The sequence below is a fragment of the Dipodomys ordii genome, unplaced genomic scaffold (genome assembly GCF_000151885.1).
Source record: "Dipodomys ordii isolate 6190 unplaced genomic scaffold, Dord_2.0 Scaffold97, whole genome shotgun sequence".
NCBI classification, from domain to species: Eukaryota; Metazoa; Chordata; class Mammalia; order Rodentia; family Heteromyidae; genus Dipodomys; species Dipodomys ordii.
This window is the reverse complement of record NW_012267313.1, coordinates 9,999,721-10,118,572: the sequence shown is the minus strand read 5'-3', so window position 1 is coordinate 10,118,572 and position 118,852 is coordinate 9,999,721. Positions and strand designations below refer to the sequence as shown.

Genomic DNA, 118,852 nt, shown 5'->3' with positions numbered 1-118,852 from the left:
GTGGTGGTAGCTTTAGTGTGGTCTTGTTTGTAAGCATTTGGGTAAATGCCCAAAAGTGGGATTGCTGGGTCATAGGGGAGTTCTATGTGAAGTCTTTTGATCTACCTCTTCTTTATAAGCTGTTATCTATGCAAGTTACATTTTTGCTTTATTCAGACCCTTTGCTAATTTTAGCAGGACAGAGGAAGCTCCATTTCTTTCTCTTTTTCTGGATGTTTTGCTGTAGCAAAATACCCAGGTTTTTATGGTTTTTAAAAAAAATTTTTTAAGAACAGTGCAGGGCCTCACTAGTGGCTCATGCCCATAATCCTATATACTTAGGAGCCTGAGATCTGAGGATCACAGTTCAAAGCCAGCCTGATCAGGAAAGTCCCTAAGACTCTTACCTCTAATTAAACACCAAAAATCCAGTAGTGGGGTTATGGCTCAGGTGGAAGAGTAGAGGGAGAGCAGAGGAAGCTCAGGGACAGCACCTGGGCCCTGAATTCAAGACCCAGAACTGGCACTAAAAGAAAACAAACAAAATGCAACCTATCAAGGTAGCCATCTTATATATCTAAATGTATCTAGAATAGTTGGTATTTCGAAATACTTCTGAAATTCATCAAATCTATCAAAAATGTTCTTATATAAAAGTCAGAATATATTTACCCTTATCGACTTATAGTCACCACATACCAAGATACCTCCTGTGTCTAGCAGCACTTTTCATTGCACATCTGATACTCTAGATGCCTCTTCTGGCCTGGACTCCAGTCCACAAGCCTTCTGGCTGCTTTCCTGTTCACTGTAATGATAAAACTGCTTATGCCAGCTTTTAGGGGTTCTGCTTACCCCAAGATTGTCTTTGGGAGTTTAGAAAAGCCAAGGACTTTTGAAAGAGCTTCCCTGCTAGTTATGATCTAAATATCAAGAATGTAGAATAATTGACATATGTGAATGAAGAAGATTCAAGAGGTCTCATTTCTAGCCATTATTAATCATGACAACTTACTCCTTGAATAGAGATCTCCTAAGCTTTAAAAGTAGAATCCAACTATTAAATCATTGGAGATTCAATACTAGTTTCCATAATCCCCAGCACTTTCTCTTGAGAAAATGATATTCTATTTAAATTTGATGTAAATGCTTAAAAAGTTTCTGATTAAGCTTCACTTGGACTTGGGAAAATAGAGATTGTTGGTACCATAATTTGTAAATGAGCTGTTTCTACACATGCAGATGTATTTCTTGGTTTTCAGCACAGCGTGTCGACACCCACCTTTAAAATGTTTTCTGGATCCAGTTGTATAAATATCTCTAGGTGAACACAAAGTATTATTACAAGTCATGTGCTCTGGCCAATGAGCATTGTAGCAACATAAATATTTTGAAAGCCATGTAAGCTGAGAGAGTCCTGATACCACTCTAACCGCTCCAACAGAAACCTTCCCTGCCACAGTACTTGAGACAAACCTTCCTTTTTGGAAATATTTCCTGGCAGAACAAATACTTGGTAAAGATGTAAAGCAAGATTTGGACTGCTCAGATGGTACGTTTTAAAAATGTTTTATTTTTATAAAATCCTCCATAAGCTATGGCTCAAGTTGCTAGCCTTGAACAAAGAGACAATGCCAGGGTCCTGAGTTCATGACCTGGGACTGGTGTTGCGTGCATGCATGTGTGTAGATGGACACACACACACAGTCTCTCCATATCTTGATAAGAGAGGATGTATGGGTGGATAGTTTTGTTTTACATAGATAGAAATGTCTTTATTTGAGGTTGAGTATTCTGCTGAGGAATTGGTAAAGGAGTTCCTCTTGTTTTGTAGTTCTTTTTGATCTTTCTGTATTTCCCCCATTGGCAACTGGGTAGGATGGGAGTAATAATCTAAATGAGATTTGTTAGTAAATGCAACAGGTTGAGTATCTCTAATCTGAAAATCCAAAATTTGATAAGCCCCAAAATCTAAAACTTTTTGAGTGCCAAGATGGTCCCCTAGGTAGAAAATTCAGCTTCGAACATCTCAGGGCAGGTCCCCATCGCTCAGGGGTACCAAAGGTGACCTATTTTGTATTTAGATTTGGACCCCATTCCAAGATGCATCATTATGGATATGCAAATATTCCAAAAGCAAACAAAGAAACCCTAAAATGTGAACCAGCATGTTCCAAACATTTCAGATAAGGAATACTCAACTTGTAATATGATCAAAGATGACATTATATGTCCAAAGATTATATGACCAAAGATGGTATTATTTGTCCATATTACCGAAAATGTAATTGCATAAGGATTGAATGCTGGAGAGTACATTTTTCATGATATTAGACATGACTTAAATATAAAACATTAGTTGATACTTGCTCAGTAGTGTTAGGATTAGATTTGCAAGATGACCCACTATTTTACAATCACCCAATGGGAATATGTTATGCTAAGCTCCCTGTACCCCTTTCTGCTTGCCCAGAAACTTATGTAGATATGGCAGATATAAATCTCTGTTCATACTTTTTGAAGTGCATGCTAAGAAATATGGCTGGAAACGAATTTTGTCTTTGTTATTTTTAATCCTCATTTACCTTCATGAAACTAAAGGAAGAGTCTTTGTTGGTGTGTTATCTGTAAATGACCAAATGTGTGTGAGATGGAGGACAGCTGGCACCCCTAAACAGATGGCATTCTTTGGGCACATGACACACTGTGAAGCCAAATGAACAAATGCCCTTTTCGGCTGGGTTTGAGGAGCTTTCCTTTAATTTCCCTCTCTTTTCAACTTTGGAAAGTGCCTGTCAGCTCTGTGCTTGGAGAGTGACAACGAATAATCTCATGAACATTCAGGTCACAACTTTCAGTCTTCCTCCCTGCACCCCTCAACACCAACATCCCCACAGCCTTCCTTGTGTTGGTGGCATATCCATCTTTTCAGTTGCTTAGGCCCAGTATCTTACATCATGTGTAGCTCCTCCTTCTCATTGAATTTGCCACGTTCAATTTGTCAGGAAATCCTGTTGACCTGAACAGTATTTTTTTTTCTTCTATAATTTAACCTTCATTGTTAGCTCGTGGCCCAAGTTTTACCTGACCCAGTGGCCAGAGTAAATCTTAATTGTGTCATTCTTTTGTCTAAAACCTCATTTTACTCAGATCCTATTGGCAGTTTCTCCTTTTGGGAGTGTCAATTATAGGCCAAAACTAAACCATAAAAGGAGAAAGGTGCTTTTCTAAGCTACAGAACTTGCAGCTTTATCTGACTGGAAAGGAAAAGGGTTCCCCAGAGACCCAGCTGAGCCCTGATCTTGTTTGATGTTTGATGCTCCAGGAAGGTTACGTGATGCATGTGAACCACCTATGTTTTCCCACGAGGCAGATGAAAATTGTCCTGCCCTGCCTCATTTTATCATTAAAATTAGACATATGAGCACTAAATGCAGCTATGGAGATTTACCTTTGGCTTTATTAAATAAGTTTGATAGAATTTTGAAAATTTTTGACTTCTTTGGCTTTATTGACAGCAGTTAAGTTAAAGCTGTAGGGAAGCTTACAAACCAGAAAGCTAGGGGCTGGGAAGGTGGCACAGTGATAGAATGCTTGCCTTGCATGCATGAGACCCTGGGTTCGAGTCCTCAGCACCACATAAGCAAAAAGAAAAAAGCCGGAAGTGGTGCTGTGGCTCAAGTGGTAGAGCACTAGGCTTGAGCTGAAGAGCGGAGGGAGAGCGCCCAGGCCCAGAGTTCAGGCACCACGACCGACAAAAAACAAGCAACCAGAAAGCTAGCTAGAATGTTTAATAACTAACAGTTCAGTTGTTATGAATATGCATATATCAGTTGTGCTGAGGTTAATGTGTGCTAAGGTATAAGGAATTTCCTCTGATAAGTACAGGATACTGTGTCCTGTCCAAGTACTCTGACTTTTTCCCCCCAAGCCTTGGGGCCTGAATGCCTGGGCACCGTCCCTGAGCTTCTTTTGCTCAAGGCTAGTGCTCTTCCACTTGAGCCACAGTACAGTACGGAGAAATCAAACCCAGGGCTTCATGCATGCTAGGCAAGCACTCTATCATTAAGTCACATTCCCAGCCCTGACTTATTTTTAAACCAGCATTATTCAAATGAAGGGCAAGCTATACCAAAGCCATTGAGTGACATTTCTGCATCTTTTTGTAAAGGAACAGTTTCTCATTGTGTGGGAGAAATATGCTAAGACCCTTGGCTTTATTCTGAGCCCTTTGCGGGCTTAACTTGACCAAGAATGATCCTAATAGATAACTGTCAATTAAAGGAATGATATGTTTAATGTGCTTTAGATGGAAAAGACTTTAAACATCACTTACTTTCACAATAAGGACTTTTTCAAAGGGTAGCTTAAAATATGGAAGTAGATTTTACTACTTTCCATAGGACTGAAATATGCAGGCAATAAGCCCAGCAAGAAACGTTAGCTTTCTGAGTCTTATTTTGTAGAGCAACCTAACAGGAAAATCTGAAGAACTAATTTCAATCACTGTTGACTTATAAGAAGGGGGATTGGCCATAGAGGAGGAAATAAGTTAATATGGTTGTAGAAATTGAAACATTCAGAACAAATAAGTCTGTGTTCTGTGGTAATAGAGATGGAGAGATACTGACCCAGTTCCTTCTTGGTATGGCAGATCACCATTTGGAAATGGTTTGTTCCTTGTAGGTTCCTGTCAGGTACCTCAAATGAACTGGTCCACTTCTCTTGACCAAAGGACTGTGGATTTATTCACCCAAGAGAAACACACTGTCTAAATACTTCCCTTACTCTTTGAGTTTTCAGTTAAAAAAAAAAATCATGGGACTGGGAAGGTAGCTCAGAGGTAGAGCTGTTGCCTTGCATGCATGAGGCCCTGGGTTCAATTCCTCAGTACCACATAAGCAGAAAAAGCCAGAAGTGGTGCTGTGGCTCAAGTGGTAGAGCACTAGCTTTGAGCTGAAGAGCTGAGGGACAGTGCCCAGGCCCAGAGTTCAGGCCCCATGACCGGACCCCCCCCCAAAAAAAAAAAATCATGCCAGGGCATAGTCTCAATCTATGAGGGCAACTGATCATAGAAAAAAATCATTTTAGAAACATACCCTTACTTTTTGAAACAAATTATTTAAATATGTGGGGTATGGTATTTTTTTTGGGGGGGGGTCTGATCCTGGAGCTTGAACTCAAGGCTTGGGCACTATCCCTGAGATTCTTTTGCTCAAGGCTAGCCTATACTACTTGAGCCACAGCTGCACTATTGGATTCTCCCCCCCCCCCCCAACAAGTTTATTTGGAGATAAGAGTTCCACAAAGTTTCCTGACTGGGCTGGCTTTGGACCACAATCCTTAGATCTCAGCCTCCTCAGCTTCCTGAATAGCTAAGATTACAGTAAGATACCAGAGCTCAGCTGTGACTTTTTTTCCATATAATTTTATTTGAAAATTCATTGAAGTTTAATTTCATTTGATCTTCCCATCCCTGGTTCTAAATTCTCAGATCCTGTGGATTAATTGTTAGGATTCCACTGCATGCATTTTATTCTATTTTTTCCATTACATTTGTTCTCTATTTTCTCTATAAATATGTTTACAGTCTGGTCACTGTGTATTTCTGTCTGTGTTATATACTCTGTGAGCAAGCTGTTGTTACTGAGTGCTTTTAGAGGGACTCTATTAATATTTGTTGGGTAATAGAGTCTTTAGACACATCAGGGACTTTTATTTCTTCCCCTTTCTCTGTGAACTCTTATAGATATTACAGGTTATAGGCGCTTCCAACTCCTGATAGGTTTTCTCTTTACCTTCTGTCTTATAAACTAAATCAATCATTTTAATGCCCAGTTGAGATCTTACTAAATTACACATTGAAAATTAGCATGAAAGCTTTCATGTTATTAACCATGAGCAAAGCAAAATATTTTCCTGTCAAGTAGAAGACCCGAAGGAATCAGTTTCAGAGTGTAATATGTTTCTGTTCTGGTTAAACTTTCTTCATTTCCTAGCCAACATCATCCCATAGCCTTCAGGTTAAAGAAGAAATCTGAATTGTAACCTCTTTGTACAACTTCTTTTTCTTTTTCTTTTTTGCCGGTCACTCAGGGCCTGGGCTCTGTTCCTGAGCCTCTCTGTGCTTAAGGCTAGTGCTCTATCACTTGAGCCAGGCCCCACTTTCTATTTATGTGGTACTGAGGAATTGAACCCAGGGCTTCATGCATGTTAGGCAGGCCCTCTACCACGGAGCCACATTTCCAGCCTACTTTGTACAACTTTTAATTAAAAAAAAAATAGGTTAAAAAAGAAACTTCAGCATGACATGGAGGAGCTCTTCATGAGAGGATGCCCCCCTGTTCTTCCCTTTAGTCTCAATTCTCTCTCACCTCTGTTCTCATCCGTATTCCACACTTTCGTTTACTTGTCGTTGCCTGCTTCAGGACCTTTCCTCTTCTGTTACTTTATCCTGACATGTAAACCAGACTTAACGTATGAAGCTCTCTGTAACATTCCAAAGCTAATTGTTAAAAATCTCTTATTTGTCCTTTCACTTACTGCCCCACACTGCCTGTGTTCTTGTTCTAGGTAAGGAAAACTGGAAGACAGGGGACCTACGTTATACATTATTCTCAGGGCCAAGACTCGCACAAATAGCAGCTGAATTAGTGCATTAAAATAGAGGGTGCATCATCTGGTTTAGTACTAGAAGCAAAGTTGAAATCATTATCTTATTCTCTTATAGAAAACTATACACGATTCACACTAGGAGTACCATTACTCACTCCAGGTATTCTCTAGTAAATAGTTACTGTGGAACTGAAATGCACAAAGAATTTAAAGTACGATCTGGGAAAGAGAGATATCCATGCAAAAGAAATCTCAAGACAGATTTTTTTCCTGGAAGATTCTGATTTAGATACAGTGCTACAATAGTCTACAATAGTAAATGAAAATAGATATGTCATCCAAGGCCATGTATTCAAGATTAAGTGTGTATTACTTAGTCCTGGAATGGTGGTAAAAACTAAAAATATGAAAAGTGCAAAGAAAGTACAGAAAAGTAATTTAATGATTGATGCTAATTTAGTGCAATCTGCTGTGACAAAATACCATAATCTGAGTGGTTTATAAAGAAGAGAAGCTGATCCTTTACAATGTTGGAGGTGGAAGTCTGAAATCAAGGTGCTGGTAAGGGTATAGGTGAAGATTTTCTTCAGGTGAAAGCTGCCATTTTCTCTTTGCATGTGGCATCTGGGGTCCGGTTGCAAAGGACACTGACCTCATTCATGAAAGCTCCAACTTCATGACTGATTACCTCCAAAAGTCTTAGAAGGCAAAAATTTCAACATGTGAAATTTTGAGGAGACAAACATTCAGCTCCTTGTACTCCATAATTCATTATTAAAGTAAAAAGCAATCTGTTTGAAGTCTTTTGTCATTGAGAAATCCAAATAATGGAAAATCTCTTTTCTACTATTCCAAGTGCAATAGACAAAAAATATTGGCCACCAAGATTTTCATCTGTTGATAAGGCTGTCAGTATGCTACACAATATGGTAAAGAAGCACTTCCCAGATGTGGTTATAATTACTAATCAGGGGCCTTCCAAAAAGGTGACTTGAATCAGCCAGATGGGTCTGATGTGATCACCGGAACATTTAAAAAGCAGAGAAGTCTAAAGGGAAGGTTCCAGTCACTAGACACCAGGAAAGAGAGTAGCAACTGAATTCTGCTAACAACTGAATGATCTTGGGAGCGGACTCCTTCCCACAGCCACCAGATCAAGCCTAGGACAGCCCACAACCTGATTTAAACCTGTGAGATACTTATGCAGGGTCCCAGGTAAACCCATTGGACTGTCAACCTACAGAACTATGGAATAATGTTACATTATGAATGGTCATTAAGTTATGAATGGTAATTTGTAACTTCATGCTAAATTGGTACAATGGTATGGGGCATGGTTTATATAAAGGCATTTTTGTTAATTGAGAATGAGGTTTTAGACCTGGGCCTAGCACACTCACACAATAATAAGTGGGGAGAGAGGATGAGTCTCTTGGTTTGAGAACATTTGTGTTAGGAAGATTTGATTTCTGGCAAACAGTAAACTGAATGGCTTTTCTGACACATTAGTGAAGTCTTCATTTCTTTCTGGCCAATCCAGGATCTTTTTGTGAACCCCAGGATGCCACAGTTGATTCCATGCATGCTCCTGAGCGTGCCTCAAACTTCTAAGCATTTCAGTGAAAAGTCAACCAAAGGATTTCACACTATTATATTGCTGACTTTGTGCAGGAAAGGCTAACAATAATAAATCAAAGGAATGAAGATTGTTTTGGTAGTAAGATTATCAAAGGCTTATTCTCAAATTTTCCAAGTGTTTTGTAAAAGCAGGACATTTGAGATGTTTACTTCTTCTTAGCGCTGTTTCTCTAATGTTGCTGTGTGAGAGTCAGGCTCTTTGTCAAAGGCACCCTCATCTCTGGAGTACTTAATATACTACTCTTTTGATAATCAAAGAGAGGATATGATTTTGGTTTCTTTACTGACTAAACTGCAGTTTAAAAGTGATTCATTTTTGGGCTGGGAAGGTGGCTCAGTGGTAGCGTGCTTACTTTGCATGCATGAGGCCCTGGGTTCAATTCCTCAGCACCATATAAGCAGAAAAGCTGGAGTGGTGCTGTAGCTCAAATGGTAGAGCACTAGCCTTGAGCTGAAGAGCTGAGGGACAGTGCCCAGGCCCAGAGTTCAGGCCCCATGACTGACCTAAATAAATAAATAAGTAAAAGTGATTCATTTTTGTTGTTACCTGGTTTTGCCAGTGTGATGAGTTTGACCGGGTGAAGTACTGAAACAGTTGAATTTGTTTGTTTCTTTTTTTTTTTAGGGTCTGGTTGTGGGGCCTGAACTCTGGGCCTGGGCGCTGTCCCTCAGCTCTTCAGCTCAAGGCTAGCACTCTACCCTTTCAGCCACAGCACCACTTCCAACTTTTTTTTTCTGTGGTGCTGAAGAATCGAACCCAGGGCCTCATACATGCAAGGCAAGCGCTCTACCACTGAGCCACCTTCCCAGCCCTGAAACAGTTGAATTTGTATCCAGGATGATAACAGTAAAGTTAGAAATTAACAGCTAATAATCCTACTTAATCACTTGCCTATGTAGAAACAGAAAGAATACTGCTTGCATTTGCTCAGAAAACAAACCACGAGTTACACATTATGCCTCTCTAAACACCAAACAACAGTAGTCCGCATAGAATTTAAGACAGGCTACTGAGTTGATGGGCTACCACTTCAATAAGGTGATATTGTAAACTGAGTACAGTTTTTCAAACTTGTGCTGGCTACTTTATATGTGTAATGAATCTGGGAGTTGGTCCTGGTTTTGGAGATTATTGATTTCCAGGATCCAAGCTTGCATGTGCTAAGTATGCTGGGCCAGGCTGCACCTCTAAGCCCTCACTGCAGGGTTTTAGTTGAATTGTTGCACATCTTTTTCATCATTTAAATATAGTTCACAATTTTTGTTTTGTTTGTTTTGCTTTTCTATGCCAGTGTCTTCTCTTACCAGGTTAATTTTTTTCCAGTAGACACAATTAGTATATGAGCATACCTTCTGCACAGTGTTGTTTGACAGCAGGTAAATTATCATTCTCCATTTTCTTTCTTCATCAATCCAAAGATCAGGCACTGTTGTTAATACAGGTCAACTTTTATTTCTCTCCTCTCAATCTCCTGCTCCCACTCCTGCTCATTCTCCCTTTCTCCCTATCCTTCCCGCTCCCTCCCACCCCCAAGGTTTGAACTTAGGGGTTTGCACTTAACTAGGCTAGCACTCTGCCACTTCAGCTATGCCTTCAGCCTTACTTTTTGTTAGTTATTTTGGAAATGGAGAGTAGCAAACTTTTTCTGTTTGAGGTTGGCCTTGAACCTAGATCTCAGCCTCCTGAGTATCTAGGATTACAGGCATGAGTGAGTCAGCCCTTGGCAGGAATATATATATATATATATATGTTTTTAAGTAACACAAGCGATCAAGTCTTGGTATTTTAGGCTCATCATGTAATCATCTGCAGTTGTTACCTACTTATACAGCTATGTGAAGTAACTCCCTTTTTCTCCATAAGCTTCTCCTCTGAGTCTTACATGTATAGCTCACCAGTTTCCACTCAGTCACACAATGCATTGGACAATGGCCCATGTACTTAAGCCATAGTGTACAGGAAGGATGAATGAGAGCTTGGTTTGGGATCCGGGTCACAGGCTTTTGTTGGGGGTTTTAAATCACTAATGACTTTGACTCAGCCAGTGGGAGTACCAGGCAGTCGGGCAAATTACTTAACTTCCCCATCCCCTAACTCAGGCAGTCCCTAACCCCTTAGAGCCTTGTGAATCTTAGATGAGGTAATGCATGCAAAGCTTGCCTGGAATTTAGCTCAACCCCAACAACTGTTAACTCCTACTTTTCTTCAATGTTGTATATGTTAAATGCTATTTGGCCTCTGGAAATCTGGCCAGTATTTGTCTCACTGAAACATGCAAAAGAATCTTTTCACCTGGGGTCGTCAGCTTTCTAAGTAGAGTGGTAAGGACTGATTTCTCCTGTTCATACATAAGTGCTTTTTTTTTTTTTTTTTTTACCACTTCCTGGATAATCTGGTAATCTGGCTTCTCTCTTCCTTGAGCTATAAATGCGGCCACTCTTCATAGATGTCAATGAGGGAATTTGTTTTCATGGGGATTCCAGAAATTACTACTTGTTTGTCACGTCAGATTTGAAAAGAAACTCTTTTTCCTCTTTAGTTTTGCCTTCCCTCTGTCAAGATTCCCAGACTGAAGTTTGGAGCCAACTCAAATGCAAGATGGCTTATGAATTTTGGTGCCATTAATAGTGTTCTTTTCTCTGCTGTACTTCAGGTTGGTTTCCAAAATATGTAACTGTGACAGAAAACCTAATGTGGGGGCTGGGAAGTTGGCTCAGTGGTAGAGTGCTTGCCTTGCATAGATGAAGCCCTGGGTTCAATTCCTCAGCACCACATAAGCAGAAAGAAAAAAAAAACAACCTAATGTGTATGGAATCTAGTGTGGCCCACAGCCATCCTGACCTCCTGTGTCACAGGTTAAGGAGGAGGAGGCTGGGCAGCCAGGCGGGGGCTTTTGTGCTGCTTACACAGCTGGCTTGATTTGCTTTCTTGCTTAAACTCTGAAGCGACAAAGAAGCTAATGTTAGACACATGACAGGGTGTATTCCCTTTTTGAACCATATCTTCAAATGCAAAGAAGCAGGAGAGATGGCTGGTGGAACTTCAGAAGTTACCAAGAATCTCACACATTTTTGTCAGTATCATCAAGATGAGTTTTTGTTAACGTAGGACCACATAGCAATTTAAAATTCAGAAAAAGAGAATATTGAAGGGCAAGAACAGATGAATGTAAACAAGAAAGTTTGCTTACATTCAAAACCAAAGTGCTTATTGCCCAAACTGTATGTACAGAACAATTAGTTGACTTACAGGGTTTTATCTTCAAACAAGCAAATTAAAAAAAAAAAAATGGAGGGGCTGGGAAGGTGGCTTAGTGGTAGAGCGCTTGCCTTGCATGCATGAGGCCCTGGGTTCGATTCCTCAGCACCAGATAAGCAGAAAAAAAAAGCCGGAAGTGGTGCTGTGGCTCAAGTGGTAGAGCACTCACCTTGAGCTGAACTGCTGAGGGACAGTGCCCAGGCCCAGAGTTCAGGCTCCACGACCGGACTCCCCCCCTCCCCCCCCCAAAAAAACATGGAGACTTCAGACCAAGTGCTGGAGGCTCATGTCTATAACATAGCTCCTCAGGAGGCTGAGATCTAAGGATCACAGTTCAAAGCCACATTCAGCAGGGAGGTCCTGAGACTTACCTGCAAGCTGGAAGCAGAGCTATGGTTCAAGTAATAGAGTGCCAGCCTTGAGCAAAAAAGCCAAGCAGGAGCAAGAGGCCTTGAGTTCAAGTCCCAGTACTACAATAAGAAAAATAAAGATTAAGCCCTCAACTTGAAGAGAAGTATAAAAAACATACTTTAGTGGAAAAATGGCAACCTTACTGGGTTTTGTTTCACGTGTTTATAAGCATTCTGGATGGAGGAGGCAGAGAAGTTGATAAAAATAAAAAGGCAGAAAACGAAGGCTTTCATAATTGAGTAACTTGATGTTCTACCATAATAATGTGAGAATTCAAGAGCATATTTAAAGTTTTATTCCTACTATAATCATTTTGGCCAAATTTTTCCAAATCATTTTTCCTATAAAGCTTTCTTTTCAGATCTCAATGTCTTCCTCAGACAAAACCTAGTGTATCAAGCCAAGCTAATCTTTATTTCTATTTTTATTTTATTTTATTTTCTTAATTTCACAGAAAAGTACACCTCTGATTTTATAATGCTAGCTTTGGGTGTGTTATACACTGAATGTGTAAGGCTGAATACTTGTTATTGCTGATAAGGCAGAAACATTCCCTCTCTTATCTCTACCGAACAATGCTGTGCCCAAAATAGAGCTCAGAGCTCCAGCAGTGCAACTCTGCCATTGCTGAGGTGAGGAAAACGGGCCCCTCTGAGGCATTAAAGTTCTAGGCAAGGTGAGGAGTAGAAATTACTGTGCTCAGCTCCTCTGATTCTACCGAAGCTTGCAATCAGCCTACTGCCACTAAGCATGCTCTTCCTAGACCTTATTAGTTCCTATTACATGATGCTTTGGTAAACAGGTCCTTCCTTCCTTCCTTCCTTCCTTCCTTCCTTCCTTCCTTCCTTCCTTCCTTCCTTCCTTCCTTCCTTCCTTCCTTCCTTCCTTCCTTCCTTCCTCCCTTCCTCCCTTCTTCCCTCCCTTCCTCCCTCCCTTCTTCCCTCCCTTCCTCCCTCCCTCATCCTCTCCCCCTCCCAGATTCCTCTCTGGGCTTGATCTCAGATCTCTGTTTGCTAGCTCATAGTTGCTACCCTTCCACTTGAGCCAAACCTCCAGTTCCACATTTTGCTGTTTGGTTTTTTTTTTGTTGTTGTTGTTGTTTGTTTTTGGGGTTGGGTCGTGGGCCTGAACTCTGGGCCTGGGCGCTGTCCCTCAGCTCTTCAGCTCAAAGCTAGCGCTCTACCACTTGAGCCACAGTGCCACTTCCAGCTTTATTTTTCTGCTTATGTGGTGCTGAGGAATCGAATCCAGGGCATCAAGCATGCAAGGCAAGCGCTCTACCACTGAGCCACCTTCCCAGCCCCTTTGCTGGTTATTGTAGAGATAGAATCTCACAGAATTTTCTGCCTGGGCTGGCTTTAGATTGTGATAATCAGATTCCAATCTCCTGATAGCTAGGATTACAGGCCTGAGCCACCAATGAATGGCTGCCACCCTTTCTTGACAGTAGCTTCCTATTCACTTGTCCTCATATGATGTATTCTGCATACTTGTCAAAGAGTTGTTCTAGAGAGGATTTCAGGCAGTCAGAGAAATGAAGTGTTGAAAAAGTTAAGAGGTCACAGAGGAGGTTTTGATTGACTGGCCCTCTCATTAGCTTCTTAAGGATAGTCCTGAAATGATAGAGTATTTCAGTAACAGAGATGCGAAGCAAACAGTTGGTAATCAACTCCACCTGAATACTGAAACAGAGGAATTGAAACTACCGCCAATGCAGATGTTCTGGGTCTTTCTGCAGCTACCCTACTAAAGATTCCTGGCTGGAAAGGTCTTGAAGTGTGAAAAGAAATGAACACCAGACAACCTGCAGATACTGTGCTTGTTGCCAGCTATTATTCCCTGACTTTCTCCCGTTCCCTTCTGATCCTGGAGTCTACTATAGATCACGGACAGTTGGAAAAACATCTTGTGTGAATGACATCCTAGCCTTGCAGAATTAAATTATTCATGGGTTACAATGGCAGCAAATTACTTCCACAATGATATTTCTCTGATTAAAAAAATACTAGATAGTAATATTGTTTAATGATGTTATAATATTTGGGTGTTTATGAAGAAATCAATATTTTGAATTATGAGATAGCTAAGAATTGTGTGTGTGTGTTAGAACAGTGTGTGTTGTGTGTGCATATTAGAACAGTGCTGTACCGTTGTTATATCCTCAGCCCCTCTACTTTTAAAATTTTTGTTTTAGAAAATGTCTTTTAGTTTCTTACTTTATGGAAAGGAAAATTAGATGGATGATTAAAAACCTTTCCACCAATTTGTAACTAAATTATGCTTAGAAATATATATTGTGGACAATGTTATTACTTTTAAGTAAAGAATCTTTTCACTAATTTATACAATGTTAATTTTTTTTAATTTTATTTTTTGTTTATGTGGTACCAAGGAATTCAAACCAGGGCTTCATGCATGCTCTGCAAGCCCACTCCACCACTAAGCTACGTTCCTAGCCCCAATAATAAAAAATTTATTTTCTCAGTAGGTATTGGCTAAGGAGTGTTTTATTCTTTTGTGGCATTTTAGTATGTAAGAGTATTAAAGTTACTGTGTCTTTACTTGGATTGTTTACTTTCTTCTCCATGAGAACACATTTTCATACTGGAGAAATAAGTCCAAACATACAATGTTCTAGTTTTGTTTCAGTTTATTTTTCCCCTCCAACTTTAATTGTACAGGATAGCTGAAAACATGAATTTATTGAGGAAGATCATTTCTGTGAGCTTTCTACCTGTACGCCTGCTGCCAAAATTTTCTTATATAATAATGAATTGGAACTTTTTTTTTTTAAAGAAAGTTGCTATAATTTTTTTAAAGTCTCTAGAAGGAGAGTACCTCATGCTAGGCAAACTGTCCACTACTTAAGCTCAGCTCTTTTTTTTCTCAAATTGTTCTCTTTTTTTCCCCTCAGAAAATAAACTTTATTGTTATTGTTAACATATTGTACAGAGGGCTTACCATTTCGTAACTCAGGTGCTGAGTACATTTCTTTGTTTGGACAAGGTCATCTCTTCCTTTGCTTTCTCCCCTCCCTACCCACAAGTTACATGGTTTATTTTGTTTACCCTTCCTCTCCCTTTCTGTGCCCCCACTTAAACCCCCAAAAGGAAAAAAAAGAAGGAAAGAAAGAGAGAGGGGTGGGAGAGGGAGGGAGGGCAGAAGGAAGGAAGGAAGGAAGACAGATAGACAAACACCCAACAGAGACCTCTTAAATTGTTCTTTAACTAGGTTCTTACGTTTTTGCTTGGCTGGCCCAAATCATGATCCACCTAAAGTACACCTTTTCTGTTGCTTAGATGACTGTAGTAAATAGCCTCAGCCCTGCTGGGTTGTTGAAATAGGGTCTTGCTAATTTTATGCCTTCCTGTCCTGGAACTACAATCCTTATCTCTGCCTCCTTAGTAATTGTGCTTCCAGGCATGAGCCACCATGCCTATTAAGTTTCTCTAAATGTCTCTGCTTGTGAATAAGGACATTTCAGTGTAAACAACTACATTTCTATATTTTAATTAAAGTTGTGGCAAGAAACTAAAAGTCCAATTGATTTTTGGAGTGTATTAGTAATTATTGAACATCTTGGCCTGCAGCAAGTTCCATTATTGGCACATTCAGCTTCCTTCCAGCCTGACTCCTTTCCTATCCCAGATTTTCTTGCTACTAGAGTGCAGGTGGGTTACATAAGCTCTCATACCAGACTCACTCACTGAATTCGGATGCTCAGCTGAGGAATGTTAGGCTGTAGCTGAAGAAGTGGTTTGGATCTTCTGGTAAGCCCATCAGCTTGATCTACACTCTGGGAATGGCTTCAGGAGATGTTTGGCCTCTGGACTTGTGCCTGATCAGTAATGACCAGCAGGTGGCAGCAGCGCCAGTGTTTTACTGCCACGTATTAGCTGGATAAAAGGTGAACTTATCTCTGGACCAAATTCCTAATAGCTTTGAATGTACTTTTCTTGCTTCATGTAGAGTGGGTTCTGTTATCTGCATCTAAGTGCTTTATCATTGCCTTTGTATTCACATTTAAAAAGCTCTATCGGTCGTGGTTCCATGACCAGATGTTCTTCCCCTGAATACTAATATTAGATCTTTTTTTTTTAAAGAGAATATATCAATTTTATTTGAATTAAATGCAACTTATTTCTTTAGAAAAATTTTAAATTTTCTTTTAGTAGTTGTACAAAGGAGGTGCCATGAACATTTTTACCCTCTTTTGACCCATGTGATCTTTAAAAAATTATGTGATCTTTATAAAAATTTATGCAGTATATTAGGGTTATATTTGAGTAAAAATCAGCATTTAAAATGAATATGGAACCTGGCACTGGCGGCCCAAGCCTGTAATCTTAGCTACTCAGGAGGCTGAGATCTGAGGATCATGGTTCAAAGCCAGCCCGGGCAGGAAAGTCCATGAGACTCTTATCTTCAAATAACTACCAGAAAACCAGAAGTGGTAGAAGGTAGAGAGAGGAATTTCTAAGCCAGTGTCTTCATCTTGGTGTCTGCAGAGCCTTGCTTGGCTGGTCGAGGCAAGGCTGCAAATGACTGCAAGGGTTTCCTTGAAATGACTTTTGTCTACAGCTAAAAGCTCTCTACCAGGCCAAGAGCCTGCAGATAATTTCGCATGGTCTGTTTTAGTGCCATAATAAGAACATTCAGTCCTCTAGACCTGACTTCTAATGCTTCTTCTTTTCTTGCTGTAATTCATACATTTTATGAAGTAACATTAGTTGAATGCCAGTGAGCCATGGCTTCTGACATAGGATCTGGGCAGTGTGTCTAAGTGAGATGTTTAGTTACCTGACAGATTACTACACAGAAACAGGTAGTTGTGCCATGAAAGAGAAGTACAGATTTCAATGAGTGTGAATGACAGGTGGGGTGAATAGAGTCAAGGGGCCAGGAGAGATTTGCTGTCCTGATGACATGGCAAATGGACCCCCAAGCTGGTAGAAAGAGCGTGGTGATTGTTTATCCCGTTTCCTCTGCTCCAGTTTCACCTAGCAACCAAAAGGCCTTATTCTCCCATTAACTCTTCCTTCTCCCTTTGTCTACTGCCTCTGCAATCAATCATTCGATTGCCAGTTCCAGCACACAGGGAAGCTATTGAAAAAGTTTCCTGCATTCATGAATATACATAAGGTGAACATAGCCACACTGTGTGTGAAAGTTTTTGTTTAGTTATTTGCAAGCTGTGGCTTCAGGGAAATTTTCATAGAGTTAAAAAGAAATTCCTGGCACTGTGGAACAATTGCTTCTAACTTCTCCAGATTCTTTCCTGACCTCATCCATCTCTGTGAATGTTCTGTGTTGGCGCATTGTCGATTTTTCCCCACACCAGGGTTGGTATAGTATTGTGCAGTGTGAATGGTGAAGATCCCAGGACCTTCCAGAAATACCTGAGAGGAATAATCCTTTAAATACGTTTTAGTGTGGAAATTGTGGATGTTAGAGCATGAATAGGTGGAGGGCAAGCACATCTTAGGAAATCACTGCTATGGAGAATGGGAAAGAGCCCACATCTAGATTGGGCAGTGAAGACAAGTTCTAGAAACCTCCTTTGATCCCTGTGGGAATCTTCTGAACATCCCCCACCCCCTCTTCCATTTGCATAGACCTGAGAAGAATTTGCAGGCCACTGCTGAAAGCGCCCTGTGATGTTTTTAGGGCACTCTACACATTGGAGTTCTCTCTGAATGAAGCATTCACGTTGCCATTCAACACATCTCTTTGGGGTGCATTCTAAGTCAGATTATACAAGAAGCTATTTGTGGCATCCAGCAGCTGCAAAAAAGAAGAGTTTTTTTTTTTTTTAAGGGGGGTGATGGTGGTTGTGGAATGGATGGTGTGAGACAGTTTCAGTGAAGCCCAAGTTCAGAGAAGAGCTGCAGTTGCGTTGACTAAGAGAGAGATAGACAAGTTGCTGAGAAGTGAATTTGATCCCATTTCGTGCGGTACCTTGCTGGCGTGCACTGAGTGTGGCTGCTCTGGGATTGCTGTTGACCATGAATGTAATATATTGTCTGCAGTCTGTGGCTGATTCGTCTCTCCAGTGGGGTGCCGTGGGTGAGTATTCCTCTTCAGAAAGCAGCTCTAACCATTAAATTCCTATCACATGAAAGACTACTGTGTATAAACACCCACCAAAAATGGGAAAGCCATATTTGAAACCACTTTGGGTAGCCTAAATGGGTATTTAATTAAGCTTGGTTTGCAAATAAAAATTGATTGTGGCAGCTTTATTGAAACTTTTCCCCCCATTGCTGGGATTGATAGGCAAGTGTTCTACTACTGATCTTGTCCCCAACTACACCCCAAAATATTGCTTTATTTGCTAAAGTGTATAAAATCCACTGTTTCATATAATTATTTAGATACCTTGCTGCATGCAAACAGAGAGATGCTTCAGATAAGCTGATAAAACTGGATCAATGTGACTCTTCTGAGAGCCCGTATAGAGTACCACAGAGAATTGGAAGGACAGTCTGCCATTCTCAGATCTTGTTTCTTTTCTCCCTGAATATCTTACTTCCTTTTTATTATGGTTCAAAGATCAATTGATGTGTGTACTCTGTTGATCAAATTCTTAGTGATTTGTTGTTGTTGTTTGTTCTTCAACTTTTTTCATCAGTGAATAGCCTGGCAAAAGGCACAGCCCTATATCCCAGTACTCTGGAGACTGAGACAGGAGATTCTCAAGGCCATATAAAGGCTATCTATTGAGACCTAAAAAAGAAAAGAAAGGGCAGAAAAGCAATGGCCTGAATGATAAACTATACACCTCTGTCTTTATCATTCCATGCTTCATATTTTGGGCTGTAGGTTTATAATGTTTATACACAAGGAAGACTTCAAACTTTAATCTTTCCTAGTATTTTTTTTTTGATAAGGTGTGAACAGAAATTCCATCTTATCTATTACTTTTTCTGCTTTCTGTTTTCTGCCTTCATGACACTGCTGGGTCAACCATCTCATTTGCAAATTCAGTGGCTATTACCCTGTATTAATGTTCCTGTTTTGCTTACAATCACAGATCCTGGATGGGCCTAATTAGGTGGGCTCTGTAATCAATATGTACACCCCCACTTTTCCCTTCCAACTGTGCCTGATTGCTCTCTAGTAACTGAGAATGGCAGCCAGCATGGAGCTATGGTGGTGGTGTAAGATCACAAGTCTACATTATGAAGTCCTTGCTCTAGAAAATAGATCACTAGAGTTTAAAGATACCCAATAGTAACTCTCCAATAATCAATTTTTTTAACTTTTGCCACTTGCTCTCATTTGTTGTTTACTTACAGAAAATACTGTTACTGTTCTGAATTATGAAACAAAATTAGGGAAGGAATATGAAAAATCCAGTTTCTAGGAAGGTTTTATTTACCAAAATAGACCTTGAATGGCTGGATTTAATGAAAGAAAGGTCGATATGATCTGGATAAAATCCAAATATCCCTTCATGCTGAGCTGCCCTTTGCCCTCTGGTGTCACCTTCAGTGTAATTGCAAAACCTTCATTGCACTCAGCGTAATGAAGAGCTGTGGCTTCTCCTTCCAAGAATGCTGCTGCCTCTGTTTATTACTTTAGGAAAACATAAATTAAAAACATTGCAAGCCAGGGCTGGGAAGGTGGCTCAGTGGTAGAGTGTTTGCTTTGTATGCCTGAGGCCCTGGGCTCGATTCCTCAGCACCATATAAGCAAAAAGAAAAAAGCCGGAAGTGGCACTGTGGCTCAAGTGGTAGAGCGCTAGCCTTGAGCTGAAGAGCTGAGGGACAGCGCCCAGGCCCAGAGTTTAGGCCCCACGACCGGACCCCCCCGAAAATAACAAAACATAACAAGATCCAAGATGACTAGGATAAGTGTTCTCCTACCATTGCTGGACAACCCAATGCAGTTGGAGACTTAAATGCGGGCATTGCTGTCCGTTCATCAGCACACCAAAATGGCCGTGCTAATTTGTCTCATTATCGTTTCACATGTGAACCAGCTGTTCTCTGAAACAGCTGATTGCAACAGCTTATGAATCGCAGCATGCATCTTAACCAGATGTGAAACAAAACAAGAAATAACATGAAATGGAGAAGAGAAAACCTTATCATTTTTATTATTCAAATAATCAGAGCATAAACTCCTCCATTACTAACTACATAGTTAACCATGAAAGATGGAAGGGAAGCTCACGGATACAGTACTTGCTTAGCATGTTTGAAGCTCTAAGTTTGATAGCCTGCACCACAGAAATAAAACTAGTGATCTCCATTTTCTGTATTTAGGTGTATAGACCATTAGTTGGGAAGAAATTTAGGCAACAATGAACCTGACCTTCCTTCAGTCATTTAAAATGAACTATGTTATCTATTCTTAGCATAATTTCAGAATTAGCAATATATATCTTTTGGTTTTATATTTCCTTAGCCCTTATCATTCCACTAAATGTAGATGCTTGCTTACTGATTGAAAAATGTTTGGTTGTAGCTCACAGAGATTCCTTAACCTAAGCTTCCTTGCAGATGCTAAGATAGTTTATGGATATTCACAAGAATTTATGGAAATATTATATTAGCTTTGTTCAAATTGAGACTCAAAGGACACTAAAAAATCATGGCATATACTCTTTCTCTGGTGGAAGAAGACAAGTGTATTCTTAAGGAATGTGTTAAGTAGGGGGATTTCCAAGATTTATGACACAGGTGTTTCCTTTACCTGAGCCCAGTGTCCCCTGTAGGTGGCGACCTTCTACTTTAATTTGTCTTCTGATCTTTTTATGAAGTCTTCCTTTGCTCCCCATCCCCCCTTTTTTCTATATAGAAACATTTTCTACAGATCCCTTGTAGGTTTGGTAATACAATCAGCCAAGTAAGTCTTTAATATTACCCAATTTTAAAATTACAAGAGTGCTCAGAGCATTTAGCTAATCACATGACTTTTTAAATTAGAACTCTAGAATCATTACATTATACATTGCCTTTTTATTCCACAGTGAGAGTTTCTTTTTGTTCCCTAAAGATTTTAAAAGAAGAGTTGCATCCATTTTTTTCCTTACACATTTTAAGATTCATTTCCCTCAGCTATTTTTGTTATGAGCATATAACTATATTAAAATTAAATAGCATAGAAAGTGTATTTTAATTTTCAAGTGATTGGAAATTATTCTCTTCTCTAAGGTATAACCCTGTATTATATACATCGTGAGAGTGCAATGAGTTAGTTTTACAGTTGAGCTCACTGGCATGTAGCTCTGCTCACATACATTATTTCTGTCCTATAATGAGCCTTTATACACTTAATACAGGCTTTGTAGGATAAATTAGGTGAATCAGTACTAATTGGGTGGATGGATTAGAGCTATACAGCGTCATGAAGAATAATTGATTCAAACATAAGAGGCTTAGAGTTTTTCATTTTCCTTGTGTAAGACAGGCAGTTCATTTTTTGAGGAAGTTATCCTTGAAATAAAATGACATTTAAAAAAAACTCAAAGAGTTATTTTTGGGGGGCAGTAGGAGGGGTCTGGTTGTGGGGCCTGAACTCTGGGCCTGGGCGCTGTCCCTCAGTCTTCAGCTCAAGGCAAGCGCTCTACCACTGAGCCACCTTCCCAGCCCCCAAAGAGTTCTTAAAACTATGTCAGGAATGCTTCTTAAAGAAGGTTAACTTTTGAATTAGAACTTAAAAAATGGCTAGAGCCAGGCTACATCAGGGGTCAAACATCCGAGTGCAGTAAGAGCATGTGCACACTGAGGCAGATGTGAGTGTGGCTTTCCCACTCCGTTGCCCCTTCCCAGTGCAGGCAGCAGGTGGCCTGCTGTGTTCAGAAATGGAGCCCAAGCTAGGCATGGTGTGGCACACCAGTAATCCCGGGCTGAAATAAGAGGAGTTCAAGTTTTATGTCAACCTGGGAAATGGAGCAAGACTTTGTCTCAAAAAAAAAAAAAAACACAACCAAAACCTACTGAGGGGGAACCACTCAGACAACAAAACCAAACCTGGAGTGTAAGATGGAGAATGACCTCAGATGTGAAGCAATGTTGTGATCTTCTGTAAGTTATTTACTTGTAAAATGAAGGATAGAGTAGATCTTCCTTAGGGTTCTTCTTTAGCTTTTTTTTTTTTTTTAGCCTTTGAAAGCTCCCTTTTGTTACATCCTATGCTGTGTCCTTACTTACCACCCCTCCCCCCATTATCTTCCTTGTGTCAACCCCAGTCCTATTCGCCTGTGAAGACATTCTTCCATCATTCTACCCCCATGCAATGCCAGAGACCCTGTGCCCTGCCATCCCTGCAGGCATTGTTGAACTTTCAGTGCTGGGTCAGTCTGGCTTTCTTTGTGTTTTGGACTTCTGATCTAGGTTTCTATTTTTCATAGCATGTTTTCTGTCTGCCTCTCCCTTCATTTGTTCCACATTTGTCACATGAATATTGGGCTTGACTCAAGGAGCTACAGTGACAGCAGATGTTTTGAAATGGGCTGAGCAGATGGTAGCAGTGGTATTGGATTAAATTATTAACTAGATCCACAGCAGAATTAGCTTCAGCACATGGAGACTGAAAGGTATTTCATTGCATCAAAAGAAGCTGGCAGAGTGGGCACCAGATCAAGTTCCTTGTAAAGAATGGACATGCTATCATCTCTGAAGGCTTCGCTTTCTGCCCCCAGCCAGCCTTACCCCGTTATTATAGAAAGTTCCATTTGTCTTTTTAAATATGGCATGCAACTTGTCATTAAAAATTAATTCAGAAGCAGAAGGAAGAGCAGATCATTATACCAATGAAGTTTTAGAATGTTAGTGATTTTCTTCAATGTACTTTTATGAAATAACATAATTTGTGATACAATTAAAGTAATTCCTCATCAGACACATGCTGCTTTTATGTGGTGAACAGTGTCTCTACGATATCATCTAAACATGAGTGTTAAGTAAATGGTGTTGATTTTTTTTTAGCATTTTCTATAATCTCTTACTATTAAGTATGTACCTTTTAATTTGTTTTATTGATCTAGAAGTCTCATGATGTTGGATGATTCCTGAAGCTTCCAATGAACCTGAAAAGCATAAAAATATGTAGATGTGTCTAAGGATTTAAAGTGTTTTAGCTATACATAAAGATGAGTAGATCTGAATTAGTCATGTACAGTCTTCTATTTTAGATGTTAAACTTGATCGTTAAAAATAGCTTAAAACAGATTAACAATCAGTAATGGTACCACTTATAGATAAGATTGGGCTGAGAGGAATTTTTTCTTTAAGGAGTTCAACTTCTGAGAAGTGTTTGACCAAATCTCTAATAATCTCTCTGATTTCTGTCTCTTCCTTTCCTGACTTCTACAACCAGAGTGATCTTGATTATATATTTCATTTTTCTTTGATCTAGGATTCAAAATGTGTGCATGCATAATATGACACACCCATGCCTCCATCTTGCATGTAACTCTTGTTGGTACAATAGCTGATGATTCTTCTTTTTAAATCAATGTTGGTTGCTTAACTACATTAATGTTTTGGGATTCAAGATAAAGACGTAAAGCTCCATAGGTTTAATATACCAAGGAGCCAGTAGTTGTAAGAAAAAGCAGGTGTATAGGAGGGAAGGTGAAGGTAAAAGATGGTGGCTACTTGTAGAAGTTCTACAGGTTTTCGTAGCTCTATTCTTTTTTTTTTTTTTTGCCAGTCATGGTGCCTGAACTCTGGGCCTGGGCACTGTCCCCCTCAGCTCTTCAGCTCAAGGCTAGTGCTCTACCACTTGAGCCACAGCACCCCTTCCAGCTTTTTCTGCTTAGGTGGTGCTGAGGAATCGAACCCAGGGCCTCATGCATGCAAGGCAAGCACTCTACCACTGAGCTACCTTCCCAGCCCCTTGTAGCTCTATTCTTAAGATGCTTTTTCAAAAGAGAGTCTATAATCTGCTGCCACAAAGGTGGTAACAGAGTCATTTATTAAACTGTTAAAAGAAATAGTTAATTTCCTTCTTAGCAGTACTTGGGACTGAATCCAGACAGCACTGTATATGTGAAAGCCTAGTCTACCATGGAGTCACACCCTTAGCTTTATGTATTTTTTTAAACTTTATACCTTAAATACAAGTGGTTCCTCAAACATGTTTTGTGTTCCCAGTGTGAAATGCTTCAGACTGGAAGTATTTCTGATTTCAAAGATTTTTTAAAAAATTTTGAAATATCTGTATATATAATGAAATATATGGGGTAGAACCCAACTCTGAATAGAAGATTTATTTATACATCATATATACTATATTCACAAAGCCTGAAGCTAACTTGACACAAAATCTTTTGTGCACCTGCGTTTGCACCTTGACTTACCTCACAAGGTCAGCTGTAGAATTTCCCACTGTGACATTCTGTGAGATGCTCAGAAGCTTCAGATTTTGATTTTTTGGTATTTGGTAATTCAGCCTGGATTGTTGCACTAATGATTTCCTGTAACACCAGCTATCTAAATAGCCTTGGTCCTCTTACGTTTTTGCTTACACTCCTTTTTAGGCTATACCGACCCCTTGATGACAAAGTCCTATAGATTTCTGTGTTCCAATGGCTATGTCCTGCCTTCCTTCCTTCCCCAGAGATCCCGCTCCTTTATTCTATAGCACCTGTTCCTCTTTTAAATGAACTAAGCATGCTTCACCATTCTCCTCAGGAACTTCATGGTCTTCCTGGACTTATTTATTGCACTATCATTTTAATCTTTTTGGGGGGGTGTGTTATCCCCAGTGGACTGTGGACTTCCTAAGGTCATTGAGCATGGTTTAGGTGTTTTTGTTTCTTTTGTGTGTGTGTGTGTGTGTGAGAGAGAGAGAGAGAGAGAGAGAGAGAGAGAGAGAGAGAGAGAAAACACGCGCCCAGGGTCTTATATGTGCTAAACAAATGTTGTTCCACAGAACCTCATCCCTGGCCCTGGGTTTTTTTTTTCAGACAGATTTGCCTATGTAGCTTTGGACTTACTATATAATCTAGGGTGGCCTGGGACTCCATCTGACTGCCCCAGCCTTCCAAGTGTTGGGATTATAGATGTACACTACCATGCCTACTCCAGCTAAATCACTTTTAACTTGGAGGCAAGTTTTTAACATAGGCAACTAATAAGTTCTCAGTTCAGAATTTGCTCAATGATGACTGAACATGAATGTACATTTATAGTTAAAAGTTTTAGCTTATGTATTGCTTTGCAAAAGAATCCCATTTTCTATGCTGACATAGATTTGTCTACTTCTAGGGACTGATAAGTGGCCATAGAAATGATCAGATAACACCTAGAAGACAGTTTCATTGTTGAAGGCTGGCCTTGAACTTGAATCTTGAGTTCAAGTGATGCTCCCACCCTCAACCTCCTGAGTAGTGTAAACAAGAGACATTTACCACTATGATTGTATTAGAATAAAATATTTTAGTATAATGTTGGTCATCAATAGTATTCAGAAAAGCTGAAACTTAATGAATAAATATGGATACAAATATTATAGAACAGTAGTAGTAATAGGATTCCAAAATTTTTAACTAGGTTAAACTACTGGGATTATTCACATAATGCTACAGTATAGTTTTCTTTGTAACATGAGAATGTTTTAGAGAACTATGATTTGGTCTTAGGTATTTTATTATTTGTCTGATCAAAAAAAGTACAAGATAGACTTATTTGAATATATTAAATACAGGAATTTTCAACACCTTATATGTGCTATTGAAAGATGAATCAGGACACTTAGACTTTTGTTTTAGCTCTGCTATATACTAGCTGTTAAATACATTTTCTTATTTTTAATAGAAATTACTTTTCCTTGTTTTTTTTTCATTAAAAACAAAAATCTGACTCTGATAGAGTGCTGGTTGAAATACAAAAGTTCCTGAGAAGCAGTTTGAGAGAAAAGTAAGTCAATATATATAAGATTGAACTTGAGATAAGGTGTAGATTGCATAGATTTGGAACTGAAGGCATGAGGTTCTTATATGTCATAGCTGAAGCCACGAGTGAGCAGTGTTTTTCCAGAAAGGTCCAGATAGTAAATATTCCCAGATTTGAGGGCCATGAGTTCTAGCTGTCACTATTCAATGTCACAATTCATAGCCCAAGAGCAGCCTCTGATCACATATTAGTAAGTAGGTGTGTTAGTGTTCTGCTATAACTTTGTCACAGAAATTTGAATTTCATATAATTTCCACATTATGAAATATTACTCTATTTTTCTCTCGGCCACTTAAAAGGAAACTCTATGGATTTGGTCCAAGTGCTATTATTTGCTGTCTTCTGCCTTATGGTCACAAAAATCATTCAAGTTTCAAGGGACAATAAAGTCTTTTATGGTGCTGAATCAAATAAGGCCTGTAAATGATAGGCAGGTACTCTACCAGTGAGTCACTCCCCAGCCTGAAGGACTGGATATCTGAAGCTTGGTCAGAGTTTGCTGGAATCTGGAGAAGACCAATAAGATGTTAGGAAAAGAATTAGCGGGTATGGCGTCTTTGAGGAAGGGTTTTGTTAGAAGAATGATTGAAAAGATAAGATGAAGAGGGAGGAAAAGACCATTGGTGCTGGTTAGAATTTCTCTGGTTCCCATTGAAAAGCTTATTCAATTTTAGGAGCAGGGAAAGATGATGTGTGTGTGTGTACAGACCCGAGGCAGTGGGCTGAGCAGTCATTCACTGGGTTGATAACTTCATTGGAGAGAGGTGGAGAGGTGGTTGGTAGTGTTAGCAAAGCTAATTCCCTTCCATAAAAGCATGGCTGTTTTTAAACTTGAGGTTGATTAGTCATGTTTTAGGCTTTTATTCATATGATTATTAAACATCTATGCTTACTACATAGCATGTTGTTTGAAGACTTTATGAATAGTAATGCTTCAAGTTGTCTCAATAACCTTGTGTTGGAAATACTGTTATCATGCCCATTTTACTGCTGAACTTAGTAACTAGTGACGTAGGCCCCAGGGGCGTGGCTTCAGAGTTGGGTTCTTCGTGATTATGTACAGTTGTTTCCCAGGTCTGGGAAACAGGATATTTTTCCCCTTCTATAATTGCTATGTTGCTGAAAAACTGAAATAGGAAATGGTATGGAATCACATATTTCCTGTTGAAAACAGGAAAAATACTACTTAAAAATACAGGATGCTTCCTTAACCATGTCAGGAAGGCATGCAAGTTACATGATAACTTGTTTTTAGGTTCATACAGAGGATAGAAACTTTACAACTAAAAGCTCTCTCAAACACACTGATTATATAGCACAATTAACAAGTGTGATAATTTATGTGGTTTATTACTGTATACTTGGACTGTACAGAGGCACATGGCAGCTTGGAACCATACATAGAGGATGAGGGGCCTGGGACATAGGACTGGATGCATGCCTCCTGCCCCTACATGTACCCAGCCTGGTGTGCAAACAAACAGTGGCATTGTCTACCACTCCTCAGGACACTTAACTATCACATTGAGTCTTAAGGGAGAAAAGAAATTGTTCTATAAATGACTCTTACAATCGTTCATTTTCTAATAGGGAAAAAAAAAGTGTTTCTAAATAGTCTAGATGTGTCTCACAACCTGACACACATGAATGAGAAAATGAGAGCCCGTGGGAGTCATTATGCAGTTTTATTTTATTGCCACCATTTCCTTCATGTGTTGGCTTGTATCTGCCTATTTTGGTAAGGACCACCCAGATTACTATTTAATACAGTAAGACCCGACCAGCATGCTGCCTGAGCCTAACCTGTTCAATTATGTGTGTATATGTATGTATATATATGTATATGCATATACACATATACATATGCATATATACATAATATGGCCTTTAGTGTCCTTTAGTGTGCCCTGGTTTGTAGTCAATTGGATAAATGCCCAGGAGTGAAATTGCTGGGTCATAGGGGCGTTCTATGTCTAGTCTTTTGTTGAACCTCCATACTGGTTTCCAGAGTGATTGAACAAATTTATATTCCCACCAACAGTGTATCCCTGCCTGCATCTGTTACTGTTAGTTTTCTTTTTCTGGGGGGGGAGGGGAAATGGTCTGGTCATGGGGCCTGAACTCTGGGCCTGGGAGCTGTCCCTCAACTCTTCACCTCAAGGCTAGCGCTCTACTACTTGAGCCACAGGGCCACTTTCCGGCTTTTTTTTCCCCTGCTTATGTGGTGCTGAGGAATCGAACCCAGGGCCTCATTCATTCAAGGCAAGCTCTACCACTGAGCCACCTTCCCAGCCCCTGTTAGTTTTCTTGATGATAGCCATTAAAACTGGGGTTTTATTTTGGTTTGCATTTCTTTTATGGCCAGAGATGTTGAACATTTCTTCATGTGTCTATTGGTCATTTTTACTTCTTCTGAAAAGTCTCTCTTTAAGTCTTTAGGCCCTTTATTAATTGGGTTGTTGTGTCTTTGACAATTTGTTTTTTTGGAGGTTTAATTTTTTGAGGTTTTAGATAAGAGGCCCTTGTCTGATGCATAGCTAGTAAAGATCTTCTCTCATTCTGTGGGCTTTCTATTTATCTTGCTAGCCATGTCCTTTGCCATGCAGAAACTCTTCAGCTTGTATCTAGTCTTTGATTTGTTGTGATTTTGGATCTTTACTTAGGGAGTTTCCACCTGTGCCAAGGAGCCCTAGTGTTTCCCTTGTTCCTTCTTGTAATATTGTCATGGTATCAGGCCTTACATTGAGGTCTTTGATCCATGTGAAATTGATTCTGGTGTAGGGTGATATATAAGGATCTAACTTCAGTTTTCTACATGTGTTTAGCCAATTCTACCATCACTATTTGTTGAAGAAGCTGTTTTTCTTCCATCCTGTGTTTTTGGGTCTCTTATCAAATATTAGGTGGCTATAGGATGGTGGGTTCATTTCTGTGTCTTCTCTTCCATTGGTTCCCAGGCCTATTCTTTGCTAATTAGTACCAAGTTATTTTTTTTAATAGAGTTTGAAGTTTGGTGTTGATATTCTTCCAGTGCTGTTCTTCCTGCTAAGGATTGTTTTTGCTGTTCGGGGTCTTGTATTATTCCACATGAATCTTTGGATTGCTTCCTCTATATCACTGAAGAGTGTTGTTGCATTTTTTATAGGTATTGCATTGAATATGTAAATAGCTTTGGGCAGGATTGCCATTTTTGCTCACACTGGCTAATTTTCCATACACTTATAGTTTATTGTCAAATAATGTAAGCTCTCTGAGGTCAGTATCTCATCTGATATGTCTTAGATGAATGGAAGAGTATACTTAGTAGGTGCTCAGTATTTACCTTTGTAATGAATGCATGCATATTCCCTGTCATTTTGTATACATGAAAAGCTGTTTGCTTTGTAGTAAAGAGCATATTCAGGATTTGTTTTTTCAACAGAGCAGTTTTTGTTTTCAATTGGAAATGTGTGCATGGTGACACTTAACTTCAAGCTGGTGGATTGTGAATAGGGTATTGCTGCCCAGAACTCTACCTGTCTCTAATGCAGTGAGCTGAGTGAGGTCACTCTTGATGATAAATTTGTTTTCCCAAGGGGAACTTTGCTCACAGTTTAAGGCAGCAATATAATCTGATTTATAGTCTTAGTTGTTACTCATTTGCCATCTAGCATTTTAATTACTTTGAAGTAAAACTACGTAGAGTGAAAGAGTACAAGTTGGAAATCCGTGATGATATGTGTACTAATGAGTGTGCATTTTCTTTTTCATATGTTTGTTTCCTTTTGTTTCAAAAAATAAGGTTAAGGGAATAAAAAAGATTTGAGAAGGCATCATTCCAAAGCTGTCCCTAGAGGGAGCCCCTTATATAAATTCTATTCTTTGACTAAAAGCCTTTGTTATGAACTAAATGTTTTGAATTAGTGGATTATTACATTTTTCCATCCAGTTACAAGTCTGGCCCAAAGCTATGAAATAAGAGGGCCTCTAAATTGTTTCAAAAAGGGCTTTGCCATGAAGTGAGCTGGAGAGAGATGTGAGACTTTTTCTTTGTCCTCTTTCAAATTTCCTGATCTGTACTGGTTGTGATTTTTTTTTTTTTTTTGCTCCTGTTGCTTTCCTTCTGGAGTTTATTTTTCCAGTGCTTACTTATACACCATTTCTGATTTGCCAATTAGTATTTGTCTTCCCTTAGTTCTCTGTGGACAGTGCAAATAGGCAAAGAAGCCAAAACTCAGTAGAATATATTTAAGTTGAAAAGTAACCAAAATAATATTTATTTAAGACTGCCACACGGAGGAGCTGTTGTGGAATTGCTAAAACGAGGTGCTTAGGTGATAATTACATTCAAAGTAAAAGTTAAAGTGATTCATTTTTCATTTGGGGTGGGAAAGTTGTGTTCTTTGTGTTTGCTTTTGTTTCTCTTCTTTAACTAGAGTTGTGGAAGCTAGACACAAATGGAGCACACTTTGGTCCACACAGTGCTGATTTCTAATCTCTAGCAAAGAGTAAGGAGACAGGAACTCTCATTTGCATAAAAAAGCAACTAAATCACCACTCTCAACTCCTTAGAGTTTCTGAAGTTTTATTTCTACAAATGTTCCTTTGGTGTCAAAGGCAGAGCCGGAGGGAGTGGTCATGTAACAATGGTTTGGTTCTCCTCCCCTCCACCCCCCATCCCGTTCCGATTCACTTCCTATAGACCCAGAATTAAGGAGAGTCAAAGAATCAACACAGAATTGCTGTCAGACTTACTGGCTCCTGAAAAAAGCTCTGGATATTCACAGTAGCCTAGTGAGAATGGGGAACACATTTGTTTCATCTTGACTTGTGTAGAGGAAAATCTGCAGTATTTTTGTGCACTCCAGAGAAGAGAAAACTTGTGATTTGTGAAGAGAAAAATGGAATGAATGAGCACTGAGGCAGAAAGCCTGATGTGGCGCTCATGCAAATGAGGACCGTGATTGGCTTTCTCTTTCCCAGCCTGCTGTCACTGGCTGGGCCAAGCCTTGAAGATTAGGTTTCACTGGGAGTTTTTCAGGTTCAAGGATTGTTAATGGTTTGCAACCACCTGACAATAAACTCAACCTTAGAGTTCCTGTAGCCCGGGCTGATGTCCATGGATACAAGACCTGAAGGGAGTTAAGAGGAAGAGCTCAACTTGCCACTTGCCTGCTGGACGGAGCTTTTAATGTGACTTAAATTTATTTCTAAGTCCTTATGTAGCTGTCCTAGAAATGGTGGTGTTCATTAATGCAAAGATTAAGTCCTTCATTAAACTTTTTAAGAAGAAAAGTAAGTAGTTCCTTTTCTCCCCCACTTATATTGTGTGTGTGTGTGTGTGTGTGTTCTGTGCCCCTTCAGCCTTTAGAGTGACGGACTTAGTGTGCAGAAGTGTAATTGGCTTGAGAAAAACTTACCACTCTGCCCACTTGGTTGTAGAAATACCTCAAACTTTTGTAACTCTAGGAGAGTATTATGTGTTCTTAGCATGTCTTATTTATTTATGGTAGGATTTAAAGTGACTTTACTCTTGTACTTCTCCAAAGTAAAGGGCAAAAACAATCCGTTTTGTGCTGACTTTGTTTGCTTTGATATAGAGTGTGTAGTTTCTTATTCTCTGTACAGTGAGTCGTTTCTTATTCTGCAGCCGAGGTATAGCAACGTTCGTTCTTGCAATATGCCACATACTTCTGGTGGAGAGGATGCCCCAAAGCTCCCTGGGGAACTTAAGAGCTGGAGGACAGACTGTCAGGGCTGCTTAGTGATTGTTGTAAAGTACTGAGCTTTTGTGGTCTAGCTTCATGGTACACCTTCTATGGGTTTAAATTTTGTTAATCTAGGTACTTTTTCATTCTGTTAAGGATATAATTTTTAACAGTGGCATGGCTTTTGTTTTTAACGTGCTTATTGGTTTATTTCCGTTTAGCTTAGTTTAGTTTTTGGATCAGTGATTTACCCTTGGATAAATGTGTGCAGGGGTAGGCTCTCTGACAAATGGAGCTTTGGAGAAAGCAACAAAGAACAGCCCTCTGGGCTCACTTTCTGTGTCTCTTTAGCTCCAAGGCTGTCTTTGGAGGGACTGATAAAAATCTGCCCTGGCAAAAGCAAGGTCCGCTGGGGAAGAGACAGCTACTCTTTCAGAGGAACCAGTTGGTGCCTGCACAGGGCTGATGGTGTGATACCCAAGCTCAGATGCCATGACTTGTTTTGATTTGTAATTGTCAAGGAGGGAAAGTTTCCGTTTTTAACTATAAAGTGTGGAAATGAAATATTTCAGCTAACAGGATATTATCCTACAACATTATAATGAACTCTAGATGTGCTTGGGAGGGGGGCCTTGAATACTCTTTGATCCATGTCAGATCATTTGCATTTTTATATATTAAAGTTGATGTCAGAAAGCACCATGAAAAACACTTGTTTGGCAGGAAAGTATGTGGCATAGTAGCCGCCAAGTTTCTTTGTTGTTTTTACAAAAATTATAATCAGAAAGCAGATAGGGCCTTTCTATTTTTAACTTAATGTCTAGTTGTCTGTATTTATCTCCTATTTAGCAATTTATGGAGAAGGTAGAATCTTTTTAGAAATCTTTTCAGAGTCATAGGAGTTTAATGTGTGGAAGTGAAAGGAAGCATGGTTTAATGAGATGGCTTGTTGGGAGGGTAGGGGGAAGGGGTAGGGGGGAATGGCAAGAGGGACTGAGAAAGGCCCAGGTCTTTCTTAGTGATGGCTCCCAAGTTAGGAGCTCCTTCAGAATCTGATCACTGTCCCCAACACTGCTTTACATGAGTTAGTTCATAAGTAAGAACTTTATGTCTAAGTCCATTTTGGTCTTTATAACAGTCCTAGTAACTATGCTATGGGATATATGTAGTTTATTTTAAACACATTCAAATAGATTCTACAGTTCATACATGCCTTTTCATTTTACTTTGAGAACACATTATAAAATCAAGTTCCCAGGTACATGTTCTGTGTTAGGAAAAGGGCATTTTCAGTGAAGACTGAAGAATTGACTCTGACTCACACTTTCAATACCTGCTGCAATTACAGGAGTTTAGACTGTCACCTTAAATAAAGGCCTAGACCTGAAGTTGTATATTTCTCTAGTCTTTTGCTTGCCTGAGTTATGTGGCAGATACATAGAAAGTATTAACAAGTTGCTGATGAATTTAGGTGCTCTCTGTTTTATTTTAGGTATAGATATGTTTTCAAGAAAAATGAAATAGAGATCCCAAGCTAGGGAAGATTAAGGGATTGCTTTAGACTTGTTTCTTCATCTCAGGATTATGGGTTATTTTCCTCTCTGATGTTTTGGACTCTTTCATGTTAGGAAAATTGCATCGAATTGGATTGTGTTGGAAAAAGTTAATTGCATTATAATCATTTGTTTATTGTTTGCTTTTGTGCTGGAACTTGGGCTTGAAATCAGGCCTTAAAGTTTTTCCTTTTTTTTTTTTTTTGCACGGCTGGCACTCTACCACTTGAACCACAGCTCCACTTCTGACTTTTTGCAGGTTAACTGGAGATAAAACTTTTCCTATCCAAGCTGGCCTCAAATTGTGCGCCTTAGATCTCAGCCTCCTGAGTAGCCACTAACACTTGGAGCACACGCGTGCGTGCGTGCGTGCGTGCGCGCGCGCGCGTGTGTGTGTGTGTGTGTGTGTTTTGCTGGTCCTGGGGCTTGAACTCAGGGCCTGGGCACTGTCCCTGAAATTCTTTTGTTCAAGGCTAGCACTCTGCCACTTGAGCCACAGCGCCACTTCCAGCCTCTTCTGCTTATGTGGTACTGAGGAATCAAATTCAGGGCTTTGTGCATGTTAGGCAAACACTCTACCACTGAGCCACATTCCCAGCCCGTGGCTTGTGATTTTTAAAGAGCACTTTTAAAATGAAAGCAAGAAATGAGAGAAAATTTTATGGTACAAATAGATCTTCCCATCTACTAAATATGCCATTTAAATGTTTTAACTGAATTTTTATGCTATTTGAAGCTTTTTAATTGGGTTTATTATAGCAGCAGTGTTTTTAAATAATGCTACAGAAGGGAAAATTTTGATCTTAACCTTTTGGAAGGAAATTTGTTTCTAGCAGGACAAAAAGTATTTGAAGCAGTGGCATTGTAAATGTGAATAAATGATACTATTTGCTGTGGTGGAGTCACATTGGAATGAAAGGCATCTATCAGTTTTGTTGATCATTGTTCTGTAATGGGAGGAAGGTGCAAATGCTAGGATGTCATTTACTGAGCAGACAGTTCTATAAAACAATGCGGTGGATGTGGGCCATTTCCCTAACAGGCAGAAATGGTTGTTAAGACCCCTGGAGTCTAGATTAAATCTCATTACATTTTTTGCCCCATATCTTCTTGCTCAAACTAAACTGTGGTTGGCTTAGACAGCAAGACCTGCCTTATCTAGATGTAGCACATTTGGAGCCAATGAAGCTTAGACTTTTTCTTTCTTTCTTTCTGCAGCTGTTTCCAACCTAGATGAGGAGAGTCGGTGGGCAGTGCACTACACTGCTCCATGGCACCAGCAGGAGAATGTGTTCCTTCCCACCACGAGACCCCCCTGTGTTGAGGACCTGCACCGCCAAGCCAAGCTCAACCTCAAATCAGTGTTGAGGGGTAAGAGAGCGTTCCCTTTGATTTTCTTGTTCTCTTATTACTGTTAGAATCGACAGCATCTATTTGATCTCCATCTGTAAAAGATCTGTTGACACTGAATGTTTTCATAACTATGACCTAATACATGCCCAAAATGTTCTTGTCTCTGGGGGAACCTGCCTGTTTATAGATAAGCAAATCTATCTTCAAAGAATGCATTACTGCTTAGGAGACTTTCAGCAAGTTTAAACCCGCAGTACTAGTCCAATCCAAATAAACTCCTCTTAACAAGGGATATTTTGTCAGGGCCTTAAAAAACACCCAAAAAACAAAAAACACACATTATAAGTAAGGAAAGCAAATCTGCTAAAGGTAGTACTTTTTAGTGGTTTGTTCTCTTTAGTTCAACTTAGTTAAAAAAGGGACCTGTGTATTGACTGGTTTGGCTTGTAGGAACTTGGGTAGCATCCAACTAGGCCCTTCTGAGGGTAGGTTGTTGGTCAGGGTACACAGTAGTCAGAGGAAATGCAGGAGTACATTCCTGTAGCTAGTGCAAAACTCTAACATCCACTTCAGTTTACTGTTGATGTTGGAAGGGAATGTGCCAAAGGAAGACTTCCTTCCCAAAGATGAAAGAAAGGTAGGGGTGGGTGAGGGTGTGGGTAGGGTGGAGGATCCAAAATGGAAGGAACTACTTAGAAAAATACAGATTGTCCCATAAGACACCAAATTACCTCGGCAGATGCTACTTCTAGCAGATTTCTCCTACTATGTAATAGTTGGAATATACGTAAACAGTAAGTTTGCTTATCTAAAATTTAATTAAACTGAGCATCCTTTATTTTATCCAGTTGTGTAAGACTTAAATGTGGGAAGAGTTGCCATTGAATCAAGGAAAACATAACATGAAGACTTTTCTGATTTTAATGGGAATTTTTTTCTTGCATATTGGTCATTTAGTCAGTGATCATTCTTTAATGTTTTATAGCAATTATTACTAATTCACATTTATCACTTACCTATGATACTAGGTAGTAGTCTAAGCCTGTTACATACATTATCTCATTTGATTCTCACAGTAATGTGACTACACACTTTAATTGTGCCCAATAAGAGAAATAGAGACATACAGATTCAAATTCTTTCAACTTCAGGGTTAGCAGTAGAACCAAGACTTAAATTTGTATAGTTGACGTCTTTATAGCTCACCTTCTTATCTCCTGCACTAAATCATCTTTTTTTTGGGTATTTGTTTTTCTGCTTATGTGGTACTGAGGAATCGAACCCAGGGCCTCATGCATGCAAGGCAAGCACTCTACCACTGAGCCACCTTCCCAGCCCCTAAATCATCTTTAATAACTGATGACTGGAAATTTGTTTTTCTTGTGGAAATTCAGAATACAGAGGCTGGGTCCAGCTGTCAAGGTTGCCTAAGCAACCTATACACTTAATGACTACAAGCTTAAGTAAAAAGAAAGGCATTTGTTGGGCTGGGAAGGTGGCTCAGTGGTAGAGCACTTGCCTTGCATGCTCGAGACCCTGGGTTCGATTCCTTAGCACCACATAAGCAGGAAGAAAAAAAGCCAGAAGTGGTGCTGTGGCTCAAGTGGTAGAGCGCTAGCCTTGAGCTGAAGAGCTGAGGGACAGCGCCCAGGCTCAGAGTTCAGGCCCACGACCAGACAAAAAAAAAAAGAAGAAAAAAGAAAGGCACTTGTTGAGCTGGCTCACTTGTTTGTACAGCCTTGCAATTGTACTTGGGCTTCCTTACCTTTCCTTCATGTTGTTCAAATCCATTTTCTTCTGAACCCTTCAACTCCCATCACTATCTGTAGTAAACTTCAATGAGGATGTGTCTGCTTATAGCTCACCTTCCTCCACCACATAATGAATACGAATGCAGAATGGCACTGTTCCCAGGACAGATCCCCAAGGCAGCTGCCCTGTTCTGCAATAGCAGAGAGCTGCATGGGCTGGCTTGTAGAAAGGACATTTGTGAAAGTATCTGTGAGGCTGAATATTCAAGCCCTGCTCTGTTTCCATCCCTCTCCAGGAAATTGTGCTTCACTACCTGCTTCATGTATTTTCAAGTTCCATACCAGAACTTTTCTGCATGTAGAAGATTGAATATTGGCTTATAGACTTTTTTGCTTTTGCTTTCTTCTTGATTAGTGAGTCTCTCATGTGAAATGTCAAGAATTGGCTCTGTCTTAACTTGAATTTTAGTTTTGAAAACATATATGCCCGAATAATTTATTAAACAGTATTAATAAAATGAATAACTTTAGAAAATTCTGGGAGCTCAACTTTTAAAGACCAGATTTTAAAACTAGTTATAATATTTGTGATAAATAATAACTTTATGAACAATTGTTGGGAAAAATGAAATAAGAGCATCTATATTCTTTTGTTACTCATTATTTACTTTTAATCGCGTTCAATCAGAATAGAACTTCATGTTCCACTTCCCCAGCATTATCTTAGCAACCTGAGTAAACACAACAGAAGGGCAGAGTATCTATTGCCTGATTAAAATGAATAAACAGGCCAGGTGCTGGTGGCTCAAGCTTTTGATCTAAGCTACTCAGGAGGCTGAGATCTGAGGATTAAGGTTAGAAGCCAGTCTGGGTAGGAAAGACTTTTATACCAATTAACTAGCAAAAAGCCAGAAGTAGAGCTGTCGCTCAAGTTGTAGAGTGCTAGTCTTGAGCAAAAAGGCTCAGGGACAATGCCCAGTTCAAGTCCTAGGACTGGCTCATAAACAGATAAACAAAGTATTCATGTGAAAGATGCACATTATTGAGACAGTATTACATAGGATGTCAGTTTAAGTTAACGCAGCCTCCATGTTCTTTACTTGAACATGTAGAAAGGTAACTAATCATAGAATGAGTAATCTATTTTGTTCTTTTTTTTTGTCGGTTGTGGGGCTTGAACTCTGGGCCTGGGTGCTGCCCCTCAGCTCTTCAGCTCAAGGCTAGTGCTCTACCACTTGAGCCACAGTGCCACTTACGGCTTTTTCTGCTTATGTGTTGCTGAGGAATTGAACTCAGGGCCTCATGCATTCGAGGCAAGCACTCTACCACTGAGCCACCTTCCCAGCCCATTTGTTCATATTTAATTACTGTTCCACAGTAATTCTTGCTGTGACACTATCCATAATTTTTTTTTCCAGTCCTGGAGCTTGAATTCAGGGCCTGGGCACTGCCCCTGAGCTTCTTTTTGCTCTAGGCTAGAGTTCTACCACTTGAGCCACAGCGCCCTTCCGGCTTTTTCTGTGTATGTAGTACTAGGGAATTGAACCCAGGGCTTCATGCATGAGAGGCAAGCATTCTATCTCTAAGCCACATTCCCAGTTCCCTGTCCATAATTAAAAAAAAAGAGTTAGATTTTTATTCTGAATAGATGGATACTTTATAATCATTAAATATGAATTATTGTCTAAATTACTCTTTCCATCTCTGTCTCTCTGTTTCTCTCTCTCTCTCGTACTAGAGTTTCAATTTAGGGCCTTGCACTTTTTTTATATGTATTTTATTGTAAAAATACTGTACAAAGGGGTTACAGTTACATGAGTAAGGTAATGAGTACATTTCCTATCCAGCATTGTTACCTCCTGTGTTTTTCCTCTGCCATCCCTCTCCTCCCCCACCTCCCCATACCAAAGTTGTAAAGTTTGTTTACAGTCTAGTGTCTTGTACATCTCATTGTTACAATGGGTCAACCTGTATCCTTATTTAAGCATTTTGTTATTTCCCTCCCCCTCCCCAAATTAGAAAAATGTATATACAAGATGCAGGGTACCGGAATCAAATACAGTGAAGGGCCTTGCACTTGTAAGACAGGTACTCTACTAGTTGAGCCTTGTCCTCCACCAATCTGTCAGTTTTTATGGGAAAATCTTTACTTTAAAGGATCACAGGATGCAAAGGGAAATGATACAGTGAGCACTAATAAAGTAATTACTAAATATTATAAACATATACTTAAAGTAATGTGGAAAGACTTAGCAGTCAGTCAAGTGACTGAGAAAGGCACAGGTATGCTGGGAATTGTTTTACACAAAGTTAAATTTAAGTTAGTACTTAAAAGCATATAGTAGCCCTAATTTAATCAAGATTTGAGCATTGGCTCTGTACTCTGATTTATTTTTCTGTTGATTGATTGAGTGATTGATTGAATGATTTACTGATTGATTATAATGCTGAGGATCAAACACAGGGCCTTGCACATTCTAGGCAAATGCTCCACTGTTGAACTACATTCTCAGCTCTTGGTGTTTTAGAGATAGGGTTTCACTAGAGAACACAAACTGATCTTGAACTCATGATCTTTCTGCCTCAACTTCCTGAGATTCAGGATTATAGGAGTGCACTGCCCTGCTTGGTTTTATGCCAGTAGGTTTAAAATGATGAAAGTTCATGGGGAACTTTAAAAGGGCTGAGCTTGCTCTCTTGCACAAACAGGCAGTGATTGATGGAATAAATATGGTGGACACATAGAAAGAACTTGAAAGGAAAATCACTGAGAAACACCATTTGCCCATTCCCAGATTGCAGAAGTGACAGTCTTTCATGATGTCTACCCTGGAAGGGTGTGCAGCTAGAGCAGGTGAAGCTCCTCAGTTTTACTCACTCCTAGTATAGGCAAAGATCTGTTCAGTTGATTGTTAGTCTGTGGAGACCTTGATAAAATTTGGTAGCTATACTTTTAGACCCAATATCTTGCTTCTGTTTTTTTAATAATATAAACTGTTTTATAGCTAGTAGTACAGACAAGAGTATTTAATGACACAGCAGCAAACAAAAAAAAGAAAAAGAAAAATTCCTTAAAACCATATGTATGGAGTCCAACTTTGTATTAACTATCAATATCTTGGTTTTGTTGACTTAATGTTACTAGATATTTGGATTATGATTTAATGCCAGTGAAGATATAGACATGCACCTTGATTAAAAACAATGTTTGCTTTTTGACTCAACATGACTTCTCTCTTCCAATATGTGGTCACATTATTATCCATTAAAAATTCACTCTGCGTCTTACTGGGTCTCCAGAATTCTACCCTTTTATCCCCATAATTGCTTGAACCCATTTTGAACTTCATTGGAGATAGCCAAGATGATACATAACCAAGATTTTATCTGTATAGCTTTTGGCTTCTCTGAGTCTCAATTAAGTGGAAAAGGAGAATTGAGAGCTAGCCATAGGCTCAATGAGAGGTTCAATTTGCGCCTTTTCGGCTTAAAGACCTCAATTGCCAATAATGAACATTAAAAGCTGGTATAAGACATCATTTTCAAGTTTCCATCCCCCAAATCCCAACTTAAGAGAGAGAGATAAACATGAGTTCTCACAGTATGTTTAACAGACAATTTAGTCATTGGATCTGTATACACTCCTGCCTGAATTAGTTCACAGAGCATCTGTTGTTGGCATCAGAAATGTTCTGTAGTCACAGCTCTTTCCTGAAGAAATACATTTTAGCAGGTCAGCTTGCTCTAGCGCTCTAGAATTAGAAGTGTGAGCACAGGAAAGACTGTTGAATTTGGACTATGTTCATTTAAAGTCAGAGGTTTATGTTTATTATATCTGGAAGGAAAGGAGTTAAGGGTTTACACTGTGGAAAAGTGACTACTTATACCAAATGGTGAAAACATGGTGTACACATGCCAACCTGTTCAACATTAAAGAATATGATACCTTTTTGTATGCACCAGGTTTCTAAGTAGCTTCATCCAGGTTTCTCTGACAGTTCCTGATACCAGAATTGATCTAAAATTGACTTTCTGTATCTTCACTGCCATGAAACTTTCTAGTGCTCTTTACTAAACAAGAAAGTTTTAGAGACCGTGGGCCTCTTTCTGGAATCTCTGAAGAGCTTTGACTGTCACATCTCCCTTGGGCACATGGGTCCCTGAAGTATCAGATACCCTTTGCATCTTGAACGATAGCTTGTCTTCCTGGAGGTCCTGTGGCAGATGCCTTTACAGAATTAGCATTGTCAATGTTGAATCAGCTTGCTCTCCTGAACGATGTAGCTGCCCAGTACCTCACACCGGCTCAAGATGAACATCTCCCCACCTGTGCCACCACATTGTACTCTTCATATTGTTCCTTTCTATTTTTAAAATGTAATGTGTAACATAGGCCAACCAGTACATAAAACATCTACAGCTTAACAAATAACTACATCTACTTAATCATTACCTAGGTCAAAAGATACAACATGACCTAAAATCCAGAAGCTTCCTTTCTAATAGGAAAGATCCTGAGGTTAATGAAAACTTAGGGTCACATCTGTATTTTAGGCCTAACTTTGAGTTTGTTACTTTAACAATTTGAACTTTTTTTTTTCATCTGTAAAGAGTATAGTACCTGTTTTCATGGAAATAAAATGAACTTCTTTATTTCAAGTATCTCAAAGTACCTGCCCCTCAATGTGGAAACAATGTATTTGTTGAAGGAAGGTGTGTGTCTGTGTGTCTGTGTGTGTGTGTGTGTGTGTGTGTTTTGTGTGTGTGTGGGGGGGTCTGGTCGTGGGGCCTGAACTCTGGGCCTGGGCACTGTCCCTCAGCTCTTCAGCTCAAGGCTAGTGCTCTACCACTTGAGCCACAGTGCCACTTCCAGCTTTTTTTTTTTTTTTGCTTATGTGGTGCTGAGGAATCGAACCCAGGGCCTCAGGCATGCAAGGCAAGCGCTCTACCACTGAGCCACCTTCCCAGCCCTGAAGGAAGGTTTTTTTAAGTATGATAAAACACGTGTTAACTATGTGATGCTCAGCTCTCTTTTCCAAATGGCTGTCAGAACTTGGTGCTGCCCAGGTATGTTCCAGTCCCATCATGAAGTTGGGGGAGCAGGGAGTAAAGGAGTAGAGCAAGAAGTGATGCCAGATGATAGTAACAGCCTTTTTACACACTCACCAGCAGCCTTGGAAAGCACCTAGAATATGCAAACTGGATGGATCCTCCTAGTCCTCTCTGGTCATTCCCCCTTTTGGCTCCTGATGAGTGCCTATTCTGATCTCAGACCCCAGAACCATGGAAGATGCTTGTTCCCTTGGTGCCTCTTCAGCCTCCCCCCACTTCCATTGGGTAGGGGCAGTGCTCACCCTGTGAATGTAACCGTCCAAGCCAAATTTGGTTTCTTTAGCTAGTTAATTTAGGAAATTGAGATTAGGCCATTGTTGCCTAAAGGCGGTAGCTTCACACTTGGTCCAGAAAGTCTCTTCATTCATCCGTGATTGCATTAGCATTCAAATTATTTGGTGGCATGTGTGATTGTGATATCTTAATGCCATTTGCTGCTTAGTTTTAGGGCTCTAATAGGCCATTAGTACTTAAATGGTCTTTAAGAAAATAAAAGAGGCACAAGTTATAAGGGAAGAAAGATAAAGGTTTGGACACAATATACTAAAAATTTTTCATTTTCAACACATTTCACACCTACTCTAATTTTGTGCTTCCTGAAGGATTCTTTAGTGAAACTGGTATAAAGGAGGAAAAGGATATTGTTAGCTAGAGAATTTTAATAAACATGTGTAAATGTTTTAAATCATTCTCTAGTTTAAACAAAATAAGCCTAGAATTGGGGCAGTTAAGAAGTAGAAACGACTGAAGAGAGATAGGAAATAAATTGTCTTTTCATTTCCCTAAATCACAGTAGCATGAACACCTTTGTCATTACCACTTGGAAAAACATATAGGAGGCCATCATTCTGCTTCCAGGGCTGTTGTACACTGCTGTAGTACATTGAGAGTCATATCTCATTTTTGTACTTGGCTTTCTTCTCTGGACAACAATTTATGATCTCATCAGTCCCTTCTAAGCTATAAAATTCAGATTGGCCTTTCAGTACTTAACTGCTTAAGAGTCATATGTGTGAAGGTTTTTTTTTTTGTTGGTCATGGGGCCTGAACTCTGGACCTCATCTCTTCAGCTCTAGGCTAGCATTCTACCACTTTGAGCCACAGCACCACAGGAATAGAACCCAGGGCCTCATGCATGCAAGGCAAGCACTCTATCACTGAGCCACCTTCCCAGCCCATATATGTAAAGTTTATTGACACAAAGATAAAACTGACTGGTGAACATAAGTCACAAAAAACTAGATCGTTTGAAACCATGTTTGTATTGAAATCAACATTTTCTAAGCATATATTGCCAGTGAATCATTGGACTGGATATTGAAGTCAAAGATGGGTAGCTTAGGGGCTTCTTTACAACCGCTTAAAGCAAGCCAAAGGGATAAGATAATACATAGGAATAACTCAGGGACAGGGTTGATGAAGCTGATGTTAATGAGCCTCATCTCACCCCTGGGTCTTATCTTTAAGACATAAACCCAGTGATGTCTGTTCTTAGTTAAAAAATTCTCAGCCTCTCTTAACCAGCAGGAAAAACCATATGCTCTTTAGTGGCCAAGAACCTTCACAAACAAATTCCTGCTTGTTTAGCCTTATCAGCCAGATTCCCAGGTCTCTCCCAGGAATCTCTATCCCCCTCCCAAGTTCTCCCCTGTTGCCTTCACTTGGAAGGAAAAAAATACTCCAACTATCATGTTTCCCTGCCTTGTTCATCTCTTCTCTCAACTGCCAGGTTGTCCCCAACCTGTGCCTTCTCAAGACCTCACAACTGGACAACTGCTACTGTCCCATTGAAAGTTGTTCGGTGGGTGCACACGTCCCCACGGGATCTTCTGCATGCCACAGGGAAGTCTGGGACCTCCCTTCTCTTTGCTATACATTCCCAAAAGGCATAGGCCTTTCACAGTTAAAACAGTTTATGATCTGTTGTATAGATCTGTTGCCATATTTTCCTGCCTACCCAATGGCAAGATCCTTGGAAGCCAGTACCTGGTCTTATGTGTCCCCTGTTCACAGTCCCATGCAGAAACTGTAATACTGTTGTGTTTATGAAGGCCTTAACGATATTTGGAAAGGTCATCTGTAACTCAGGACTTGGCACAACTGGTAAAACTGTGGGAGTCACCAGAATGGAGATGGAGAGAGCAAAGGGCAAAAGATTTTGAGGGTTGTACTCCCAGACTTTGTTTTAGGGGTACTCTGGGAAGGAGAAGTAAAAGCAAGAGAGCAGTTGGGGAAATAGAATGCCAACAGAGATCACATTCATCATGAATGGGAAGGGCAAGTTGGATGGAATTGATCAGTAGGTGGCCATTGATGACCTGTGATCAAGAAATTGAGAGGCAGTAAGGGGCCTAGGAGGAGGATCAGAGGTTGTGGCCTCTGAGCTGAAGAAGCATGTTTTGAGATGGAGCTAGATCATGTTGCGGTTGTTCACTGGGTACTCTCAGAGGCTGGTGGGAATGTGGCTCCACTGTCTTGTTAGTCCTCTGATGAAAAGGATGACTTCATTTGCTGCTCTGCTCAGTGCTTGTAAATCTAATTAGGCTGACTTTTCAAAGGCAAATGATAATGTAATTGAAGGCTTATTTTTTTGAGTGTGTTTGGTATTCATTAGAGTTGGAATTTTTGTCCTTAGGAAAGTTGCCCAACCTGATGAAACAAGGTATTAAATCCTCTATTGACAAAAGAGAATAGAGACAAAAAGGTGAGACTACAGAATGGAAATTATAAACAAAGAGGGCTATTTAACTTCTCCTGGTTTATGAAAGCTACTCCAAATATGGTCATCTTGAAAGAACTGCTTCCTAAGGGTAGTTAACAAGGGGGAGGGAAGTCAAATAGAGAAGCAAAGGGGAAATGAATAAGAACCATTGCTTTTGCAGATAGGTAAAGAGGCTTTCTGCCTTTTTTTTTTAATGATAGCAACACACAAGAGATAGACTGGCAAAGACAGTCATTCAGATGATCCAGGTCTTAACAAAGCACTATGGATTGTTTAGACAAAAGCTTTCTGTGTTGTTTTTGTGTCCATAGCCAGTCTGCTGTCTCAGCAATTCTATTTTCACTTCTGATAAAGTAACTTGAGTGGCCTCTTCGTTTCATTGGATGCAGCATAAAAATGCCACATTGAAGGTCCTGTGGATAAGAATTGTTATCATTCCCCTGCACAGCTAAAGTCTCTGGTGCTGGCAGAGAATCTCTGCAGGCTATTTGATACTGAGTAACCTTGGTGATGCTCCTTACTGCCAGCCATAGAGCTTTGTAATTGTAATGTGAAATGAGATCACTTCCAACTTGGCTACGCTCTGGTGAGGCTCAGCTAGAACTTGAACTCTTAACACACATTACTCATGGGGCACCAAAAGGCTTCCGCCTTAATTTAAATCAGATTTAGTGATGCCAGTCTTCTTAAATTAATTTAGGTATGTGAAGAGGAGAAATTTTAAAAAAGTTGGTGTTTAGTAAATTGTAAATGGCATTTTAATAGTGATTCTTTCCATGGTATGTAGTGAAAAACAAAAATGACTGTTTATCCAATAAATTAAGTATTGGTATTTAACTCCTAAGGTATTTTTGGATGTTTTTGTGTCCCATAATAGGAATTAACCAGGAACAGAGCTATTGAAGTAGCTTAGAAAAAATCCTTTTACATAACTGAGATTGTTTAACCTGAGTGATTGGTTCAATGACAGCTTTTCAGTATATGTTACTACATTAGCACACTTGTTTCCATTTTCATGGTTGTGTTGATGACCGCAATTAGTAGGTTATTCCTTTCTGTGACCCTCTACCTCCCAACCCTAACCTCTCTTCATTTCTCTGTTGGGAAAGAAAAGTACATAGATAGATGGCAAAAAAAACTCATCCACCACCTCCTCTCTCATTACCCTCTTCCCCAGAACACATCTGAATACTTGTTTCTGAAAATGCCTGTTTGCTATGACATTGATTCTGCCTGTCCAGATAGCTTTGGCAAGTTGACCATGATGAAGTTAGCCTTCTAATTCTGGACTTGATTAGTGTGTTAGTTTTCTGTTGCTGTGACAAAATACCTGAGACAGACAACTTAAGGGGGGAAAGATTTCTCTTGACTCACTGTTTCAGGATTTCAATCCACACCTACCTGGCTCCATTGTTACTGGCCTGTGGTGAGGTAGTACCTGTTGGTAGAAGATCAGAGCTGCTCAGCTCATGGTAAGAAGCCGAAGGCAGAGACAGGAGAAGAGACTGAGGACTAGATACAGCCTTCAAAGGTACACCCCTGGTGGCCTAGCTCCTCCATCAGGCTTCATCTTCCACAGTTTCTTTCATTCGCAGTGGCTCCTGCAATTATTAATCCACCAATGAATTACTCTGTTGATTAGGTCAGAACCCTCATAGTCTAGTCACTCCGCCCTCCCTCCCCCCAAAGCTCTAACTATGAACATTGCATTAAGTAAACTCATGTAATTCATATCCAAACCATAAGTCAGCTTCCTGAAATTTTACCAGGACAAAATTTGCTGTGGTAGACAACCTAGACTGAATACTAAATATTGTCTTCAGTTTCTCCTCCTGTCCTACTGAGTCTTTCTTCATCCTCTTTTTTCTTGACTACATGAATTGGGGAGGTCCATGTAATGGGAGGGCATTGCATTCTGTATTGCTGCTCAGCTCAGTCCCACCCCAGTGTACTTAAACACTGACGATACAGACTACCAGCCAAGTGGGCATGACATGTGCCCTTAGTAAATTAGATGGAAAATATGGCCAAGGATAAATTCCAGTGAATGACAAAGTAAATGATGGAGCCAACACTTTTGTCATCAATCATAGTACTTTTTAAAATATACTGTTGAAGGAATACAGGTATTCCTTCACTCACTTAATGAATTCACTGAGAACCTCCCAGCCTTTCACACTGCGTCAGGTCATTTAGAGCTTAGAAACCAGTAGGAGGACTTTGGCCTTTACTTTCAGGACATGGAAAGCCACTTGGAAAGAGTGGAACTCAAATCATATAAACTGACTCATCATCATTAAATGGATCAATCCGGCCCAGTGGTAAAAGTTCAGAGTTAAAAAGCTGGGTGTGGAGGTGCATGCTTACATTCTCACCTACTCAGGTGTTGGAAGTAGGTGGCTTAAGGTTCAAGTCCTGCCAGGGTAAAAGCTTGACACTGTATCTGAAAAACAAATGAAAGAAAAGAGCTGAGAATGCAGTGGTAGAGTGTTTATGTAGCCAGTTTAGGCCTTGAATTCAGTCCATAGAATGGCATCCCCCTACACTCAAAAAAATTCAGTTAGGAGAAGGCAGAGATTAGACAGAGGTCATTCGGTGAAAGATGATAGTGGCCTGAATCACAAAGCTTCTTGTGCAATTAGAGCTGGTGTGGGATGTTCAAATAAAGGCAAGAGCCCTCTAAACATTGAAGGAAATTTAGATATGTGGAACACTTCCACAAATAGTAAAATTTTTTTCCCAAAAGGAAAAAATAGGAGCTGAAAGTACATGCCAGGTAACAGCATTCTGCCCTCTCCATTAATCTAGATCTGTCCAGATAAATTATTATTTGTCCTGTCTTTCTGTTTAGGTGTGGGCTTGGCAAGCAGAGGCTATTAGAATCATAACAAAAGTAATAGGCTAACTTATTTTCCCCTTTGGACCTATTAGCGTTCTTATTATTGAGTATGTAGGCAATTTCTTTTATCTTCTTTGGGGACTCACTTGGTACCTTCTCCAGACAGAGAAGACTTCTTTCCCACTTCTATTCAAATGGTATCTTGTTGACCACTTCTAGCTTTGTAGACCTGGGCTTAGTCATTAAACCAAGAATTTTGTCTCATCCCTTGATGCTTTGTGTTGCATTGAGTGCTAAGTGTCATTGAAGTGATAGCAATGAAGAACTGGGCTTATAGGCACATTTACTATGAGGTAGATTTGAACTTAGTACTTAGTATATAATAACATGCTTTTATGTCACTGTAAGCCTCCTTGTGTAATTTTATAATATCTCTTACTCATAAAAGTGGGGAAGGGAGGGATCAGTCCTCTAAGAAGATCTTAAAATTGTCAAATTATCTAGGAAAACATTCAACTTTTCAGCTCCAAACAACTGAGTAGCTTGTAAACATCCCTATATCCATAGTCTCCTAATTATATTTGAGTTTATTGATTCTTGGAGACAATCTAAATGAACTGAACTTAAACTTCTTTGAAGAGTTTATGGAATATCCAAATATATATTAATATTTTATTGAGATTAAGTGATTACATAAATGTCACAAATTTCACAGTATTGTGAGATAGTGATACTATCACATTTTAACCTTTATAGGGCAAATTGTCATTATCATGGTTTATAATGTTTATGAGTTCTATGAACTTTGATAGTACAACTATTTTTCCACATCGGGAGATATGTACATTTCTTCCCTTTTGCTTAGTGTAAGCTATTTCCAAATACATTTTTGGAAAATTAATTGTACATAAGTGACAAGGCCAAATCTTAACTATAATAAGAAATCTCTTATCCAGTATTGCCAGACCCAATAAACTAAGAAGTGGAAAGGTAAATCCCCTTTCTATTTTAAAATATAGTTTGGTTTAATTTTCCTTAAGAAAATAATAAATTTTTATTAAGAAAATAAAGTATATACAAAATTTTTAAGTGCAGTCAGTTTTACCTATGTGTTTACTTGAAAGCTCAGACTAGATTCTTTAGCTATATCCCTGGTATAGCAGTTGGATTGGAATTGACTTCCTTCTAATCATAAATGTTTATAGTCTGATGTATTCCTAGGCCTGGACCAAGGCAAAAATATGTACAAGAACTGGCCCCTATCCTGCTGTTCATAATCTGATGGAAAATAGCTGGGAAAGAAGTTTAGAAACTATGATCTCCTAGAAACTTTATACCTGCATTTCATAATCCATAAAACAGATAAAATTCTTTCCATTCTTGTTCAGTTAAGTACAAATCACATAATGAAGGGGAAAGGCTTTGCACTTAGGAAAATGTCAGTAGTACTGGCTTTAAAAATTTGACAATCTGGGCTGGGAAGGTGGCTCAGTGGTAGAGCGCTTGCCTTGCATGCATGAGGCCCTGGGTTCGACATAAAAATAAAAAAAGCCGAAAGTGGCGCTATGGCTAAAGTGGTAAAGCGCTAGCCTTGAGCTGAGGGACAGCGCCCAGGCCCAGAGTTCAGGCCCCATGACCAGACCCCCCCGCAAAAAAAAAATTACAACCTGGGGGGCGGGGGTAGGAGATGGTAAGGGGAAACAAAGGAGGAGGCAACAATGCTTGATAAGAAATGTACTCATTACCTTGCCTATGTAATTGTAACCCCTCTATACAGTATTTTCACAATAAAAATAAATGCCCCCCCCCAAATTGACAATATATTGTAGGGCACCTGTAATCCTAGCTACTCAGGAGGCTGAGATCTTATCTCAGAAACTAAACTACTCAGAAAAAAACAGAAGTGATTCTGTAACTGAAGTGTTAGAGCCCTAATCTTGAGTAGAAGATGCTTAGGGACAGTGCCCAGAGTTCAAGCCCCAGGACTGGTATGTGCATATGTGTGTGAACACACACACACACAGAGAGAGAGAGAGAGAGAGACAGAGAGAGAGAGAAAAGTGATCTGGAAAAAACAAACATTGTTTTAGACACTGGCTTATAGGGTACCTTCACTGAAGCAATCATATCATGACCATTCATTATTTTTATAATTAACTTTGGAACTGGAATTTTCTCAATGTATAATAACCTTGGATTATAGAAGGAGGATTGTGAAAGATTTACTATAATTAAAACTAAACCACACTCAGATCTTGAAATATGGCATGCCTGGAACACTAAGCTGTTGAGAAATACCAGCATTGTGCTTTCAAACTGTGCTAGGAATTCACACACACAGACACAGACACACACAGACACACACAGACACACACAGACACACACACACACACACAGCTATTCCCATGACCTAAAAAATGACAAGCCAGCCTACTAACCTGTTGTTCTGGCTTTAATACAGCAGTGCTTGTTTCACAAATCCAGTCCTTAAAGTTAGAATGTCATTGTGATACAGAGTAATTCAGGGTAACATAGGTTGGTGCAATAAGGGTGGCCTGGTGGAAGAGGGAAGTGGAGTGGCATTGTGCTTACACTGTCTTAAAGAAATGCATTGACTTGGGGTGCTCACAAGTTTGGTGGTTTCCCCAAAGGCTAGTAGAGACCAGGACTGCCCTCATCTATTAGATGGTTTGGAAAGCTGAAATGGTAATATATGTTGTATGCTAATGTACATAATTAATGTAATTTTAAGAAATTAGAAAATGACTTCCAGAACAAAGAATCAGCTGGCTTTTTTCCACAACCTTAAAATGGTAGATCTGGTTACAATAATTTCATTATCCCTGAGAATTTTTTTTTTTGATGCTGAGGATTGGACCTAGGACCTAAGTATATACTCTGTGAATGAGCAATATCCCCAGCCCTCCAATATTCTTTAAGAATATTTAAGGGGCTGGGAAGGTGGCGCAGTGGTAGAGTGCTTGCCTTGCATGCATGAGGCCCTGGGTTCAATTCCTCAATACCGCATAAGCAGAAAAAGCCAGAAGTGGTGCTCTGTGACTCAAGAGGTAGAACACTAGCCTTGAGCTAACGAGCTGAGGGACAGAGCCCAGGCCCAGAGTTCAGGCCCCATGACCAACCAAAAAAAAAAAGTATTTAAAATTATGTATTATATACAATACTTTTTGCTATTACAGAAAACGTAGATGTAGAAAAACATTATAATAAAACTAGTTTAAAATCTAGAAAAGAATATCAGAGCACTGCAACATCAAAGTGGATTTATTGAGTAGATGAAGCCTAGTGCTATTTCCTGCATGTTAGGTGTGGTTGTCTTAGTCTATTTTGTACGGACATAATAGAACTTGGCAGTTTGGCTTAATTTATAATGAACAGAAACCTATTAGGGTCTTTTTGTTGTTGTTGTTTTTCCAGTCCTGGGGCTTGAACTCAGGACCTGGGCACTGTCCCTAAGCTTCTTTTACTCAAGGCTAACACTATCATTTGAACCACAATGCCACTTATGGCTTTTTCTGCTTATTTGGTACTAAGGAATCAAACCCAGGGCTTTATGAATGCTGGACAAGCATTCTAGCACTAAGCCACATTCTTATCCCTGTTAGGTCTTGATTCTGGAGACTGAAAGTCCAAGATCAAGGGACCAGCATCTGACAAAGGTCTCCTTGCTGCATCATAATGTGATAGAAGGATACAGAGAGGGCAGTGCCATAGTGTGCCTGCTCCTATGATAATGGGCCAGTCTGGTTGTGAGGGTGAAACCCCATGACTTAAACATTTCTTAAAAATCCCATCTACTCTTGCCTTGCATGCATGAGGCCCTGAGTTTGATTCCTCAGCATCACATAAGCAGGAAGGGGCGCTGTGGCTCAAGTGGTAGAGCACTAGCTAGCCTTGAGCTGAGGATCTGAGGGATAGCTCCCAGGCCCAAAGTTCAAGTCCCATGACTGACCAAAATTTTTTTTTAAAAATCCCATCTACTCTTACTGTCACAATGGCAGTGAAATTTCAACACAAGTTTTGGAGGAGATAAGATCAAACAATCCCTACTTTAGAGAGAGAAGTGGAGGAGGGCTGTTTTTCCGTCATAAGCAATGGAATTATCTTCATGCTATTATCCTCAGAGCAACTAGGGGCCATATGGTTCTACAACTTACAGCAGTTAATCAGTTCCTTCCTCCCTCTCACCTTCCTTCTTTCCTCCCTTCCTACTTTCTTTCCTTTCTGCTTGAACTCAAGGACCCATGTTTTTGTGTTTGGGAGGCTGATACAGTATTACTGAGGGCGAGGTGGAACATACATCTGCCTGATTTTTAGGTGAGCAAAGGCCCCTCAGCTCTGGCTAGGTGAGTGAATGTGAAAGGAAGGATTTATTTTCTGCTACTGAGAATAACTTGTTATAGCTGTATGTTCTAGCTCATTGTGACTGACTTAGTAAATATAGGAACAATCACATAAAAAGGAAATTCAGTAAGGATTTCCTATAGAGAAAATTCTTTTGGAAATTACTCTTAAAAGCTGCTTTCTCTTTCTTTTTTTTTTTTTTTAAACTTTTTTATTGTTGATCGTGGGGCTTGAGCTCTGGGCCTGGCTGCTGTCCCTGAGCTTTTCAGCTCAATGCTAGTGCTCTACCACTTGAGCCACAGCATCACTTCTGGTTTCCTATTTGTTTATTGTAGAGACAAAAGTCTCACCGACTTTCTTGCCAGGGCAGGCTTTGAACCACAATCCCTCATATCTGAGTAGTTAGGGTTACAGGTGTGAGCCACTGGTGCCCGGCACTTGAAAGCTTCTTATAGGAGATTCTTTTAGCATTTCTAAATTAAATTCATGAAGTGGTTAGATGACCATCTTGTTCTATAATCTTATTCTTTTTCTTCTATATTTAAAACTTTGGCTTACCAAGAAATGTTTGCCCATTCATTGGTACCTCACTGCCCTAAAGGAAGGAGAGGAAAATTTGTGGTTAGGAAACCAGACGCCTCAGCAGACAGTTATACCTTTCTCCAGGTAGTACTGTAAGAACAATAACATAGTTTTATTCAAAATTTCTATTGTGAGAAGAGTATATGTTAAACACACATCTTCTATTACATTGAGGATCTTATTTCTAGCCTAAAGTTATTGGCATAACCTGACTTTAAATTGGGCTTCTTTATAGTTCCTCCCTATGCAGTGTTTGAAGAAATTTTGTTTATTCATGCTGGCCTGTTCCCACTCATGTCTCATTTTGCAGACAATAAACTGGTTTTTTAATGAATAAAGCCACAGTTTTAGAAACTGAGATCTGTTGGAATTCGATGAGGGAATTTTCCTAGATTTCCCCTAAATTTTGGGTAACTGACAATGGAATATGATGCGTTTACTAGGTTTTAGAAAATTGAAAGGAGTAAAAAAACTGTCCATCGGCCATAAATGTATACTATGTAGTTTAGTCTTATCCCAGCACCATATTTTTCTTTTGTTACACTACTGTGTTATACTGCAGTTTAAACATTCTCATGTAAGATTTAACCCATGATAATGAATTTGGGCTGTTTTTAATATTCTTGGCTCTTTCTGACCAGAATATGAGAACTACTGTCACCGTTAGAAATGTTGATAAAGACTGTAGTCTATTTTCTGGGAGAAGAAATCTCTGTTACAAACACAATTTTACATGTTATTTAATTCATATAACAAATATTTAAAAATAATATTTGAAGAATATTGTTTTATAATTTCAGACTTTATTAATGAGGCAAAAAATGATTTTAAATAATGAGAGGACTTAGTTTTAAGCTGGCACTGGTGGCTCATGCCTACAATCTGAGCTACTAAAAGGCTGAGATCTGCTAAGCTAGCCTGGACAGAAAAGTCTGTGACATTCTTTTCACCAGTTAACCAGCAAAAAACTAGAAATAGAGCCATGACTCAATTGGTAGAGCACCGCCTTGACTAAAGAAGCCAAGGAGAGTGAGAGACCCTGAGTTCTAACACACACACAAACAAAATGACTTAGTATAAAAAAGGACTGGCTTTTGTCTCATTTTGTTTTATGTATCAGATATTTGAGAACACTGTGCCCATACATGGGCAAGTAACTTACGTTGCTTTGTGTGAGGTTTTCCAAGTCCTTCAGAGAATTTCCATTTTGTAGACTTGGTGAACTAGCATACTTCTAGGACTATAGGAAAGTTAATAACTTGATTTCTATTATGTTAAAATGTGATATGTGAAGCTATGAGGTGTGTATGTGTGTGTATGTCTATGTATGTGTGTGTGTCCTAGGGCTTGAACTCACAGCCTAGGTGCTGTCCCTGACTTTTTACACCCAAGTATAGCAGTCTACTACTTGTCATAGCTCTACTTCCAGCTCTTTTGGTGATTAATTGGAGATTATAATCTCATGAACTTTTCTGTCTAGGTTGGCTTTGAACTGTGATCTGTAGATATCTTGGGTAGCTAGGATTATAGGCATGAGATAATGGCGCCTGGCTGCCAAAAATTGTTTATAATTTTTATTTTTAATCAATATTACATGTAGTTGCAGCTCAGATAAACAGTTCCTTACCCTCTAAGTAACTGAAGTAAATTTTTTCTGGTTTATGATTGTATGTAGATTTTTTTAAATTAATGTGATACTTTCATGAACACTCATGACTATTTTCATGGGAATTAAAAAAAATCTGCTTTGTAACTCTGAACTAGGAACTTTTTCTATCTACTCCCACTGTGAGAGCAAAAGAGAATAGGAAGTTTTTATTCCCTGTGTTTTAAAACTGGTGGCTTGCTATTTTTATCTCTCCACTGAAGTGATTGTCTCCTGTGAGGCAGACTCCCAAGGTCCAGGTTAGCAGGAGCTGTGAAGGGGGCCCATCTTAGTTCTGTGCTGTTAGGAAAGTGGTTTTATACAACTATGAAAGAGAAAAAGTCCAAAACCAAGCACATTTTGTGCAATTTTAGAACGCTAGATCTTTTAGAAACCCTGTGGCAAATCCTTTTGGTCAAGCAAGTGCCTTCATTGTGGCTGGGAATAAGCAAGCTCCTGGTGCTATCAAAACCTTAGAAATTTTTCTAACCTGGCCATGAGTGTCCTCAGTGCAGTGGTTTCCCTTGACCGTGTGCCCCTGGCCCAGCCCCCTGCTGTGTCCCCATTACCTTCTACTTGGTGCCACACATCTCCTGTGGACAGGCATCTTCTCTGAGACTGGCACCAGCTTCACATGAAATTCCACACTGTGCTTATAGGCAGTTTGGTAACTAAATTAAATTGAGGGCTTGGCGTGTAGCCCAGAGAAATGGCAGCACCTGGTCAGTATCTCCAACACCGTGCGCACACACACACAAACACACATTGATAACGAAATAAAACGAGAACATTGTGATTTGTGACCTTGCATGAGATCTTCCTGTGGATGCGTCTGAGAGACAGCATTGCATGGCAATTGTTTGTGTGTTGTTTGTTGTTTTATTCTAAATGTGGAATAACAATCATTACATGTCAAAAGTTAAAGTGCAGCAGTACTTTAAGCACTATGTTAAAATCCCTATTCTGTTGCTTAGTTTGTATAACATTACATCACAGTTTAATTACCCTAACTTTCAATTTCTTGAGAGTAAAGTTAATGATGATATCTACTTAAGGGTTGTGACCCCTGAAAATAGTCTATTTAAAGTGAATTAATGTGGTAGATAGGTGCTTTGATCATCTTTAAGTTTTTAAAATCACTTTTTAAATTATATCTATTGTGAAGTTCTATTTTGCCTAGTAAACTGTAACTGGAAAAGTTAGAGTCAACAGATTCTGAGTTCTAATGTTCTCCCTCCCTCCCTTCCTCCTCTCTCTCTTTCTCTCTCTCTCTCTGCAGAATGTGATAAGCTGAGGCGGGATGGCTGCCGCAGTTCTCAATACTACTCTCAGGGACCCACCTTCGCAGCCAGTGCCAGCCCTGTGGGTGATGAGTATCAGGATGAGGATGCAGAAAACGATCAGAAGGTAAGGCTATGAAGCTCAGTCTGGACTTGGCAACATCATGATAAAGCCTGCATTTTAGTTACTATGAACGGGCAGTCATACCTCAAAACCGGAGGTATGAGAGGCCTGGCAGGATCCAATGAAACTTGTGTAGCAGTGCTCCCCTGAGAACTCCCTAGGGCTCCCACAAAAGATTCCCTGAAGGATTAGGGAATGACCTTCAGTGTCTTATAGACCTCACACCTTCTCATAGCCCCACACTGAAGACCAGGCCTCCAACACATGGACTTCCAGAGGATGAACCCATTCGAGCCATAATAGACTCGCAAGTATAGCAGCAGAAGCCACTTTTCCACAAGTGGTCAGGATGTTAATATACATCTGATGTCAGCAGTGCTTTTACTTAGTATTATTGCACTGGGCAATTCACTTACTGATGTCATGTGCATTGGGGTTACCTTTTCATCTTTAATGATGCACAAATTGCATAGGGAGATGTATTTTCTCAGTTCTACTTGCATATGAAAGAACATGTATGAAGGTTTTTATTTACATAGTATTATTTTCATTTTATTAAGGAATGTGGACTGACACTAGAATTAAAATAAAATTTGATAAACAGGCTTTGAGTTAGAAACCATTTTTAATTAATCAAAACTTTTAATGGCATTAAATCAATACATAAATGCTTTATTGGTTGGAAACTTATAACAATTTGTTAAGATAATAGTTGCCCTTCAAATGAACATTGGGCCCAGATTCTTTTTTAGGCTGAAATTTTTAAAATTAATATTAAAGTTAACAAATCATAACTATACATTGTATGATACAGTGTGATGTTTTAATATACATATGCAATGTAGAGCAATTATATCAAAGTACTTGGTGTATCTATTCCATCTTTTGAACCTTTTAAAATCATTTTTCAATTGAAATTCCCTTAGTTATTTTGAGATGTATCTGTAGGCTAGAGGTATAGCTCAGTGCAGAGCTTGTCTACCACTAGTAAGGACCTGCAATAAATTCTTAGCACCACACACAAAGAAAAATAGGAAGAACGGGAAAAGGAAAGAAAAGACATACAAAGAAAATTATTCACTATAGTCACTATATCCAAACTTAAAACTTACTCCTACTATCTATCTGAAGCTTCATGCTCTTTGATCAACAATTCCCCATTCTCTTCTTTGAAACCTAAATTTTTATCACAGAACATTTTTTCTCTATTTAAAAATATTTCTTGGGCTGGGAAGGTGGCTCAGTGGTAGAGCGCTTGCCTTGCATGCCTGAGGCCCTGGGTTCGATTCCTCAGCACCACATAAGCAAAAAGAAAAAAGCTGGAAGTGGCGCTGTGGTCCAAGTAGTAGAGCACTAAGCTTGAGCTGAAGAGCTGAGGGACAGTGCCCAGGTCCAGAGTTCAGGCCCCACAACTGGACCCCCCCCAAAAAAATAATAAATATATATATATTTTTTAAACATCTGAGGATTGTGGGTCAAAGCAAGCCTGGGCAAAAAAAAAAAAAAAAAAAAAGCCAACATAGCTCAAGGCCTCAGTACTGGCAGACACACATACACAGATATTTCATTTATATAGTAGTTTAATTCTGTTGGTAAAATGTATGAAGGTAGTTATACACTTGAGATAGGGTAAGTAACTATTTTCAAACTAACTTCTTCTTGTAGCCTTCTTTTTTTCTGTTGGCGTGGGTAAGGAAAATGGAAACCAGAAGGTGAATTGTATAGTGAGATTTTGGTTTATCCAGATAGACTTCAGAGTTACCTTGTAGTTCAGAAGAGGAAGAAAAATTTACAGAGGACCCAGAGACCAGGGTGTGTGTGTGTGTGTGTGTGTGTGTGTGTGTGTGTGTGTGTGTCTGTGTGTGTGTCTGTGTGTGTGTCTGTGTGTGTGTGTCTGTGTGTGTGTCTGTGTGTGTGTGTGTCTGTGTGTGTGTGTGTCTGTGTGTGTGTGTGTGTGTGATTTTATTTTATTTTTTTGTCAGTCATGGGTCTTCAACTCTGGGCCTGGATGCTGTCCCTCAGCTCTTCAACTCTTCAGCTGGCCTACTGGGGGTATTTTCTAGGTACAACATGATTGCACAAGTTCGTTACTATCTGAGCTTATTAGAGTTCCCTGGTAATACATTGCATTTTTGTGGCAATTCCTAAGACCTTTGGGGGAACAAAATGAAAGCATAGTTTTTACATTCTCACATAGCTACTTACTCATTTGCTCAGCTGTAAGAAGTGAAGTCTCTGTGGGTCCATTTACTTCTCAATACAATTGCTAAGGATCCACACCTCCAAGCAGCCCTCCTTCAGATATGGGTCATATAGGCGGTAAGTGAGCAGGTGACAGTTAAACGTGAACGCACATGTACAAATCCTTTATATCATATAAGAGGCAGGGCACATTCCAGTAATGACACATGCTCATATTAAGTGTCTCTGTGTGATTTGGTAGCACTGGGACTGCTAGCCCAGGACCTAGAAAGTGGGATCATAGAAAGCTCTGCTTGGGCCCACATGCTGTTTCTTTTTTCCCCAAGGCAATCAGATCAGTGGTTGAGGGCCCCTGTAGGTGCCCTGTGAGACCCAGGCTCCAGCTCCATGTCTGCACGCCTAGCCTTCCTATACCTTTCTGCTCCTGAAAACACACAATCACTGCCTGACCCTAACTTCCTTGGTTGTCAAATTTTTTTGTTACTTTTATGACTTAAAAATCCAGGTTAAGGCAGGTGCTGGTAGCTCATACCTGTAATCCTAGCTACTCAGGAGGCTGAGATCTGAGGGTCATGGTTCAAAGCCAGCCTAGGTAGGAAAGTCTGTGAGACTCTTATCTCCAATAAACGACCAGAAAACCGGGAGCGGAGCTATGGCTCAAGTGGTATTACACTCACCTTGAACTGAAGAGCTCAGGGATAGTGCCCAGCCCCATGACTGACCAAAAATAATAATAATAATAATAATCAGGTTAATATTTGCTGTTGGTTGAAAGCACTTTGAAATCCTTGGGATATATTGTTAGTGATGTTTAAAGGTAACTTTTGTTTTTCCCAATCTCTTAAATATATAGAACCAAGATGAATGAAGTAGAGTCAGAAATTTTTAAGTCACTAGGACTGTCATCTCAGGGTAGTTTGATAAGAAATTTGCTTCAGAATAAAGTTCATATCTGCTTACTTTGTAACATAAATGTATAGTATTTAATGGATATTATTCTCTATTAACTAAATATCATCTGATATTATACCTTCATATTAAACTTCCTTCCGTCGTTCTCCTTTTCCCCTTCCTTCCTTTCTTCTTTTTCTTTTTGCCAGTCCCTCCTTCCCTCACTCCCTCTCCTGATTGCATCACAACTGTCACTGTACAAACATGTTGTTTATCTTCATCTTTTGACCTTTCATCCTCCTCTGATTTCTACCACATTTTCAGTTGCTCTTTATAATAAAATATCTCCAAAAAACTGTCTAGACTTGCTGTCTCCTGCCCTTTCCTCACCGTCTCTTTTGAAGCCCCTCCGAACGTTTATTTCCCGCTCACTACTGAAACTACTTTTGTTAAGTCCATCAGTCACCTTCATGTTGCCAAATCTAATAGTTCTTGGGATTCTTCTAAACCTTTCAGCAGTATGTGACATCACTTATTACCTTTGTTTCTAAGGATATTTTACATCATTTTTGTGATACCACAGCAAATCCTACTTTTCTTCCTATCTATACATGGCCTCCCAGTCATTTGTTGGGAGTCTCCTCTTCCAAATCTCTACTGCTAGTGGAACTTTGGGACTCGGGTCTCACCCTCTGCTTCCCTGTAACAGATTCATGCGTGGCATGCTTTCCCTGAAGTTTCCTAAATTTACATCTCTGGCCCAAACTCATAGGTTTATCAGTTCTTTGTCCATCTCCACTTAAATGTCACACTGATAACATGTCCAAATTCAAATATATACTATTCACAGACTTCTAAAAAACACATAACTAGTCATCATAGTTTTCTCTTCCACAGTAAAGTACAACACTCTTCTGCCAGTTATTTAACTCAGACACATTTGGAATACTCTTCTCTTTTCCCTCTCTTTTCTCTCTCTCTCTCCCTCTCTCTCTCTCTCTCTGTAAATGTATGTGTGTGTGTATATATATATATATACATGTATATATATATACACATATATGCATACACACCTTATATATGCATATCATATATCATGTAGTCTCTTATTAGATAGGAGTGATATAATCAATCTTGACACTGCTTTTATAATTTATGTAGTATATCAACTCTGCTCTTACAGGACAAACTCTTCCTAAAATGATCCCACAGTGAGGGTTGTGGTAGGGTGTCCTATCGGGTAAAACCAACACTTGAAACTTTCAGTGTAAAGAAAAAAAAGAACAGATGGAGTTTTTCTTTTTTTCTTTTTCTTTTTTTTTGGTCGGTTGTGGGGCCTGAAAGCTGGGCGTGGGCGCTGTCCCTCAGCTCTTCAGTTGAAGGCTAGCACTCTACCACTTGAGCGTCAGTGCCACTTCCGGCTTTTTCTGCTTATGTGGTGCTGAGGGCCTCATGCATGTAAGGCAAGCACTCCACCACTGAGCCACCTTCCCAGCCCCAAGATGGAGTTTTTCTTAATGAATTAGTTTCACACTGAGGCTAGAGCCTGCAAAAATTGTACAAAGCAGAAAAATAGCTAGCCAGTATCATTTGTGAATTTTGACTTAACAAGTCATAAATAAATCACTAAGAAATTTAGCAGCTCATTAAAAGACAAGTACTCCTGGTTTATTTTAATAGTAAGGCAAGTATGTTCAGTATTAGATATATTGCCTGATCATGTAATCATTACTCATATTAAATCTGAGAAGGAAAATCAGATAATTAAAACTATACATATTACTCTTGTATTTAGTACAACTTAACAGTCACTGTTGATTAAAAACAACAACATGCTCATTGGTATAGAAACAAATGGATATTCCCAAAACTTAAACTTTATCTGCCTTGTCCTCAAATCTAACATAATTTTTAGTGGACCATTCTTATTAGAATAAGATATAAGATAAGGATGGGTACTACCATTATTACTATATTTTTATAGGTTTTTTTTTTTAATCTGGAAAGAACCTAGTCAGCATAATTGGAAAAGTTGTACCATCTACAAGAAGTACACAACCAGGAAATATTGGTGTTGTATATCTATTCTTTGTACATTGAATTCTTATATACTTGATTTCAGGGAAATAAAAATGTAAAACTATTACAAATAATAGAACCCAGTGGTGTAATATTATAAAATTAATATATAGAAATCATTAACTTTTATATTTTTAAAATCAAGATAGAGGTATACTTTTAAAATTGAGGTTAAAATTTGACAGCAGGCAAAATAGGAATGATGAAAGTACAAGATCAATATTTTAAAACTTTACATTCGTATTAAATGACATAGATAAGATGTAGATAAATAGATATACCATCTTGGTGGATTTGAGGACTCAATGTATCACTTCTTCACATGTTAATTTATAAAATTATCACAATAACAGCAAAAAAAAAATGTGGGCGGATCTGATCTGTTTTATTGTGGTTTGGGATTATTGTGGGGAGGGAGTGAGAGGATGTGGGAGAGGGCCTGAGAGGCTGAGTCTGAAGTTTTAGCTGGGAGGCTGGAAAGCAGGGGTCATGCTTAGCCAGGTGTGAGAGCGAATACAGAGCCAGGAATTTCTCCAGTGTGGCACCTGAAATACAGGCCAGCAGGACAGAGTATAAAAATGGAATGCAAAGTCTAGAAATAGACCTAGATATTCATTGGATTTAGAAAAACATCACACTGGCACTTGAAATCAGGTAGGAATCAGGAAATACAGAAAAAAAAAATCTCTCAACTAGTACATTATCGTGCTACCATGTTAAGACCAAGACCCCAAATGGCAATTTAGTTCTTAAAGTGTGGAGAATACGTTATTCTTAAAGTCATTGTAATAGGATCACTTTAAATAGAGTGTGCAGAAGTCACTTTGGAGGGAGAATTCTATTGAAAAACTCGTTCTATTTCCTAGCTAGGTTTTGGGGTAAAGGCATGGTGAGAACAGTAGCCTATATAAGAGAGAAGAGACTCATGACTTAACAGCAAATGCTTAGGCTACATATAATCTGACATCAAAAGAGTTTTTTTTAAGTAATAAAAAAAAATCTAATTTGCATCTCTCTCATATAAAACATCCTGATGTATTTAGAATAGGCGCTTCATAAAATGAAGGTTGTCAAGATGACAAAGGTTAAGGATACATACATTAACAAAGAGAAGTTAGAAAAGTCTGTCTGGACTATTTACACTGGCTAATTGTCCTGGAATAATTATTCTAATTATTCTAATGCAAAATACTTAACAAAGTAGGACACTACAATCTGTGGCATGAAGAAAGTTATTTTGCGAATGATAGCCACACATATCTTTGATATTAAAGGTGATTATTAAATTATTTCTAATTGTTTAATATCCTCTAAATAGTAAATATGCTGTGTGAAAAAAATGCTGCCAGCAAAGGGCTTATTGAAATCCCAGAAAACACAACTTGTATCCAACTGTAAAATCAGAGTAAGTCGTGGCTTTTGTTCTAGTCTTGACTTTTTTTTTTCAGTTTTCAGTGTATCACAGATTCTGCCAAACAGTTTATTCAGGTGTTGGAAGGAAGTTTAGTTATAGGTGCCAAATTCTTCCTGTGAGTTGATAGGGATTTCTCCAACTGCCATGTAGGGGTATGTTAGGTGATGTGCTTACTTACTCTGAGAAATGTTCACAGAGGCCCATTGTCTTAAGGAAAGGATGTCAGCCGTGTTACCCAATCTCTTGTGTAAACTTCACCATTGAAGAGATGAATTAAACTGGAATTTTTGCAATAAACGGTTGGCTTTAATGGCAGTGATAGAACCTGAAATTTTCTGTTTCCTGTTGTTCTTTGAACCGTCACTTCAGGGATCTATTTTAGAATTTGTAGAAGGAAATATTTAAACTAAATGAGAACTTTGAGGAAAAGAACTGGGGCCTTGCCATGTAATTGTACCCAGGGGGCTCAGTGAGCATAATACTGAAGCCCAGGTGTGGAACAGCTTCCCACCTGTTGAAGGGGGCGGGGGCTCCACTCCCCTCTACAAGCTTAGGTTTCCTTAGCTATAGAGACAGAAACCACACGTGGCTGACTCCGTGAGCCCTGGTGTGCAGCTGCTCTCCTGTGGAATTATTAATAGCATCTACTCTCAAAGGTGTTCCAGTTTTGATAATAAATGACACGGCTAGCCTATCTCCCTGAGAGGGGCAGCATGAGGATGAAGTCAGTTAATGTTTGTAAAGCCTTTAGCACCCTGCCTGTGGCACGGAACATGCTCAGATGATGAGGGGGAGTTTTATTAAAAATGCTTGGGTTTTCCAGCCAGACATCAAAGAAAATGGCACAATAGACAATGTCTGTTTTTATGAAAACTTGGCAACTCTCCCAATCTACCCACACAGAATTTCCTACCCAAAGCAATGGGTTTCAGAAGTTTCAGCAACTGCTAAAATTTGTCTGATCGTCAGTGCTTCATGGGTCATCTCTACATAGAGTTTCTATCAGTGATCATACCATTGTTTGCTAATTTTACAATAGTAAAACACTTTAGAATATTCTCAGGACTTTCCACAAATCCACCTATCACTTTCCACAGGAATCCTCCATGAAATAGATACTATAATAGTTGGTGCCCAGGAATATGAATTTACTTTCTGGGAATCACAGATCTAAATGACAGCATCAGGAAGGAAGGAATACAGTGCTCCTTGGGTTTTCTTTTCTTTCTTTGCTCTTCTTCATGTATCAAGTTGGTTAAATAAATGGACAAGGTTGCCAGATTCTCCAAATTCCTTCACCATTGTTGACTGCCTTTGTTGTCTTTCATTCCATCTTTGGTTTGTCTGACATATATTCAATCTTTTTTCACCAGAAAGACCAAGTGGGCACTACTTAATCTCAGTGTGTAGATACAGTCCCCACCCAGGCTAGGAATGATGACGGTGAAGGTAATCATGTGTTAGTGGGCCTGTTCATGTGCGAAAGTCCAGGACATAGTGGAGGTCTGAACAGGTCATTGCTGGCTCTGTGTGAGCACTAAGCTGTAATTTGTGGTACCTTGTTACTCTGTCTCATTGCAGATAAGGATGAGAAAATTGAAGTCTCTCATGCCCAGGCCACTACTCAGGCAAAGCAAGGAGAACGTCTGTACAGTGACTTGCTATCAGTGTCTCCTGTACACATCTGTTACACAGTAAATGGGCTCCGTTCTCTTCTGTCCTCTCTTTTGGATGAGAAGAAAGTGTCCTTGTGTCCTAGACCTCTGTATTTCTTGCCTGAAACTAAGAACCTGGCACAGGAGAAGTCTCAGCACCAAGAGACCATGCTCAGCACCTTGCTCAGCTTTGATTACGCCTATAACATGGATGAGGAAACTGGGTTAGAGAAATTGGGTCATTTGTGCTTAGAGTCACATAGCTTTTATTCTTCTTTGGCAGAATTGGGGTTTGAACTCAGGGAGGTGGAGCTGCTTAGACACAGTTGGGAAGTGACAGCTACCAAGTGAGACAGTGCTAAATTTTTGTCCATCTCACCATCCATCCATCTCACTACTCTTCTGCTGATCATGGATTTTTTTAAAAGGTTTTATTCTTACTTAGAGATACAAAAGGAGATTGTATTGCTAGACCAGAAGACCTGGTAATCAAAAATATTATCAAGTAGTTGCCTACCCTGCCTTGCAGCAGAGACTTAGGTGTCACTTCTGGATTCTAATCCTAGCTTCCTACTCACAAACGTTCAGAGGCAGGGTCTTTCCTCTGCTAAGCCTCCAGTTCCTTCTTTATCAAACAAAGGTAACACTGTGAGGGTTATATCAGCTCATTCCTATGAAACCTGTAATCCAGGACAAGGTATAGAGTGTTCATTTACTAAATGGGACCTCTTCTAGAGCTGAAATTCTGAAACAGCTTTAAGTGTAATTCTGACTTAAGGCCTCATGAAATTTACAGTCACTTGTGAAAGACAAACAGATGAAGGAAATGCATACACATGCGTGTGAATGGTACTTACTGAAGAGAACAGGGCATAAGATATAGGAGAGAAGCAGAACTTGCATAGGATAAACCGTAAGATGTTAACAAGAAGAGGACTTGAGTAAACATCTAAAGAACATGAATTCTTTATATTTGGGTGGATATCAAGAGGAAGAATTTGTGTGTGTGTGTGTGTGTGTGTGTGTGTGTGTGTGTGTTAGCACATACAAATGTTCTAAGGCATCATAAAGAGTGATTTAAGAGGAATACTAATGGGCCTGTCCATAATACATCACAATGGAGCTGATCATAGACTGTACCCTCCAAACCTGCTGCATCTGCACCCCATTCCCAAGCAGCAGAGGTAGTGGGAGTCGTATGGTTCTGAGTCATCCATCCTGGCATTCTTGTTCATAGACTGTGGTAGTACAGATGACTTGCCTGGGAAATGTTCTTTCAAGAGGAAGGAGCATTGTATAAAATTGATCTTCTTTGTCGATGGTGATCACCTCATGGCAGCCAGATTGCAGGCAGGTGCTGCTTCATTGTGAGTACTGTCCACTCCAGACACCAGCCAGCTGAAAGCCAAGTGGGTCACTGGGGCTGCCGAGACCCATGGAGATGCCAACTAGCAGTGAAGCTGTGTGTCACACCATCCCTTGTCTGTGTCACATGGACAAAGAGCCCTTGCTGCAGGAGGCAGTTGTTCAGTCCTGTGTCTATCCATTGTGTCAGCCTCGAGCTCCACTCTTTCTTCTAAGCCTGTTGGCTAGGACTTGCTAATCACTGCCTTCAATTTTTTTGATGTACTTCAAGATTGCCTAAAAATTACTTCTGTGTATATATCAGAAAAGTAGAGTAACATTCTAGTTTACTTATATTGAGAGTCAACGTTAGACATTTTTAATTTGTGTGTGCATGTGCTTGTAGAGAATGCATATTGTAAGTCAGACTTAACAAGAGTGCCATATGGCTGCAAATGGTCAGGTTACACCAGTGTGGCTGAGTTCCTGCTGTCTCAAACATGCCTTAGTTATCACAGAAGGGTGTGCACCATTTTCATACTGAACCAGATCAGTATGAAGGGATGGGGTGCAAATCAGCATCATAAGACATCAGTAACATATGCTTAGTGTATAAGTTGAGTGTACTTGTCAGTTAAATTCTAAACATTTCACATTTTCCTAGGTGTTTTATGGGTTACAATTACAAAACTAAAATTTAAAAAACTATATTATTCATATTTTTATTTCCACAGTGCTTTTGTTACTGTTCATCTTTTGTGTGTTGGGGGGAGGTGCACACATACACCTGTCCTAGGGCTTGAACTCAGGGCCTGGGAGCTGTCCCTGAGCTGCTTTTGCTCAAGGCTAGCACTCTACCACTTGAGCCACAGTTCCATTTCTGGCTTTTAGGTGGTTACTTGGAGATAGGAGACTCAAGGACTTTCCTGCCCGGGCTAGTTTTGAACCCTGATCCTCATATTTCAGCCTTCTAAGTAGCTAGGATTACAGCTGTGAGCTATCGGTGGCCAGCTGTCATTAATCTTTTAGTAAAAGGAAAAGGAGTAGTAGACAATTTCATGGGATTTTGCTTTCCTAAAGTCATGCTTATGTGAACACCACTTTCATAGCCATGGTATTTAACAGTTGTACATCTACCATCTCACTGAGTCCTGCAGGAACCTCTGCAGGTGCAGAAGGTAGTCAGTGAGACCTCACTTTACAGCAAGAGAAAGTTCACATATTTCACAATCAGCTTATATCTATGGATTCTTAGTGTGGAGCCTGTTCCTTGTAGTCTTTTCCTATTTATAGAGCTTCTAGCATTAGAACAAATACAGACACTCTTTCTCACAGAAGGATAAGTTTTTATTTCTTCACTCCATCCCTTTAGAACTTTGCATTAAGTTCAGAAAGGTATCCAAATATACCTTTCAAAGATGGATAAGGCCGAGCGCCTATGGCTCACATTCATAATTCTAGCTACTCAGGAGGCTGAGGCCAGAGGATCATGGCTTGAAGCCAACCCAAACAGACAAATTCAAGAGACTTCTCTCTTAAATAGCAAAAAATGCCATACTGGAAACATGTCACAAATGATAGAGAGTCCCTGCGTGAGTGTAAGTCCTAGTTCCAGCACCAAAAGAAAAGATAGATGATAGACCGATGGGTGGGTAGATCTTTACAACCATAAATAAGTCACCAAAGAGGATAGACAGCAGTGATTCCTTTCGCAGGAAGTTCACATGCAGGTAGAACAAAGCTGTGCTGAGGAGTCTGCAGAGTTACCCTTGCTGCTTGGAGGGTGCTGGGAGGGGTTGAATTGGCCTCCGTGTTTATTACAGTGTGTTCTGTAGGAGGTTCGATGACCTGAGACTAATTTAAAGTAAAATTCCCAAATGCCTTGTTTTGGACTTGAAGCACACTTGGTACACGTTTACTATATATAATAATCTAATTCCCTCCCAAAACCAATGGCTAATTTTTTGTTGTTCCTGTGCACGCTGCATTTATTTTGAGGTCCTGGAACTTCCTCGGCACAGAACTGTCTGCCATGGGGCTGTGGTCAAGTCCTTCATAAAATGCTTGCTAACGCGGTTTCTTGCTGACACTGTTGAAGGTGTTGTGGGAAGACAGATATTGGAGAAAGGCTCTTCAGTGAGGATGTTAATCTGTATCAAACCAGACACAGCTAGAAATATTTTCATGGAATTCTGATAAGGCTCAGAGCACAGCCTTTGTCAGCTGCTTATAATTTAACAATTTCACACTGATTTTTTTTTCCATATAGATGGTTTGAGAAGAGCTCGAGTCGTTGAACAATAGCCCTGCCAGTTTGAAATGTTTCTTGAGGTCAGAGGCTACAGGAAATAAGATTGAAGCTAGAAATGACTTTAAGCAAGACTCCATTTTAATAAAAATGGAAACTGGTGGCTACAGCTATGAAGTTGTCTCAGTTTCTAATGTTAAACAAAATCCATGACCTTCCTGACCATGGTAAAGATAGGGAAGATGAGAAGAGCTGAAAACATTTTGTGGGTCAGCAAAACCATCAACCATCCTTAGTTTACAGCCCCAGGCCAGGGTAAATCATATATTGAGAGTCATGTGCAAGAGGATAGACACACAGTCTGCCTCCGTCAGTCATTCCTTCTTCTCTGAAATGTGAGCTGTCTTGTGGCTTCCTTTACAATGGGTCTAATTTTTTTTAAGCTAAAAAATATTTTTAGCTGGCCCTGTCAGTTCTTTAAACAGTGTGACTTCTTCTTTCTCTGCAGTGTTCTCTCTCTTCATCAGAAGAGGAGAGACTTATTGGCATCAGGAGACCCAAAACGCCAACCTCAGGTGACTTTTCTGACCTTAATACTCAGACGAACTGGACCAAGTCACTGCCACTGCCAACTCCAGAGGAGAAGATGCGACAGCAAGCCCAAACGGTCCAGGCTGATGTGGTTCCCATTAACATAACTGGTATGCTTTGCTGGGCACAGTCAGGATGACCTATAGAGAGTGGCTTAGCATTTTATTTATACAGCAGAATGAATGTCTCTGGTTTGGCTTCCTGATCTCAGTTTAGTGCAGGGAATGCTATTATTACAGATGTGTGTGCACATAAAGTATCTGTTGCTTGTTAGGTGAATAGACTATGTCACCAAAGTTGGGTGTCATGGAAAGGGTATCTTTCTAAGTTGAGTGGCTTTTTCATAAGATTTTTGTGCAATAGGAGCATCTTATAAATGTGGTCCTGTGTAAAAACAAGTTATTATATATTTCCTTCCACGGGGTGACTTTAATTTTATTTTCTAGAGTGAAGAAAGAATTATTTTGTAATGTTTCTGGTAGTTTTTTTTAACCTTTCAAGTAGATAAAAGGGGGAAATAGAATGAAATTACTAAGTAAGTTAACAACTATAGCTGGTGGCTCATGCCTGTAAACCTAGCTACTCAGGAGACATATCTGAGAGTCAGCCTGAGCCAGCCTGAGCAGGAATGTCTGTGAGACTGTTATCTCTAATTAACCACCAGAAAACTGGAAGTGGTGTTGTGGCTCAGGTGGTAGAGCACTTGCTTAAGCTGAAGAGCTGAGGGACAATGCCCAGGCCCAGAGTTCAAGCCCTATGACTGACCAACAAAACAAAAGTATAGAAATATATTTTAAGGACTAGAGGCCTGGCTCAAGTGATAGAGCACCTGCCTAACAAATGTGAATCCCTGAGTTTGAACCAAAGACTACTCCTCTCATTTGCTGACAAAATGATATTTGGATTTCTGTAATTTGAACTCCAATCTTCAAATAAAAATCTATTCCTGCTGAATAAGCAGTTTTTAGAATTACATGAAATTAGAAATCTGGAATATTTAATCATTTGTGCCTTGAATCATTTGTGGTAGTCAAGGAAACAAATAAGAATGTACATAAATTTCCAAGATTATCTTTCACAAACTTAGAAGAAATGTTAAAAAAGCTTATCAAGCTGGGCACCAGTGGCTAGCTACTTGGGAGGCTAAGATCTGAGGATTACAGTTTAAAGCCAGCCCAGGCAGGAAAGTCTCTGACACTCCTCCAATTAACCACTAAAATCTGGAAATGGAGCTGTAGCTCAAGTGATAGAGTATGAGTATCCTTGAGCAAAAAGGAGCTCAGGGAAAGCACCCAGACCCTAAGTTCAAACCCCATGACCAGGGGGGAAAAATTAATCAAAACTTCTCCCTGGAGCCTGCAAAAAGAATTGGTCAGTCGTTCAGGAAAAGTACAGAATGCAAAACAGGAATGTTAAAAGTTCCTGGGGGCTAAAGCCTGCCTACCATGTACACAACCCTGGATTCAATTCCCTTATCCTCAAAGAGCTCATCATTTCAGCCATTGGCCTGTTATTATATAGAAATATAATCGCCTATATAAATAGGTGACTAGTGCCATCACTGATAATCAGGCCATGCAAGGTAAGAGTAGACTGACTGAAAACTTTCGTTAGCAATTGGAATAAAACCCCTGGCTGCCTGGCTGTGTCCTGAGGCTGCTATGCTGGGGAGCTTGATGCTGTCTTTGGTAGCATGTAAGGAGTGATAACATTTGCATGCTTTTAACCTTTCAGAATATTAAAAATTATATTTAAAGCTCTTGATTTCTATGGAAATGTAATAAATGTATGAATTATTTTCAGTTCTGTATACATTTTTTACATTTATTTTACTGAACCCCGAAAGAAACAGATGGCATTTTTATTTTCATCCATATTCATTGTACACAGCATTGTTGGTCTCCATGAGTATGCTTCTCTTTAGTGCATATTCTTAAGTGTTTATTTTTATAAGCTGTGTTTCAGAACAAAGTATAGTGTTTACTGCTTGGTTAACTACATGAGCACATGTTTTTCTATAAGAAATTGGATTATATTATTTGATTGATTAAATGCAATAGAAACATTTATACCTGATTAAAAGCTTCAAAATAATAAGATAAGGAGATTATGGCATATAGTATGACAATCCCTAATGGAATTAGGAGTGAAGCACGTTGTTTTGAGATTAGGAGATTAAAAACAAAGTAAGTAGAGTTTTAGGAATAGAGTCATTTGCAGTGAAATGCATTGTTACAAGGACAGTGTCATGTCTCTAAGCGTTAATGTGCTGTCATTTGAGGTCTAAATGGATATGAATTACAGGGCGTTTAAAGAAGGCCTTTAAATGCCACCAGGAAAGGCAAATGACAATAATGAAATGAACAATGTGAGCTGAATCAAAATGCCATTTATTTTTAATTGAGTCATTAACATTTTTCAGGAATGCAAAATTACTGATGGGTTTTCTGGATCTGTGTATTCACATAAACATATATATTCCTATTTCATAGCTTTTCTTAATCTGAATGAAGATCAAGAAATCTAAAATGGTTTTTTTTGATGAATGGATTAATGTAGGCTATACAGCTTCCTGCTTTTTTAAGTGGTATATTTCTAAAGTTGTAGAAGATGTTTTGAGATAAAAATGTAGCTTCTTATAGGGAATTGCAGCACCTATAATTCCAGCTGCTTGAGAGGTGGAGAGGGGAAGAAAGTTAGCCAATTCCCCCTTGGACCTGTAGCAGGACTTGGTGGCACAATGTGACTGTTATACTAGCTTATGCAGGAAGCATAAATAGGAAGATTGTGGTGTAGGCCAGCCTGGGAAAAAAATATGAGACCCTATCACAGAAACAACTAAAGCAAGAAGGGCTAGAAATGTGGCTCAAGTGGTAGAATACCTGCCTGGGAAGACTAAAGCCCTGAGTAATCCCAGTATTGCCCCTCCCCCAGATACACACGCACACGCACACACACACACACACAAACATACACATACAACACACACAACACACATATCACATACATATATGTGTATGTATGTGTATATGATAGTTTTGAAGATTTTCATAGGCTCTTAAAATACATTTTAAATGGAAATTTAATAAATAAGTACATCAGTTGTTCTCAATTCCAAAACCTTTTTTCACATTTATTTTACTTAAGTGTGAAAAAAACCAGATGGCATTAAAAATTATATTTTAATTATCTTTAATTACTTGTACCAAAGGTATTGCTTACTCAGCCTGTCAGTTTCCAAGTACAGTGCATCTTGATCAGTGTTACCCCTTTCATCATCCTCCCCCTTCTCTCCCTACACAACCCTTCAGTTTTCCTAGTTTCATAGGATGCATGGCATATTATGACCTCAACGTTTTAATTTATTTATAAGTAGCATTGTCTGTCTCCACGAGTGCCCTTCTCCTTTAACCAGCCCAGATTTTGTAACTTCAAATCCAGACTGAAGCCCACCAGGCCTAGAGATAGGAACTTCAACACAATGAACTACTGGCCTGAAAATTGATTTAATCCCATTAGTTACAGTCCTGTGGAGACCTGGTATGTTCTAAACACTGAGGGAGCGAAAACTATTTAAAATAAAGGGAACGTATAAATACGTTTCATAATCTGCCATTAGGGGGTGACCCCGTGCCGGTCACAGCTCTTTCACCTGGAAGCTACATGCACATACATAAACTGAACATACCCAAACAGTTCTGCAAGCTGGCTTTGTTCTGATGTTTGAGCTGCCTACGTTTATTTCTGAAGAGTAAACATGGCTAGCTAATGCCATTTGTCAGTGAATGAGAGTGATGGAATTCAACAGATATTTATTGACTTTGTGCCAGGCATTAGATGAGTACAAGATGGGGACGGCACAGTACACAAATCATGGTCTCTTCCTCAAGAAATGTAGAACACAGCAGCTGATGAAGATGGAGAGTTCCTTTGATGGTGTATCATGGATATTCATCCTCTTACCGTTTGTTTCCTAATCTTTTTAGAGCTTTGGTGGCTTTGGTTTTTATCTCGGAAGTAAAACTGAAGTTGCGCTTACTTTCCTATTAATGTTTGGTCTGTTCTTAGTTTCTTGATACAAGGCATGTCCTTTCTTCTGCTGCGGGAAGCTAGTGGACCACTGGCCACGCTTGTGGCCTCTCCCCACATGGTTTATGCTGTTGCACACAAATGACCTGTGCATCCCAGCAGTAAGACCTTCTGGGGTTTCAGACCCTTGTCTCCATTGTTTCTGGGTTGCTTTTCTTATTCAGAACAAAGTTGCAAGAATTTGCAAGTTTGCATGCATTTATTCCTTTTTTTTTAGTAGATGATGTATGATTTGATCATCTCGTTTTGATTAGGCATTATTCACCATTTATTTCTAACATAATAATTACATTGTCTACAACCTACCTACTTTAAATTTGTGTCAGTATTGCTAAACAAGAGTGAAAATTTATATACTTTTCATATGCTCAGGAATAACAGAAGAATGTGATATATACACGTGTGTATATATATATTTTTGTAATATATATATATTTGTAATCTCTTTTTGAGTAGAATAATAATAGGAAATAGTTCATGATGTCAAACTACTTTTAGTCAAAGTGACAAATAGTTTAAAACAGCTGAAATGAGTACTAATGCTGCTATAAAACTCTCCCTTCCTTCCTTCCTTCCTTCCTTCCTTCCTTGCTTCCTTCCTTGCTTCCTTCCTTGCTTCCTTCCTTGCTTCCTTCCTTGCTTCCTTCCTTCCTTCCTTCCTTCCTTCCTTCCTTCCTTCCTTCCTTCCTCAGGATGTGGACACTGTCCCTGAGCTTTTGTTCTCAAAGCTAGCCCTCTAGCACTTGAGCCATAGCGCCATTTCCAGCTATTTGATGGTTAATTAGAAATAAGAGTTTCTTGGATTTTTCCTGCCCAGTCTGGCTTCAAACCTCAATTTTCAAATCTCAGCCTTCTGGCACCCAGCTTCAAACTGTATTCTCTTATGGTTTCCCATGTTTGTTTGTTTGGTGCTGGGCCTGGGGCTTGAACTCAGTATCTGGGTGCTGTCACTGATTCCTCCCCGCCCCCTCCCCTGCCAAAGTTGCACTCAACCACTTGAGCCCACAGCTCCACTTCTGACATTTTAATAATTAGTTGAAGATAATAGTCTCTCACATTTTCCTTCCCAGGTTGGCTTTAAGTCATAATCCTTAGCTCTCCACCTCCTAGCTAGGATTACAGGTGTGAGCCTCTGCCAGTACCTAGAACATGGCATATATCTAGAAAGGAAGAAATACAAAGTGTCCAGTTTGGCATGTGACATTCTGGGTTCAACTGCAACATTGTGACCAGGAGGCTCTGGGTTCTAGTCCTAGTTCCCCCTTCCCCCCCACCCCAATAGATGATGAATCAGAGAGGTGCAGTTCAACTTTTACAGCAGTGCTATTGGGTCTCACCGTGGTGAAAGTACTTTATCATCATAAGGCTCTACATATCTCATTACAGCCATCTCTCATACCATAAACATTTTCCAATTGATCCAAATGGTCAGCCTCCTTGATTGAAGAAGAAAAAGAAGGGAAAAAGTAAAAGTTCCAACTCTTGGTTTCATCACATACAACATTATATTTTATTCATCTGTATGATGATCTGATGAATAGAATCTGATTACCATAACCACATGTTGTAAGGAGTGGTTTTTAGTGACCAGAGGACCTAAGTGAAACATTTTTATTAGCACATATTAATTGTACAGAGTAAGAGGTTTCACTGTGACATTTCCATACTTCATTTCTTAAATGAGATGGAATTACTCTTCTAGTATGATATTAGCACCTTTGCGGCTCATTTGAAAATGAGATCAAGTTGCGTCCTTCAGAAGGACACACACTCAGAAATTGGAAATCAGCCTTCTGGTGATAATGTGCTTGGCCTTCCTTTTTTGCCCTTCAGCGTTCATCATCATATGACTGGCTAACATCATTATTAATATCTCCTTTTCATTTTACAACAAGCTTCTGGAAGAAAGTGCATGGTGTCAGCTTGCTTAAAAATAACATTGCTTTGCTTGTTCTACTTACTCTACATTAGGGGAGACTTTCGATCGCCAGGCCAGCCTCCGGCGGTCTCTAATTTACACAGACACTCTGGTAAGACGACCGAAGAAAGTCAAAAGGAGAAAGACTATTACAGGAATCCCTGACAACATACAGAAGGAGCTAGGTATGGCTCATCAGAATTGCATTCTGTTGCCCTCTCTGCCACTCGGCATTGCTAGCTAACCCCATGTGCTTGTGAGTTCATACATTCTGATGGCCAGCCTCTTTCCTGATGAAGGTCAGATCCTATACTTCTGTAGTTGATTCTCCTGTGTTTTCCAAGAGAAGGTGGAAGCAGGAAGTCCTGTGAAAACTGTACATGGGGTGATAGGAATTAAGGGTTCCATCAACATCTCTGGGTACCTTTAACATTGGGCATCTCCACAATTAATTTTTTACTTTGACCTTAAGCTTTCATGAACTGAAACCTCATCCTAGCTGTCTGGAATTACTTAATAGCAAGTGTCCATAAAATAGAAAGTGGTCATGTTTGTTGGATAATACCTTCATACAGTGAAACAAGTTCATAGCTTGTTTTAATTGAGTATTTTTTAACTTGGGATCAAAACAAAAAACCTACAGTTTTTTTTTTTAATAGAAATTGAGACAGTCATGTAGCTCACTGTTCACTTACCTGTTGTTTTCGTGCTCATTCAGCTGATTCTCCTTCTTCTGTAATAACTTCCTCTGCTTATGTTTTGTGGGGCCCAGCAGGAATATCCACAGAGACAACTTAGCTAGACTGTTCAAGTTTGAACCCTGACTTTGCCGCTCATTCTCTGGGTGGCCCTGGGCAGGTTACCTTACCTCTCTGTATCTACTTCCTCATCCCACAAATGGAATGGTGAACTTATAGAACCTTCTTTGTAGTCTTAAGAATACATCTGACATCACTGCTGTGGTTAAGGTGGGTGATGTGACCCTACCAATCTTAAGATTTGCCTCTGTCACCAACCTATAGTCTTATTTCTTACTTTCTACTTTCAGCTGAAGTTTTAATTTACTTGTTTACTATTGAAGGATAAACTCTAGAAATCAGTCATAATTTTGGAACTTTCCTGCTGGTCTTTTTGTCATGATGAGCTTACCCTAGTATAGTGATGCCCCAAGGGTTCATTTCAGCTTATAGCTATTGAGTCTGTCTAGTCTGTTCTTAGCCCAACACCCCTGCTAAATGCCTTGTATTAGGAAACAGAAGATCAGGGAATTTGTGAATCCCATCTTTGGTATCCTTCCCTGAGCCCTGTAGGCCCCTTCATTAAACTTGAGCTTAATGGTACATGCATACTTTTTCCTCCTCAAAGTTTGGCTGTGCCTCTTTCTTTCAAACTCTCTTCTTCTTTTTTTTCTTTGTTAAGGTGACAGCTAACACATTTGAGAAACTAATCTGTACTCATATGGTCAGTAATTGATGGGCTATTTTCATAAGTACTCAGTTAACATTCATACTAGAACTGGTCTTTTTAGGAGATGCACCATAATCTAAAAGGTGTCACTTTAAGGAGAGGCAATTAGGCCTTCCAAGGTTGATGCCTTAATGTAAATTATCTTAGTAGCTTTTCTCCCAACCAAAAGAAGTAGATTCTGATTGCCTCTGTGTAGAGTGTTAGGATATTTGGCTCAGGTAAAGATACACAATATAATATACACAATTAACGAATTAATATGAAGCCTTAAACCTGCAAGTTAAGAACTTTTTGTTACTTTTATTATTGAACCATCAGAGCCAGCAACTCAGTTGCTTCTTTGATCTTCCAGCTAGGGAAGCCTTATCTTCTGTAATTTTAATGTTGTAATATTGACAATTAAGTACCTGGAACCGCTGTTCATCCACATGTGACATGGAACCCCCACTAATACTAGAAGAAGGAAATAGCTTTCCTCACATCATGTGTTGCCAGACATGAGACCGTTTGTGACATTGCAGTGACATCACCCGGGTAACAGTTAGAGGGCCATTGAGGAAACTGTCTCAGTTAGAGACAGTCAGACAACAACTCTAGTTTAATAGATAGCTAGTTGGAGGATAGGTGGACAGAATGAGAGAAATAGTACCTGAGTGGTGTGTCTACATTTGTTTAGAGTCTCTTTTTTAGTTTGCTCTGTTTAATCAATATAGCATTTACCTGTGTCCAGTAAGTTTGTGACTTTTTTTTAATAATACTGCAAAATACTGGAGGGTTCATTTTGGAAATGGGATTTTGGTGGTCCTTTTTGTAATGGATATATTAGTTAGTTAGCCTTTTTTTAAAAAAAAAGAAAGTTATATTCAGTTGTAGATTGTAGAGAAATCCTTCTTTCTGTTTTCAAAAGCCAGGGATAATTTTATCCTCAAAACTATTACCCCAAAAACTGAAACCTCAAGGTATCAGCTTAAACAGTTCAGCGGTGACAGTTTAAAACCAGTCACTAACCTTGTGCAAAAAACACTGCAGTTTTGTGGTGTCCATGTGTGGTGTTTGGGCACATACCAATGCCTCACACATGCCAGGCAATGCCCTTACCACTGAGTTACACCCCCTAGTCCACAACTACAGTTTTGAAAAGTCTATTGTTGGATAGAATGAGATATTCCTTAAATTGAGCAGATGTAACCAGATATACCCACATAAGCCAACCTCCCTTCCACGTTACCAAGCAGCAGACATTTTTACCTTCTAATTTGTTTCCCAATTGTATGTGTGTGTGCGCGCATGCACGTGTGTGTGTGTGTGTGTGTGTGTGTGTGTGTATGTATATTTCTGATCCTGTCCTTTTACATACTTCCTCTCTTTCTGAGAGCCATGTATGTGTGTCTGGTGTATTCACTGACAACATGGTAGAAGAAATAGATCATCTTTACTACTAAAGACACAAATATAAAAATGACTGTCATCAGCATAGTAAAGGAAAGATTTTTTTTTTTTTTTTGGCTGGACATGGGGCCTGAACTCTGGGTCTGGGTGCTGTCCCTCATCTCTTCAGCTCAAGGCTAGCGCTCTACCACTGGAGCCACAGTGCCACTTCTGGCTTTTTCTGTTTATGTGGTGCTGAGGAATCAAACCCAGGGCCTCATGCTTGCAAGGCATGCATTCTACCGCTGAGCTACCTTCCCAGCCCCTGAAGGAAAGATCTTTGAGACTGATATAAGCCCAACATTTTAGTAATACCTTTTGCTAATGTTGAGAAAGGGGTTGAATGTATCCAATCGGGGCTGTGTGTCATCGATGGTTAATCTTGTGGGTAGAGGGAATTCTTAGAAGTCCTACCATTACCAGTGTTTTTGTGCAGGTGTCTAATAATACAGACAATTGCCCAGCCAGCATGGCTCGGCAAAGCTTGAGCCAGACACCCTTTCTTCAGTGTTCACCTCCAGTGCATGTCTGATGATTTACATTTTGTTGCCTTGGCATTTAAATGAGGATGACAGAATTTTAAAAAAATTTCAGCCGACTTAGAAATGAATCTGAACAGCCTACCCTGATGTTTCATCTTTTAGAATCAGATAGGATTATTTTGTTGGTAAATAATTATATTTGGTTACTATTCTTTTTTTTGGGGGGGTCCGGTCGTGGGCCTGAACTCTGGGCCTGGGCGCTGTCCCTCAGCTCTTCAGCTCAAGGCTAGCGCTCTACCACTTGAGCAACAGCGCCACTTCCGGCTTTTTTTTTTCTTTTTGCTTATGTGGTGCTGAGGAATCGAACCCAGGGCCTCAGGAATGCAAGGCAAACACTCTACCACTGAGCCACCTTCCCAGCCCCTTGGTTACTATTCTTCATACAAATTTCTGACTGAAAAAAAAAAAAAAAGAACCGTGGTTTTGACACTATTGTAAAATGTATCCTAAGGATTAGTTTTATTTTCATAGTACGATGTAAGTTCTTGGCTTCACGATTTTTTTTTTAAGCTCTTTTCTAGCTAGTTGGCTTGACATCTATACTTACAGTTTTTTTAATCATCTATTTGCTTCTCTCTTTATCTTGCACTATGTTTCTTTTCTCCTTGTTAACATACTCCTCTCTGTTTGGTTGTAAAATGCCAAGAAAGGAATAACCCTAATTTGAGGAGTGTTTCCTGGATCAGTTCCTGCCTTCCCCCTCCCCCACAGAGCACAACAGATTGCTGTTGAATTTTGAATGTCACCAACAGACAGATGATAATAGCTTAAGATGGATAATGAAATATTTGGAACACAGATGGGTCTGTAAATCAATTTTCCTTCTCTTAGGATTTCCTTCGACTTAAGGAATCAATGCAATCGACACCATTTTATGCCAATAGCATTTAAGTGGTATTTCTGTGGGCCTATTGTTCTATGACTATGTTCGTTCATTTTGGAGGGAAAGACGGTAGTGACCATCCTGATGGACGCTCTGAGCCATCACCTGGTGGGGGGAAACGTTCTTTGGAACTCGGCTGAATATTGGTTATCTGTAAAGTAAACCCTCTACAGAACATTCAGTACAGTGGCTCCATCTTGAAGGAGTACCTGAGAATTCCATAGCAACACGCAAGCTGTGGGAGGCCCTGAAGTACACATTTAGAAGAGAAGTACATATACTCAACAATAAGGGTTTTTATTTTAGGAAGTGTCATCTAGGTACAGGAGGAATGAAACTGAATCACATAGGAAGGCTTTATTTTTAAAAGTCGCAACCGCGACAGAAGGGGGCTGAGGGTGTCGGTGATGACCTGTGCTTTTGTAATTTCAGATAACAAGCCTCTTTCTGCTTTATCTCCAGCATCTGGCACTAGCCAAGAGGATGTTGGGGGTCACTCACTGTACACCCCAGACCACTACTCCACATTAGGAAGGCTTGATAGCTCTCGGTTCTCCGGGCAGCGCTTGGAAACTAGGGACACCAGCTGTCAGACTGAGGAAGTGAAAGTTGTTCCACCTTCAATGAGAAGAATCAGGGCACACAAGGGGCTGGGCATCGCTGCCCACATGAGCCACTTCTCAGGCTCCTCTGGCAACATGTCTGTGCTGAGTGACTCTGCAGGGATCGTGTGCCCTTCTCGCCTCCACAGTGATGCTGGCTTCCATAGTCTTCCACGCTCTGGAGTCAGGGCCAGCACCCATTCCCTGGAGGCAAGGTTCGGGGCTGGAGGCCCTGAGGAAGACCTGGATGGTCCTTTTCTCTACCAGAGGGGAAACTCACAAGGAGATGAAAACTTTGGACATTTAGGAGACGGCTTGAGGAGTGGACCACTTTTGAGGCCCAAATCCCAGGAGGCCAGGCACTTGGAGACTGAAGCCGTAACAAGCCCAGCCTGTGTGGTCTCTCCTCACGCCACCTACTCTACCAGCATCATCCCCAATGCCACCCTTTCGTCATCCTCAGAGGTTATCATTATTCATCCTGCTCTGAGCGTCGGGCAGCTGGACGGTAGAATGACCCTTTCCTCCTCCTACTCGAAGATGAAACCCACGTCCAGACGTGCTCCGAAAGATGACCACCAGCCTTCGGGTCACCGCTGGCATGAGAGTCACTCCACCCCGCCACAGGCCTCAGACTCCCCTTCCCACAGTGCCGCGCTGCTGTCCCACGGCGGTTCAGATGTCTCTCTAAATGCCCCAGCAAACCGGGAGAACGGGTCCCAAGCCATGCCCTGCAGCTGCAGCAACCACCTGAACTTCCCAGTGCACCCCCACGATGTGGATGGCAAGAGGGAGTCTAGTTACTCAGGGGACCGCGGGCATGCCGGCTCGGAGCCCTGGGAGTACCCAGCCTCCAGCAACGGGCGGGCCTCCCCTCTGAAGCCACATCTGGCCACCTCTGGCTACTCTACTCCCACAAGTAACATGAGCAGCAGCAGTCTGGACCAAGCGTCCATCAAGGAGGATGCTGGCTCCCTGTATGCTGAGGAGCACAACGGCTACTGCGGGGCTCTGTCTAGCGACAGTGGACGCAGGCCCGGGCACCTGTGCAACAGCAGCGAGGGCTTCGGGAACCCCAGGCACAGCGTGGTCAATGTGTTTGATGGAAGAGCTGCTCAGAAAAGCCAAGGGGACCGGTCACATTATCTTGATAAATCCCTTTCCAGAAACATCTCTCTGAAGAAATCAAAGAAGCCTCCCTTGCCACCCTCCCGAACAGACTCTCTCCGCAGGACTCCCAAGAAGAGCGGCCAGTCTAATGGGCAGGTGCTCAACGAGAGCCTGATCGCCACGCTCCAGCACTCCCTGCAGCTGAGCCTCCCGGGCGCGGGCAGCGGCTCACCCTCACACAGTCCCTGCAGTGACTTTGAGGAGCCCTGGCTGCCTCGCTCTCGGAGCCAGAGCACAGTCAGCGCCAGCAGCAGCATGACCTCGGCCACCACCCCCAACGTCTACTCCCTGTGTGGAGTCACTCCGTCCCAGAGCGACACCAGCAGCGTCAAGTCGGAGTACACGGACCCGTGGGGCTACTATATCGACTACACCAGCATGCAGGAAGACTTGGGGCACCCAGCAGGAGGATGCTCCACCAACAGTGGGGCTCCAAGTGGAAACGGGCCTGTGCGCCCCGTCCAAGAGGGACCCAGGGCCACGATGCCCCAAGTGCCTGGTGATGGCTCGGTCAAACCAAAGATCACATCACCTGAGAAAGCGCAGAGAGTCACGTCTCCATCCAGTGGGTACTCCAGCCAGTCCAATACCCCCACCGCACTCACCCCCGTGCCTGTGTTCTTGAAGTCCATGTCGCCAGCCAATGGGAAGGGGAAAGCCAAGCCGAAGGTGCCCGAGAGGAAGTCCTCTCTGGTCTCCTCGGTGTCCATGTCCTCCTCATCCACTTCTCTCTCCTCTAATACTTCTACAGAAGGAAGTGGCACGGTGAAGAAGCTGGATGCCGCCGTGGCCTCCCCCCTTGCTCCTCCTCCTCCTCTTCCTCCTCTGCCATCTCCTTATCCTGCCCACAAGTCTCCTGCTCTTCCTCTTCCTCCTCCTCCAGCAGAGTGCTTCGAGGGCGCTCCTCTGCCTCACTCTCCCATGTTCCCCCCTCCGCCCCCAGAAGCCCTGGCTCCCTTCTGCTCCCCCACTCACTCGCCTCCCCCCTCAGCTCGGAGCCCCCTTCCAGGTTCCTCGGCCCCCTTGCCAGCACCTCCCCCATTCCTGCCCTCCTCAGAGCCCCCACCTGCCCCACCTCTGGACCCCAACTTCATGAGAGACACCAGGCCTTCTTACAAAGCCTCTGGCCAGCTCGATTGCTCCCAGGATACCCCCAGGCCACCTGTGAGCAAGGAGGAGCCAGCCAGGCCCCCCATGCCCCTGATCACCACAGAGGTGCTGCAGACAGTGCAGTTGAGGCCGGTGAGGAAGAACTCAGGCGCAGAGGCGGCACTGCTGTCTGAACCAATTGCTCAGGAACAAGGAACCCCGACTGTTCCACAGTATCACTTAAAGCCATCTGCCTTCCTGAAATCCCGAAATAGCATAAACGAAATGGAGAGTGAAAGCCAGCCTGCCTCCGTGACAAACCTGCTGCCGACGCCTGCCAAGAGCCCGAGTCAGGGTGACCATGACAGTGCAGCCAAGCGTGGCAGCCCTCCGAGCGCCAACTATGGGGTTCCGGGCCCTGGGCCTGGCACCGGGGAGGCAGAGGCTCCACCAGACCCCAGAACTACCCCACTCCCAGACTCTTCACCCAGCAGAAAGCCACCTCCCATCTCCAAGAAGCCCAAACTGTTCCTGGTGGTGCCACCTCCGCAGAGAAATTTCACAGCGGAGCCTTCAGAGAACGGGAGAGAAGCCTTCTGCAGGTCACCCAGCCCCACCAGGGCAGGGGAGGGCTCTGTGCACAGCAAAGAGGCAAAAGAGAGCCCTGCATTCCAGCCTGGCTCTCATGCTACTGACCCGAGCAGCTCGGTTCTGGAGGGAGGAGCTGCAGGAGCTGTGTCCCCTGGCAGAGTGGAAGCCAATGCTCCCATGGTACAGCCCGATGCCTCGCCAGCCCCTACACAGGAGGAGCCCCCCAAGAGCAGCGAGGATGGCACGGGTGAGGCAGAGAGCTGTCTGTCTCAACAGGACAGCGCAGGTGAGTCTAGCTTCGCTCCTCCGTGCTGCTCTGATCATCTGCTGCTGAGCCAAATAGCACTGCTGAATGCCGCTCACACGTGGATCCAGATAGATCAGAGGAGGCTCTGTGCAAAAGTCAGCATGAGGAGGGCTTCTTGTGTTTCCCTATCAACTTTGCATCTTCAGCTTTAAAAGGAAAAATCCATATCTAAGGGGAAAGCTTACATACAGCATGATCCAAAAACAAAAAAAAATAGGGCGGTGGGGGTGGTCTACGGCAGTCTGGCTATAGAATAGCAATGAGTAATCTCTCCTGCAAAGCAGTGTACTCACAAAATGTAAGAGCAGTTCAGTGCAAGTTGTGTAAGAGAAAAGGCAGGGCTCCAGCTAGGGGGCTAGTGTGGTTCCCCAGCCTTTCAAAATATCATTCGAGACCCCCACCCCCCCACTCCACCGCTGTGGCCGTCCCTTTGCCAGGGAGGCAGCGCCTTTTGGGGCTTGGCAAAGAACGGAAATTCTGATTACTGCATCTTGTGTTCCTGCCTTCTTGCCTCCCGTAGCCGGGGTGCCAGCAACCCATTCAGCCAGTGCCTCTTCAGAAGCCTGGGACTGGAAGGAAGCCGGGAGTGATGAGGTGATGACCCCCACCAGACCCAGGACCACGGAAGACCTTTTTGCAGCGATTCACAGGTACCCTTGCACTCCCTCCTCATACTTTGCTCTGTTTTCTATCATCTTCCTAAACAGTTTCTCTATGTTATTAGGGTTTCTTCTGTTACCTAGTCATGATTTACTAACTCTTAACTCTATTTTTATTACCATGAATCTTTTATCCTTCCATTTCCTCTCGCTCCGGTTTCTGTTTTACGTTTTACCACTGATTTTCGTGATGGTGTTGGGGACAGAAGCTCAAGGCCATACCTTCTGGTTGATACCTCTCTTGCTGGCCAGCAGCACAGTGTGCCAGTCATATGACAGCGCTGGACTAGAGCAGCCAGGGCTCAGGTCCAGGATGCGGGTTTCCAGGACTTAGGATGTACAGACTGATTCTTCAGAACTCCCTTCTTGTTTAGTTTATCGTTATAATAATCATTATTTGCATTGTACAGAAATGTGTAATTGTGTAGTGCAATCTCTTTGGCTCCTTAGTGTTTCAAAGAGAAGAGAATAATACATCTCTTTATGCAAGAGCCAACAGTCTGGAATTTGTTACTGTATACCGCTAGTGCCATCTACTGGCAATAGAAAGAGCTGATTTTAGAACCATTATAGGATCAACTTTTCAAAGTAAACTGAACTGTTAGTTTTATTTATTTGGGCACCTTTAAGAATGTATATGATTTAGCACTAAAGTTTCGTTTATCACATCAGTTGTCTGGCTGTAAACAGCCTAGCACAGCAGTCAATAAAAATCAGTAACATTGTACTTTTTGCTTCCTGCTAGGCTTATCTTACCACAGTGTTTTGAGGTAACTCTCATGAATGCCTGTATGCCGCCAAGTTCTTATTTTTCTCCAAGTTATAGTCGTCCCCCTCTGACCCCCCCCCCACACACACTGAAACAGAGCATCTTATAAAGTCATTTGATTCTCTGTAAATAGCCCATGTTAACCCTCTTCCCCAATTCCTGGAATTTAACTGAAAAGACCGTTGCATGAAATGTAAAGACCCTATCTAGAACCGCTTGTTTGACATCTGAGCATTGAAATTGTGGCAAGCTGGCAAGCTGAGATATCCATCAAGAAGTTGCCCAGTGCTCAATGCCTTTCAGTTTTAGCATTAGTACCACAGATCTAAGACTGGGTCCATTGATGTTTTAGCAGTTTCTTTGATCTCATTAGAAATAAAAATGGGGGAAAATCAGAGTGCATCTATTGAAACCAAATTTAGTGGCATTTCTAGAGCTTTACACAGATCTTTCAACTTTAAGCATGATAGATGCGTAATATGCACTTAATAAATATTCTCTGAATTAAATGAAACCCATTGGAGATTAACTGTCAGGAAATTCTTTCAAGATCCAGAACCTTTCATTTAGTATGAAATGCATCAAATTGCTAAGTGTATAGAAATATATATAAATAAAATATTATATAATATTCATTGAATATATAATAGATACAATATATACTATATGTAATATATATTACATGGGTAATAGCAAGCTGTAGTTGCCTAGTTGCTCTGTGTACTAAATACACTTGATCTTAAGGAAATCCAGTTGTTGTGGGGCCAAATTACTACATACTTTTTCTTAAAATATGCCATAGGTCTCTTCCATACTCTATTTTAGCAACTTTCAGAAGGCACTAAAACGTTTGTGGTTTCTCCTACATGGTAGTTACATGTTCTGAAGATGTGGAAACCACCAGTCTGTAACATTCTCTGCACTCACTAGAGAAGTGAAGGCAGGTAGCCTCAAAACGACATGCAAAGACAGATCAAGGGTGAATGTTAGCACAAATACTGTGTTAGCAAATATGATCAAAATCTTCTGAAACCCATGCTAGTTAGAAGTTTATTTACATGTCTTTTAGCCTCCAAATTCATAATTTATAATAAAGACTATTTAAAACTGAGGCACAGCTTTCAAGTTTTTTAATGCAAATTAATTCATTTCAGAACTAAAGCCAGATGGAAAGTGTAGACACCAGTTGAGGTGTGAAGATTTTGTATTTATTGAAGTAATTCATTTTTAAGCCAATGTTAACTGTTTAAGTACTTTTATAGCCATCTTCTTTAGGAATACACAGAAAATTCATGTGTTTAAATTTAAGTCAATGCTGGTAGCACATGCATGTAATCCAAGCTATTCAGGAGGCTGAAATCTGCCATTTGACCCATCCCAGGCAAGAAAGTCTGTGAGATTCTTATCTCCAATTAATCACCCAAAAGCTGGAAGTGGAGCTGTGGATCAAGTGGTAGAACAATAGTCTTAAGTGAAAAAGTTCAGGGACAGTGCTCAGGCCCAATGCTTTTTATAAAATCCTATTGTGTACTTTAAATCTGTAATCAAAGGCTAACCAAGTATAGTTGTCAGCCAGACACAGTAGCTCATACCTGTAATACAAGCTTCTGAAAATTTTAGAAAGACCCATCTCAACAAGCAAGCTAGGTATGGAGATTGTAATCCCAGTGGAAGTAAGAAGATCCTGAGTGAGGCCTACCTCAGTCCAAAATAAAAATGTGAGACCCTATCTGGAAGAAAAGCAAAAGGCTTTTTAAAGAGTTTGGGGGCTTATGAGTGGGAATGGAAGGGAAAAACTGGGAGAGAGCAAGGGAAGGGTGATAACTGTCCAAAAAGAAATGTACTCTTTACCTGACGTATGTAACTTTAACCTCTTTGTACATCACCTTCATAATAACAATTTAAAAAAAAAAACAAAACCTCAGAAGCCGGGCACTGGTGGCTCACGCCTGTAATCCTAGCTACTCAGGAGGCTGAGATCTGAGGATCGCGGTTCAAAGCCAGCCCAGGCAGGAAAGTTCATGAAACTCTTATCTCCAGTAAACCACCTGAAAAACAGAAGTGGTGCTGTAGCTCAAGTGGTAGAGCGCTAGCCTTGAGCTGAAGAGTTGAGGTGCAGCGCTCAGACCCAGAGTTCAAGCCCCACAACTGACAAAAAAAAAAGATCTCAGAAACATGGTTTCAGTGATAGCGTGCTTGCCTAGCAAAGGAGAGGCCTGAACTTAAACCCTATTACCAGCACCAAGCAAAAGAAGTGTTGGTTTGGGGCTGGGAAGGTGGGTGGCTCAGTGGTAGAGCACTTGCCTTGCCTGCATGAGGCCCTGGGTTCAATTCCCCAGCACCACATAAGCAAAAAGAAAAAAAGCCAGAAGTGGCGCTGTGGCTCAAGTGGTAGAGCTAGCCTTGAGCTGAAGAGCTGAGGGACAGCGCCCAGGCCCAGAGTTCAGGCCCCACAACCGGACTCTCCCCCCCCCCCCCAAAAAAAAGTGTTGGTTTGTTTTATGTATCACAGAGCCCTATTCACCTCTTAAAAACCAAAAACAAGCCAGGTGCCGGTGGCTCACGCCTATAATTCTAGCTACTCAGGAGGCTCAGATCTGAGGATCACGGTTCAAAGCCAGCCTGGGCAGGAAAGCCCATGAAACTCTTATCTCCAGTTAACCACCAGAATGGCACTGTAGCTCAAGTGGTAGAGCACTGGCCTTGAGCAGCAGAGCTCAGGGACAATGCCCAGGCCCAGAGTTCAAGCCCCACGACGCACAAAAACCAAAGCAACAACAATAACAACAAACCCAACATTACCCTGCCACCAGTGAATAATACAAAAAATGAAGATGAATAGAGCAGGTGTGGAGGGTGCTGCCACTTACAAGGGGGAGGAAGGTTGGACTAGCAGTTCCGAATCCTCTTCTACCTCCACAATTTGGAGAGGCGCTTATTTCTGCGCTTTGGTGGTGGTGGGGGGTGGGGTGGGGAGGGTCATCCTCTGAGGGCTGACTGAAAAGCAAAGATGTCTGAGAACTTAGCTAACACAGTCGGGGTGGTTGGTTGGTTTTAAATCACATAGACGGGGGGGGAGGGCGTAGCTCAAGTGGTAGAGTGTCAGCCTAGTTTCAAAAATCAGCTAGAGAACAGGGCAAGGCCGAAGTTGGTGGTGATCACGGATCGTGAAGGACTCACTCAGAGGTCAGTACAGGGATAAGATCGTTTCTTTTTTTTTTATTTTAAATTTTTATTTTTTGTGAACATACTGTACAATTACATGGGCAAGATAATGAGTACATTTCTTAAGATCTGTTAGACTTTTGGGGGGGGGTGTCCGGTCGTGGGGCCTGAATTCTGGGCCTGGGCTGGGCGCTTCCCTTAGCTCTTCAGCTCAAGGCTAGCACTCTACCACTTGAGCCACAGCGCCACTTCCAGCTTTTTTCTTTTTTCTTATATGGTGTTGAGGAATGGAACTCAGGGCCTCATGCATGCAAGGTAAGCGCTCTACCACTGAGCCACCTTCCCATCGTTTCTTTAGACCCGAGTCCTAAGTGTGTGGTGACTGGCGGTGCGCGCAGGGCAGTAGGGAGAGGGCTACCCTAGGCTCCGCGAGGACTGACCTTTTTCTCCCTGTAAATCTCAGATCCAAGAGGAAGGTGCTTGGCCGGAAGGACTCGGAGGACGACCACACCCGGAACCACTCCCCCTCCCCGCCCGTGACGCCCACGGGTGCCGCGCCCAGCCTGGCCTCTCCGAAGCAGGTGGGGTCCATTCAGAGAAGCGTACGCAAGAGCAGCACCAGCAGCGACAACTTCAAGGCCCTGCTGCTGAAGAAGGGCAGCCGGTCGGACGCCAGCGCCCGCATGTCGGCGGCCGAGATGCTCAAGAGCACGGACCCTCGATTCCAGAGATCGCGGTCCGAGCCGGCGCCCGACACCCCCGAGAGCCCGTCCAGCAAGACCAGGAGGGCCCAGGAGGAGTGGGCCAAGAACGAAGGGCTGATGCCGAGGAGTCTGTCCTTCTCGGGCCCCAGGTACAGCCGCAGCCGCACGCCGCCCTCGGCGGCCAGCAGCAGGTACAGCATGCGGAACCGCATCCAGAGCAGCCCCATGACCGTCATCTCCGAGGGCGAAGGGGAAGCCGGGGAGCCCGCCGACCACCGGGCTCGCCACGCGCTGGACGTGGCCAGGGGGTGCGCGCCCGACGGCCTGGCGCGGGAGCAGGCGGACGGGACCCCCGTCCAGGGCAGTGGCAGAGAGGAGAGCTAGGACCTGGAGGCGCCTGTCCCCGGCGAGGCAGGGATGACGGTGCACCGGCTCGGGAAGCCTGTGGGGCCCTACCCGGCCCGCGCGAGGGACCCCACGCAGCAGCATCGGTGCTGGGGCCCCCAGGGCTGTGGGTCACGTAGCACCCACGTGGTGAAAAGCAAGTAGAAGCTTACACTTCTGAACGTGCTTCCTGGGGAAGATGATGATGATTAAATGATGCGTGTGTGTGTGTGAGTTTTGAACACTTTAACAGCTACACACACTAACAGTATGTACAGAGAAACGGGAGAGAGCAGGTCAGCAAAGCTAGGTAGAGGAGTGCAGTCTCCGGGACTAGGCCGTAGTTTGCTTTGGAAGCACTGTGTATGGAATGCGCCCCGGGGGAAGGAGAAGGCCATCACTTGTGGGAGAGGGAGGCTGTAGGCCAGCCGGGCACCCAACCCTCGCGAGTGCGCACGCGCGCGCATGCGTGCTGCTGAGGGCGGCACCGCGAAGCTGGGAAGGGCTGGGTGCCACGGGTTCAGGTACTGGTTTTCTTTTTCTTTTTTTCTCCTGGGAGGGTAAAAGGCTTTGCTTCTTTCTCAGTTCAAATGAAATCACAAAAGTGGAAGTAACAAGGCTGACATGGTGCCTGCTGCTGCCCGCAGCCCGCACACAGCTCGGCGTGGCTGGGTTGCTGGGAAGGACCGCCTTGAGTAGGCGCTGGAGCCGAAGCGCGCATGCGCACAGGGGCAGGCCGCGCCTCCGGGCAGGGAGGAGGAAGTGCTACACTGCTGGGATTTGTTGCCTGCTTATTAAACCTTTTCATGATTAAATTTTTGAACACTTGCACTACAGAACTGTGGGCGAAGGCTTTCCTTTTTTATGAGAGTTTTTTATAGTTTTTTTTTTCCTTTCTCTTTAACCAGAGTTTAAGCTTCCACTTGGCAATTTCTTATCACTTGAAAGGTCAGCATTTGCTAACTTTTGGATATCCTTTTGGTTACACCAAAGAAAAAAATAAGACAATTTTTTCCCTTGAACTGCCTACAGCATCATAATTTAGAAAAAAAGTTTACCAAAAGCTATGATATATTATCTCATTTTGAAGAAAATGCTGGATATAGCTCTTGTTAGTCAAATAAACTGATGAAAATTGGTAGGGCTTGGCAATTAATTAGCCCTGGGAAATGAATTTTTTAGATTAAAAATGTTTTTGCATCATTTGGTTTGTGCGTTTCTATATTTGTGTGTAAATAATTAAATATAAATACCTTCTAGTCTCCAGTCAGAGTTCCAACAGTGGCAGACATGGGAGAAAGGTATGTGACATATTTATGTTAACATACTCTTCCCATGGGCCGCACCCTCCCTCCCAGTTTTGGCATACTTGGAATAAACTAGTGTTGCCTTCTTTGTCAGAATGGAAATCTTGTGATCCTTGGTCTAAATTGAGTGCAACCATCCGTTGCCATCGACAGTGGAATGAAAGTGTGATCTGAAAGTCAGACCACCTGTGTCAAACCATCATAAACAAACCCATTTTAGACATGTCTTCAGGGGAAAGTTAAGCCTCCTTTCTGTCTCAGCAGCCAACAGAGCCCCTCTTTTCATACAACCAGAAACGAAGAGGACCTGTGTCCATGGGTTCAAGGGTTTTTTTATTCTTTGGGACAGTTGTCTCTACAATGGGGGCACAGGGATGGTTTTTGTAAACATTAGGAAAGTAATGTTGGCTTTTGAATATGCAGTCTTCCCATACCTTCCAACAAATGATTAGAATGTATGTGGCTATTAGAAATCTTGAACTTAATATATAAATCATTTGTTTGAAGGTACAATAAGCAACATTAAAACTAATTATAAAATGATTAAACATCCCCATTTTGAAAGATATTTATTAGATTTGAAATTTACTTTGAATAAAACAGTTGTAAAATCAGTCTTTGAAACTTCTTTTGGCTTGTCCATGTGTTTTGGGAGTTTTTTGTTTTTTGGATAATGAGATAGGTTTTCTTGTACCAAATTACTCAGTGCTTTGCTGGATACAAAACAGAACAGCAGTGAAGACCAGAAGGTTCCTGTGGGAGGTGGGGACCCCACTGAGGCAAGACAGAACATCACAGACTCTGGGTGCTGTGGCTAAAAGGACATTTGGAAAAACAGCTCCAAATAATGTTACAAGGGCTTTTGAATGTCATGGGAATAACCAAAGGCTGGTATATCAAAAGACATAATGTGTGGGGGGCTATGAGAACTTTTCACAGGTTTGGATGATAGCGGAAGAAGAATGTACACATCCCTCGAGCATGCTGTATCCTCAGCTGTAGTGCTCGGCTACCCCGAGGGCTGCTTCTGTGTCTGGGCTGGGTCATACTCAAAGCTCTATGTGGGTAGACTAGATGGCTCTTCTTATGGCAGATAGGCATGGAAGCCCTTGGGCTGAATTACTGCTAGCTTAATCTATCTAAGAGTTGGAGAGAATCAAGTGAGCATTTGGTCTGTCAGCTGGAGTCTGACTTTGATTTGCTTTCTGCCTTCTACCTGCTTCTGAAGAATCTTGATTGAAATTCATCACTTCTCAAGGGGATGAGATATCCAGTTGGTTCTCCATATTCCTAAAGTCCTAGAGCCACGGTTTCAACTCGCTACACACCAAAAATATCTGAAAAACGGGCTGCAGATATAGCTCAGTGTGAGAGCACTTACCTAATGTGCAAGGCCCTACATTTAATCCCTGACACTACAAAAGATTTTAAATAATCTGGAAAAAAACATGCATGTGCCCTGAACATTTAGACTTCTTTTTCTTATCATTATTCCCTAAGCAATACTGCATAAGAATTATTCATACCATATTCCACTGACAGATATTCTAGTTTAGAGATGGCTTAAGGTTACATGAAAATATCAGGCTATTTTATGGCTTTACTCATTTGGGAATTGCAATGACTAGAAAAGAAAAGGAAGCCTTCTCTCTCTCCATCTTATTCCCTACCTGCTGGTGGTGACACACCTGTTCTATGGCTGGGGGACAGGTGAAGCATTGGTTATATTCCATTGGTTTTAATGCATTTGCAGCTGACCTGTAATAATGACTTACACTGATGAAATTCTATCATGAAATAGTATAATGGGATGGCTTGGCAGATATTAGGATAGTGGGGAGAAATGAGGGTCTTTCAAATAAAACATTGGCTTGAATTCTTTAAGTTTTTCCTTAAGTGAGTTATTATAGGAGAGTTGTTTTAATGAACTCCTCTAACCTACCTTCCACACAGGCTAGCCTTTATTTACCAAATGAAGACTAGAGTTGGCCATGGGAACAAGTCCTGTAAATGAGTTTTCATTAAAGGACTTCTGCTTGGCTACTACATGAGATGAGGACTTGTTTGAAAGTTCCAGAGACTCTGGCTCTTCCAGTGAATTTCCAGTTGTTAATTGACATCTGCTCTTAAGGAAAACCACCCAACTCAATACTACTCTTCTGTTTATTACCCACCCTGTCTCTCGTACTGAAGACAGCAGAACCATCCACCCATCAGCACAGTCCTTTGCACCAGGATGCCACTTCGTCTAGAGTTGTATTAACTGCACAGCCTCCTGTGCCAGAGACTGTCCACCAGGGCTGGGAGCCTCGTGACCAGCCAGGCATTCTCAAAATGCTCTCTTCCCACCTGTGCCCTTGAGTCATCACTACAGAGTCTATTTGAGGCTAAGCTGGGGTGAAAAAGCACAGAGATGTGCAGAGAAGTTATGCCTTTGTATGGACCAGAAAAGCAGGACTAAGCAGGGAGCTACCAGATTGCAGTGCTGACCTGGCAAAGCCTTGACAAGCCCACCAGGAGCTCTAGAACAAAGACTCAGAGGTGTCCCAAGTTGGTAGAAATGGCTGTCTTACACTACCACCTTGCTCAGCCATTGGATGTAAGTTGGCAGAAGAAAGCATGCTGTCAACTAAGAACTACTCATCTATCATCAACCGCTGACTCACCCTTGATAGGCTCCATGGCGTAACATCTGGAATTCAATAGTGTATTCTATATAGACTCAAGAAGTGTTTGCTAGGCCACACGTTTCTCATCTGTGCAGCTAGTACTTCCTTAAGGCAAGTCCTGAATGCTGTGTGCTCCCCCACTGCCCCCCACCACCACCATGTGGTGGTCTGCTCCAACTTCTTATCTCAGAAAAGAAGCAGCCATTCTCAGTCCACAATAACACATAAGTGCCAGAAACAATCAATGATGACTTTGCATCAGTGACCTGACTCTAAACCAGGCTTCAAAATCACACTACTCAGCAGCTACTCCCGCTGCTCCGTCACAACTAAAGCCCAATCAATCCTGTTAATCTCAGGACCCTAGGTTTCCTAAAATGAAACAAAGCCAAAACAAAACAAATCAGCGCCATGTAAGGTCAGCAGTTTTCTTCATCAACAATGCCTGCACAAGCCCAGTTTTCCTCCCCCCCCCCCCAGCAGTATATACAGCTTTGTTAGTAGCCTCTTCTTTGACCCTGTTACTTCTCTCCAAAATGTCCTGCCAATATGCAATGCAAGGAATTATCTTTGGAAACTGACTGAAAGAAATTCTAACATAGTATTTCAAAAAGCAAACATTGAGCTTGTTTGGATCATGATTGACAGCTTCAAGTGGTAAAGCATCTGCCTAGTGATCCTGAGGTCTAGTCCAACTCCTCTTATTGCCAAAAGGAAAAATAGAACAACCAGTTTAAAATGTCATGATCGTGATTATTTCTCTGCAGGAGGGGCATCACCGGATTATGTCTGTGGGGTGTAAAAAGTCAATAGTGTGGGCTTAGAAGTCTGCCTGGGCTCCATCAGCCTCTGTCCTTACAGTGTCATCTGGGGCAAGTTACCCAACATCTCTATGCCTCATTTTCCTTCTCTGTAAGTGAGGATGGTTAAATGTTTATTCCAAGAGTTGAATATGGTGATTTGGGTGCACTTGGAACATCACATCTAAGAAGGTACTCCATCTATGTCAGCTACAAAAGTGAACGACCATTGGCTTATTGCACACAGGTTATGAAGATTCAACTTAAGATAAACCAGACCATGTTAGGTTTGAAGAAGGGACTACATGCCCCATCTAGCCCCAACCAATCCACTGAACACTCAAACCTCCAGTGTAGGCACCTGTCTCCTGAGATGTGACAGCAAGGGCTACTCACAGGCAGCTTTCATTGTTGGGAAGTAACCAAACTTGACTGTGTTTCTTCTCCCATTCCTAAGATTACCACAGTAGAGCTACCTCCTCCCCATAAAGGCTGAATGGGACTTATCTTCCCCAGAGTAACATTTGAAGAATAGTGAGGCAAAGAGTCCTAACCTTGATGTTGCAACAATCTACACTCTGAAGACACACTATTGCATGAATTGTTTTTATGCGTTTTAGTGAAATTTAAAACGGGGTTGTGCCTATTTCTTTAGAAAACATGCCAGTAATGAGTAGGAGGGATAAGTAGGGCAAGGAAGTCCCTAAACTGTGATAAATTTATTGGTATCACACAACTTGATGAACACTTAGGTAAGTACCTTCTTGTGCAGAGGGTAGTGGGCAGGTGAAGGAAAGAGCTCAACAAAGAATAGGACAGTGCAGCCACACACACACACACACACACAAAATGATTTCTCTCTGCTTCCAACTGAATTTCACCTCTCCAGTCTCATAGATCACATCAGGTTAGTTTTTCCTATTTTTACTGATATTATCCAGAAAGTGTAAGGTGCAATGGACACAAATTCCTGCAGGAACAGGACATGATTGTGACTCAAGGAAGAGGAAGCAGCAGGCAATTCACTAGATGCTCTCAGAAAGTAAGGCCACCAGAACTATAACCCATTTCCTTGGCCCCAGGTTTATCTGTGTATCTAAATAAAGCTTTAAGCATTAGGAAGGCACACTGGAAATGAGTGTGATTTCATACTAGTCCACTCAAAAGATTCTAGATACACTTTAGAGGTGGTATTGACGCCAACATTCAACAGAAATGAACTTTCTTGCATTTTTTCATTCATTTTCTTTGGAAGATTCATTTTTCTGAATCAGCCACACTTCATTATTTCTGTCGAGCAGTTTGAAAGGGCTGTTGTAGCCTGCAGTGTAGAAAACCTTTTCATTGAAAACTTTTCCTTCTTCCCTCAAAATGCTTGCTAATGTCAAAAGTTGTTCTTGGTTCTTTTGGCCACTAGAGAACCCATCAAATGACCTGCAAAAGAGAAAGTAAATGAGTGAGTGATTTCGTTTTGTTGATTAGCTTCTTTATTGTTCTAATACTGGGGTTTCAACTCAGGGCCTCAAACTCTCACATGACTTTTTCTGCTCAAGGCTGACTGGTATTCTACCTCCTGAGCTTTCGTGCTCAAGGCTGATACTCTATCACTTGATCATAGCTCCACTTCTGGCTTTTAGATGGCTAATTGGAAATAAGAGTCTTACAGACCTTTCTGCCTGGGCTGGCTTCAAACCATTATCCTCAGATGTCAGCCTCCTAAAGTAGTTAGTATTACAGATGTGAGCCACCAGCACCCAGCAAGTGAGTGATTTTAATACTGACGACAATGCCAGACTGAGAAGAGCAGGCGCTGGACTCCGATGGCTGGATTGAAGTGCAGTTTCTAAGCCTGCAATGACCCTCCTCCCCGTGGTTCCCTGTCTCAGGTGACTTCAAGCCCATGGAGGACACCCAGGAGGCACCCAAGTCTCATCTGTTGTCAGATTTGGAATTTACACCATCTCCTGTGCTGTAATCTGTAATCCTGTGCTGCTCAAATTTTAACGTTTATAAATCATTATGGGATGTTATTAAAATGCACATTTAAGAGGACTGGGTTCTAGGTCTAAGAGAAAACCTATGAAGATTTCAGTACACATTGATACTGTTGGTAGAACCACAGAATTGCCTTAGATGCCTGGCTTCCACACTCTAGTCCGTTCTTCCCTCTTCTTCCACCTTCCCCCTCTCCCTCTTTCCTTCCCTTCCTCTTCCTTCCTTTTAAACTGAGGATTGAACCCAGGACCTCAGATTTACTAGGCAACTACTCTACCACTTGAGCCATGCCCCCACCTTCCTGTCCCAGCCTCTGGAGCTGGGACTGCAGGTAGGAGTCACCATACTTAGCTCAGACTCCTACCTTTGAACATGTCCTCTTTCTTCCTCTACATTGGCAAGCAGACACTGAGTTATGGATGGATACGATATAGTTTAAACCTGTACACATTCACAGACCAATGGAAGAAACCACATTTTGGTAGCTCTCTATACAAAGGTTTTAGGAGGCAGAATCAGTGCTCAGCGACCAGTGACTAATAAGGACAATTAAATACAGAGTTTAAGACGTCTTCGGAGCCAGGCTTGGAATGAAGGATGGTATTGCAAAGAGCAGAAAAGGGAAAGGCATATTTGAACAAAAGGGACAGAATGTTTGAACAAAACTCTAAAAGTACAAAGCATTCTCAACAGGCAGAAAGTGAGGTCAGAAGGGGTGGGTGGGAGCATAGAAACTGTATCTTAGCCTATGCCTGTTGAGATGTTTCCAAAGGATCCTGAACAGAATCTTCTGATCTATGAAGGAATGTAGGCAGAGAGAAAAGACAGACTGAAGGAAGGAGCCAGTAAGGGTGGAAAAGAATGGGATCGAATGTGGGAACGAGAGTAAAAGTACAAGCCAAACAGAAGTAGATTCGCTCCTGAGATCAAATCATGACAGCACTGAGCTACTGACAGGCAAACATAATACTTTTTTTTTTATGGTTAAGAATAAGAAACAGCTGGGTACTGGAGGCTTATACCAGTAATCCTAGCTACTCAGGAGGCTGAGATCTGAGGATCACTGTTTGAAGCCAGCCCTGGCAGGAAAGTCTGTGAGACTTTTATCTTCAATAAACTATCAAAGAAGCTGGAAGTGGAGCTGTGACTCAAGTGGTAGAATGCTAGCCTTGAGCAAAAAGAAACTCAGGGACTGTGTTCAGGCCCTGAGTTCAAGCCCCAAGACCTTCATACATACACACACACACACACCTCTGGAGTTATGGCTCAAATGCTAGAGCACCAGCTATGAGCAAAAAAGCCAAGCAAGAGCATGAAGCCCTGAGTTCAAGTCCCAGATCCAGCACAAACAGAATACTGAGAAAAATTTCTAATATGTTCAATATGGTACATTATATTCCTAAGATGATATGAATTTCACTATCAAAATATCCACACACAAAAAGCAATCCTACCATCCTTCAGATAAGATGTAAAATCTCAAGAGCACAAACTATTTTTCCTCCGCAGCCAGGCTCTCTGGCCCAGAGTTTCCATTCACAGTGAGGAAATGCAGGCATCTCTGAACACACAGATACGTAAATAGAACACAGCAGGTGAGTCGATTCGGTTCTTCTCATTTGCATCAAACACTGAATATAATTCTGAGCCATGTGTAACAAAACGTTTTGGCTCCCAGATTTACTACTTATTTCCCCAATGAACAGACAACACTCTGTTCTGCCCAAAGAGAATTTGTTTTCAGATCCCACTTTTTCCTTAAAAACAAATCTTGAATCCCCTCCTTAGAAGTCACCTTCTGTTCTCTGGATCCATGTGGCTCTACAAGGATCTATTTGCTGCTTTATTTGGTACATAAACATAAGTTGTGCCTCCAACCCCACATGCTTGCCTTGCTAGAAGCTGGGTAGCTATGTGGACATGGTGGCAAGCTGTCATATTCTTGAGGAAGAGAGTCTGTTCCTGAGAGTGACAACAGGGACACTGAGGCCAGGGTGGCTGGCTGAAGACTCGGGATCACAGAGGACAGCTCTAGAGACAGTAGTGAGTGATGGCTATGTTCTAAAGGTCTTATTTTAAATTCTCTCCTTGGAGTTTCACTACCACCCTACCGAAGCACCGCCAAAGGCAGGATGCAGTGGGCCATTTCCCCCACAGGGGGCGGTGTTGACATCCTAATCACCAACAGGACAGTATTAGGAGGTGGGGCTTTGGGGAAGAGGGTGGAGCTCCTGTTATTAGAATTAGTGCCCCTGTGAAAGAGAACTAGAAGCTTGTATGCTGATTCCACATACAGCAAGAAGGTCCCTAGCCAGTGCCTTGAACTCCACTTCTCAACTTCCAAAACTGTGAGAACTTGTTTTTTGTTTTTTATAAGCTATTCTGCCTGTCGTGTTTTGTTAGAGAAATCCAAATAAAGAAAAACAGGTATGATATATGTATGATGTGTTTTTTCACGCATTTTTGTTCAGCCTTATGTAGATTGCAGTAAAGGGCAGATTTCTATTTTATGGGGATATAATTTGTACTGTGTTTTATACATGGGGGCTATACGATAGAATTGTTATTAAATAAATTGATCTTATATTGCAGCAGTCCTTAGTAATATTTAAAATCAAGTCAGGAGCTGGGCTCTGATGTCTTATGCCTATAATCCTAGCTACACAGGAGGCTGAGATCTTAGTATCAAGTCAGTCCACACAGAACAAGTCCATGAGACTCTTACTCCAATTAAAGAGCAAAAAGCTGAAAGTGGAGGTGTAGCTCAAATGGTAGAGTGCCAGCCTTGAGTGCAAAAGCTCAGCAAAAGCAAGAAGACCCGAGTTCAAGCCCATGTACTGGCACACACACACACATACACACACACAAACACAAATGCCAGTAGGAAAACATGAAAGGCACTAGTTTTTATGGAAGGGTGAAAAGTGTGTTGAAATTGCCCACAAGCACACAGGCGAAATTGTCATCGAGTAGGCCTCAGAGGCACCTGGGCTGTACCTTATCTACCACTTACCGTACGAACACAGTCATCCCAGCTCTGTCTTCAATGAAGACATCCGACTCCGAAGGCCTGGGCGGATCAGATTGCTGCTCGGAGGGGATGTACAGGGAGATGGTAATGGTAGACTCACTAAAAGGACCTGAGCCGGGCTCCACATAGCTCATCACTGGCGCTGTCATCTTTATTTTCATCTCTGGGCCAGAGAAAGGAGAGCAACTTCAACGTCTTTATGACCACATTTTAAATTTTAACCTATTCTTTTTTCTTTAAAAATGTATTTCTTCTTTTTTTTTTGTCGGTCGTGGGGCTTGACCTCTGGGCCTGGGCACTGTCCCTCAGCTCTTCAGCTCAAGGCTAGCGCTCTACCATTTGAGCTACAGCGCCACTTCCGGTTTCCTGGTGGTTTATTGGAGATAGGAGTCTCATGGTCTCTCCTGCCCGGGCTGGCTTTGAACCGCGATCCTCAGATCTCAACCTCCTGAGTAGCTAGGATTACAGGCGTGAGCCACCAGCGCCCGGCTTAAAAATGTATTTCTTGATTTACTTTACAAGATCCAAGTATTTACCATTAAGATGATTTTTTCATCTTAAAAAGTAAGGGCAGGGTGACTCAACTATTCATGGTCCATATTAAACATTTTCAATGTATTTCCCCCCCTATACTCTTGGCATTAACAAATCCTATATTTTTAGAGATAAAAGGCAAAGTTTTTATAATTGAGAAAATAGGACCTTAAATAGCCTAGTCTCTTAGCTTAAGTAGGCTGAGAGACCTGTGCGTGCACACACACACACACACACACACACACACACGTAAGACACAAGTTATTTGTCTTGGAACTAGTATCTCCTAATCTTGTCTGCCCAGGAAGACTTTCCCAAGCACTAAATTACCCTGAAACGCTGGCCGTGTGGGACAGTACTTCTTCAGGAAGCAGAAACAGGGAAGGCTGAAGTTTAAAAGTGCCAGGCTTGTCCCCTCCTGCCATCAAGCTAAAGTTCCTCAGGAGAGACTTTGTCTGGAAACACTAGGTCTTGAATGATCTTGTTATCTATTTTTTTTAAAGAGCATCTTCTTAATAAGCTAAAAGGAAATTAATTCTATGCTCCGAGTCTCAAACACAGGACGCTCAGTGACCCCAGGCCACCGGCCGCACCTCTGTCGTTGTTGCCTTGAATGTAGCCGTTCAGTCTGGAGAAGCCGGTCTGGATGGCGGAATCCCAGTCCATGGACTCCACGCAGGTGCTGACCCACTTGGCGGGCCCGTAGTGTCGGGTCTCATAACTTCCGGCCTACATCGGGGCAGAGAAAGCTCCCAGAAACGAGACAGCAATTCGGATACCTCCATCTCTGGTCTCCCAGGAGCAGGCCGCACCTCCGGCCTCAGCGCCGGACCCTTGCGGGCCTGCGGAGACGCCTGTGGGCGCCCTCGGCGCCCTCCCTGGGCACAGCGACGGCCCTCGCCCCCACAAGCGTCCATGCCCCCCGCCATCGCCGCCCGCGACGGACCCAGCTCTAGATCGACCTGCTAGAAGTCCACAGTAGCCCGAAGGCAGCGCCGGGTCCCCGCCTGCCCGCCCCGGGGGCGCCTACCTGCGGGCCCGCGTCCTCCGGGGCCTCCCAGCCCGGCGTCTCCACCGCTGGCCCCGCCGCCGCGCCCTCGGCTGTCCCGAGGTCTGGCTCGGACGCCTCGGCCATGGGCGACGCGGATGCTGGGGGCGCGGAACCCGATCGGCCGCGCCGCGAAGGACGGACGCGCGCCTGGGGCCGCGGTGCCCGGCCTGTCCGGCCGCCCGGCTGCGCCGCGCCCGCGGAGGTCCCCGAGTCCCCGCCCTCCGTAGTGCGGGACACCCCGACGGGGCTGCACAACCCGATCTGCGCCGCAAGGGGGCGCCCGGATCAGCGAAGGAGCCCCGCTGCAACCCCGGCGCAGTGCCCCCTGCCTTCCCCGCCCTCCAGACCCCCAGGACCCCAGGACCCCGGTCCCAGCACCCTGCCCTAGTGTGCGCTGGGGAGCCGGGGAGGAGGACCCAGCAGCGGCTGCTGGGTTTCGGTGTAACCGGTCCGGGCGCCTGTGCCAGGCCCCGCCCGCGCGCCAGGCGCCTCTGCAGACCGGTCCCACCCCGGGCTGCCCTGCCCGGGAGCAGCCACCGGGCTGCGCGCGCGCGCAGGACCAGTACTGGGGCTTGAACTCTGGGCCTGCATCCTGTGTCTTAGCGTTCTCAGCCCAAGGCTGGTGCTCTACCACTGGAGCCACACCTACACGTATGGGCTTTTTGCTGGTTAATTGAGAGCAAAAATGTGTCACAGACTTTTCTGTCCAGCCTGGCTTTGAACTGTGATCCTCAGATCTCAGCCCCCTGAGTAAATAGGATTACAGACGGGAGCCAACAGCAGTCACTCTATCTGGGAAAGTCGTGTCTTCGATGTCCACCCACACCACACTACAGGCCCGTTTCTTCATTTCTCTCTATTTGCTGGAAGAGATCCCATTGCCCCACCAGTATTTTTTAAGCAATTGATCCCTCTTTCCTCCCCCGCCCAAACAATTGTTCCAGAGCCTGAGGGCACCGGCCATTTCTAGTGGTTCTATCAAATCTTGTATTCCGCAGAGCCACGCTTGAATTATTTAGTGAAGCCTTAGTATTGAATTTTGACTTACGTTTTAAAAATAGTCCATTTATTTTAGCTCTGTAACAGATGTGATCTTCAGTGACTTGGAGAAGTTGAAGAATATAATGCTTTTATCCAGGTTCTTTTTTTTTTTGGTGGTGGTGGGGCTTGAACTCAAGGCCTGGGCGATGTCCCTGTGCTCTTCAGCTCAAGGCTAGTGCTCTACCCCTTGAGCCACAGGGCCACTTGCGGTTTTCTGAGCGGTTTATTGGAGATCAGAGTCTTATGGACTTTTCCTGCCTGGGCTGGCTTTGAACCGCCACCCTCAGATCTCAGCCTTCTAAGTAGTTAGGATTACAGGCGTGAGCCTACTGGTACCCAGCTTACTCGTGTTTTTTTAAGGGTGGGAAAAGGATGTAATTTACAGTATCAGTTAAGTCTTTCTCGTCCCCCTTTTTTAGTTTTCTTCTTTCTCCTTCTTTTGGAGACACTGGGGATTGAACTCAAGGCCTTAGTATTTACTAGGCAGATATTCTAACACTCGGGTCACATTTCCACTTGTTTTTTGCTTTAGTTATTTTTCTGATAAAGTCTCCTGCTTTTTGTTATGGGCTAGTCTCAGTCCGGGATCCTCTCATCGACTGTCTCCTGCAAAGCTGGGACCAGTTTATATACCACCATGCCTGGATTCTTGACTGAAATGCATCTCCTGAAGTTTTTCCTTGGGTTAGCCTGAAACCTCCCTTCCCTATCTGTGAGCTGGGAGTACATATGTGAGCCACCACGCCTGACTTCGTTTTTCTTTTAAACTGCAGACTATCTTTTGTAGCCACCAAAACTTTGTTTTTCTAGGGGAGAGCAGTTTATTGGCAGGAAAACAACCTGCATTTGGAGACATTCTTGTAGGTGTGGCGTATATAACTAATGAAGGAGGCAACAAACAGGTGTCTAGGCTGAATTATCTGCACTTAAAGGTGGTAATTAGTCATAGACAAGGAAAGAAGGAAGGAAAGAAAAGGATTTATTTTAAATGAATGGATTTTTGTTAGAACAAGCGTAATAAAAGTCTGAAGGCTCCACTTTTATATTCATATTTCAAAATAATCATGTTAAGCTTCATTGTGATGAATTAGAGCTAAATTGTTCTATTAACTCATACTTAACTAATATTTATGTGACACTGTGAAGCAGTTATTTTAGCTAAGCTTTGCAAAAAATAAAGGTGCAGAAGAGAGGAGGACTGCAGGAATCTTTTAGTTGTGAGGCTACCTTTTACCAAGGCACAACAGAAACACTGAATTAGTGAATCCCAAACGTTAGCTCCTAGAGGAAACACAGAGTAAGCCTTTAGTCACAATATTCTTGTCACTCAATCAACTCATAACTTGTTTTACGTGTGTTGCTATGTAAAGATACCAAATAATAATGCTTCATTAATACTGAATTCATGACCAGCCACATTTTAACTCATGAGTAAAGCTTTGCTAACACATGTACTTGCTTCTCCAGGCTGCTCCTCCTTCTAGAATTAGACAACACTTCCACACTGGGCCTGGGGGCCAGGGAGCCCAGACAGATCACCAGCAAAAGCACCAGGAGCAGAATAACATAGCACTAAAATGAACTGTGGGAAGAACATAGTGGAGAGTATGACAGAGCTCTGAAGGTGAGCCCTGAGCCGCGTAAGTGGTTTGTTTCCCGGTGCCTGTCTGTGAGTCACTGAAAAGTACCATAAGTACTGGTTGTGGGGTCACAAATACATTTAGCAAGTAGGTGAACATGAAAAATTCAGAATCTATAAGTAATGAGGATCTTCTGTTAATTTTTTCCTGTGGTAAAGAACATAAGCTGTTTCCATCCACTTGTCACTGACAAAGAGTGACTAGTGCCCTGACTAACCTGAAGGAGAGATCAAAGGACGACCACCTGTGATCTCAAAGGCAAAAGCCTGTCTATAAATATTGCTTCTTCACTCTGTTATTTATTTTATTGGGTAGCAGTTATTTCCCACAGATGATTACAATGCTGTTTCCATCCAACATGTCACTCTTATAACAGGATTTTGACCTCCCCACCCCCGAATTGTTGGGTGACAGTCTGTGTTTCCTTTCCTTGAAACTTTGGCTTGTAAATGGTAGAAACAACACTGAATGACTCTGAAGCTGGATCATCAAAGACTTCACCAAGTTCTCTTTAGGATACTTGCTCTTAGAATCCAGCCACCATGCTTAAAGGAAGCTCAATTAGCTCTGTGGTAAGCCATGTATGGGTTCCCAGCTTGGATTTTGGCTGACATCTGGTGTCAAGCATCGGACCTGTGAGTGATTAAGTGTGACTTCAGCTCCCTGCTATCAACTCCATTCCAAACATTCTCAAGTTTACGATGAGGCCCTAGAGGTCAGGAAGCATGTGTAAACTGTCTTTATAGCATCCACAGAATCTGCAGGGATAAGAAGAGGCCAACTGGGCATGGTGGTACATGTAATAATCCCAGCTACTCAGAAAGTGGAGAAGGATGGATTAAGAGTTTGAAGCCAGTATAGGCAAAGTTAACAAGATCTTAGCTCCAAAACATTATAGGGCTGGGGATATGGTGCAAGTGGTAGAGCACTTGCTTAGTAAGAGCAAGACCTTGTGTCTAATCTCCAACACAGAGGAAAAAAAACCTAACATTAAGTGGCTATTTTTTATGACACTGAGTTTGGGGTGGTTTGTTTTCTAGACATAATAACTTGGAGGGTATTTGCTCTGGATAGGACTGTGATAGGTGTTGGTGGAGGTTAACCATAAGTAAAGTTTGATCCTGGCCATTTTTAACTCTGGGGTCACTTTTTCCATCATACCATAATTGAATATTTGTTTAGTCTTTTAATGATTTCCACTTCCTCAGCTGTGATAACCATGAAATGGATAGCAACATGGTATTCTAACAAGAAAGGTAGGGTTTTTTTTTTTATAGGGAGGGGGGAATGGTTGGCTGCATCATTAGTTTTAATGAGAATTCTAATATCCATCCATTATTTAATCCTCCAACAACCCCACAAAGCCCTATTTCCACTGAGCACTTTGCTTCGTGCCTGATGGATAGAAATTGCTTAATAAATGTTAAATGAATGCCAGTCATAAAATTTATTAGATGTACAGATAGTGATTGAATAGTTTTAGGTGCACCTGTGAACACACTTCCTTTCCCATGTGTGAGAGAAAATAAAGTGGCATTTCTTATACTGTGGGGAGGAGGATGTCCAAAGTTGGAAATGTCTTTCAAAAGTAAAACATCAGCTTTACTGAGAATGAGATCTGATGTAACTTCTAAGACCTCAGCGATGTTTTTATGAGAACAGGGTTCATGCTTTGGAGTAAAAGCAGGATACCAAATATATCAATGCCAAATAATGTATATTCTCAGAAGCATTTATAAGAATAGCTTCTTGGTGGACCTAAGAGAAAGAAAATGGGTGAATTTCTTGACCAAAGGCCATTTCCTACAAACTTAGGGCAGCTAAAATGTTCCCTTAAATTCCTCTACATGGCACTTTCCTTATTGCTGGTGAATTACCATACTCTTTTTTTCACTAAAACAATTTAAAAAATAGCTTATATACCCATATTTCTAGACAATATTTTTATAAGACAATAAATTTAGTCTAGCTGTGGACATTTCTCTCTCCTCTATTTACTTGGATACAAAAAAAATCTTTTGAGAATGAACAGACTTCAATAAATCATGCAGAATAAAAGAACTGGCAATGAGTGGACCTGACTCCTCAAACCTGGTTTATCTGGTCAGAAAAGCAATAGACTTCTGTACATTAACTTTCAAGACTTAGTATAATAATCTACTAAACCTACTAAATAGTTCCAGGACATTTTTGTCATTGTTTTCAGATTGTCTATATAGACAGTCCTATCATCTGCAAAGAGAAATTATTTTATCTTCCTTTCCTACATTTTTCTTCTTTCTTGCTTGTTTTTTTTTGGGGGGGGGGTCCAGTCATGGGGCCTGAACTCTGGGCCTGGGCGCTGTCCCTCAGCTCTTCAGCTCAAGGCTAGCGCTCTACCACCTGAGCCACAGCGCCACTTCCGGCTTTTTTCTTTTTTCTTATGTGGTGCTGAGAAATCGAACCCAGGGTCTCAGGCATGCAAGGCAAGTGCTCTACCACTGAGCCACCTTCCCAGCCCCTTGTTTTATTTTTTTTTTAGGAGGGAGGAGGATTGTTATTTCTTCTAACTGCATGATCAAGGACTTTCACATTGTCAAAAGGAATGGTGGGAGGAAACAGTCCTTACAAGGAAACTTCTGTTTTCTTACTACCAAGACACTGGTTGTAGTGTTTTGTAGGAGTTCCATATCAAATGTGCAAGCTCTCTCCTCTGTTACTCGTTTGCTCAAAGTTTTGATCATGCATGGTGTTAGATTCTGTCAAATGCTTTTTCAGCTTCTAGTGTGATATTATGATATTTTTCTTTAACTTGCTGGTGTGGTGTATTTTATTAATGGATGTATTAATGTTAAAGTAGTTTTGCATACTTGGGATTAACTCACTTGGTTGTGGCATATGATATATAATACTTCAGATTTATTTCTGAATTTGACTTGCTTATATTTTGTTGAGTCTGGATCCAAGTTGATAAGAGAAATTGGTCTTTTGATTTCTTTTTTTTGGTAATGTGTTTGGTTTTGCTAACAGGGCAATAATGCTAGTCTCAAAGAGTAAGTTAGAGAGCATCATCTCTACTTCTATATTTTAGAAGAGATTGTAGAGAACTGATACTATTTCTTTCTTAAATGTTTAATAGTATTTACTAGTAAACCCATCTGGGCATTAAGTTTTCTGTTTTGGAAGAGTTTTAATTACTGATTCAATTTCTTTTTGTATATACATATATATATACATATATGTATATATTACAGTGCTAATGATAGTTAAGTCAAGGTGAATGATAGTTCAGGGGTCTACCATTAAGCTATACCCCCAGCTTCATCAATTACACTTCCTTTTTTATTGGTTTCTCCAGTATTTTTAAACATTTTTATTGGTATATATTACTTGTACAAGGAAGTTTTATAGTGACATGTCCATACATGTATACAGTGTAGCAATGTCTTAAGACCATATGAAAGATATTCTGTGATTAAAATATAGACTGTTACATGGTTAATTCAGATGCTCTACCATGTCATCAATGCACTTGCTTTTTCTTTTTATTCTATTCTCATATAAGTCATGAGTAATGCCCTGCCTCATGATTGCAAAATGGCTATAGTAACCTCAGATATCATAGTTAGACGCAGAACAACTAGAAAGGAGTAAGAGTATCTCTTTCCATGTATTTATTTATTTTTATTTTTATTTAATTTTTGTTGTTGTTGGTGGTGGTGGTCATGGGACTTGAACTCAGAGCCGGGGCGCTGTCCCTAAGCTTTTTCACTCAAGGTTCACACTCTATCACCTTGAGCCACAGTACACTTCTAGTTTTCTGATGCTTAACTGAAGATAAGAGTCTCACAGCTGGGCACTGGTGGCTCACGCTTGTAATCCTAGCTACTCAGGAGGCTGAAATCTGAGGGTCAGGGTTCAAAGCCAGCCCAGGCAGGAACATCCATGGAACTTTTATCTCCAATAAACCACTCAGAAAACCAGAAGTGGTGCTGTGGCTCAAGTGGTAGAGTGCTAGCCTTGAGCTGAAGAGCTCAGGGACAGCACCCAGGCCCAGACTTCAAGTCCCACGGACTGATCAAAAAAAAAAAAAAAAAAAAAGAAAGAAAGAAAAGTCTCACAGAGTTCCTTGCCCAGGCTGGCTTTGAACCCAAATCCTCAGATCTCAGCCTTCTGAATAGCTAGGATTACAGGTGTAAGCCACAGGTGCCTGGCTTCACGTATTTATTTATTTATTTTATTATAAAGATGCTGTACAGAGGGTTCATGTATTTATTTTTAATAGTAAGGCAAACTTTTCTAAAAATGTTTCTTCTCCTTGGTAGATCTCCTAAGACCAAATCCGTTCTTGGTACAGGGACTGAAATCAAAATAACCTAGCAAAATGCACTCCTTGGTGTTTGGAAGGGCCTAGTCTGTCTTTAGCAGATGATTTCTGGAATCCAAGAAGCAGAATGAGGGGCAGTTGGGAAAGAATCAGTCCTCCCTTTCACAGAGCTGGAATCTTAGGGTTAAAAACAATGTGAATCGCTGGGCACCTGTGGTTCACACCTGTAGTCCTAGCTACTCAGGAAGGAGATCTGAGGATCACAATTCAAAGCCAACTGAGCAGGAAAGTCCGTGAGATTCTCACCTCCAATTAACTACCAAAAAAGCTTGAAGTGGAGCTGTGGCTCAAGAAATAGAGAGCTAGCATTGAGCAAAAAGCTCAGGGTCAACATCTAGACCCTGAGTTCAAGACTCAACAACCTTCTTCCCCCCAGAAAAAAAGAATGTGAGAAAGGTTTTTCATTCTCATTTGTTTATTTCCCTTAAAACACATTAGAGAATTTTTTTACTACAATTTCACTAAAACAAACTTTATTGATTTTTTCCACCCAAATTTTGCTTTAGTCCTCAAAGATAAAACCATTATTATTTTTAAAATCAGTTGGACTCATCCTACAGTCTAGTTTGTTTTTTGGTACTATATATATAAAGTATAGTTTTGTTGTTATTATTAGATGTTTTACAGAGGGATTATCATTTTATAAGTCAGGTAATGAGGACATTTCTTTTTTGGATACTGTCAGCCCTTACTCCTTCTCTTCCCCTATTTTCCCCTCCTTCCCTGCCTACAAATAAAAAAATATTTTTTTAGTTATAGCATTGAGCCTGGTATCTGTGTCTCATACCTGTAATCTTAGCTACTCAGGAGGCTGAGAACTGAGGATCGTGGCAAGAAAGTCGGTGAGACTCTTATCTTCAATAAACTACTCAGAAACAGCTGGAAGTGATGCTGTGGCTCAAGTGGTAGATCAGTAGCCTTGAGCACAAAGAGGCTCAGGACAGTGCTCAGGTCCTGAGTTCAAACCCAGGACTGGCAAACAACAAAAACAACAAAGCAAAACAATTATAACATTGAGAAGATAAGAATTATGAATGTCACCCCTACACCCTTCACCTCTCCTCCCTATCACCACTGTGGATATCCTGATATACCTCCCATGTGGTAATATCTACCAAAGGGAGATTTGTAAATATGCCAAACTTACCTTCTCCTACTCTGATGTGACCCATTTCAGCAAAGGCTGAAACTGAACTTGTATTACGTTCCTGAAAAAACACCTACCACCATGGCAGGTACTTCTGCTCAGATCAGAGAGCGAGGCGTCTGGTCCTAGGTCTATTCCAATATATGGAATGCTGGGCAAGTGGCTTCATCTCTCTAAACTCTAGTTTTGAAGTCTGTGAATTCAGAGTTGGAATGGGGTGGTTATAAGGTTAGAGCTAATCTGCTTCTGTTTTATGGTGTGGCCCAGTGTTAATCTTTACTTTCCAATATTAAACTGATTTCTACCTGTGACTGCTGCTAGGTGAATACAACAAATTTAATAACAGTGCTGTGCATTATGGTAATGGTAGCTAAGATATGTAGTGTGGAATAATAAGAGAACGTGTTATAGTAGCAACAATGTCTTCTGCCACATTGTCAAATGACCCGCAGTATTCTAGTGCAGGACATGTCCCTGTAATTGTCAGTTCTCTCTCCTGTTCAAGAAAGCGGATCACAAGACAGATATGTAAGCTCCATACCACAAAAGAGATCATTTTGAGAGGCTTATTATATTTTTAACTAAAATATGTATAAATGTCTGTACTTTCATTGTTAATATCAAAATGCATGCCATCATTATTTACAACACAATAAACCACTGCTGCTTTAGAGATCCCTTTTATTCCTTCTAGACCTCTCTATGCATTTTGAAGCCTTCCCATAGAAGTGGAGCCTTGAGACCTGGAAAAACTAGTGCAGGAAGAAAAGGTGTATTTGGTAGCAACGGCGGAAGCCTTTGGCTAATTAATCCTGTATTATTCTTTTCTTTTTTCTTGACTTTCAGAGCTGGTTCTATACTTACTGGCAATAATTTATTAATTTTTTCTCAACACGTACAGAACTTTCTCCTTAGTCTCAGGAACATTATGCATTCTAGGAGTCCTCGGTCATCTTTGGGAGAGCCGGGGGGCACTTGTTCCTCAAAAGCTGGACAGTAAGATCATCTAAATGAACAAGGAAGTGTTATCTCCAGCCCAAGGGAGGCCGCCAATCTGCTAGGCCTTCGTGGATGTGGATGGCTTCTCCATCTTGCACGGGGTCAGTTAAGAGCTGGGTTTTCGGTGGTTTGCAGGTCCCTTGACCTTGGCTACCCAATCAAGGTGCCCGTTCTTGGTACTGAGGGGCCACATCAGAGGCCTCTTCCCCCGTGGGGGCCCTGGTGGCCTCTTCATAGGAGGGTGGCAGGCCGGCATTGGCAGAGGAGGAGGGCAGGGCCCGGTGGGCGGGGAGCGGGGAGTAGGGGACGCTCTGCTCGCTGCCCCACGAGAGGCCAGGCAGGAAGTCGGTCACCTCCCCTGGGCCCAGGGGCTCTGCGAGGTCCAGGCTGAGCCCCGGGGCCCGGGCGCGCGGGGCCTGGCAGCGGCGGTACAGGAACAGCAGCAGGAAGGCCAGGAAGAGCAGGACGGTGGCTGGGAGAAGGATGCACAGGAAGGGCTCGGCATCGGCTTGGGAGGAGCTCACTTGCTGGGTGCCCTGGAGTTAGGGGAGGAAAGTGAGTTATAGGGTCAGGGCAGGTGGTCCTGAATGTCTGAGGCCACGAAACCCATTTCTCCATCTATTCTTCTGTTTATGATTACGACTCACCATGTTAAAAACAACTGTCACCATTCACTATGACAAAGAGCTAGGCCCGCGTCAAAGGAAATGAATTGAAACCACGAAGTGGGAATTCAGAAGGTCCAGAAGTACCATTGACTATCCAACAGCTTCTTCATTGACATGAAATAGTACAATGCATTCTGGTTGGCAGGTCTACTACTTAGGAACTACCAAGAACACTCAAGATTTATGCACTTTTTTAGTGTGTGTGTGTGTGGTGTGTATATGTGTGTGTGTGTGTGTGGTATGTATGTGTGTGTATGTGTGTGGTGTATGTGTGTGTGTGGTGTGTGGTGTATGTGTGTGGTGTGTGTATGTGTGTGTGTGGTGTGTGGTGTGTGTGTATGTGTGTGGTGTGTATATGTGTGTGTGTGGTGTGTGTGGTGTATGTGTGTGTGGTGTGTGTATATGTGTTTGTGTGTGTGGTGTGTGTGTGTGGTGTGTGTGTATGTGTTTGTGTGTGGTGTGTGTGTGTATGGTGTGTGTGGTGTATGTGTATGTGTGTGGTGTGTGTATGTGTGTGTGGTGTGTGTGTATGTGTGGTGTGTGTGTGGTGTGTATGTGTGTATGTGTATGGTGTGTGTGTGTGTGTGGTGTGTGTGTATGTGTGGTGTGTGTGTGGTGTGTATGTGTGTATGTGTATGGTGTGTGTGTGTGTGTGGTGTGTGTATGTGTGTGTGGTGTATGTGTATGTGTGGTGTGTGTGTGGTATGTATGTGTGTGTGTATGGTGTGTGTGGTGTGTGTGTGGTGTGTGTATGTGTGTGTGGTGTGTGTATGTGTGTGTGGTGTGTGTATATGTGTTTGTGTGTGTGTGGTGTGTGTGTGGTGTGTATGTGTGTATGGTGTGTGTGTATGTGTGTGTGGTGTGTGTATGTGTGTGTGGTGTATGTGTGTGTGTGGTGTGTGTGTACACGCACGCACTCACGCACCCACTCAAGGCCCCTGCTCTTGCTTGGCTTTTTACTCAAGGTTTGCGCTCTACCACTTAAGCCATATCACCACTTCTGATTTTTTTCTGCTGGTTAATTGGAGGAAAGAGTTTCATAGACCTGTCCAGGCTGGCTTTGAACTATGATCTCAGACCTCAGTCTGGCATAAGATTATCTGCTATCTGGCCATTGATACATTTAAAAGCATTTCAGAATTAAACAAAAAAATGTTTTAGTGCCATAAAATTAATTTTAATTTCTGGGACAAATCACACACTATTTATATCACATAATATTAATATTTGAATTCCAATTTGACAATTGGCAGGAATGAGATTTTTGTATTTTTAAATGTGATTTTTTGTAATATTTGTGAGATTTAACTATAGAAAACTTTTAAATTGTATGGAAACAGAATTACAGATCAATTCATAGGCAATCATGAGTATTAATTTTGTAGTATTACCTCACAAGAACAATGAGTTTCTGATAAAGAATATTAGAGCTATGAATTAATGCTTCAGGAAGACAACATGAGTGCATACTGTTCTGATTACAAGCACATCACTTTAAATATTGCCATGGGAAGGAAGTATTAAGAATGTTTTCAATTATGTACAACATTTAATCAAATGTAAATGTTAATATGCACTATTATGAAAGAAAGAACATATTTTAAACTTTTACCATTGTGTTCAAGATTTTAAAGAAAAAAAACAGTAAGTTATTTTCTTATTTGAAATAAAACATAACAACTCTGAGAGCTTATAGTTGTCCAGTGTCCTCTTCGTGGAAGAAGCCTGGCTTGTCTCCTTTTGCAGAATCTTCTCTACTTCTTACAAGCTTTACAAGGATGTGTAAGTTTTTGGGACTTGAAACTAAATGGTTTAATATTTATACTGCCAGATGTTTTTCCCCTTGGGAAAGTGTGAATTAAAATAAATGAAGATCTCCTTAGGAACAGAGCACTTGTGATCTTTGAGGTCTGTCAGTTTTGCCTCTGAATTCCAGGATGATCCTGCATCACGTCTGTGCCCTGAAAGCTACTGGCCCTGTAGAAGCCTGGGTTTTCTTCTATAGGAAATAGATGAAAAACATCTGTGTATAAAATGCTAGGTGAATAATAGACATTGATAGGATCATATTTCAAGGACTAAAGGGACCTGATTTACTAAAACTAAAATAGTAAAGATAATCCAAAGAAATCTAGCTAGTTGCTGATACAAGGATGGAAAAGAGTGAAAATGAAATCTCTTATACAAAATGTATATTTTTGTCAATATATATTTTAGAAAAATAGTTTAGTGATATGTTTTCAGTGTGTGATGGAGTTGTATTTCTAGACTAGGGAGGTCTTCTGTTTTTTCACACATAAGTTCACAATCAGAATAATTTACTCAAAATCTGTTATGACATAGTAAATATGGCATACTAAGAACAGATAAAACTGAGTATGATAATAAGTCAAGTCAAAGAAAAATTTAACTATAATTTGTTCTTTCTAAACAGATCATTAAATATATTAAAATTATTATTTAAAGCAATGATTCTTCGATCTCAATAAACACAGACCCCTTTTACCATTTTTTTTCTTTTGGCCCACATCAATAATAGATGATAATAGTTCCTGCAGTGTTGTGGGCATCAAATTTTACATTCTCTGTTATGACCTGTAAGTTGAATATGCACTGAATATAAAACTACTTAATGATCTATTGAACAGGTTATAGAACAGACAATATTGTTACAATTACAACACTATGTATCACCAAAACTCTGGGAAAGGAAAAAAAACCAAAACCTCTGTAATCAGTACTTTCATTCGTTGGCTGGTGTTTGAAGACTTCTATCTAATATAGCACATGAGGACAATTTGAGACAAAAAGAAAACTCTTAAAAAAGTACATCCAAGATTTCTTTTCCAGGAAATGTTCTAATTAGTCCACTAGCCTCAGAGTTATTTCTTAACTTTTAATAATTTATTGATATTGTATTTTCTGAGCGAGTGTTTTGTTTTAAATTTTTTGTGTTATTATAATGTTGATATACAGAGGGGTTACATAAGTCAGGTAAATAGTACATTTCTTTTTGAACAATATCACCTAGAAATATCAAATTAAAGTTGTAACTGCAGAAGGAACTATCTGTCTGTCTGTCTGTCTGTATATTTGTATGTATCTTTTCTGCAAAAGGATATTCAGGAGAACCCCATACTAATCTCACTAGCTGATATTCTAGAAAAGAAGGAAATAAATTTCTGTCAATCTTGAGTACTTAGTATTCACTCATTTCTCCTGATTATAAAATTCTTTGTTTCGAAGTGTCTACAAGTAGTTTCTTCGGTGCTGCAAGGTTGCTTTGGTGGCTTTCCAGACAAAGCAAAGCAGCCCCGGGCTATCCTGCCTAAGACTTGATTTCTGCCTCTTTCTCACAGTGGTTACACACAGACAGCAACAGGGGCTCTCTTAGTTTTGAATAGAGATGTTGCTAACTGGGCAAAGAAGAAAACAGTAACACCAAGACATAAAACTTAAAGACACAAGAGGGAAAAATGGAGAGATCAAAGAAAGGGATGACATTGTCCAAAAACAAATGTACCATTTACCTGACATGAACCTGCTGTACATCACCTTTATAAGAACAATAAAAACTGAAAAAGAAAACTTACAGACACCTAGCATTAGGTGTTCGTGGATATTTTTCCCTACATCAAGTCTTCCCAGAATATATTTGTAACAAATTTTATTTGAATCAATCATTGTCAAAAAATCATTTTTTAAATTATTTCCTTTAGACCACACCAATCAGTGAACTCATATTTTTTGGGGGGGCAGCATTATATCCACAAAGTAAATTATTGCCACTAGGTTTTAAGATCCGATAAATATTGGCATTACTGGCTTAAAATCGAACTGAGATGCTTTGGAGAAGAAAGGCATAGTGGTTAGGTACAGACCTGCAGCTGGGTCTCTGGAAGACGCAGGCTTGCTTCGCTGGGTAGCCACTCGTATGTCCCTCTGCCGGCGTGGCCAAACTTCCTCCAGCTGCTGCCCAGCAATTCCTGCATGTTGCCATCCAGCGGTGCCCTGAGCACCTTCCACCTGCTGCCCGGCTTTCCACAGTGCTGCCTCCTCCTGGCCTGCAGCCCGAGGGGGGGGAGAGGGATAAGTTTGACCAATGGCTGTTGGTTACTTGCCTTGGGATGAGTAGAAAAGAAACCAAGCCTGAGAGAGGCCTCTCAGGACGGACAGCGTTTAAAGGCAGTCGCAGTTTGTTTCTGTGGTCTTCGTGCCCGGGCTATGAGGAATGGAGTGGATTTCAGATTGGTGGGTGGGGAGGGTGGTCTCTGGCATTAGCGTTAACAGCGCAAGAAAGAGCTGATTCGGAGGATGTGTAACTGTGACCTCTTCCTTCCCTTCCTGTGCTGCTCTCCGGGGACTGGTTTGGGCCAGAGCCCCACCCCGCCGAGGCCTCTTGGAGCACTTCAGGGTTCTGTGGTAGACAGGGAACGGCTATTGGGTAGAGAAGCAAGGAGTCATTGATAATATTTCACTGAATTATTTAGATGTAGGATGCCTAATGATAAAGTTGTACAGAAGCCAGACAGACAACGGCTTCGATTGTTTGGATAAAATGTTTGCTGACTTCAATTAAAAAAAAAAGTCAAATTACCAGTACCTAAATAATTTTCCTTCTGATTATCTTCTGGTCTTTATATAATTGCTCATATTAATCTTTTTTTAAATTCTTTTTTTGTTACTTGATTTCTTTTTTTGGGGGGTGGGTGGGTCGTGGGGCCTGAACTCTGGGCCTGGGCGCTGTCCCTCGGCTCTTCAGCTCAAGGCTAGCGTTCCACCACATGAGCCACTGTGCCACTTCTGGGTTTTTTGTTTTTTGCTTATGTGGTGCTGGGGAATCGAACCCAGGGCCTCATGCATGCAATGCAAGCGCTCTACCACTGAGCCACCTTCCCAGCCCACTCATATTAATCTTAAAGTAACCAACTTTCAACTTGAATGTTCACTACATTAAACTAGGGATATACACACATACATACTATGTGTATGATATATATATATATATATATATATATACACACACACACACACATATACATATTCTGCTATATATAACAGAATATCTGAGACTGGGTAATTTTTTAAAAAATAGAAATCTACCTCTTAAAGTCTCTGGAGGCTGGAAGTCTATGATCAAGGCTTAGCTTTCGAATGTGGTGCTTGCCTTGCTGCTGCTTGGTCCCATGATGGAAGACAGAAGCAAGGCGGCCCAAAGCAGAGTGAGGTGCCTTTAAAAAGACACTCTGGGGCTGGGAAAGTAGCTCAGTGGTAGACTGCTTGCCTTGCAATGCATGAGGCCCTGGGTTCGATTCCTCAGCACCACATAAGCAAAATGAAAAAAGCCGAAAGTGGCGCTGTGGCTCCAGTGGTAGAGCGCTAGCCTTGAGCTGAAGCGCTGAGGGACAGCACCCAGGCCCAGAGTTCAGGCCCCACAACCAGACCCCCCCCCCAAAAAAAAGACCCTCCCTCCCATGCAAAAGAGAGAAACACTCATGGCCTCATTACCCTTGAAAGGCCCACCTCTTAATGCAGTCACCTTCGTGACCCCACATTTTGAAGGAATGCCTTAATGCCACCATAGCAAAATGGCGTTTGAATTCTCCCCTTCCAGTAAACTGAAGAGTCAAAATTGTACTCAAAATGTTAGAATTCAATGTGGCAACTGCCTATGTCATCTTCATCCAAACATTAGTTCTGTGCAAGTGGTCGGCCTAGACTGAATAACGTTTCTCAACCGAAATTCTCTGTTTCCTTTTATTCTTAGCTAGAATTCTCATCTCCTGGCCCGCCCATGCTGGTCTATGGCTAGTCTCAGAGCTGCTAGACTCTCAACTTTGTGAATGGTGCACTTTGCTTACTCATGGTTTTTATTACCAGAATTTTCCAGTGCCTCAGTCAGCATCCCGGTGAGAAACTCTCTTACTGATGATTGTATTTTCAGTGACAAGTTGGCTTTGTTCATTAATGTGTTCCTATTTTTATTTCTCATTTTTTGGGGGGGGGGTCTGGTCATGGGCCTTAACTCTGGGCCTGGGTGCTGTTCCTCAGCTCTTCAGCTCAAGGATAGCAATCTACTACTTGAGCCACAGCGCCACTTCCGGCTTTTTTTTCTGCTTATGTGGTGCTGAGGAATCGAACCCAGGGCCTCATGCATGCAAGGCAAGCGCTCTACCACTGAGCCAACTTCCCAGCCCAATGTGTTCCTATTTTTAAAGAAGCCTTAGAAGATGTTCTAACACATCTTAAATATCCACAAAATAAGAGACTACTATAAATGCTCAGAATGTCCATTAAAAATGGGATAACTGGTTAATAATGAGTTCATGAACACATGAAGAGTCATTATAAACTGAAAATAAATAGCAGAAGGATGTAACATTCACAGCATTTATGAAGAATTTGTCAGAAAAAACACAATTTTCTTATAAATTTTCATGTTTCCTTATACAGGAAAAAATAGTGTAAACCCAGGGTTAGCTCCATGGTAGAGAACGTGCTTAGCACTCTTAAGGCCCACAGTTCAATCCTCAGCACCAAAAAACAAGTAAGAAAAAGGAAAAAGAAAAGAATCAATGTTAACAATGGGGTATTTTTCTTTTCTTTTTTCTTTCTTTCTCTCTCCTTCCTTCCTTCCTTTCTTCCTTCCTTTCTTTCTTTTTCTTTTGTTGGTCATAGGGCTTGGAAATCTGGGTCTGTCCCTCAGCTCTTCAGCTTAAGAGTAGTGCTTTACCACTTGAGCCACATCACTTCTAGTTTTCTGGTGGTGTATTGGAGATTAGAGTCTCCCAGACTTTCCTGCCCAGGCTGGCTTTGAACCATGATCCTCAGCCTCCTGAGTAACTAGGATTACAGGCGTGAGCCACCAGTGCCCCGCTGGGATTTTTTTCTTAAGTGGCAAAGTTGTGTCAGTAAGATGATTCTTTGTGCCACTGATGTACATTTGTACTTTTTCTGAGACTATGCAAAATACATACCAGACATACTAATTCCAAGATTTGTTCCTCCTTTCAGGGTCCATATAAAGCCACCTTGCAGAAAACCTATTAACTTCTTGCCTTCTGCTCAAATGAGAATGGGATAATGTTCCCTCAGAATTCCCCCGGCTTGTTGCTTATTTTATTTTTTTGCCTTTTTTCAAACCAGCTTTGTATTATTTCACACATGAATGTTGGGTTTTTTGGTTGTTTTCCGGGGGGCCCAGTGAGGAGGGGCATGAGCTGAGATCATGGTTGTGAGATGTGATTTGCCTGCAGAGCCCATAACTCAAACTACGCAGTAATCTTTGCAGAAATGCCAATAGGAAGCGGGCACTGGTGGCTCACGTCTGAAATCCTAACTACTCAGGAGGCTGAGATCTGAGGATAATGGTTCAAAGCCAGCCTGGGCAGGAAAGTCCATGAGACTCTTATCTCCAATTATCCACCAGAAAACTGGAATGGTACTGTGGATCAAGTGGCAGAGTGCTAGCCTTGAGCTGAAGAGCTGAGGGACAGCCCCAGGCCTAGAGTTCAAGCCCCATGACTAACAAAAAAAAAAAGAAAAAAAGAAAAAAAATGCCAGTAGATTTCAACTGTTAAACCCACCTGCCTTGATTTTTAATGATCTTAAGTGTAAAAAAAAGGATTTATTTTTTGGTGCCAGTACTGGGACTTACACCCAGGGCCTCAATCTCTCTTCTTGCTTTGTTACTCAAGGCTGGGACTCTACCACTTGAGCCACAGCTCCTATTCTAGCTTTTTGCTAGTTAATTGGCGATCACAATCTCATGGACTTTTTTCTGGTTGGGCTGATTTTGAACTCTGATATTTATATCTCAGCCTCCTGAGTCTCTAGGATTACAGATGTTGGCCACCAGCATCCTGTCTGTTGTTTGTATAACTTCATTGCATATGCTTATTATGTTATTATTGTTGTTTCCTTTTTTCAGATTACTTTTTCCCTATTTATTATTTTTTATTGTTATTAAAACGGTGATGTACAGGGGGGTTACAGTTACATAAGTAAAGAGTATATTTCTTTCTTCTTCTTCTTTTTTTTTTTTTTGCTAATCCTGAGGCTTGAACTCTGGGCCTTGGTACCATCCCTGAGCTCCTTTGTGCTCAAGGCTAGTGCTCTACCACATGAGCCACAGCACTATTTCCAGCTTCCTCTGTGATTAATTAGAGATAAGAGTCTCACAGGATTTTCCTGCCCAGGCTGACTTTGAACCTTGATCCTCAAATTTCAGCCTCCTGTGTAGCTAGGATTACAGGTGTGCGCCACTGGTGCCTGATTGAGTACATTTCTTTTTGGACAATGTCACTCCTTCCCTTGCTCTCTCCCAGTTTTTCTCTCCCATCCTCACCCTTGAGTTGTGTAATTAACTTTCAATATAGGGTCTAGTAAGTACCACTGCTGCAACAGATTATTTTTATTATCTTTAAGTAGTTGTACAAAGGAGTTGCCATTTATTATGTGTTTGCAACAAAAGATATCATGTTTTTCATTTTCATGAGATTTTTAACTTTTAAATTCTCTTCAAGACTTTTATAGCTTGATGTTAATAATAAATACTGATTATGATTAATCATAAAATTATATTACCTACCTGTAGAACTTCTCCAGATATGTCCAAACCAAAAATAGAATATCCCATTTTCTTCTTATTTTACTTTTTTCTTTTTGTGAAGTTGAGTTCTTGTATGACTCCCCTTTGCCTCTTATTGCCTGCCCCCTGCATATTTCCTTTGAATCTCAACATTGTTGCTTTGTTATTAGAGTTTCAAGAACTACTAAGATTTCCAGATTTTCTGGTTTTATCGGTAGTAGATAGCTGGACAAAGGGTAGTTTGTTATATTACACTTAAAAAAATTTCTGTACCAAGAATGGAGGAGAAAAGTTCTAGAAGACTATTGACTAGAGAAGCTTCAAATAAACAAAGGCTGTCTATAAAATGATAGAATTATCTCCCACGTTTAATTTCTGGTAAGTTCATTTGAATTTTAGTAAATTGGTCAGTACATTGTCTCAAGATATTATTATACAAGTTAAATAGGCTTATATTTGATTAGGGTGTTAGGAAAGCTAATCAGTAGACTGTGACAGATAACCCTGCCTCACTCAGACTCTCCTGGAGACCAGGAGTTCAGCCAAGGGTCACAGATTGGATCTTTGTTTTTGCTGAGTGTTGGCCCTGAATCTGTAAGAAAGGTGATAGTGTGACAAAATCCACTCGTTGATGACCCAGGATGGTTTGTATTTAGCTAACAAATAATGATGATATAAAAAGAAAAACTATTGGTATGAAATTGACTTTGGGAAAATGAGATGGAGGTCTGAACAGCAAAATCAGAGGGAAGAAAAATTGAGATAAATGCAGTCCCTCTACGGGGTGTACGTCAAAGGAAATAAAATAAACACGTCAAAGAGACATCGTCTATACACCTGTGTCTATTTTAGCACTTTTTGTAATAGCCAAGTTATAGACTCAAACTGAGTGTCCAAATGTGAATGAATGCATGAGCCATTTATACTAAGAATACTATTCAACCTTAAGAGAAGCAAATCCTTTAATTTACAACTACTGGTGTGAAAAGAACAACAAGTTAAGTGAAATAAACCAGCCACACAGTGACAAATACCACTCATTTACATGTGGCATCTAAAAACAATTTCATAGAAATGGGAAGATTAGGGTGGTGATTCAATGAGGAGGAATACATTCATGTTCGAGAGCTCTGTAGTAATACCATAGCGACCACAGTTGATAACTGCAACTTGCCTACTTGAAAACGGCTTACAGAACTGTGTGTTGGTGACTCACTTCTATAATCCTAGCTACTTAGGAAGTTGAGATCTGAAGATTGCACTTTGAAGCCGGCTTGGGCAGGAAAGTCTGCGAGACACTTCTCTGTAATTAACCACTTGAAAACTGGAATTGGACCTGTGGCTTAATGTGGTAAAGCACTAGCCTTGAGCAAAAAATGCTCAGGGACAGAGCCTAGGTCCTGAATTCAAGTCCATTAACCAACAGAGAAAAAAAAAAGAAAGGAAAAAATTGCTTGGAGAGTTGATTTTAACTGTTCTTATTAAAAAAAAATAAAAAGGATAAAACCAGAAGGCCAAGGTCTCATGTGTTCAACAAAATGTATTGGTTCTCTTCACTCCTATGTTCACTCCCCAGCACATATGAAACAACTCATCAGCCTAGAAACTCCCCTCCGCCTTTGCCAATCACTTCACTTTCTCAGCTGTGGCTGATTTCTATGAACAATAAAGGAATTATTTTTAAGGATCTCAATTCTTCTAGCCATAAAAGAAATGCAAATCAAAACAACACTGAGATACCACCTCACCTCAGTTAGAATGGCAAAAATCAAAAACTCTAACAACAACAGATGCTGGAGGGATGTGGACAAAAGGGAACCTTACTTCATTGTTGGTGGGAATGTAAACTTGTTCAACCACTTTGGAAAGCAGTATGGAGGTTCCTCAAAAGACTCCACATAGAGCTCCCCTATGACCCAGCAATCCCACTTTTGGGCAGTTACCCAAATGTTTAGAAACAAGACCACACTAAAGCTACCAGCATAACTATGTTTATTGCAG

The 118,852-nt window shown here is 41.2% G+C and overlaps 2 protein-coding genes across 2 annotated transcripts; one reads left to right on the top strand and one right to left on the bottom strand.

Annotated features, from left to right (window-relative positions):
* Positions 1–31,028: 31,028 nt before the first annotated feature.
* On the top strand, positions 31,029–89,759 carry Nhsl1 (NHS-like 1). The gene is made up of 8 exons (XM_013026790.1): positions 31,029–31,086; positions 34,271–34,423; positions 54,698–54,825; positions 67,164–67,356; positions 73,307–73,438; positions 78,036–81,311; positions 81,853–81,982; positions 86,389–89,759. The coding sequence occupies exons 1-8, from the start codon at positions 31,029–31,031 to the stop codon at positions 87,011–87,013; spliced, it is 4,695 nt and encodes a 1,564-aa protein (XP_012882244.1). The 3' UTR covers positions 87,014–89,759.
* Positions 89,760–92,697: 2,938 nt separating this feature from the next.
* Hebp2 (heme binding protein 2) lies at positions 92,698–98,557 on the bottom strand. The gene is made up of 4 exons (XM_013026805.1): positions 98,380–98,557; positions 97,943–98,078; positions 96,798–96,978; positions 92,698–93,223 (listed from the first exon to the last, which is right to left on the bottom strand). Exons 1-4 carry the CDS (start codon positions 98,482–98,484, stop codon positions 93,025–93,027), a joined length of 621 nt encoding a protein of 206 aa, XP_012882259.1. The 5' UTR covers positions 98,485–98,557; the 3' UTR covers positions 92,698–93,024.
* Between the last annotated feature and the right edge of the window lie 20,295 nt (positions 98,558–118,852).

Coding starts and splice junctions, on each gene's coding strand:
- Hebp2 (XM_013026805.1), bottom strand. CDS start 98,484: ATGGCCGAGGCGTCCGAGCCAGACCTCGGGACAGCCGAGGGCGCGGCG. Junction 98,079..98,379: donor CGGAGGACGCGGGCCCGCAG/GTAGGCGCCCCC, acceptor GCCCCGATGTAG/GCCGGAAGTTATGAGACCCG. Junction 96,979..97,942: donor TCAAGGCAACAACGACAGAG/GTGCGGCCGGTG, acceptor TCTCTGGCCCAG/AGATGAAAATAAAGATGACA.
- Nhsl1 (XM_013026790.1), top strand. CDS start 31,029: ATGGTGGTGTTCATTAATGCAAAGATTAAGTCCTTCATTAAACTTTTT. Junction 67,357..73,306: donor GGTTCCCATTAACATAACTG/GTATGCTTTGCT, acceptor ACTCTACATTAG/GGGAGACTTTCGATCGCCAG. Junction 81,312..81,852: donor GTCTCAACAGGACAGCGCAG/GTGAGTCTAGCT, acceptor TGCCTCCCGTAG/CCGGGGTGCCAGCAACCCAT.